Source organism: Terrapene carolina, unplaced genomic scaffold (genome assembly GCF_002925995.2).
Source record: "Terrapene carolina triunguis isolate 2854851 unplaced genomic scaffold, T_m_triunguis-2.0 Scaffold93, whole genome shotgun sequence".
Lineage (NCBI taxonomy): Eukaryota > Metazoa > Chordata > Testudines > Emydidae > Terrapene > Terrapene triunguis.
In genome coordinates this window covers 3589346-3732064 of record NW_020664444.1, presented here as the reverse complement: position 1 = coordinate 3732064, position 142719 = coordinate 3589346, and the positions used below count along the sequence as shown (strand labels likewise).

General features: G+C 48.5%; 2 protein-coding genes across 2 annotated transcripts; one reads left to right on the top strand and one right to left on the bottom strand.

Moving 5' to 3' along the window:
- Positions 1 to 34842: 34842 nt before the first annotated feature.
- Positions 34843 to 126266, top strand: SLC9A3R2 (SLC9A3 regulator 2). Its single transcript, XM_024212466.3, has 7 exons — positions 34843 to 35091; positions 44255 to 44515; positions 112148 to 112327; positions 117955 to 118108; positions 120739 to 120782; positions 121640 to 121702; positions 125674 to 126266. Exons 1-7 carry the CDS (start codon positions 34882 to 34884, stop codon positions 125830 to 125832), a joined length of 1071 nt encoding a protein of 356 aa, XP_024068234.2. The 5' UTR covers positions 34843 to 34881; the 3' UTR covers positions 125833 to 126266.
- A 2141-nt stretch (positions 126267 to 128407) lies between these two features.
- Positions 128408 to 142042, bottom strand: NTHL1 (nth like DNA glycosylase 1). Its single transcript, XM_024212467.2, has 5 exons — positions 141942 to 142042; positions 136726 to 136896; positions 135814 to 135973; positions 132130 to 132235; positions 128408 to 131010 (listed from the first exon to the last, which is right to left on the bottom strand). Exons 2-5 carry the CDS (start codon positions 136891 to 136893, stop codon positions 130887 to 130889), a joined length of 558 nt encoding a protein of 185 aa, XP_024068235.1. The 5' UTR covers positions 136894 to 136896; positions 141942 to 142042; the 3' UTR covers positions 128408 to 130886.
- Positions 142043 to 142719: the final 677 nt, after the last annotated feature.

Below are 142719 nucleotides of genomic sequence, written 5' to 3'. Positions count from 1 at the left end.
ATCCATGTAAATTCAGAATAACTCCCACAAAGTCAATAGAGTTAAGCTGGATTTACACCAAAGTAGCTGAGCAAAATTTGGCCTATTGTTTGCATTGTTGGTAGTTGAGTTAACGTAGTCAGTTGTATTTGTATATTCAGGTCTTCTAATATAAGATGTATGGGTGGGATTTTTCAAAAGCACTCAATGTTGGACTAACTCTGCTCCCATTGAAGTCAAAAGGAGGGGTTTTTTTTTTATCAGTGGGAGCAGAATTGGGCCAACATTGAGTTATTTTGTAAATCCCACCCTACAACTTTCAAAGAGGAAGAGGAAGGTGAAATCTGGGCCCCATTAAAGTCAATGGAAAAACTTCAGTTGACTTTAGTGGGGCCAAGCTTTTACCCAATGGCCTTTTACCTGCCAAGGAGGACCTGAGTTTTGTGCTTATCGGATATTGACATGAGGAACACCCCAAAACAGATCAGAGAGTGTTATTCCTGGCTCTGTTTAGATATTTATGATTTTATCAGCTATTGCAGGGGCAGTACAGAATCTTGAACTCGGGTCTTATAGATTCATAGATTGCAAGACCAGAAGGGACCTTTGTCTGACCTCCTGTATATAACACAGGGTATAGAACTTCCCCAAAATAATTCTAGAGCAGATCTTTTAGAAAAATATCCAATCTTGATTTAAAAATTGCCAGTGATGGAGAATCCACCATGATTCTTGGTAAATTGTTCCAATGATTTGGAACAATTTACTTAAAAATTTATGCCTTATTTCCAGTCTGAATTGGTCAACCTGCAGCTTCCAGCCTTTGGGTTGTGTTATACCTTTTTCTGCTAGATTGAAGAGCCCATTATCAAATATTTGTTCCCCATGTAGGTAGACTGTATAGACTGTAATCATGTCACTCTTCAACCTCCTCTTTGTCAAGCTAAATAGATTGAACTCCTCCAGTCTATCACTAAAGGCAGGTTTTCTAATGCTTGAATCATTCTCGCAACTCTTCTCTGAACCTTCTCCAGGTCAATATCCTTCTTGGCTTGTCAACACTAGAACTGGACACAGGATTCCAGTAGCAGTCACACCAGTGCCAAACACAGAGATAAAATAACCTCTCTGCTCCTACTTGAGATTCCCCAGTTTATGCATCCACGGGTCTCATTAGCTCTTTTGGGCACAGCAATTTATAGGGCGCTCATTTTCAGCTGATTATCCACCCCCCCAATCTTTTTCTGTCTCTGCTTCCCAGGATAGAGTCCCCCTTCCTGGCAGTATGACCTAGATGTACACATTTACATTAGAGAAACAAGGTTGGTGAGGGAATATCTTTTATTGGGCCAACTTTTGCTGGTGAAAGAAACAAGCTTTCAGGCTTACACAGAGCTCTTCTTCAGGCTACTTCAGTTCTGTGATGAAAAGCTTGTCTCTTTCACCAACAGAAGTGAAATGAGATTTTACTGGCACGACAAACTATACAAATGCTGCCAAAGTGTAAGGAAAATACAGACCTTCATGTATTTGTCAGAGGTAGGTATGACTCAATAGGAATAGGGTTATACACTGTATCATCTGGTGATTAGGCCATTAGCCCAGGACTGGGACCCCCAGGTTCAAGACCTTACTGTGGCTCGTGTGACCTTGGGCAAATCATTTAGCCCCTCTATGCCTCAGTTACCCAGCTGTAAAATGGGGATAGCAACACTCCTTTACCTGACAGGGGTGCTGTGAGGATAAATACGGTAAAGACTGTGAAGCACTTTGAGACTTTCTGATGAAAAACGTTATATGAGAGATAGGTATTATTAACCTGTGTCCGTTTACCATTACAAAACAACATAAACTGCCAACCCCCCTGCTAGACTGGAGGTTGGGGCACAGTTAGAAATGAGCTTCCAACTTTTCCAAATGCGAATGATTTTCTAGCCCAGGGTTTTTCAGAGTCCATGCAGCTATCGCAGGGAGAAGGAAGAATAATGACTTCTTTATTGGATGAAATAAAATTGATAATGCATATCTGATTGTGAGACAGTATTTGGTGATCAGAGACGGATGAGGCGTGATTGTCTGTGTACAGTACTGATGTCATTCGTTTAATGGCTCTATTAAAAATGAAAGCTGTGGAGCCATTCATAACTTTCAAAGGGCTAAAAATCCAGAAATAGCACCTTCATCAATGACCACTGTTAAAAACTACGGCCCAGATTCATCCTGAGTGCAACTCCACTGGCTTCCATGAAGTTACACCAGGAGTGGACTTGGCTCTCAGAGTCTGATTAGTTAAAAACGGATTCATCTTATGTACACATGTAATTTTTGTGCGCTCTGCTCAGGAAAAGCTCAGAATTCCCTTCTCACATGCCAGGAACACTTTGTCACTAACTTGTATCCTTTGCAGAACATGAGAGAGTTTCGGAATAGGAGCAGGCATGCCGCTCAACAAGCCAGTCCTCTTACAGTTCACTGCGTCTCACTCCCACTTTTTGCTTTTTCACCAAATGCCTCACCCTCCTTCTTCTCCAGACCACTCTGGCGTTTTCTCTCAGCTACAGGAAAGGATTGTTACTTTGGCAACATTAGAAAGAACAAACTCCAACAAGAGAAGCAGTCACTAAAGTGAAATCTGTTTCCTGCTCTGATGCAAATGCATCAGTACTCATGTAAGGACTGGTAAATCCTGTATGAATAAACAGGGTGCACAATCAGACACGTGGCTGCATAAGGAACAGGCATCCTTGGACCAAATTCACTGCAGTAATCATGTACCTGCCTTCGCACTGCTTCTGGTGAAAAGCAACATGCCCACAGTGGCATGGACAGCACTGAATCAGAGTGCCTCAAGACAAGTGTCTGCGACTGTCTGGCCTTCTTCGGCATGGAAAGTGACAAACAGGCTAAATAGTATTGGCGGATAATGGAGACTCTCCTTTAATCCGAAGGCTAGAAGGCAGTGGTTTTGGAGCAGAAAGCCTGTTCATGAGGCTGCATGTTTGCAGCATCGCTGGGTGCTGTGGTGTCTGTGCACCTGGCTACATATTCCTTTTAATAATAAAAACATAGCAGGCAAAATATACAGGAATGAAATATCGTTTTGTATGACAAAAGATAGGTCTGAATTTGCTTCCAAGTGGCTGCTCACACAACAGAAAATGTGAACTGAGAGGCCTAGGCCAGATCCTCAGGCAGGGGATATCAATGTAGCTCCATTGAGGAGGTGAGTTATACACCAGTTTACATCAGCTGAGGATTTTAGGGAAAATGGTGCCCTGGACCATCTTTGGCACCCCTTAAGTACTACTCCCGCAGCAGGTGGAGTGGCTGCAGACCTGCAGGTGTCATGCTGCCTGGCTCCTGCCCTTTAGCCCCTCCCCTCATCCCCCAGGTGGGCACAGCCCTTCTGCAGCCTCTTGACCACGGTGCCCCACCCCTGATCACGGCTCCCTGGGTGGTCTCCCATGTCACCCACCTGTAAGGCCAGGCCTGCCTGACCCAGAGTTCTAGAGGAGCTAAATGATGACTGGGCAGAAAACGTCAGGTCTGCCTGGTTTTTCTGGATCAGGAGGATGGTAACAATGGGCTTAAATTGCAGCAAGGGAGGTTTAGGTTAGACTTTAGGGGAAACTTCCTAACTGTCAGGGTGGTTAAGCACTGGAATAAATTGCCCAGGGAGGTTGTGGAATCTCCAACATTGGACTAGGAGTCTTCTCGAGATCCCTTCCAGTCCTACGATTCTATGACTCTATAAGGTTGAAAGAATGCAAACTAATAGACTTTCCAAACTAAACAAATGCTAGGCGCTTTCCCACCCCCCCACCCCCCACTCCCCAGGAAGAAATGAGAAATCAGAAGTTATAATTTAGTCAGATAGCTGCTCATATAGGGAGACAGGCAGTCTTTCTCAATTGTTTTAAGATGTGATGTAAAAATGTTAGATAGATAGATAGATAGATAGATAGATAGATGGGGTGGATGGAGATAGATAGATAGATAGATAGATAGATAGATAGATAGATAGATAGATAGATAGATAGATAGATAGATAGAGGGGGTGAATGGGGATAGATAGAGGGGGTGGATGGGGATGGATAGATAGATAGCTCGATATGTGTTATGCTGTGATTATCTATCTATCTATCTATCTATCTATCTATCTATCTATCTATCTAATCACTTTGCAACTATTAACTAATTATTCTGGGACTGTCCTGCCCCAAAGCAATGCCATGCATCCAAAGTCAGTGAGCATTTGGGCCTTTGAAATCTCCTGGGCATCCTTAGGCTGGGATATTTGCTAGTGAATTGCAGGAGACAGGATTGGAGTCTAGGTTTTGCATTATTAATGATTAATAATGTATTATCCCTTTGTGGACACAAGCGGGTTTTGTACTGCAAGGACAAATGAACTGCACTGATCGGGGGTTTGTGTGTGTGTATGTGTAAGAGAGGGAGAAGTGGGGGGGGGAGGATCATCCTTGTCTAATTACAAGTCAAGATCCTTTCTGCAAGAGATAGATAACAAAGGCAGGAATTTCATCTACACCAGCTAGAGCAAAGCCCATTTAGCCCCGGGCTCAGGACTAATGTTGCTGAAAATCACAGCAATTTAGCCCTGCTTTCGGTTCCCACTTACCGTGAGTCACGGACTCCCTACGTTTCGTGAGTGTGTGTGCAGTGCTCCTTCGTGGGCATTGATGGGGCGGCTGGGGTTGGATTTCTCGCTGGTGCTGCTGTCACCGGGCAGGCAGCCCCGGGCTTTGGGGAAGGAGGGCTGGACGGGGAAAGCGGGAGGAGAAGGAGCTGAGTGGCTGCTGCCCCCCGCCCCCCCAGAGCCGGCTCGGAGATGCTTTAGTCACTTTCAGGGGGGTGGCGGGGAGTCAGCAGGAGGGCTGACGGGCTGAAGCTGCTAGTCAATTTCCACGCGGTTACCTTGGCTGGGGGCGGGGACTCTGGCTTGGCCGCTCCGCCCCCTCGGTGGCTATATACAAGGGGGGAAGAGCGACCCCCAAGCATCAGAGCCTCCCAAACTCCAGCAACTCTTCCAAGGGGAACTAACTTCAGCCCTCGGCCAGCTCCCGCCTGGAGCCAGCGGACCCCTCATCCCATGCTAGTTAGTTAGTTAGTTAGTTAGTTAGTTAGTTAGTTAGTTAGTTAGTTAGTTAGTTACACGACTTTTCTTTCCTCCCCCCGCCGCCGGGACCAGCTGAAGCCCCCGCGAAGTTTGTTCTGCGCTCGCCATGAATTTAAGGCACGCGTCGGGGGGCGCCTGGAAACCCCTGGGCTTGCTGGCGCTGATGCTGCTGGTCGATCCGGTCGGAGCCTGGTACAAGCATGTGGCCAGCCCCCGGTACCACACGGTGGGCCGAGCTTCGGGGCTGCTGATGGGCATCAGACGCTCTCCGTACCTGTGGCGCCGGGACTTGGGGGGTGAGCCAGGAGAGAGCCCGGGCTCGCCCCGCACCTCGGAGAACAGGGCGCCCAGGTTGCCGCAGAGCCGGAGGCCAGACCTCAGAGCAGCCGGGCCGCGGACCCAGGCATCCGGGGTGCCAGCCCCCCGCCCCGCCAGAGGCGAGCTCCGTGGGAGAGAACCCGTGGCCCTCACCCGGCTGGGCCTGCAGGACTTAATAGCCAGGCGAACAATCGCTCCGCACCGGGCCCCCCTGCAGACAGGTGCCAGCCTCCTCCCGCAGCGAGCCCGAGCGCTGCCCGCCCAGCAGGGTCCCTGGAGCCGAGGAGGGACCCGGGAGAAGAAGAGGCCAAAGATCCTGGAGACGGCGATGAAGCAGCAGCCGCAGGGCAGCGAGGAGGGGATCGGGGACTTAAGGTAAATCTCCCCCAGTAAGTGTGAGGCTTGGAAAGAAAAGCCATCTCGCTACTCAAGGGGGGGGGGGGGAGAGAAACCAGCCCCCACGTGGCTGCAGGGTCCCTGGAGCCGGGCTTCCCCGGGTGGCCATGCTTTGAACTAGGGGGTCGGTTGAGCGGCCAGCACTTTACTTTGTTAATGGCATGAGGGTGAGGATGGGTTCCCAGCAGAGCCCTTCTTGCCCTCACAACAGAGACGTGTATTGACACACACAGGCACAACAACCCTCCCAGGCTCAGGCTCACTCATCTGCCCCCTGATCAATCTCCGCTCCTCTCCTTGCGGACTCAGCCACGCTCCGAGGGCCTGATGCTAAGCCCCAGGGCAGTCCTGGGCACGGATTTCAATGGGTTGGGGATCAGGTGATTGTTTTATTCCAAATGGGTTAAGGCTGTGACCTAGTGAAATCCACACGAGAAGGGAAATCAGCGAATTGACTGATCACAGCAGAGCGTTGGAGGTGCCAGGAAATTCCTGAAACTAGCGATTCAACCGGAGACTGAGATGAATAGTTTTGTCTCTCAGCTCTGAGCCGAACAAGGGAATTTTCTTGGAAACCTCTTGGTAGGTGGCTGCTCGCTTCTGGTTTGTACCTTCCTCTGGTTTGGTGGGTGGGGAGGGATATACTGGAGATACAGGCTATTTGGAAGGAAGCATACACAGAAGCTAGTTGTAGACCAAGATTTCTGTGCAGTGCTGAGAACTCAGGATTATTAAATGATGCTCTATTGTCAGGGTGTTTGGCAGCAAGAAAGAAAGATGACCAGTTCAGGTACTTCACAGCCCTTACCGTGAATTATTCCTCCGGGATGAAAGAGACGGAACTAGCAATACAACTGCACCGAGCCCATCTGGGTGTGTATAGGAAAGGCACCAAAACGCCGCAGTCAAGACTTGTCCCGTTCTTTCTCAAGGCTCGGGAGCTTACATTGAACACTCAAGAGATGGTGGGGTTTGGTACCACTTGATGCTTCACCAAAGCCGATGCAAAAAGCCAAAGCCCGTCTGTCTGCTGTTGCTGAAATGTTTGACTGCATGCACAGAAGTTGCAGTCAAACAGTAAAGTAAAATAAGGTGCTTATGCAAACAGGGGTGTGGATTCCATACACAGTCTTTTCCATCTCTGGCTAATGTGTTCCTTTGGCAGCTGATGGATGTTATTTAACCAAGTTCATTAGGATCTTTGTTACCCTTTAAAAATAATCCCAGTACTTGCTTTGCATGACACACTATATGCTGCGGATGTAGGTTTCTGAACTTTAGTTTGGCTGCTTAACCTGGCAACATCTGGTTCATAATGCTATTTCTCTCACCACTTAGATATTGACATTTGAAAAGGTTTGTGCTTCATTTTAAAAGCATAGGAATTAACTAGGTACGTTCTGCAACACAGGCTCAGCCTATTCCAAGAGTGCAAGTCCCACCCCATCTGAATGGCCAGCTCCTTAGCTGGTGTAAAACAGTCGCTCCATGGACTTAAAAGGCGCCACAGCCATTTGAGAATGTGGATCTAAATTTCTACCCCTCCGTTCATTCCCTCCCCTTAAAGCCCAGCTTTTAATTTAGTAATACCAAAGCAACAATCAATCTATCTGCATGGGCAGGGGGGTTGCTTTCAAATATTAAATACCTTTTCCTCACATTTATGGTGGGATCTAACTCTGTCTTCCCTGGAGACTCCCTCTGAAGTCTGTGAGAGTTTGGTGGGTGTAGAATTTGTTCCCGAAGTGCTCTGCCAATTTGCCTTCCACCCTTCCCTAAAAATAATTTGGGGAGCCCTATTTTTTTTATCCGCCAGGTTTGATTAAGAGGTTTAAAGTTACAAGCTTGAAAAGTACAAACAGAGGTCGCTTCAGCCTTTAACTACACCTATGCTATCCCATTCATTTCACTGCAGTTGGCTTGGGTGTAACTGAGGGCAGAATTTACATGTGTGTGCTAAAGCTGTAATTCTGCTTCTTCTCTGTGAGTATGTTTCAGTGGGAGGGTGAGATTTGTGTGTATGTATATTACAGATCCGTCCAAGCCACAGTCAAGGGGGTCAAATTTAGAGCACCCTGATATTTGGGAGTATTTGGATCTGGGGTTTTGGCTTGTATACATGCTAATTTATAACAGAAGCAAGCAAGTCTGTAATAAATGTAAATCAAATTCTGATCCCATTTAAATGCATAGCTGAACTTCCACTGATGCTGATATTTTGCACATATACACTGCCATTTCTTAGAGGATCTCAAAGCCCTTTACAAAGACTAAGTATCATTATCCCCATATTACAATGGTGGAAACTGAGATATGGTTAGGGGAAGTGATTTGCCCAGATCAACATATCTGAGCACTGGCACAACTGAGCCATATCAGTCAGACCTAAGAAAAACACATGCTTTCTTTTTCTCCCGACAGTCTTTCTGAGTCCGAGATATAGTTCCTGATCTGCTGAGCTCGCCCAACAGAGACATTCGAAGAGCTATGGTTGCCTGACTTGGAAACTGTTTCCTGTAGCGGACGGGGAAGATATTCAAAGCTGGTTCTCCTGACACTCTGATTTCTATGAAAACATATAGACAATTGCCATTTAAAAAAAAATCTCTTTGGTTTTATACCAACTGTGCAAACACAGGGATCGATTCCTGTTGTTTTCAAGTTGACCTAGTGCTATAACCATGGAGACAAAGAGAAGATATTTATTTTCTTTATTTTGTAGATCTCTGTAATAGCTTCTTAGCAATATCACAACAATATGTACTGTTTGCTTTCTAGGAACCTGCACTCATTAAAATGGAACGAATCCAAGGAAATGTTTGCTTCTTTGTGTTACACGTTTTTATCAAGACCTGAATTGGGAGAGATAATTCAGTAGTTTGATTCCTCCCAGATTTTTCCGATGTGATGTTTCAACTCTTTGGAATATTTTCCTCCACATCTTTACCATGAATCTATTTTATGACCCATTATATATTTACTATCATGCTAAGAATCCACTAAAATAATAAATAAGTATATAGAAATCTTTACTGGACTTGGTTGAGCGAAGACGCTGTAAGTTCCTACTTTTTTAATGTTTATTTTTGGGCTTGGACCTTGATTCATTTAAACCAGAGCTGAGCTGAGTTGAGGTTTTGGGATCCAGATGAAGCTGGGGTTGGCGGGTTTTGGGTCCGAGACTAAATGAGGGTCAGGATCTGGGTATACATTCAAAGGTGTTGAAATCTCATCAGTTGTTCTTGGCAGATTTTGATCTCAAATCATAGAATCATAGACATTAGCACTGAAAGAGACCTCACGGGGGTCACTTAGTCCATCTCATTGTGCTGAGGCAGGATTAATACATATCTAGACCATCCCTGACAGATGTTTGTGTAGTCTGTTCTTAAAAACCTCCAGTGGTGGAGATGTCACAGACTCCCTAGATAAGTCTAGCCAGATGAGCTGTTTTCGTGAGACTCCCACTAGCTTGGGCTAAACGCTTGTGAGACTGACTCATGAGTGCTGGAACTAGGGGGGCTGGGGGTGCTCCCGACCCCCTGGCTTGAAGTGGTTTCCATCACATGCAGGGTTTACAGTTTGGTTCAATGTCTCTCAGTACCCCCACTAGACACATTGTTCCAGCACCCCTGGACTGACTGTTCCTGCCAGGTTTCTGCATCAGAACTGATAGCTGGGAAAATAATCTCATCCCAGTTTTGAACTTATTCCAGGACCCTAGAATTGGGTTTGGATTGGGAATCTGGGTTTTCAAAAGATTAGTATTAAAGGTTCCAATTTTGGCCCTGGCCTAGATCAAAGTCCAAGCAATCGCATTCTCATCACATGGAAAAAGAGGATGGCTCCTTTGTCTGCTAGAAGAAATATAATGTCGTGCACTTTCATTCACTGAGCTCAAAGCACTTTACAACAAGCAATTAACACAAACAAGTCTCTCAACACCTCAGAAAGGTAGGAATTATTATATATGTCTTCTACAGATGGGGAAACTGAGGCTCAGGGAGGCAGAGTGACTTGTCCAAGGTCACAGTGAATTAGGAGGAGAAATGTGACCACAACCAGGAGTTCTGAAACTCCCCTGCACACACACTTCTCAAAGCACCAGACCTCAGAGTGTCTGAAGAGAGGTGGCCGAGAGGTTCTCAATCCCGCTTCCTGTGATCATCTTGACAATTATTTTGGCTCATATATGGCTTTGTTTTGTCTTAATGAAATAGCAGCTAAACTATGTTAATACCGGTCGAGGGGGCTGTGGGGCATTCCATGTCAGCATCGGGTCTTCTTTATAATTTAGATGAGGCCACAGAACATCCGGAGGCTGGTCTCAAGTGCCCACTTACGGGACGGTCAACATTTGATTGCTTAATAGAATTGAGAACAAAACCCACTCGTAGCTACTCGCTTGTAACAGATCTGAGTTCATTGTGGATGTAACAGAGAGCGGCATACGGCCCGCGGGCTTTAGATAAAGATGGAACAGGAGTGTACTGAAGTCCTGTGAGAGCTGCAGGAGGTCAGCAGGCCCAGAGTTTCTCAGACTGAACATCCAAGAACTCATGAACCCCAAGTCAGCGAACACGTTCAAAAATGTGGTTGTAAGTGACTTACCCAAGAGCACACGGTGAGTCAGGAGCAGAGGCAAAAATAAAACCCAGATTTCTTGACTCCACTGCCTGTGCTTTAGGAACAAGCGCTTGACCTTAAATTCTTGTTTGGAAACATTCACTTCCCAGTCTGAGCCATGGGTGTAAATGGAAGAATCACTGCCCACTACCTGCACAGATGCAAATGTCACTTTCCCTACAGCTACAAGATGGGTTTGCCTCCCAGGTGGCCATGAGCATTAGCAATAACCTAACAGGCCTTTGAACAGTCACCCATTATACCCCCATGTTACTGAGAGCTCCTTAAACCAAGGCACTGATTCACTCGGTCACTATGAGCCTTACTGATCTCGTCTGCAATGCGCGGGAGTGTGTCCATGCACAGTGCTCACGAAACTCCCGGACTCATGTGCTGGGAGAAAGGCTCTTTGGTTCTTCCAAAAGCCTTGACAGACCGTCCCAAGGACTCTACAACCTCCGCCTTTGGTGTGCCAGGGCAGGAGAATTCTCAGCCGCCCAAGCAAAGGAGCGAAGGGCCTGCAAACACTCAACGGGGACTTGCTGCATACTGTGCAGCTGTGAAAGAAACCCCTCTCCACCCGCCTGTTTTGCCCAGCCATCTTCTTATAACTATTGCACAGGATGGTACGTTCTGGCATCGGGCTGGCCAGTTTCTCACGGCGCAACTGAAACAACAGCTGTTTGCGTAATGAGCCACGGAAATTGAATCTCAGCTAGTCCTGCCGCCCTCACGGAGGCAAAGCTCCCAGTGAAGTCACTGAGCCACGGGGCAATGACTTGGCCTGTGTACTAAGGTGAGGGGAGAGAAGTCCCACTCACAGGCGGCAGTTGCACCCAGGGTCTGCAGTAGCTTTTGCACCCCCACTCCCTGGGGACAGGCAGCAGTAGGTGGGTATACACAGTGGTAAATCCCCCAGTTCCAATGCTCCTTGAACCCTCCCCGTGGGCTGGAGACACCATAGCACGCAGGGGAGTTGCGCACAGCACGACCTCCCATACTCTGCCCCTGCAGCATGCAGCAGGACCACAGTGACCCCACTTCACCCCAGGATGTGAACTCCAACAGAGGGAGGGTACTGGATTTCCCCCTACGTGCAGAGATCAGAATCCTGCTCTGTACACGGAGCATGGCCGAGTGTCCCCAATCGATCACTCCTGGTATGCAGTGGGGGTGGTGTTGGCCAATTCCCTCCCTGCAGCCATATGGCAGCTGCTTCTGCCACCTTTCCGCGGGAAATCCCCATCTTCGCAGCGGAGGCTGCGCCACAAGAGACACCTGCGCTAGTAAGTACCGCAGCTGCCATCTCCTTGACGTGGTTCCCTGAATGAAGAAGATCTTAGCTGGTCTGAAGTTTATAATATTGTGACCGTGATGCCACCTCACCGTGATCCTGTGAACTCCTAAATGCCAGCTGCCAAAGGGTTCACTGTCATATAACAGCAACGCCTATCAGGCCTCACAAATTCACTGCACCTAACACATTGCTGTCATCATATTTATTTATAAAGAATGTCAGGTAAGGTATCAAATAAAAGCTTATATCATACTGGTTATCATAAGCATTGTGAGATGTATGTACAGGTGTTATGCAAGAAGTTGTATGTACATACTAAAAATATGTTTAATTACTACGTAACCAGGCAGGGTTGATAAGCAATTTTTTCCCAGACAAAGGAATGTTGATTTACCTGTCAGCTTAGATCTCTGATTGTTGTTTGCAGTGGAACGTTCTTCCGGGGGGCTTGGGAAGTGGAGGGTACCAAAGGTTACCTGCCAGGCAAAGTAAAGGCTGGCAGAGCTTTGGAGGCCATTGTTTGAGTGGTTAACTGATTGTGAGCATCAGGGAAGTGACACACAGTTTAGCCCAGGAAGGGCTCTCTTTTGCTAAGGCAGAGGGGTAACAAGATGACCCATAGTTCTGGATTCCCTGAGAAATTCCCAGGATTCCTCTAAGTCACTATGGGCAATTTCTGAGCTCTAGACACTATGGTGTCCAGGGCAGAGCAGATTAGGAGCTAATCATTCCTACAAAGGGGAAGCTATTTTCCAGGATGAGTCTCATTACTGATCCCTTTAAGTTCTGAACAATCAAAACAGCTTCTTAAGGAAGGCTGGTCTTGTGGTTACAGCCCTAGGCTAGGATGCTGAAAATATGAGTCCGATTCACACCCCTTCTCCAACCTCCCTGTGTGATTGGGGGCAAGTCATTCAGGTCCCAGTCCTCTGCTGTCCTCAGAATCATAGCTGTGGAGGCCTGGAAGAGACCTTGAGATGTCATAAAGTCCACTCCCCTGCGCTCAGGCAGGACCAAGTAAACCTAGACCATCCCTGACAGGTGTTTGCCTAACCTGTTCTTAGAAGCCTCCAATGATGGGGATTTCACAACCTCCCCTGGAAGCCTATTCCAGAGCTTAACTACCCTTAACATTAAAAAGGTTTTTCCTAATGTCTAACCTAAATCTTCCTTGCTACAGGTTAAGCCCATTGCTTCTTGTCCTATCTTCAGTGGACATGGAGAACAATTGATCACTGTCCTCTATACAACAGCCCTTAACTTATTTGAAGACTGTTATCAGGTCCCCACCCCCTCTGTCCACTTTTCCTCACTGGTCAGGTTTTCTGAACCTTTGATCATTTTTGTTGCTCTTCTCTGGACTCTCTCTGGTTTGTCCACCTCTTTCCCAACGTGTGGGGTGAGAAAGGAGAGAGAGTGAAGGAACTGCCTGCAGGAGACTTGAACCCTGGCTGCAGGCTTGCTAAATGGGCTAACCAGAGACACCTGGCACAGGGAGGGCCCCTCAAACAGCTGGTTCCTTATGAGAGAGCCAAAGCAGCTTTTTGAGCAGGCTGACACTGGGAAGTCAGCTCTGAGTAGGCCAACTGCAAGCTGAGCCACAGGGTGGACCACCCCCTAAGAACTCCTTGACGGGACTCTCTGCAGGAACCCTTCGCTTGCCCAGGCTCTGAAGTAAGAGCCAGGCCTTGGGGTAGATTTTTGGGACTTTGAGTTATTTGTCTGAAGAATCCCTGATCCAGGGGAAGGTGATGATTGGATGAATAGTGTGTGGTGTTTGTAGAAGAGGGAGCATGAAGGTACCTGGGCCACTAGAACGCACATGGGGGGGGTGTCCAACTCATTACATGTGGCCTTTGGGAAAAGTCCACAAGCACCTGCTTAACTTTATGCACAGGAGTAGTTGCACTGAAGTCAATGGAATTGTGTGTGTAAACTTAACTCCATGTTTAAGTGTTTTGCTGGACTAGGCCTTTAATCTCTCCATGCCTGTTTCCCATCTAGAACATGGAGATAATGCTCCTCTACTTTGCCTGGGCACTCTGAGGATACCTAGATAAATAATACGCCAGCTCACTGCATGTCCATGCATGGTCACACCCAATGTGTGCCCCCAAATCTTGCCCCTCTCCTTGTGCAGTGAAAGGGAGTCCTGTGAAACTAGAAGTCAAAGACTGGCCTGAGCCCAAAGCCAAGCACGCCTGAGCTCTGGGGACGTTTGAACCTCAAATTCAGATCTGAATTATGCAAATAGTGCCCAGAACAACCCCTTGCTGTTGGAATTGCAGACCTGGAAGGGTAGCGAATGTAATACTAGTTTATGCCACCATGAGTGCTCTAGCCTTCTGCACGTGCAGGAGCAGAATTTGAGTCAATGGAGTGTCTATTGCAGCAGCTCTGAGGTGGTTGGTGGTGGTGGTCTCCCACTGACCCTTGCAAGCAGGCATTGTCAGCCACGGACACCACAAACGGCTGGGGCCTCAGCCTGCCCCTATAACCTCATCCCTGACATTGTGGGAAACCGAGTCCAGGTGGCCTTGGAACATCTGGAAACTTTGGCAATAAATCTTCCGCTGGCCCAGTGTTGAACTTCAGCTGTATAACGAAACACAACAGCAGGTGACTTCAATATAGTTTTTCTCTCCTGTAGTGAACTTCCTGCTTTTCAACAATGCTCAGCTGACCAGTAAAGCTGGCATCAGCGGAAAGGGGGGTGGGGAAGTTGGCCTATCATTGCGGAAGACATGCCTGAACGTATGTAGCACAAACCCCTGGATGCCCTGCTGTGTATGTATCTAAGAAGACACATTCCCTGCCTTTCTGGACAGGGAATGTGCTGAACATGGCTGGCTGGCTCCCCATCGCTCTCCAAGTACTTATGTTAAACTGCAGCGCGAACAGCCTAGTCACGTAAATGTCAAGTGCAGCGGTTAGATGTTCCCTTTCAACCCTGGTGCCAGCCTCAGACAGATCTAACCTGTGTGGCTACCTTGTAACCTGCGGGAGCAGCATGACTCTTTTGTGGGGGGCCTCAAGAATCCTTGAGCTGCACTAATCCGCATCAGACAAGAGCAGGATGTTTGGAACAGGCAGATAAAACCTTCCCAGAATGTTTTCCCCTACAGTCCGTGCTTTCCCCAGGAATATTGCATAGAAAGTCCCAGGGTAGCAAGGGGGTGCCAAATGGCGGTTGAGGATTTTGTGATGTGAGCACTTATCAAGGCGGAATTGAACATGTCACCAAATTCATTTCACAAATTCAACTTCACTACTAATCTGAAGTTTTTTCTCCCCTATTTTCAAATCTGTAAAGTTTCTAGAGTCTGTTTGCATTCAATACTGTGTCACAATGACTAAAAATAATCCATTAGGCCGCTGGCTTTCAGAGGACTGGGGTTTGTACCTGTTAACAATGTCAATCAGTGCCTGGAGTGGCCATAGAGGCAGATTACCATTCTTGATGGAGTTAAGTGATAAAATGAGGTGCAAAATGTAAAGGTCAGCTTTGTATGGGAGAACACACGAAGAGGCTGCTGAAAGGCTGTGATTAGAGGAGGAATTGGAGTGTTATATTCCAGTGTGTGTGAAGGAAACACTTGTTTACCCGCCAATTACCAGGGCGGAAATAGCAGAGGGGCTTCTTCAGTTATAAACTTGTAAAATGATTCTTTCTACTGCTTGGATATTAGGAAAAACTATTTCACTAGGAGGGTGGTGAAGCACTGGAATGGGTTACCTAGGGAGGTGGTGGAATCTCCTTCCTTAGAGGTTTTTAAGGCCCAGCTTGACAAAGCCCTGCCTGGGATGATTTAATTGGGGTTGGTCCTGCTTTGAGCAGGGGTTGGACTAGAGGACCTCCTGAGGTCCCTTCCAACCCTGATATTCTATGATTCTATTCAGAGGCATAAGCTGATCACCAGCCTGGGAACACAAAGGAATTTCCCCCTCTATCTAGTCTTGCACAATTACAGGAATTTTGGGAAGGGTTGTGTATTCCTTTGTAATATTCAGCATTAGCACAGTTGAACCAAACCAGATGGACTATCAGTCTTTTCAGATATAGCCAGGTTTACAAAAAAGCAGACGGGATTTTAACATATGTTAGGCGCTCTCTGGGCTTGGAGACGAAAGCAGAGCTGGGCACACCCAGATGTGACTCTGGGGGCACACAACGCCTGGATTCAGCCAAAAGCATCATCACAAAGCAAAGATTCCAGAAGGGGACTTCTTCATAGTGTGGTGACTTCTAGGTAGCGTGCTGGGCGTCTTCAAGAGTGTGTATTCGGAACTGAAGATGCTCCGATTCCATGGTCATGAGCATGGCATAAATTATATCCCTCTTTCCTCCCTCTCCTTTTGTCTGTCCCGTCTACTTAGATTGCATGTTCTTCCGGGCAGGGACTGTGTACTTCTGTGTTTGTACAGTACCTAGCACAATGGGACCCCAGACTTGTTTGGTCCCTGGGTATCCCTAGGCTCTATGACCCAGATCCTCAAATGTATTTAAGCTCCTAACTTTTGAGGATCTGGGGCTAGGTCACAGGCTGGCTGGCCCTTTAAGGGGAGTTGGGCTCAGCCTTACCTGTGACATAGCCGTTAACCTCCAGCTGGTCTGGACTCAGTTGCAACTGAGTCATCTCAGCTGTAGACAAGTCAGGGAGAGCCAGGGCTTAAATTCAGCCAGAGCTGTCCAAAGCGGAGCTCTGGTAAATATTTTCAAATCCGCCCCTAGCCCTGGTGCACCCCATGGGGGCCTGGGAAATACTCTGAGAAATTAAGCCCTGGGGAGAACTAAAGAGAGAGGGGAGAGAATGCAGTGAGAAGCATTCCTGTGCTCTGGGAAGGCCCTGGTGAAGGCATGCTGAAGAGAGTCCCAGGCATGGAGTTAGTCACTTGTGGTGGGCCCTGGAAAAGGGGCAAGACCCAGTGGGGCTGCCCTGTGGTTTGGTGTTTGTGGGAGTAATGAGGAGCCAGGGAGAGGCCTGGGGACCAGAGGAGAGGATGTACTAACCACAGGCTACTGGGAACCAGCACGAGGGGCTGGGGGGTAGCAAGTGGCCCAGGGAAGCAGCAGCATGTCTGAAGAAGCAAGCAGCTGCTGAGCACGAGGTACCTCTGGCACCCAGAGCAGAGGTGGGGATCTGCTACCAGCACCACAGAAGGGGGCGTAAAAGCCCCAACACACTCCCAGAGTGGAGCTGAGAACTGAGCCCAGAGGACGGGTTGAGGTGGAGGCAGGAGAATCTCTTGTTGGGATGTTTGGAGTCTTAGTTGGGCTTGTTACCCCAGAAGGGGTCTGGACTCAGCTGGAGGGCTGAGTTGTGGAAGAAAACAGGCCAATACAAGGCCAGAGAGTTGACCAGCTGGGGGTGCTAGTGGTGAAGACCCCTGTAATGCCATGACCTGACTCTAGGGGGTGCTACAGCAGTGAGTGGCACTGCTTGCATGCTACCACAACAAACATGATTAATAATAATCAGACAGCTGGATCGAAAGTCACCAACTTCTATTATTTGTATTGCTGACTGCCAACAACTTTCAAGACGACTGATTACCTGTGGGAAAGCCCTACAAAATAAGGGTAGGACCCTGCCCCCATCAGAGGGACTGTGGCGCTTTGAGGGATTCAGGGAGACTTTTATATCTAGCACAAATCAAGTGCAAACACCTGTAAACTCAGTGAAAAGCACAACCAGAACCTCCAGGGAAAGGAAACCTGTGAAAGGTGTAGAGTGCCATCTCATGGCCAGACTTGGGAATGCTATCAGAGAACCGAGTGTTTTCGTCCTGTGGGTGGGAGCCCTCTTCACTGTGTGAGGTCATACCCCAGGAGGGAGCTACCTAAGAAACATGTAAATCAGTTATACCACAGAGAATTGGAACGACTGGAATGATGGCCAGGTTTCGCCTTTTATTCCTTGTTGGTTTTGGAGGGCATATCTTGGTATAAATTGGAGACACGCTTCTTTTCAAGAGGAAAACAAGAGGACAGCCAGGTTGTCTTCAAAGTTTAGCCAAATCAGCTGTAGTGATCGTTTTTAATTTGGTCTGTTCCTGTGCGGCCACAAGGCCTTGATGGGCCAAAAGTCTAAAGTCAGAACAGACTTGATGCACCCATGTAATAGGGGGTCTGTCCATGGGCTGTTCCCACCCTTGGTTGGTGGAATTTTATCTCGGATGTTACAAGCCCCCCAGAGAACAGCATTCACCGGAACATCTTGCAGCATTCTGGCGACATGTCCAAAAAACGTAAGACGCCATCTGTGGACAATGGCCCAGTAGTCTGCAGAGCAGCGTGACTAAACATCTGCATTACAGATGAAGTCATTTCACTTTGTGCCCAATATACGGCATTGGCATTTTGTGTGGAAAGCCTCCAGCTTTGCCCAGACTCAGTGTCCCAGTGTCCATGTTTCAGCGCAGCACGGAGAGGATACAGCTCGACTAGATCCTGAACTTGGTGGTCATGCCAAGATGATGTTGATTCCATGTCCGTTGTTAACGACCCCTGGCAGATACTGTGATGCCAATCCGGTGAAGAACCTCTGTGTGAGTTGGAGGAACTGGTGAGTATAGAACCCAAATAGCAAAAGCTGGAGACTGCTTCGACAGAGTCATTATTCAGACATCGGCATCGCGGGACCTAGGACCTGATCTTAGGTTTTGCAGCCAGATGAATGGGTCAAAAAACCGGAGGTGGGCGTCTGGGGGTGATGCCTTTAACATGGTTATCTAGTCTAGTTTGTCTGTTTATAGCCAGCAGAGTGGATGGATGATTCCTGCCTTAATGGGTGTCAGCCCTTCATTACCCTGCCTGGGTTTTTTTCTCCATTGCCTTGCACCAGAGGGGTGCACAGGAATAAAAATTTGGCTGCTTTGGGAGGGGCACTTTCTGCTGGAGGAGCTGGGCCCGGAGGAGCTCGCTCTCCCTGCCCCAGCCCCAGAGTTCTGTGCTCCCACTGATTTGGGGGAGGGGCTGTGGCCCACCTTGCCCTCCCTTGCGCATGCCCCTGGCTTGTGCAGTCCTTTACCCTGGTGCAAAGTGGGAAGCAAATCTCATTCTGAGCAGGTAGCAATTTATCCCCACTTTGCACCGGTGTAAACGACTGTACATAGTGCAGGGCAGCGGCGGGTCAGGGCCCCTGTCTATTTTGTGACTGCACCCACCACTAGACCATCAAGGCTCTGCTCTTTGAGAATTGCTCTGAATTCTGTCCAAAGTAGGACCAAAGGCCTCTGCCTTTCCTTTGCCATAGCCCCCCATCCGCATGCTGCCTGGCCCCTCTCTGCTATTGGCGGAAGACCTCTGTGTAGAGATGAGATTTGTCTGTCTATCCACATAATACGCCTAAAGGCTTCCAACAGCACCCATCAGCAGCATCGTATCTAAGCATCATGTCCCAGATCCTTAAAGGTACTTGGGTACCCAACTCCCATTGATTTCAATCTGAGTTAGGTGCCTAAATACCTTTGGGGATCTGGGCCCATGTCCTGAACATGGCAAGCCCAGACATCATCCTGATCTTTGGAGACTTGGATGTGCTTGTTGCCCCTTAGTCTTTTGGCTCAGCTGCTGGCACTAAGGCAGGCAGGAATTTCACGTGTTTCTGAGGCTGCAGGTGACAGACATCACAGCTTGTGGGAGGGCCAGTTAGGGCTGATTAGAACCTGCCTTGGTATTTATATGCTTTCTCCTGGCAAGGCGGAGCATTCACTTCATTGTGTGTCTGATCTGGGAGGTTTCCTGTTTGATGCAGCTGGGTGTATCCCGAAGCTAAACAATGCCAGATTGATTTCCTTGTACCTGTAACTTGCAATTGGCCTCCCTTTGGACTCGAGATGGTTGCCAAACATGGATTGGAGCTCTGAGTCTGAACCGGTATCAGAACTTCGAGACGGTTCCAGGCCGAGCTGGGTTCTGAGGTGTGGGTGGGGTGCATTCACGTGCAGGGTTTTGGCTCTGCCTGTTTTAGAGACATGAAGTTTGGATCTGGATCCAGAGCCCGGATCTGGGATTGTGATCTGAGCCCATCCCTGACACGGCTGCTCTGTGGCGAGGTTTGATCCTGTACCCGTGTAGCCTATTTTGCGGGTGTCAGCTGCAGGGGATGGAACTGACTGAGGTTAGCGAGGGTTTCCTGGAAGGGGTGGCGGGAGTTTATCAAGGTTCACCCAGTTATCGGATCCATTCGCCAGCAGATACGCTTTCTGTTTATTCCGCTCCAAAGGCCACATAAAGCCCCATAAGTGCTCAGGGCTGAGCCAGGAAGCCGGCCCACCCTGATCCCAGGCTGAACCTGGGGCGGAACAGTTTCCTTTTCCCAGTCTCCCTGCCCCCTCGCAACGGAGAGCAACCTCCACCCACAGGGCAGCCTGAGCCTGGTGCTCAGAGCACTGGAGACCCTTTGCGTCAGTGGTGGGCAGGGCCCCAGGATAAGAATCAAAAGCTTTCAGAGGAACCTGCCCGAGTTCCCGAAGGGGCCCTGTGTCTACACGCAAACAATGTCTGCAGGGCCCTTAAAGTACAGTTGGAGGAAGAAAACTCCCCAAGGAATTTCCTCTTCTCTGACTCTGCCCAAGCATTGCCCAGACCAATTCCTTACCCAACAGCATGTTGCATCTTGCCTGCGTGTCTCACCGGGATGCTGGGCCTTTTCCCTGCAGCCCAGGGTGGCAGTGGTCTGCAGGCATTTTGGGTGCAATGCCTTGGTGAGTCCCAGTGACTATGTGACCCGCACAGAACTCCCTCTAACTGTTGCACTAATCTGGCTCCTTCTCAGCAACCGCCAACCATGGAGCTCGAATCTTCCTCTCACCCTGAGTGGCGGCTCTGCTAATGTAACACTAGGGCAGGGCTGAGGAACATTGGCAGGTGTCAGTGGGTGCAGGCAGAACCGCTGTGCGGTGTTGCTCTGAGGCTAACCAGCCCCAGGGCTGACAATGCCCTCGCACTAAATTCACTTAGGGCAATTAAGAGACAATTGAGATAGCAGGTAGGAGACGCAGAAACCACTAGGAGAACTATCTCCGCAGGTCCACTTTGCCCATTTCCAAATTGGCCAGGCCGCTGATAAGATAACAGCAGTTTAGACTCAGAGCAGTGCTGTGCAAACAGGCAAATTAAGCCCTACAGGATACATTCCACTAGCGGAAGTTAAACTGTGCATGTAATCAGAATGCTGCAAAAGCCTCTTGTCTGACAGGCCTTGGGGAGAAGGCTGAGTGAATGTCCCTGGGGAGGCGGAGAGGGATGAAAGGGTCTTTTCTGTTGATCCAGTGCCTTGACTGACTGGCTTACATTGTCACCTCTATGACAGCTCAGTGTTGCTGGGGGGCTGCCATTATGGAACTGTACATTTAATTAATTGCTAGACCACCTAGCGCTCTGTCTGAGCATCTCTGTCATGCTTTAAATCTAAAGAAATGTAACATAAGGGCAAGATTCTCAAAAAGTGCTCACCTCCCCCTGAGAGCAACGGGGAATTCCCAAAGGGGGGGAATTCCCAACCTCCCCCTGAGAGCAACGGGGAATTCCCAAAGGGGGGGGGAATTCCCAACCTCCCCCTGAGAGCAATGGGAGCTTCTGGTGCAACTTGGGAAATCTGTTAGTCTTAAAGGTGCCACAGGACCCTCTGTTGCTTTTTGGGAAATCTGGCTACCTACTTGGGTGCCTGAATGGGAACTGAGCACGGAGCTGCTTTGAAACTCTGGTGCTCTTATGTTTCCCCAGGCTCTTATGAGGGCTGAGAGCTCTGGAGTGAAGTCTGGGGCGTGATAGGAATGATGGGGCGTGGGCTGGCTATTTTAATATGTGAGACAAGGTGGGCGAGGTAATCCCTCTTATTGGCCCACCTTCTGTCGGTGGACGTGCTTTCAAGGCTCGGAGCCCTTCTTCCGGTCTCTATTTTAATCAGTGTTGGTGTTGGCATATTTTTAAATATTGCCTCCTCCCTCCCCCCAAATAACAGGAAGCCAATCTCCATCTTTGCTGTAGCTGGTGGCGATGACTAGAAAAGCTGCTGAGAACCTGCAGCCTTGCATTAAATAAATCTCTACAAACTCTCCTGGACAATAGTGTGCTCCTCTCACTTGGGGAAGGCGACTCGCTCGTGCGCTGCAGGTGTGCTGCTAGATTTGATTTCAGAATTGAATCTGCAGCCTATTTTCTCAATTCTGTTTTTAACGGCAAATAGAAGGTGCCTTTGACTGCTCTAGCCTGGCAGAAAACAGCCTCTTGCTCTTTTGGGAGCTTGCTCAATTGCCATTGTGCTGCTCTTTTGCGGACTGAAGAATTGCTGCGGTGCTCTAGCAGAGGCTTGGACGCAATGGTCTAGAAAAGCACTTGTCGGAGATGGCAGCACTGAGATGGTTTTCCATTGGAGCAGAATATTCTGCTCCAAGGACAGACCCTGTGATATTTCTTTTGCCAGTTGTTTCACAAAAGAAAACGTACTCCGGTCCATGCCCCGGATCAAATACTGTAAAAGATGTTCAGAGGCACCCCTGTCTGGTTAAGAATCATGGGCCTGATTCTGATGACACCAGCACTGTTAGGGTGTGGAATTAGAGCCAGTCAGAAAACTGCTCTGGTAAGAGATTTTTGTCAAAAAATGCAATCTTGTTGAAATTGAAATGATTCCCGGGACCGTGTTGATTTTGATGAAACTTGACAGGGGAAAAAGTCCAACCATTTTGGTTGGAATATCATTTTCATTAGTTTTGTGTTGACTTTACAATGTTTAGGTTAATATTTCAAATATTATTCTATCAATGCAGATAAGTCCCAATAAAATGACAGTCAAAATGTTTTGATGGTCTCAAATGGAATTATTTGGGAATTTGTTTCATGGGAAAGCTTGTTCAAAAAGCCTAAATTTCAAATCCCCCCTTCTCCCCACCCCCATGTTGGAATTTTCAGCAGACTTTCCAGCTCCTAGCCAGTGGAATGATTAAAGCAATAAATGCTGTTTTGGAGAATGTCTCCCTTTGTATTGACAGTACACAGGGCTGTCTTTGTATATTGCATTTGCTGCTGTGTTTGAAGCCAGCTCACCTGTCATTCCCACCTCCCTGGCCTTTGTGTTCCTGCCACTGTAAACAACCGGCTCTGCTTCATGAAGCTACCGGCTCTGCCCTGTTTTACCAATCCAAATGAGTTCCTTTGAACCCATTAGCAGCTGGCACTCCAAGGCCCCAGCAGGACATTCTCTGTATCTAGGGCCACGTTGTGTTTTCCACTTAGTCTCATTCACTTTGGTATGAATACTTGTGTAGTGAGGGGATCACAGTCAAATAATCAAGTATCTTTTCACTTCCCTAGCAATTGTCACATCAGTCTGTCCTCTACCCTCCCAGTTCATATTCTGCCTATTTGGGAATGGATCCCAGCGCTCTTTGATCCAGATCCAGACTAACACAGCTACCCCTCTAATACAGTGCTCTTTGGGGATTTTAAGTGGATATTGTCAGTTGGTGAAAGTCCTAAACTTACCCGGATGGGGAAGCTCTCCAGAACTGTTCAGCAAAATGAGAACTAGGATCTCTACAGACTATCTGAACAATGTCTGGGCATACTAATCTCTCTGCATCAATCCTATAGGTTGGGTTAAATAGCCTGCAGAAAGGATAGCCTCCTCTCTAGAGTTTGAGTTGATTCTGTAGAACCCTGTTGGTTTTCATCTCCATTCAGTTCTACAGGACCTTCCCAGAGGTAAAGGCAGAAGGCGGAAAGCTTTACAGAACTTGTGTAATGGTTTGGATGAAACTGAAGGGCTGTGAAAATTATCGGTGGCGTTCTGCTCTCTGGCACACCAGTGGAAGCCCATTCAAGGCCGCAAGGTTCCATCTTCTGTTACGTCTTCCATCTGTTTCTTTTCCTTGCCAGAGCGGAAGCTGCTGTGGTGAAATCCACAGGTAAGCGAGAGCCCGAACCTGCTCAGGAGGATCTGGCCCAGGGAGCGCACTTGTGGGCAAGCAAGGGAGACTTATTCAAAGCCAGCTTTGCACTCCCCTGCTCCTGGGTTGGCTGCTCTAATTTACTCCAGAGCGAGGGGCCGAGAGGACAGCTGGAAGTCACCGGGGAAGCCCCAGGGCTGCTCCATTACCTGGCCATGCCCCCTATGCCAGCAGCCGGGGAAGTGACATTGGCGCGGTCTCAGTGCCACGGGAGGTTCTCTGGGCACTGGGGGGATCCACCAAGGGTGGCTATGGCAGCACAAGAGCCGCCTTGCTTTGGCAGGGCAGAATCTGGCCTGTGATGGTTGTGGACAGGATTTAACCCCATTCACCAACGTACAACTGCATCTCCGCTCCCAGTGGCTGCTTTCTGATGTCCCCAGTTCGCTAGGTTCTGAATTCACTCCAGCAAGCACCTGCCAGCTACGGGTTTCACAGGCAAAGAGAAAATCCAGGCCAAAGAGGATAAGACTGTGAAGGATCTAAGATGAGCCGGGCTGATCCCTGTTATCTGCTGCTTCCACCTTAAACCCCTCCTGAGCCTCTTGTATGTATTTCTGCCATTTCTTTATTCAGAACCAATTCATTCCCTAGGCTCCGTGCGGCTCCCGCCTGCTGGACTGGGAACAGGGCCTCTGGTCTGTTTCTTTTCCTTACAAGAGAGGAAACCGCGGTTGTGAAGATCAGCATGAATGAATGTCGACTTTCTCGTTGGGTGACAGCCGGCTGGTCTCCTGCACTCCCCTCCTGACCTGGGTGTGTTGTTGTTTTTCACTGTTGCCCTGGGGATTAATTCTCTCAGCACTGGCTGCCCAGTTTCTGAGGTGGGGGCCCAATTTCTGCTCTCAGTGACACCAAGTTAGGCCCCAATTCAGCAAAACGTGTGCTGAACTTTAAGCACATGCTGAAATGGATCCAAATTCTGCTCTCGCTTGTACTGTGTGTCTGACTTGCCAGGATCAAAGTGTAATAATAATTTCTAGCATCCAGGGCAGACATGGGAATGGAACCCAGGAGTCCTGGCTCTAACCACTCAATACCGATACTCCCTTAGGAGCTCGCTTAATAGCTTTCCTTGTCTCTCTTCCTTCTATTTGGCTTGGGCATCTCTGGTGTTGAATGTTCTCTCCTTTTTCTTCTCTCCCCCATTCTAGACCAGTTCCTAAGTTCGGCAAACCACCCCTGAAATCAGTGGGAGTTTTGCCTAAGAACTGAGTGGAAATGAAGGGTTCAGTGTTGCATCCCTTATTCACCCTGAGTAGCAATGATGCAAGAAGTCCTATTAAGCTGAATGGGATGACAGGGTGAGTATGTGTCCCCACACTTTGAGAGGCAGTATGAGCCACGCTGAGCTGGGACCCAGGAGCCCTGTTCCTGGCTCAGCTGTTGGGAGACCTGGTGCGAGTCACTGCACCTCCGTGCCTCAGTTTCCCCATCTGTACAATGGGGACAATGGTACAGGCCTCCTTTGTAATGTGCTTTGAGATCTATGGCTGAAGAGCTGTTCAGGGTTTGGTCCCACACCAGATTTGGGGCCCAGCAGATGGCAGTGTGTAGTAACTTTCCCCGCTAGATACACACAATATGCAGCCCAGCAAGACACAAACTTTGGCCCAAGGACAGCAGAAGACAACGGGGATGAAAACATGGCCTGCTTTAATTCTAAAAATCACCCTGACGGCTGGGAATCAAGCTGCTGGAGAGGGTCTGAGCAGCAGGCCCAGGGCTAAGCAGGGATAAACGCTCTCTGGAGTTTAGGGCCTTTTTCCAGGTCTGGACCTTTTTGTGTGACCAGCGATAACAAACAAATGATTGCAGCATTAGGCCAGTTTCAGTCCTCCCTCAAACTCCAGCCTCTAGAATCACCAACCCTTATAAAAGGGAGAGCACTGCTACCGCCCAGGCTCCCCGCCTGGCTTCTAGACCGACACTTTCCCAAAGCACGCAGCCCCATCCGCCGAGATGAAGAAGCCGGACCTAGCTATGCTTTAACTGCACCTGCCTCAGATCAGAACTGTCCTGGGGGGCTCTAGCGGGACTTCACCACAAGTGCCCCACAAGGCTGTCTGGCCCCAAATCCTCCTGCGCCAGAGACCAATGGCTGGTGCTGGGGGTCCCTCTTGTGGGCACCCTTCCCTTGCAGCTGGAGGTTTATGCAGACTTCAACACACATGAAGCCACAGCTGGTACCTCAGTCCATGTCACAGAGGGTGATACTGGATAGAGATGACTCAGCTGGCAAGCAATCAAGTCCAAAATACACCTCTACCCCGATATAACGCGGCCCGATATAACACGAATTCGGATATAACGCAGTAAAGCAGCGCTCCAGGGGGGCGGGGCTGTGCACTCCGGTGGATCAAAGCAAGTTTGATATAACGCAGTTTCACCTATAACGGGGTAAGATTTTTTGGGGGGGGGGGGGCTCCTGAGGACAGCGTTCTATCGGGGTAGAGGTGTACTTCTCTCAATGGCACCCAGCCATCTTGTTGACTTCAGTGTGACTGAGAGGAGAACTTGCTGCCTGGGCACTGAAAGAGGAGTACAATGAATAAGAGAATTCAGATATTCAGGGAAAACAAAAGATGTTGGGTACACCCCAAACTCCCAGTGACCTCAGTGGTTAGAGTTGGGCCTCCCACCTTCTCTTCCCAATTCTGCCGCTGGGACTTAACAGCCTCCCGGAGTTTTGGCTGTAGATGGCACTGATCCTTCTTTCCTCTGAAAGTGCACGTGAACCTTTCCTTCTGGAGTGTGTGAGAGGCATGCCATGGGGTCGTGGCAAGGACTCCGTGAGATGAGCTTGTCCTGAGAACCCTCTTTGGGCTCTTTGGAGTTCAAAATGGATGGGCTAGGGGAGCCATTCCTGCAGTCACTTGGGCCCGGATCCTGAAAGACATTTAGCTCCTAACTTCCATTGAAATCCACGGGAACTAGCTGCCTGAGCACCTCTTGAGGACTTGGAATACTTTGGCCTCCTTGCCAGGATGCTAGAACAGGGAGGATGCTGATTCCAGGGGAGCTAATGGGATTCTGCACAACAAGTGAAAGGAATATCCACGTTTCTGATCATTCACCTGGGTCTGTGATTTCTCTCAGTGGATCCCTGGGTCTGGGCTCGGCGGGTGGGGTGTGGGACAGAAGGAGTAGGTTGGCTGTTTGCTATGGTGACTGTTGAGAGAAGAAAAATGGGACAGGAAGCTGGGGAAGTGAAATGCAGGATTCTTCCTGCTGCACACGGCTCTCTTCCACTTGTGCCTTTAAAAAAGATAATGCCCCAATACACTGACAGTTGATAGGAATCATTCTCCACTTGCCTGTAAATTTATGGAGCACATCTCACTAGGGTGAGGCTGTAAAATTGGGCATGGATGCGGCAGCATCCACCAACCGATGCCCAAACCCTGAAGCTGTCCAAATGGTCAACCCATTGGGTCTCACAGGGTCTGATTTTCACGTGTGTAAAAAATCAGTGGTGTATTCATGTGCTCACTTACCGTGACTGTACCCGGACAATAGGGAGCTTGCACAGGCACATACGCAGGCTGCGTGCACAATCATGGCAACTGTATGTGCAAATTAGGTACAGAAACATGTTTATGTTTGCACACCTGTCCTTTAGAACACAAAGCCTGCTAAGTTTGCATCTTGTGTGTTCCACAGTTGAGACACCAAACAAAATTCTCTGGGTCGGTAGGGAGCCACTCCGTAGACTAAGAACCTGCAATCCAGTGGCTGTTGTGAGGAGATTATCATGCATCCAGGCTGACAGGGCTGGGCCCTTTTAGGAATTCCCCCCTGGCTGAGTTGTGCTGGAACTGTTGCAGCTGTATGAGCTACAGGTTGGAACAGGAGACTGGGAATCCGGTTACTAGCCTCAGTGTCTGGCTGACATTTACCTGTGAAATGAGGTAAGAATCGCTACCTCCCTCACAGGGATGCTACGGGCTTAATTCATTAACTTTGCAAAGTGTCTTGTAATGCTTGGGAGTCGCAAAGTAATTCTTCCTGAGGCTGTTTCTTGCATTCGCTCACCATGAGCTGGGAGATTCGGCGCCTGTGCTTCCCTCCCTGACTTTGATTGTATTCGTCAGTCCCACATAATTCCCAGGGTAGGCAGTCAGGTTGGCTGTAATCAATACGCCCTAACGTTTCTGGAATCTACAGAACAATGAGCAAACCCACGAGGAGTCTGGCATTGGCTCAGGGAGGAAATCGGGTCAAACAAAACTTCGCATAATCTCCAAGTTAGGGGGGAAAAAACTGAGGCATGAACTTAACTGGCCGCCAGTAAGAAGCCTGTCTCGACTGTCTTTGGAAATTTCCATATCCAGGTGCCCCTCCCATCTGTGTTTGTAAGTAGAATTGTATGGGGAAAAAATTGTTGGAGACAGTGAGACTAAAAATTGCCTCCCGGGTAAGTTTCTTTTCACACCCCAGGTATGCAAATAATGTTTGTCCTAACTCAGCGGAGCGTTTCCACTCCAAAGAGGTACCTGAAGGTTAAGTGAGCGAGTGCATGGTGGATTACAAATACTAGAGCATGTGCTCCCTGTATAACTGAAGGACAAGGGAAGAGATCCTCTCCCTTGGCTGCAGTTTCTTTGCATTGAGATCTTTCCATCCTAACCTCCAGAGCAGGTCTCCTGATGCAGCATGGATGAATGTAATAACTGTATCCAGTGTGAATTCAGAGCAGTGACTCTGCTTAACAACCCCACGGGATGGTGTGCCAGGGCAATGGTGGTTGTGGGGTGAGGACAGGGGATGGGGCTCTGCAATGTAACCGAATCCTGGGCCAGTCACTTCTCTGATGCCTGAACCCCAATCCCAAAGCTCTGACCATAAGACCCCATTGTCAGTCGGTTGCCCAATCATGCAGCAATCAATGCTAGTCCTGGCCAGGGCCTCTCTTGACGAGAGGCTGCCAGTTCCATTTACCTCAGTGGTGGGGTTGTGATGTTCTCAGATGAAAGACTGAGTCCAGCTAACTTACTTACCTTTTTCCCTCCTCTGGGAGCTGAAGCCAGGTCCCGGGAGCTGAGCGGCCAGTAGAAGCCACGGAAGATCCCCACCGCAGCTCAGCATCCCGCCAAGCCCTCTCTGAGCTTTGGTTTCATGTCAGCTATTTTGACCACTGTGGTGGTTTTTTTTGGGTAGCAATCTGGGAAGAAGTAAATGAAAGAGAAGCTGAGACAAAGAAGGTGAGGTCAGGAGCCTGGAAGACAACTGAGGAATGAATTCTATTGTATTGCATGGACGGATGCCATTTCTCAGTTAGGTTTAGATGACTTCTCACCATGGCCTGAGTCACACAATCTCCCCCACGTGCCACTGTGTACAGCCTGGCAGTGACCTCTCTGAGGGCAAGTGGCAGGCTCCTTTCGCTCGACATCAGGCTGTCTGTTAGCATGCTGCTAGAGGACGAGGGGAGTGATGACACTATGTGCTGTGGCAGGTCAGATTGTGTGGGGCATGGGGATCCTGCATGGAGCAGGGTGGGCGAGGCTGGTAAAGCAGGTGCCCAGCTGTCTAAAAGGGCACCGCAATACTCCACAACAGCAAGCAAAGAGGAATCTTGTGCCTACTGGGAGCTGCGGCCGGAGTGTGAGAAGGGCATTCTCCATCCTGGCATTTCAGCCAGGCCGCCACATCTTGCAAAAATTACCATGGGCACCACATGGTGTGGACCCTACATTCATATCTCCTCTAAAGACGACACAGCCCAAACCCCCCCCCCCCCCCCCCCCCCCCATGCTGGAGCATTGGTTAGATACAAACCCTAAGGGAAGAGCATCATCATTTTCCCTAGCAAAGAGCTGAGAGAAGGCATGTCCAGAGGTGGGGGTTCTGGTCTAATATTTAGGAAACTGGGGTTCTAGTCCCAGCTTGGCCTCTAACCCCTGGTGGAGTTTGGGATTAGTCACTTCACTTTTTGGTACCTCTTTTCCCCCCATCCTTTGACTGTCCTGTATTTAGATTACAAACTTTACAGGGGGGGGGGACCACTTCTGTGTTTGTACAGCACCTAACACAATAAGGCCCAAACCGTGATGCCATGGTAATAAAAGGATTGAGCAGGTTCGCATCTGCTTAGCTTATGAAACAGGAGGTGCTCATAGCCTTAGGCAGCTTGTCTAAATCCATGCCACACTTTAAAAATATATAAAGCAAATGCCTAACCCTTCTTCTACAGGTTATTCTACCTCTATAAATCTAACCCGGAACAGGCTTACAACTTAATATTGCCTCCCATCCAGCTCGAGAAGAAAAGACTGTGCAGTATATGAGCTCTCTTCTCAGTGTACAGGTTCCTCCTGCAGCAGAAATAAATCAATGGCCTTTCTCCATGCGCTGAAACCTCCCTGAGGCTTCTGCATTCTCGAAGTTGTCTTAATCCCGTCAGCCACAGCCTGAGTTGGGGTAAAAAGAGAGACCTGCTTAAACATTGCTCCCAGGCTCCTCCTAAAACTGACACCTGAGCTGAGTGGGGTTAAAAGGTTTAATACTCTTAGAGAACAGCAGCAAGAGAATCATCCGTGTTACTCTGTACAAGGGTGTTCAAGACCATGAAGCAGTGACCCTCCTTAGAACCCGAGTACAGCATGTACGGGTTCCTCTAGGCTGGCCCACTGCCCTAGAGGTGTACCATCCGGGCCCGGGACACTCACAAGAGCCAGGGGTACCCAAACACCTCCTGATGTTTCCATCAGACATCAACCGTGACTCCAGCGCATTGTACATCACCACCTGAAAACAGGACAGGAAAACATGGAACTAGCTGGGAAACTTACAACGGACAACCATTGGCCAGAGCAAAATTTACAATGGAGGGCAAGGAATAAACAGGCAGCTCACAGCCCCAGGAAAGAGGCAGCAACAGAGGAGCTGAGCCCTTGTACTAGCATGAGTCTGAGCAATTGAGCAAAGTGCCATGTGCACGGGGAAGACCAGGCCCCTGTCCTCGGGAATCCTCGTTCAACCACTGCTGAGATGGAGTTTGGTGTGTAACAAGGGTGAGTTATGTTGACAACACAGGGGTGTAGGTGATGTCCAGCTTTGGGGTTGGGAAGGAATTGAATTGAGGGGCATATTGGCACTTTGGACCTTTGATTTCTGTGAACATCCGCCCTTCCTGCCTTTGTCTGTATTTCCTACCCCCACACAGAAAAATAATGCTGCTTAGCATTTATAGCATACTCCTCATCCATAGATAGTAAACCTTAGCTGCTTCCTCTGCTTTGCATTCTCTGTTGAAAGAGGAGGACACGCAGAGATTCAGTCCTTTGCCCAAGATCAGAGCAAATCTAGGGAGAGCTAGATCTTAGGCCTCGTGATTCCCGTTGGATCTCTTTGGGAGAAGATGGACACAAGGCGGTTGTGCACGAACTTTTATTTCTACCAGTGTAAGTAGAAAAAGAAGGCAAAGGACAGTGAATGGATTATCAACTTTTTTCAGGCAACCTTCTGTTTTCAGAGACCATCCTTAACTACTCTCAAATACATATTCCTACCCTACCTTTTTTAGAAAACAATTAAGCCACTGATTTTTGCTGGTCCCTGGAGCAGTGGTTTAAGGTGGGCTATGCTGTATATTCTGTAGGAAGCCCTGACCATTATATCCTAGGAAGCCTGTCCAGCAATTCGAATATCTTCAAGTGTCAGGCTTTTTATCCTGGATGTACATTGCATTAATTATGCAATAGTCTAAAACCCAATGCAAACAGAGTTTAGCACACGGGTAAAAGTCTATGTAAGTGCTTAATGAATTGTAATAAATGAATTCTAAATAAACCTATTTGCTTTGAAGCAGATGTCAAATAAAAGTAGCTTCAAATTCTGCTAAGCCAAAAAGCATAAATCTACTGTAAACTTCCCCCCTTCCCTCCCCCTCAAACGAGACTTAAATATTTACCCCAATCAAAGAACTTAGAAGTTAAAATGCAAAACTGCAGCTGTTCAATGGCTAGTGAGTTCTAATTGTGGCTCTGTTATATTCAGTTCACTGAAGGCAGCAATTCCATGTTCACGTGGGTTGTTTTTTTTGCGTGGACATGGGGGTAGGGGGGAACGTAAAATGGGATTGAAATCCAGCTACTACCCCTAAGCACATTGCAAGATCTTCTTGAGCCTGAAGGCATTTCTTTCTCTATAGTGTTAAGATGGTCATTGATGCAGGAATGATTTCAGGCTTTTTCCAGCTCCATTATAGAAACATGAACCTTTCCCACCAATCACAGCGCAGGGTGCACCAAAACTCAATACACCTGTATTCCAAACAGATGTTACTTGGGGGCTGAAGACGCCTCCCCTGCAGATTAGAGTTTAACAGGGCAGAAGAAAAGGGGCACTCAGGGAACGGGTGAGCACTTGGGCCACTCCTAAATGCAAGAAGGAGGGAGTGATAGGCCCCAATCTAGCAAGGTATTTCAGCAGATGCTTAACTTCAAGCATATGAAGTCAGTGGAACTATGCATATGCTTACAGTTAGGTACCTGAATAAATAGTTGGCTGAACTGGGCCCTTACCCAAGTCCTCAATTCACAGGAAATTCTTCCTCCCTGTGCTACCTGCACCCAGCCTGTACCAGGGCCAGCCAGTAAAATGAGATCTGCAAGAAGATGCCTCCCATTATGGGTAATGTCATCTCTGATCTAGAAACACTACAGAAAGGGAGTGGCACAGAAACAGGGGTGGGTCCTCCAAGTGTACTCACGGGTGTATTCCCTACTTGTGTGAGTAGTGAGCAGGGATGGCTCACATGAGCAGGGTTTGCAGGATAGGGCCCCTATATAGCTGTTAAGGTTACGTACCAGCAGCTGTTTTTCAGAATCTGTGGCTCAGGTATTGGTCGGGTGGTTCGATGACAGCACGTCATCACTCCAGAGAGAGAGGCTCAGGGAAGTCCTCAGGTAACACAGTAATCCCAAAGTTTCCAGACTCTCTCGGGCCTGCTTTCGCATCATTCAACGGCTTTGTGCAAACAGGCAGAGAGAGATTCTTCTGCAGAGCGGCGGCTAACTACAGAGCAGCAAGGTCTGATGACAGCTGGCATATTGCCAGAGGTCTGATGCACTTCACGGGTTAAAATGCTCACCACAAAGACACCACACATCGAGCGATGAGGGGCTGATCCCTGAGCTTGGGAACTGAAATCAGATGCACTTGTTTCCTTTCAGGCTGATGGCATCAGGGAACCTCACTTTAAGGAAATTATGTGCCTACCATAGACTTGATCAGAACACTATTCATTGCCACATTATTTCCTCTTACAGTTACAGCAAGATCTTAGGTTAGATATGCGATCTGGACTGGCAGTCTTGATCTAGAATAATCATGTAATCTATTCCTAGATAGCCACTTGCATAGATGTGAGGAATCTCTTTATCTATCTTTCTACTGCAAGGCCCTCATCACTGTAGTATCTGTCCCAGTTCCTCAAAGGTATTAGGGCTGTTACTTGCACTAAAATCAATGGAAGTTAGGAGCCTAAATACCTTTGAGGAACTGGGTCTGAATGCCTATGGAGAAATCTGTCCTATCTCAATGATAGACAAATAAATAGGCCCTGGGAAAGAGATGCTGGAAACGTCAGCTGCACCTGCTTTCAAGCCGTGGGCTTGTTCGGCACCATCTCACGAAACAGAACCATGCCAGCCTCCCAGCCCCGCAGGAACCTTTAAGTAAGCTACAGCCCCTTAGGGTGACCAAATGTCCTGATTTTATAGGGACAGTCCTGATATTTGGGGCTGTTTCTTATAAGGCTCCTATTACCCCCCACCCCCGTCCCGATTTTTCACACTTGCTATCTGGCCAGCCTACAGCCCCTGGGCCCTTTCCATGTGTGAGGTTGAGTGCAGAGACCAGCCATTGGGAGATAAGGTGCTGTTGCATCTCATGGGGGTCAAACACCAGCCTTTGCTTGGAATGGGCTGGGGTGCTCTCTCCCGGCAAAGACCAGGCAGAGTCCCATGTTGGCTGTTTTTAAGGCCTGATCCAACAACTCCCACTAAAGTCCAATGGGAAATCACCCTACAAATCGATTATTTTAGTTACTTATTCACCACCAGTTTTGGGACTCATGTTCTCTGGCCTCGGCTACCCCTATCCTCCCATTCTTTGTACAGCTCGCTCACTGGATGTTCTTGCCCTTATGTCTGATTTCCTCCCTGGGGTCTGCAATCGCATTGAAACCAGCTGGCTTCCCTCTTGGATAAGTTGAACTGGTTCTGGGTGGCACGTTGACACCTGGCAAAGGGCTGGAATGAAATACAGACTAGTTTTAATCATGCCCTTCACAAAGTGGTTTTCACCAAGCCTCAGTGATTAGCTGGGCCCCTGGCATGATCAGCAAAGAACTCACTAGGTTTGGGAATGAGGGTGACCCAGCCAGACCTCCCTGCACCCCTATTTGACATGACCCAGGTGCACCCCTCCCTGATGTCCCATGGGACGGGACTAGCACCAATGTGCACAGAGCCCACAAAGAGCATGAGACAGATGGGGCAGGGGAAAAGCTGTCCTGAGGTCTATGCTGGGTTGTGGGGGCTGGATTATTTTTTGGGGGGGAAGTCTATAATAATGCCCCCCCCACACACACCCACTCCCACCCCAGCCAGCTCTGGAAGGTTCCGGGTTGCATCAGGGGGAGGTGCCATGGTCACATCTGGCCTCCAAGCTCTTCCCCCGGCTGCAATGTCACTCGGAGCCGTAAGCAGCGGGGAGGAGGCGCTGCAGCCCCAGTAACAGCGCCAGGGGCCGGAGCAGTCAGAGCCGCGGGCAGCCGAGCAGCAGCCGAGTCGGTGCGCCGGAGCCGGAGGGGCCGAGCGGGGGCGCACGGGGACACCAGGGGGGCTGGTGCAGGGGACCCCAGAGGCGGGCGGAGGACGCAGCATGGCCCCGCTCGGCAGCAGCAGCCCGGCCGCCGCCTCCTCTCCTCGCAGCCTGGGTCCTGCCTCTGCGCTTCTCCGCGCGTAAGGGGCCCCGTCTCGCCAGGTGCCGCGGAGAGAGGCGCAGGCAGGGAGCGCGCCAGCCGCCCCGGGGCCGGGGAGCGGCGGCCACTTGTTGATCCCGCCGGGGTCCCTCGGCCCTGCGCCTCCGGCTGCGGCGCTCCGGGCTCGGCGCCCGGGCCCCCGGGGAGCTGCCGCTGCGCGCGGCTGGACGGGCCCCAGCCATGGCCAAGGACCCGCGGAAGCCCCGGCTCTGCCACATGATCAAGGGGGAGACCGGCTACGGCTTCCACCTGCACGGCGAGAAGGGCAAGAGCGGCCAGTTCATCCGCAAAGTGGAGCCCGGCTCCCCGGCCGAGGCGGCGGCGCTGCGCGCCGGGGACCGGGTGGTGGAGGTGAACGGGGTGAACGTGGAGAAGGAGACGCACCACCAGGTCGGCAGGGGAACTCCCGCCAGGGGTCTGGGGCGGGGGGGGCCCGTGGACAGTCGGTCTGTCTGGGGCGGGGATGGTCGGTGGGTGGGTGGGTGCGTGCTTGGGCAGGGGGTTCCTGTGGACGGTCTGGGTGGGTGGGTGCTGGGGCAGGGGGGTGCCCGTGGATGGTCGGTCTGTCGGTGGGAATTGGGGATGGTCTTTTTGTCCGTGGGTGGGGTGCTGGGGTAAGGAGCTGCCCATGGATGATGGTCTGTCGGTGGGTGCTGGGGTTAGGGGTAAGGAGCTGCCCATGGACAGATGGTCTGTCGGTGGGTGCTGGGGCAGGGTCTAACTCCTATTGGATCCCTCTGTCTGTCTGACTGGAGAGCTGGAAGGAGAGGTACCGCCAGGGGACAGCTAATCTGGGGCTGAGCAGTCCAGCTGTTTGCTAGTGGGTTTCAGCTGGAGGTTGGGAGTGGGGAAGCCAGCGTGACATGGAAAGTTTTTGTTAATAATCCTGAGCACCTGCTTTTCATCTGCTGTGTCTGTGTCGCCTGCTGGTGGAATGAGGTGCCCTGATGTTGGGTCATTAACTTGTTTCCTGTAATTCCTATGGTTCACATGCCCCCTGCCGCCCCCACTTTTTATGTATTAATATTCAGAGAGGTTAAAGTCGGGAAAGTCCTATCAAGTCGCATCTAACCCACCCCCTGCGGGTGCAGGATTGTTCCCTAGTGCTGGGTCCAGTCGAGCAACAAGGCTTTTTATTTAGCTGTAAAACGCAGAGCCCTACACTAGCAGCTTTGAATTGGGTTGCCCAGGTGTTGTTTTTCTTCTGGGGATCTGTCAGTGTCTGGTTTGGTCACTAACACTGCTTGTGAATTTACGATAAGACTCTGAGTAGCTTTCCCATTCTCTGCTGGATTTCCCAGGCGAGTTTCCAAGTGAAGCTAGCGTGATGGAAAGTGTCTCTCTTTGGGTGATGGTTCCGGTACGACAAGGTGGATAGAGTAATTCCCACGGAGATAAGCAGTTTATTGGGGGTAAGATCCCTGTTGGGACAGGGACCAGAACTCTAACCCTGCTGAGTCTTTCCTTGACTCTTCAAATGGAGCGCGGAGCCTGCTACATATGCCTGAAACCTCCTTACTTTACCCTGCTCCCCCGGCTCCTTGGAAGGTGTCTTCAGGAATGTGCTAAAGTTGGGGGGCGGGCGGAGAAGCTAGGAGGGTGATCCTCCCTCTGAATGTTTGTTTAAAAGCTTCCCTTTGCCAAATGACCAGCAGTAGATATTACAGTAAAATAGGTTCCCACACAGTTCTAGGCCTGCTCTACACAGCAACATTATCTTATCATGTTGGAGCACCCAGTGTACCCTAGTAAGTTTCAACGAGGTCAGTGTGTTCTAGCATGGTTGGTCTTGTCTGTATGGACGACATCTAACTGCGCAATAATCATGTTATGTCCCTGCCAAGACCAGGCAAGGTCGGAAAGAGCAAAGGGTGTTATGACATGGTCAGGGCATTGCTGTGACATAGTCAGACACTGACCTCTCAAGGTCCCTTCCAGTCCTACGATTCTGTGATTCTGAGCATGGTACTGGGAATCGGGTGACCTGGGGTCTATTTCTGACTCTGCCACTGACTCACTTTTTGACCATGGGCAAGCCACTTCTCCTTGCTGCGCTTCTCTTACTCCCTATGCAGTCAGTAATGCTTACTGACCTGTGTAAAGTGCCTCAGCATCTACTGATGCAAAGGCTATGCAGATGCTCACAATAATTATTATTATCACATAATTTCTACTTGCATTCACTACAATTTACTCTGGAAAAATAATGGCCAGAAACTAGCAGCTTCTAGCTTGAATTGGAGATCCCTTTGCTTTTCAAGAGCCTGGTGCTTTCGAGTCCCATTTGGGCAGTTCTTTTGTCTATCTGTCTAGTTTTCAGGGCACTGCAGGGTTGAATATTTTAGTAGCTTAGAGCATCTGGCAGGCGCCTCCTGTAATAATTTCTACGGGCAGCATGGTGATCTGTCGTCTGCATGCTTCATGGAACCAACAGCGCTTTGGAAGTAGCGGGTCTCAGTTTTTAGTTGCCGACAGTGAGTCCTAAAGATATGGAATGACTGACTGATTTGCTGAGAGATACAGAGCCATCCCCAGTAGTGGTGCAAGCAGTGGTAACGCCATTAAAGTGCTATGTAACTGACACCCAGCCAGGACATGGCTTTTATTGTTTAGTCGTTAATTAAGCCAGTGCTGTGGACCTGAGCACCCTCTGCAGAAGTTAACACTTGCCCCTCCAGTTATATTTGGAATGGAGTCAGGGTACATCTATTGCTCTGTTCTAATTGCTGGGTGGATGAGGGTGTTCTTATTACATACAGAGCGGTGTTTCACGCCAGAAAATTGTCAAGACTTTGTATGCTAAAATCTGATGTGATGGTGAAGGCTGATTCAACATTGCTGAGGCATCAATTTCACGTATGAAATGTGTGGGCTTTTCGGTTGGGTAGGTCAAGTGAAACTAGAGACATTTCATCCTCTCCATGTTTTCTTCTAAGCAAGGCATAATTAACCTCTGGAACTCACTGCTACAGGGTATTACTAACGCAGATAGCTTAGTATGTTCCAAGAACGATTCAACATTTATATGAACCGAGTTAGCATCTGCAGTCACATTAGCTGGGATGACGTTACAAAGGGCTGGGCTGCCAATCCTCATACTTCAAAACAATAAGCTGGTAATTTTCTGGTGATCAGGAGAAAACTTCCTCCATGACAAAGTGCTGACAAAGTATGTACATTGTGGGAACGTTACACCATATGTGTCGGACATTGGCTTCTGTTGATGACAGGATATTGGACTCGGTGAACGGTTGGTCTGATCCTGCTTGGCTTTTCCTGTTCTCTTAGGGACATCAGCCTTGGAGCTAATAACAGGTTTACGCCTACATCTGAAACCGCCAGTAGCAAAGAGCCTTTTGCAGAGGAGGGTTCCCCTGTTTGTTTATAATTTTGTTGCAAGCTCAGGAAGCAGAAGCTGATGACATTTGATTGTATTTATTTGTTCCTTCATTGTTTTTCTAACTGTAGATTAAAGCAAGCAGAAAGAGCAAACAGAGGAAGTAGATTCAAGGTGCTTTGCTCCTGTCTTCATTGCAAAATTGCAGCCTGCTTCCCAGTGTTTGTGGGACGGGCAATTTAACATGTGCTCGCCCTACTGTGTTGACTAACACAGGTTAAAATCCTAGTGTAGACAAGGCAAGTTGTAGTTGTAACACCTGATAATTGGTTAACCCTACGTGTCCTATTGCCCCCGCCCCTCTTAGCTAACACCGCCCATGCTAATATGGGCAGAGAGAGGAACCTCCTAGATCAGAGGTACTCAATTATTTTTTGTCAAGGTCCAGATTTCTTGGTCAAGATCCAGACGCCAGAGAAACATTTTTCACACCACAATAACGATAATAATAATAAGTAAATAAATGAACAGATTTTGCGGTCGGTTCAAAAGCGTCCGGCAGTCCAGATTTGGCCCGTCATCCGCCTATTGACTCCCCCTTCCTCGGTGTTTAGATCCCAGGTTGAGGTTGCAGTGGTGTCAGCTGGAATAGACTCTTTTGAGTTGTAAACTGAGGAATCATTGAAAAAGAGACATGCTGGCACGGTGCAATGTCATTTTAACAGAGCCAGTTTCAAGCTGCCCTTCTGCAACGAGGGTTAAGTGTGGGGGAGGTCGCCGTGGCAAACATTACCATTGGAGCCCTGGTGAGCCTGCATCACTACCCCTCCTTGTGAGCCTTTCCAGCCTTTCTGTTCATTGCAGTGGCACTTCAAGATGTTAATGAAGGTTGCATAATTACACAGATGCATAAGGCCAGTCTGTTTGTTAGGCCTTCTAGAAGGCACGTGCATAGACTGCAGACATGGAGCGATTGCTTTCAATCCTCACGCTGCTAGCCCATCGTTCTTGGGGGGTGGGTAATAGGGGTGGCTACCTGTGAATGTTGTCCTTGACACCAGGAACAGCTGTTTGGCTGGGCATGTAATGATGAGCAGAAGTGAGAAGATGTTCGTTTTCTTGAATTTTCATGGGCTCTCTAATTATATTGATTCTGAGGCAGACGTGAGGTCTGTGAGGTGGTTGAATCCTCTCCCTGAGGAAGGGGTGAGAGCCCTGTTGCTTGAGATGTGTAAATCTAGACTGGGCAAAGTTCTAGAAACTGTGTTATGGGGAACAATCCCAACTAGGTCTCGGGGAGAGACACTAGCAGAACTAATAGGTCACTTACACCTCTAACATCTGTAATCTGTTGCTCTTGACCACACTCATGTGAGGTAGGTAACTATTATAACCCTAGTTTTACAGATAAGGGAACGGGAGTGCAGTGCTTTGCCCAAGTCCCTCTAGACAGTCAGTGTCAGAGCCTAGATTAGAAACCAGAGCACTTGGATTGTAGTCCCCTGTTGTCTGCTAGACCAGTGTATAGCTTTCTTTTGGAAGTGGTTGTCTGGTGGGGCTCAGATTTCCAAGGTGAAAGGCCCGGTGGGACAGAGTGGCTATTGAGGTTTTGAATGTCACGTGGAACCTTTCACCACAAGGTCTTTGGTTCCCGTCTAGTCCAGATTGGGAGTGAGTGGAAGTGACTGCCCAGGTAATGGTGGTTTAGTGACACTCACTGAGCTGTGGTCTCAGGGCATGTCTACATTATGGAGACTGTAGCATAGACGCAGCCTACACTGACAGATGGGGTTTTTTTCTGTCGGTATAGGAACCCCACCTCCCTGAATGACATTAGCTACATCAGTAGAAACCTCTTCTGTTGACATAGCTGCATCTACGCTGTGGGTTATGTCTGCATAGGGATGTCAGTCAGGGGTGTGGTTTTCTCCACGTATCTTCACCATATCTTTCTAGAGAAGACCAGGCCTCAGTCCCATCACTGAATGCCTGCAGAAACCCCAGTCACAATGAGCACCATTTGGGTCTCTTGCTGTCGGTCTTGGCAGTGACCCAGGAGCGAGTGGGCCGTAGAGGATGTTTACTTGTGTGTGGCCCACCAGCTCGCGGTCGAGAGACACTGCTGGGGGAGGGGTGTGAGGGAAGCATACCCGAATGCTGCTCGTGGGGGACCCGTTCTCTGGCTAAGCAGAGGGCTCGCACCTCTCACCAACACTGAACTCCCTATGAAAAAAGCTGCAAGGTGTGATGCAATCTGACCATTCAGAACAGCCATCTCGCCCCATTAGAGCGTTAACTCCTTAATTGCTGGGCTCTGCCTCTGTGCTGCAGTGGAGCACGGTACCTTTCGGCCATCTGCTGTTCTGTTTGATTTGTGCCTCTATGGAGCACCTGTCACACTCGGACCCTGCAGCCGGTGCATTGGGCAGCACAGAAGCACTTACAATACAGTGGATTTTTTGGACAGGACAATATCTCCTTTGAGCTTGGCTGTGGTGACAGAGTTCTGCCACCCCCGTAGTTATTAAGGTGCTTCCCTGTTGGTTCTGGCAGGTCGAGAGCAGACTAGGGAACCCTGCAGTGCCCTTTGAGGAGAGGTGTGAAGCGAGGAACTCCGCACGAGCCTTTGAAAATGATAAAAATGTCAAGGTGACCAGAGCTCCCCTTCCCTCTGCTGGCTATTAATTGTGTTACAATAGTGCCCAGAGGCCCTATGCAGGATCCCATTGGACTGGGTGTGGTACAAACACGGAGCAGAAGACTGATTTTGCCCCCAAGTGCTCTGTCTACATTCCCCTCAACTCCCATGCAAAAAGTAGTGCTGAGTGTTTAAAAAAAATCACAAGTCCGGTCTAAAAAATGATGAGATTTGAAAAAAAAAAAAAAAGAACTTTGTGTTCTTCTAGGGTGACCAGATGTCTCAATTTTATAGGGAAAGTCCCGATTTTGGGGTCTTTTTCTTATATAGGCTCCTATTACCCCCCACTCCCTGTCCCGATTTTTCACACTTGCTGTCTGCTCACCCTATGTTCTTCTTAATTTGCCTTCTGCTTTCTGAACCTTTTGGGTGCACTTGGCCAATGCTTCCTTGTCTTTTCTCTGCAGCCAGAAGGGCTGAAACTTTGTGAATGAAAGCTGATCTTCTCATGGTATCCGTTACCTCCGGGAGCTGAAGCTTTAAGATAAACTGCACGGACCGTGCAGGGCAGCAAGAACCCTGCTGATAACAGTGATAATGCCAACTTCCCAACCAGGATTGGATGGGGGCTGGCCAGACCCTGCCCCCTAATTCCACACCAGCCAGCAGATCAGCTGGAGTGGCACGTCCCCATGCTTTGCCTGCCACGGCAGGGCCGTCTCTCTGGCCCTAATTCTATCTCTGGACAAGCTCACGTGCACCGTCCCTGCCTCTCCGGTTTCTCTGAGCAGCTGAGTCTGATGAAGTGTCTAAGCAGATCTGAAAGGGAGCAGCAGGGATTTTCTGGGGATTAATTGGGTAGCTCCTCCTCGCCGTGCTGCCTCCAGATACGAGCCAATGCAGAGAGTGACATGATTTTTTGCTGCGCAGTGGAGTCGCTGGTGCAGGGACAAGCAGCTGTGTCCGCAGTCTATACATTTCTCCTCGGGCTGTTTTCCGTTTGTGGATGCAGGTTCTGGGACCTGGCCTGGGGTAGGCTAGGTAATTGAGCAGTGGGGTTGTTTGTCACTTGTAACCTTGGGGATTGTAACATGTCCTGTACCCCGATCAGAACAACTGAAGCTGCAGGGCATAGCCCGGTTAAACATTAATTGGTAGCGAATCTGAAGGTGGAAGGCAATTTGGGTGAAAATGATCATGAAATGATACATGTCCTGATTCTAAGGGAAGGAAGAGCAGCAGAATAAGGACAGTAGAGTTCAAGAAAGCAGACTTTAATGAACTGGTCGGTAATGTTCCCTGGGAAGAAACCCGAAGGGGAAGAAGGAGTTCAGGAGAGCCGGCAGTTTCTCAGGGAGAGTCTATTAAAGGCACAACTGCAAACTATCCTGATGTGAAGGAAGTATAGGAAGAGGCCAATATGGCTTCATCAGGATCTCTTTAATGACCTGGAACTCAGAAAGCAATCCTACAAAAAGTGGAAACGTGGACAACTTGCTAAGGAGGGGTACACAAGAACAACACAAGCATGTAGGGACAAAATCAGAAACACCTATCAAGGGACATAAAAGGCAATAAGAAGAAGCTCTTTATATACATTAGAGCAAGAGAAAGACAAAGGAAAGTGGAGGACCTCTACTTAGTTGGGAAAGAGAGCTAATAACTGATGACATCAAGAAGGTTGAGGTGTTTAATGCCTGTTTTGTTTCAGTCTTCACTAACAAGGCTAATGGTGACCAGATACGCAAGGCAATTAACGTTAACAACAAAGGGGAAGGAATGCAAGCCGAAATAGGGAAAGAACGGGTTAAAGAATATTTAGATAAGTTAGATGTATTCAAGTCGGCACAGGACCTGATGGAATTCATGTTAGGGTACTTAAAGAACTAGCTGAAGCAATCTCAGAACCATTAGTAATTATCTTTGACAAATCATGGAACACGGATGAGGTCCCAGAGGAGTGGAGACAGGCAAACATAGTAACCTATCTTTAAAAGGGGGAACAAGGAGGACCCAGGGAATTATAGACCAGTCATCTTAACTTCGAAACCTGGAAAGAAACTGGAACAAATTATTTAAAAAAATCAATTTGGAAGCCCCTAGAGGATAATGGGATTCTATGGAATAGCCAGCATGGATTTGTCAAGAACAAAATGCCAGACCAGGATTACTGGCCTGGTGGATAGGAGGGAGGAAGTATACATGATAGATCTTGATTGTTAGCAATGCTTTTGACACAGTCCCACATAACGTTCTCATAAACAAACTAGGGAAGTGTGGGAGAGCGTAACTAGTGGGGTCTCGCAGGGGTCAGTCCTTGGTCCGGTAGTAGTCAATATTTTCATTAATGACTTGAATAATGGAGTGGAGAGAGTGCTTATAAAATGTGCAGATGACACCAAGCTGGGAGGGGTTGCAAGCCCTCGGGAGGACGGGATTAGAACTCAAAATGACCTTGACAAATTGGGGAACTTGTCTGAATTCAACAAGATGAAATTCAATAAAGATAAGGGCACATTACTTCAGTTAGGAAGGACAAATCAAATGCACAACCACAAAATGGGGACCAACTGGCTAGGTGGTCATACTGTTGAAACAGATCTGGGAGTTATAAGCATCCAGAGCCTGGACTGCTTCGCTCCAGCTGGAGGGCAAGTTTCCCAGCAATATCCTTGCCCCTTCTGCCCTAAACAGGAGACCCCGGTAGAAGGTCAAGTGATGTTCAGTCCATAAGAGTCCGTCCTCTGAGATCACCCACAAAGGGACCAGCTGATAGCTGTTTGGATGGCTTTGTTGGGTGGAGTCTTGTCTGCTCCTATCCATGAACTTATCTGGCCCTGTCACCATAGTATTCGAGCACTTCACAAGCATCAATGTATTTATCCTTCCCCCGTGAGGAGGGCAGAGCTGTTATTCCCATTGTACAGGTGGCAGAGCTGAGGCACAGAGAGACTCACCCAAGGTCATACGGGGAGGCTGTGGCAGAGCCAGGAGTAGAAACTAGGTCCCAAGCATCCCAGTCCCACCTCTAGCCTGTCCTTCCTCTCACTAGCTTGGCTGGATACCACCAGCTCCTTTCACCATGTCCCTCAGTTTAAAGAACAAAACCCAGCTAAACCCCGCCCCCCAAACCGTCTCCTGACAGCAATTCATTCCCTACTGACCTGAGCTGGATTCTGAGCAGGGATTTAGGGGTGACGGACCCCAGATCCTATTCTCAGCCCCTTTAGCTGGCATTTGCTTTCCTCAGCTCTGTTGTCTGGTAGCACAAAGCCAGGATGAAGGCACAGAATCAGATCATTGCTTTCATAAATATATGTGTGTGTGGGGGGAGACAATCAAATATTTCAGCACCCTGGGGAATATGAGAGAGAGAGGGGTGTGTGTGTGTGTATATATATATATATATATATATATATATAATATCAGTTCCTAGGAAAGATTCTCGTTATAAGAGTGCTGAGACCCGGCCTTGCAGAGCAGCTGCTTCGGGGAGAGTGGCCTGGGGGTTGTGGATCATGTCGTTTGGTTTGCAGTTGCCTGGCTAAATCTCTCTCCCCCTTTCTGTTCCCTTCCAGGTGGTGCAGCGCATCAAAGCGGTGGAGTCTGAGACCCGCCTGCTGGTGGTGGATAAGGAGACAGACGAGTACCTGTGCGGCCTGCGGCTGACGTGCACCGAGGAGATGGTGCACGCCGGGATCCCGGTGAACTCCAACGCGTCGCCAGCCAAATCGCCCGGCAGCGACAACGGAGACGTTTGGAAACCGCAGCTGGAGCTGAGCGGCGGGAGCCTCCGGAGTCACTCGTCGCACAGCTTCACCTCGGAGAGCGGGAAGAAGGTAAATGGACAGGGATAAATAGCCGGGGGAGGGCGCTCTAGTGGGATGGCTCTGGTCCAACTGGTGCTTCTGCAGATGGCTACCGAGTGAAGTCCCCTGCTGTTTTCTTGCAGCCTTGTGTTACCCGGGCCTCTGCCCAGCTACCGCCTGATGTGCATCGAGTTATGCTTAGCAGGGAAATAACAAAACCCTGCTGTGCTGGGCCCATGTGCCAGGGGAAGTGGCTGCCTGGGAGACCCCTTGCACCCAGGGCAGCCGCTTTCCCGTCTGCAGAAATTCTGTGTGCTTCATCAGCCATTTGGAAAAAATGTGTGTTGTCTCCTTTCTCCGGACAGTGGGCGATCTCCCCTAAAACCTGGGGGAAACTATTGCTGCTTGAAGCTACGTTACCTCCTGCTGGGTACTCTGGTCCCAGGGGTCGTGGAGGAGCATAGGCAGGAGCTGGCAGTGCGGTAACTGGCCCAGCCATGCTGTTTGGGGAGGGCGGAAGGGAGCAGGGAGCTATAGGGTTAGCTGCGTTTGGAGGGTTGATTACCCACAGAACCATGGCCCTCTGCTGTGCTTTGCCCTTTATCCCAACTTCTCTGCTACCTCCTCTACCCTGCAGACCACCGGGGAAAATGTAGGGACCCTGGGCATGTAATGAAGCCGTGAGGCTTATGATGAGTTTGTCCCTCTCCTTGTATTTCCATGCGGGGGGAGGGGAGGGAACCAGGGGGGCTATTGTGATTCTGTTTAAACAGGGAGGGAATTAGCCACTTTAGAAGCTGCATGGTTCTTGCCTCGTTAGATCTTCGGCAAAGTTTCTTTTATTAAGAACTCGAGGTGGTTTCCAGGGCTGCGGGGTTTCGTGGCGGCGGTACGGGCTTGCGCTCCATGAGTGGCAAGAGGGATTCATGTCCAGGCTGCTCACTCTGAATGTTGGCAGAAGCAGCACAGGGTTGTTGCGTGTCACTGAGCTGATTGTTTTATGACCCATCCATGGGCTGTAATTCCCCCAGGACTTCTAATTGCAAACATCCCTGCCGCAGCCGGGAAACCCCTTCTCACAACTCCGCTCAGGCACTGCACGATGAAACCACCCCCTGTTTGTTAGTGACTGAAGGTCAGAACCGTCTGATGACTGTTTGGTGGGTCTTTGTCCTGTTCCCCTTGGCAGCAGACAGGCCAAGATCGGAATGGATCACGGAGCTCGAACGCTCCGATTTTAGGTGTGGTCTCTCCAGGGTTCGCTGGGGCACCGGGTGTGCAAATCTTGTCTTGTGGCTGAGCAGCAGGTTTCGCTTTCCAGGGCCCTTCTGATCAGCCCTCAAGTCTGCGGAATTTTTTTTTTTTTTTGAAAATTAGTAAAAACAAGTGAACGTGTCTGAATTTGTTGGAGCAAGAGACTTGTGGGGCTGTTCCCTCTAGGGAGAGAGGGAAGCGGCAGCTCAGATTCTCCTGTCTCCTTTGCAGGGGTAACATGCTTTCCCTGCTCCCACTATAAAGACACGGTGACCCGCCTTGCATCCTTTGATATCGAGGCCTGTAGACTCTCTTGGAGGCTTTATGAGCTGCCTCGGCTCTGTTATGGGACTCGCCTTTCTTTTCCTTGGGAGACCAGAGGCAACGTGGTTTTACTTTGAAATGATTTGAAGGCCCGGATAACAGTAATCTCTAGCTCTTATGTAGCACTTTTCATCCATAGATCTCCAAGCGCTTTCCAAAGGAGGTCAGCAGCATTATCCCTAAGATCCTGAGCTGGTTGCTGAGGAGGGGCGGGTCTGTGAGACGCAGAGGGTCAGGGTAGCCAGGCAGTCTAAGGTGCTGTGTTAGGTCACAGCATAGCATAAGCTTCTCTAGCCCACCGTGGCATATGCAATTTTTTTTTTTTACTGTGTTCATCTGGCCTGTGTTATCCAGGAGGTCAGACTAGATGATTCCAGCCTTGGAATCTACCAATCGGTTCAAAGAGTGAGTGTTCTCCTGAGACCTGAGCAGAGAAAGAGGTGGGGGCGGAGAAACTTGTCAAAGAATTTATTTTTAAAAGTTGCGAAGAGTGTCCAAGAAATGATTCCAAGCAGTTCTAGTTTGGCCTCCTCTAGACTTGGTTTCTGTTCTCCCGGGCCAAGCACAGTAATAGAGGGGGCCCGGAATAGAAGCAAAACTGAACAGCTCGATGGTGCGCGAAGCCCAGTGAGATGGCTTTGCCGTCAGACCGTACAGGTGGCTTTGCTAGATTAGGGCTCCAGTTTCCAAAAGTCCATGCCACGTGCCTGGCGGTGTGGTGTGTGCCTCACTGCCCTCTACTGGATGGAGCATGTCAGGGCTGCTCCGGTATTTGGGGTTCCCGTTAACGGGTCAGGCAGCAGGAAGGGGTGTGTGAATCAGCCTGAGGTCACGAATTCTGTTCCCTGGGTTGCCTGCTGATGCCTGTGGCTGCGGGTATGTACTTGTGGCTTGAGGCAGATTGCTACGGTCTCCAGAAGCCGAGAGAACTGACCTTGAGGATGGAGTGACGTGTGTAACGGCTCCAGTTAAATGTTGTTTCTCTCCCTCTTGCCCCCTCTCCGGGTGGCCCTTTGAAGAATGAGCACCGCGGGACCCCCCCCTGCCCAAAGTCGTTTCTCAGCGCTGGGTCTATCGGTGACCCTGATGGGGGCGTGGTCAGAGGTGAGCAAAGCAGCACAAATTAGGTCCCGCTCCTTGTTTATGAAGGGAAACGGCTCGAGAGAGCGTGGAACCAAAACAACCCAGCCTGGAGAGATTGAAGGTTGGGGCCTCTTGCTGGGTGCAGCAGGAGAGTCGATAAATACTTGGGACGACAGCTCCGACATGTGAGCAAAGCGAATGAGCCTGCAGCAAAGCACAGCGAGTGACTTCCCAGGCTCCCTGCTCGGCCTCCTTGAAAGTGAAACCTCTTTCCCATCTCCCATTGTTTGGGAAACAGCAGCTCTGATTTCCCCCCCCCCAGCACTGAAACCCATTGTGTGCTGAAAAGAGCATGGCCCGGGTGGGGCAGGGAATGAACTGCTGGGGAAGGGAGCCGCGTGCTCACGGGACAGTGGGGTGTGCTGTTTGCCCGGCCTGGCGCAACGAGTCCTGTGGTGAATGCCCGTCAGCTGTCAGGCCGCCCCAACGGAGGCTCCTGGTCGTATTGCGAGCGCCTCTAATCACGTTGCTCTGCCGTCCTCTCCTCGGGATCACCACTGAGGCTGCAGGTGGTTTCTGCATCACTTCTTCATACAACACTTCCCACTTGACGGCGGCTTCAAAGCGCTTTTACGGCCCGTCACTAGCAGCCTGTGGGGGACAGGGAGTGAATGTCGTTCTCCTCATTTGATGGAGGGGGAAATGACGGGACGGGGAAATAACTATTCCTGGGGAGGGAAGTGTTTCTGAAGAGGCCAAAGGTCATACAGCAACTAATTGCTCAGCACTGGGATTAGAACTCGGGGCCTTGAATCCCACGTTCAGGCCACTAAATTGCACTGCTTCATACGCTTGCTCGTGGTATTCTAGGTAAGATTAGATTTGGCCCGTTCAGGAAGCTGCCATGGGACCTCAGGCACCACCCACTGAAAACACCATGCCTCTGCAGAGAGGTCCTGGGGCTCCCAGGGGAGTTTCCATTCATGATCGGTGTGGCTGCAGGACTCTAGGGAATACGAGCCTTGCCCCATTGTGCTGGCACTGCTCTGTGGGAGGCACGGTTGCCTGTCAATGCGTGATCCGGTATTATTACTGGATCCCCCCCGTGCCAGAGCTTTGGGAAGCTGGGTAGATACAGTATTGAATCAGTGTCTGCCTGAAACCACAGTGGGATTTCCCTTTCCCAGCTAGCAAAGAATTAAGGCGATGGGGATCTAACGACCCCTCGATGCTTCATGAAAGCTGGGTGTGGGGGAGGTGGCTTTTGACATACAAGAGGCAAAGCCGTGATTTTAACCACCGTATGCTGGTATTCTGGCCCATCTGACCGCCTCAGGACTCACACGGCTTCAGCTCGGGGGGCAGAAAGAGGTAAACAGGCAGGGATAAATAGTATGGAGGGGTGGGAAGCCCTGGGCATCCGTGGCAGGACAACGGCACTCCGTCTCTGCCAGGCGAGCCATGAAAGAGGATAGCAAATTGCTTAATAACGGACACCCACAGGCATGTGCGCTGTGTCTGATGGCAAGCCCTGCCGTTGTGTTGGCAGCCCGGAGACACGGCATGTCTGGAACCGGCGTCGCCCTGTATCATTTCAGTTTTGATCGAAAAATTTTAAATGACTTTGTCAAAGAAGTGTAACGAATAAGGGGGAGGAAAACGCAATATTTCTATTATGCCAAACCACGTGGCCCAAACGTGCTCCTATTGAAGTCAGTGGCAAAACCCCCATGGGACAGATTCAGGGTAGGGTTTGATCCATTTGTGTCTTTTATGGTGTATTTGACTTTGGCTTGATTGTTGTAACACGAGTGTATCCTCAGCATCTCCTGTAGGCACGCAGAGCGAGAGCCACGCAGGTATTACTGACATGGTTCTTTTACGGGACTGCTCAGTGGGGCCCAGAGGACTATACCTAGAAGTAATGGGCTGAAATGGGGAAAAAGGCAAATTTAGGTTGAATATTAGTAAAAAAATTAATCCCTGTGAGGTCCTGCAAGGGAAGTGGTCAAAGCCCCATTGTTTGGACTGGAGAATATACTGTAGGGCATAATCTAGCATTGGTAGAAGGGGAAGAGAGTAGTTGGGACATAATTGGTCTTTAATTTATATGAGCTAAATTTTGCTCTTGGTTCCACCAGTACAAGTGAAGTCAGGATTTGGCCGCATCAAGGCAGTGCCAGCAGTCATGTGCTGGACACAGGAGCGGATTGAAACCTGGGTTGAACCCAGCACTCTAAAGGAGGGGAATTGTTTTTTTACACACACACACCCTCCCTCCCTCGCTCCCTCTGTTGGCACATGAATGCGTTTGGGACCTGGCGTGTCATGTTACTCCATAACTGATGGTGGGCACAGTCATGCAACACAAGCACGCAGAGTTGTCCTGCTCAGTGGCTCTGTTCCCCCGGCCAGTTCCAGTCATTATCAGCAGAGCAGGCGTGGGGAGCAGCGCCATGTGCAATGTCCATGGATGCAGTGGGGATGGTAACTCCCTGGGGGATTGCGCAGGTGGGCTGTTCGGGCTGGGAGCTATGCTTTTTCACACTGCGGCAGCCTTATGTTGGAAGAACAAACCACCCTCTCGCCTCCAAGACCCACCCCCAACAACTGTCATTTGAAAGTGTGTCCCCAATAGATCAACTTGCCCAGGACTGTGTCCCTTGAAATAACCACGTCAGGGTGCTGAATAATTCAGCGTTTATTACAATCACCCTGGCTGCCGTGAGACAGCCGATCGGCAGGGCTGCGGGCCAGAAGGTTATGTCATTGACTAGAGTGAGCCCTGCCATTCCATGCCCTGGGAACAAACAGAGAGCCACATAAACGGGACGGCGTTGTTGCAGGATGCTTTTGTTCGGCAGGCCGCCCCGGTGGTTTGTTCTCTCTCACAATCCGATACAGTGCGATTCCTTTGGACTAGAGTAGCGTCCTTCATACGATGTATCCACAGACATTTTCTGGGGAGAACCGAGCCGAGTGTGTGGGGGAAAGACACATGATGGGGAGGAGCATTAGGGGCTGGTAGGACAGAAATTAAAGCAGAACGCCTGTCCCTACTCATTCCACGGGAAAAAACGGCCAGAGTGCAGGAGAACGATCCAAGAATAGGAGATGGATACGCTCCAGTAATAACTCACCCCCTTGACACCAATGCCCCCAGGTCAGCCACCCCTTTGATGGTGGGAGCCTTGTGCTCTGGAGCCAGTGTTTGGGGTGTCCGTAACTGGGATGTCCGTGTTTGGGAGGTCTGTCTCTTCTAACTGCTGCTGGGAATTTTTTATCCTCCAGTAAAGTTGAGTTTAAATGTTGTTTTTTAAAGGTCCAGGTCTCCCTGTGGAGCAGCGTGAGGGGTCCAAGCCCCGATTCTCTGTGCTGCAGGGGGTTAATAGATTCATTGACTGTAGTAACATCTCTTTGTGGAGCACCTTGGATCTCAAAATACGGTGCGAATTGTATACCTACATATGTATACCACTTCTGGAGTACTGGAGCTCACACCAGTAAACAGAGGGGAGATTTTGGCAGAGATGCACAGGGACAAATGCGCCCTTTAAGGATCTTAAGGCGCTGACCTAAAGGAGCTGAGAATACCTTGGGTCTTCAGGTCTTGTCCAAAAGTCCTCAACTTCCTTGCCCTGGAAGGAACAGGGCTGGAGCTAAGCCAGCAGTTTCAAGGAATGTAGGTGTTTAAAGCCAGCTGCTTAAATCACTAAGCTATCGCCTCTGGTGTCACCCTTCGCCTGTACTGCTGTGAGGTGTTAGGGGAATCCGTCTTTTTACGGTCATTTGGTTTGAAGTCAATGGTTGCTTTGCTTAGCTGGAGAGTTGGGTGTGCACCTGTGTGCTGTTTGCCTGGCTTTCAAGAAATTTCTCCCTGGGAGGTAAAATTAATATAAGATTTAACTGATACATTGTGGCTCGCTCTGTCAAACCCCATAAATTACAACTTGGTCTCTTGGCTGAAGGAGCCATATCATTTGTGAGCGTGTGTGTATATTTGGACCTTTTACTGCAATCTGTGTTTGGAGGGATACAGAAGAAATTTGCCATTTGCAACTTGGAAGAGGAAAGGACACAGCTGCTGTAAGACGCTGTTGTTTAGAACTCCGATCAATGGGACTCTGAGTTTCTCCGTCGTGTTTGGACTGTCTTGCTGTGCGACCTTGGTCAAGTCACGTAACCTCTCTGCTTCCATTTCTCCCCTTGCAAAACGTGGTTATTAATGTTGGCCTGCATCACCGCGGGGTCGTGAGACTTAAGTCGATGCTTTAGTGAAGTGAGATCCCCTGCTGGAAGGGTCCTAGAAATGCAAAGTATTGATAGGAAGTGGAGCTCCTCGGAGAAATGTTCATTCTTTCCAAGTTCAGATGGTTCTTGATTTTGACTAGACTGGGCGACCCATGTGCTGTCTAAGTTGAGTATCTCAGCGTTTAGTGGCTCGCACATCAGCTAGGATGCTTGAGCTGACGGCTCCTAGATTTGTGGGGCTGCAGGCAGATGCATTAGGAGAGGGCCCTCATCTCTGCAATTTGGTCCTAAAACAGCATATAAGGCCCAGCTTGTCGCGATGTTTGTGCTGAGGGCCGCACGTGGGGCGTGTGACCTCAGCGGGAGCGGTTAGTGTGTATTTAATGTCGTTTCAGCCGAGCCATTCCATTGTTTTTATTGTAAATGCACCTTGGGGATGACGGCAGGATCACCCTATAGGAAAAATAGATCAGTAGGGAATAAGATGCTAACAAAATGCCCAAATCCAGTGTGTGTAAAAGGCCGGCTTGTTGTTTTCTATTACAGCACTGCCACTGTTTTGCTCGGGGCTGTACTAAACGAAACTGCAGGGCTCTGGCCCAGATGCTGCTCAGCTGGGTGGGTGACTTTCAAAATGCGCATGTCACTGTAGTGTGAAGAAATGTTCAATAGCGTGAGAAACCTGAGCCTTTGCCCTTTGAGATCACAAATCCAGGTGTGCACAACTGCAGCTGGACATGTCTCTTTGACACCAGAACTACCCCGGGGGAATATTAAGAGGCCAACCTGATCCCTGGTAAGAGGCACTGAAGTCATTGGGGTTACACCAGAGGCTAACTACGCCCAGTAGATTCAGCTGCACAAAACTAGCTGTTTGAAACAGTTGGATATTTGACTTTCTGCAAAAGCTCCGCTGTGTGAAGCTGCCTTTTAGTCTTTCTTTTGGGGGGGCCGGGCCAAGGCCTGACACAGAGTGACGTTCTGAGAACAAATCTCATGTGCAGGCCATGAGAGCCGCGGCGGGAGAGTGGAATGTTGAACCAGATGTGGATGGGCTATAACTCGTAGCAGCGCTCCCAAAGGACCCGAGCAGGGGGTCTGCTTTATTGCAGCGCAGGTTTCATGGTGCACACAGGCAGTGCCTGTGTAAAGACACGCATCTGGAACATGTGATGTGCTTTATGTATTGCTTTCCTTGCTGCTTTCCTGCAATGAAACCCGTGGAAATGGTCGGGCCAACTTCACGACCCGTTCACCGTTCAGGTCAGAACCGCTGCTGGGCCATTGGCCCCCAAACTATGACCTACAGCTAGACCTGAATGTGGCAGAGGAATGCCCTACCCTAGCTCTGTTGAAAGCAAGGCAATTCTCTCCTTGACTTGAGTGGCACCAGGGTTTGACTCTTAATGCACTGAACTGAAAAGTGACATCAAGGACAAAACCTGAAGGCAAGAAAACAGAGTGGTAGCAGGTGCTAGATTGACGGCCTGGAGACTGGAGGCATCTTGTGTCCAGAAAACAAGCTTCCCCCACGGTGTCTCCAGCCAGTGTTTCCATCCTTGCACTGAAAGGACCAATGCGAGGGGACAGGAGGTATTTCAGTCTCCATGGCCCTTCCTACCCTTGGCATCTCTGCTGAGACTGCCTCCATGGTGCAGGGGCAGGTGAGCCGTGTGTCTTGTTGCTGCTGTAAACACCTGTCCATGAACAACTGGGTCAGGAGTGGGGCATCTTGGCTGGGCCAGTGTTCGTGGAGGAAGCCTAGCACTGCCTGTGCTAACATAGCGCCAGCCCGGCAATCAGTAGGTGTGATGCAAGATGTGTAGACATCCCTGAGCTTGGATCTAACTAAATGAAAGCTAGCTCGAATGCCCATCGCAGGGAAGCATCAGCAGCACGGGCGGTGGATGCTTGAGTATATACCAAGTGTCCGGCTTAGGCCTTCGCCGCCTTCAATGCTGCTGTTACTCACCTACCTACATCAGAGTTAGCGCAGGTGTGTCTGCGCTTGCTCCAGTTCCTGGTGTGTAGGTGGAGGCATTCTGTTTAGCTGAGTTGCCAGTCCAGTACCGAACGCCCCTAATGAAACCATCCCAAAGGCTGTGTTTGCATAGCGCCTGCTTGCCTGGGTAAATGCATTGGCCATTTTATTACTTATACCAGGGGTCGGCAACCTTTGGGAGGCAGCCCACCAGGGTAAGCAGCCTGGCGGGCTGGGCTGGTTTGTTTACCTGCCGCGTCCGCAGGTTCAGCCGATCGCGGCGGGAGCCGCAGTTCACCGCTCCAGGCCAATGGGGGCAGCAGGAAGCCGTGGCCAGCACCTCCCTCGGCCCACGCCGCTTCCCACAGCCCCCATTGGCCTGGAGCAGCGAACCGCGGCCAGTGGGAGCCATGATTGGCTGAACCTGCGGATGCGGCAAGTAAACAAACTTACCCTGGCGAGCCGCATGCCAGAGGTTGCCGACCCGTGACTTATACTACATATCTGAATACAAAAAGGATCAAGCCACATTCAGAATTTTGTGGCTGCTAAACGTCTGTTCTTAAACGTTCGCTTTTTTGATTTTTATCACTGCAGCCCGATGCCCCACTCGCCCCAATCTCTGCTCTGTATTATCGGCTTTTGTGTCTTGTCTGGTAACTCACGTGGCAAGTCTTGAGTTGTAACAGCCAGGCACAACCCTGCAAAATGCAATGTTTTAATGTGTAGGAATTATCATCTGATTCTTAATTTAAACCGTGCTTCCCAGGGCCTCTACAAGAATGTTAGGAGGGCAGTGTTGCCTACTAGTTAGTGAAAGAACCTGCCTCCTCGTGTTTCTGTTCCCAGCACTGTCAATGGCTCCCTGTGTAACCTCGAACAAGCCCTTTAGCCTCACGGTGCCTTAGTTTACCTGTTAGTATGATGGGGATAATTATTCCTGTTTATATTGCAGTAGAGGCCCCAGATGAGATCAGGACCCCATTGTGTTCGGCATGGTAGGAACTCATAGCAAGAGATGAGCGTACAGTCTAAATAGATACGACTGACCAAGGGTGGCAGGGGAAACTGAGGCACAGAGAGCTGAAGTGATTTGCCCAAGGTGTCAGGGCCAGGAACAGAACCCAGGTGTCCTGACTCCCAGACCAGCATTTGTCCTCTACATCACATTGTCTCTTGTGCTCTTACCTGCCTCGGGGGGGCTGTGAGGCCAAACGAATTGATGGTTGTATCACACATTGGGACCCTTGATTGGAAGGGGTTTGAAGAGGATTTGTATTATTGTGTTTGTGCTGCCTGAGAACTCTGTTTTAAAGAAGCTCTGGTGCTTGTGAGTGTCGGGGGGTGACTCTCTGCTCCTGCCAGGTGGAGACGAGCAGTTTGCTGATATGAGTGAAGAGCGCAGGGTTATTGCCCTCCTAGAAACATGACTTTACCTAGGCTCCTTTATTCTGATGAGCAAGCTGACCCTTGGCCCAGTTTACCAGGCCATTCTGGAAAATTCGGGCAGTATGAAGAACTGGTTAATGTTCTTTGGCCACCAGGGGAAAAATCCTGCCCTGACTTCAGTGGGGCGACTTCACCCTTTATTTGTGCTTCTTGCAGGGACGGGAAATTGATGGGAGTTGGGTGAAATTAGAGGCCAACAGGGATAGACTTGCCTCAGCCTAGTTTGTAATTGGCTTGATTTCCCCCCCCCTGCTCATGCAGCCTAAGCAGCACTCCAGTTTCCAAGTCTGTCTGCAAGCATCCAACACCTTCGGTCCTCTTGCTGCGTTGTCTGGGGCTCTGAACGGAAAGCAGCTGGGAACTGCAGGCATGTCGCCTCGCTCAGATTGCAGGATTTCCACCTCTACCAATCAGGCCCCAAGCTGCACAGGACCATGAAAAACGCTTGTGAGACACACTAGGCCAGGGGTAGGCAACCTGTGGCACGCGTGCCAAAGGCGGCACGCGAGCTGATTTTCAGTGGCACTCACACTGCCCAGGTCCTGGCCACCGGTCCAGGGGGCTCTGCATTTTCATTTAATTTTAAATGAAGCTCCTTAAATATTTTAAAAACCTTATTTACTTTATATACAACAATAGTTTAGTTCTATATTATAGACTTATAGAAAGAGACCTTCTAAAAACGTTAAAATGTATTACCGGCACGCAAAACCTTACATTAGAGTGAATAAATGAAGACTCGGCACCCCACTTCTGAAAGGTGCTGACCCCTGCACTAGGCTGTCAGTAAGGAGGTTTCTCTGGTGGATTTCTTGACTGCCCCTTAGTGTGCCAGCCATGCGTGATGGGGCCAGGGCCGGCTCCAGGCACCAGCCCACCGAGCATGTGCTTGGGGCGGCGCCTGGAGGGGGGCGGCGCGGTGGGGCGCTCCGGCCCGAGAGCGGGGCCATGACTGGGCTCGCCGCCCTCCGGCCGCTGGGGAGAGCGGAGCCGCAGCGGGCTCGCCGCCCTCCCCCGGCGCTCCAGCCGGTTAGGGAGAGCGGGGCCCCGGCCAGGCTCACCGCCCTCCCCCTGGCGCTCCGGCCGGTCGGGGAGAGCCCCGGCCGGGCTCGCCGCCCTCCCCCCGGCGCTCCGGCCGGTAGGGGATTGCGGGCCCGCGGCCGGGCTCGGCGCCCTCCCCTGCCGCAATGGGGGTGGCCGGTGGCTTTTTTGCCTAGGGCGGCAAAAAAGCCAGAGCCGGCCCTGGATGGGGCAGTGGCTATTAAACCTTCTATGTGCTGGAGATGTAATAAAAACCCACGAAAAGTTTAGTACCCGGGTACACACTTGATGCATTCTTTGCTAGGGAAACACTGGTTTAGAATGTGCAAGCTTTGTGTGCTGCTAGCAAGAGTGTATCAGTAACTGCAGGTGTAGATAAAATATTTACATCAAGACCCTAAATATTTACAGTTCGGTTTGGGTTAGGAATGAGAAAGCTTTTCCTGTTGCAAATAAACCTCCTAGGCTGGCAATATCTTCTCTTACGAGAATTCTCCCCGAGTACTGAAAGAATATTGAGCAACGTTGAATGTTTTAAAAGGATTTTGCCAGCTTAGTTGAGGTCCAGAGTTTAGTGTTTGTAGGATAGCCAGAAAGATTTAGCACCTCCTCGTCTGAGCAGAAATGTCGGCAGTAATTATGTTATGAAATCACATTAAAAGAATGCATGGTTTTTAAATTAAAACATGCCCTGATCTCCCAGTTTTAGCGTGCAAACTGCAAAGTGAACCTGGCTAGCAATCAGTGTGAACATGAACGATCTCCATTCATTGACCAAGTGGGGTGAAATGCAAAGCTAAAGAAACGGCCTAAGTGGTTCGACTGTAAAGTCTTTGGGGCAGGGATTGTCTTTTGGTTCTGTTTGCTTAGTGCCTAGCACAATGGGATCCTACCCCACGACCGGAGCTCCTAGGCGCTACAGCAATAGAAATAATAAATAGCGAAAGGCAAATTCGATTTTTTTAAAATCGTGTCCGTGTTGACTGTTGAAGGTGTTGCCACGGCCCAGGTAAAGAACTGTTACGTCGGATATTGTTTGTATGCAAAATCTCGACCGTGCCCCTTTAAGATCTGCTGTTATTTTTGTAGCCGTTCTGGTCGTGAATATTGCACGGTAGTCGTCGCTTTTCTTCTGTTCTGGTTTCCTTGAGGCTGGAGCTTAATCATAACCTTGGCATTGAGCCGCGGAAGAGACTTGATGGGAGGATTAAATACATTTCCCTGCTTGGTGTTCTATATATTTTCTCCCTTTCTGCCAGTGTCTGCGCTCAGGTGCTCTCTGGTGGCACCTATGCTGGCAAAGCCAATCCGCCTTTTGCTGCCTCAGCACGGATCGGCTGGTGGGAGCATCAGTGGAAGTGGCATGTGCATAGGACTCCTGCAACCTCTCTTGTTTACATTAGCACTTCCTCCTCTGTTGCCGTGGTGGATCTGCACCGATGCTAATACTGTGACGGGAGATTTCCCAACATAGTCTATTGCAGAAGGCCCACGTGTTTGTAGCGCACTGGGGAGTGTGCGTTATGGATCCCGCTCTGTGCTCCGCAGACGATGTGGGGCTGTTACAGCTCGCCGCTTGGGAGCTCAGCTCTTTAGCTCAAGCCGTAGCGACTTGTGCTTTTAGCTCTGGAAACCCCCAGTTCAAGCTCTGCAGTTGGCCAAGATAGGCAGTCACGTAAATGGGGCCTCGTCTGGAATTTGAACTGCTCCAGGTCTTAGAAGCTTGGGACAAACTTCCCCAGTCCAGAGGAAGTACCCGTGTGTAACGCACAAGTTAGTGTGTCTTATGTGTCCCCTCCTGGTGCCCCATCCGCGTGTGGGTCTGCTACCGCTCTTGGCTGCAGCTGCAAAAGGCTTGTTCTTTTTCCTATGTGTTGGCTAAAATGGGAGCTGTTCGGGGTTTAGCTCACTTTTTGTACGTCTGAGTAAGTGCATGTCTGAAAAGAAAAGAGCTTTCTGAAGACCTCCATCCTGTATACCTGTGTGTATATATAGTCTAACCATTGGAGCGCAAACACACTCCACCCTGGTTTAAAAAAAAATCCTTTACAAACTTGTTTCCGCTAGTTCTTGGCTCCCTGCTCCACTGAGCTGCATTAGAAATGTCCAGGGCAGGTCACCAGCAGGGCAGCCCTAGGAAGCTTAAATTGCAGCCGCCTGCCATACCTGGCTTAGCAGAGATGTCCGGGATTTCAGTGTCCAGCACTAATTAGCCCCTTTGTAACCTTCATGGGAAAAAAAACAACAAAACTTGTTGACCTCCATTGCACGGCTTCGGAGCAAAAGGAGCCAGAGGGAGGGGGTTTCAGGACAAATGAGCGTCTGTGCGTCTATGAAACGACAAAGTTATAATTGAGGAGCCAACGCAGAGAGGATGAGCTGTTTCTAAATGAGTGAAAGCAGCCCCTATTCTAAGCGTGTTGCTAATGAGCATCAAAGCCTGTCTCGCTGCAGTATGTGTATCTGCAAAGCCAAATTTTCCATTTAGATGATTGCTTCTTTTTAAAATCTAGCCCAGGAAATAGACGATCTGTTTCGGGTGGCTGTAAGAGTGCCAGTATATACACCGTACCGTGCGTGAGACCCTGTATTTACCCCACTCCGGTAACTTGCTTGGATAAGCAAGCAACCTACTTTGCTAAATCCCCTGGGGCTGTATTACCATGTTCCAATCCATTTCTGAAGTGGGGGTTGTGAAACCAACCTGAGCAGGCTTGATGTAGGGACAGACAGTCTGCAGGCTGGGGGATAGAGAGAGAAACGCTGCAAATCTGGCAAGGGCTTGACGTCGCTGCATTATTGATTTGAAACTTGGGTGCCCCGGAGAACCTGAGAAGGGGTCTGATCTGAAGCCCAGGGAAGTGGATGCAGTGACTCCAGTGAGCTTCGGACCACGCCTGAGATGCTGCATCTTGGGGACAGAAGGTTAAAACCACACACACACACACACACACTCTCCCTCCCCTCCCCCCCAGCACTGGGCCATATGGGGAATGCATTTCCTTTTTCTCCTCACTTTAAGATTAAAAGAGCGGGTTCCTCCTAACCTTGTGCTGGACTGGGAAGATGGCTTTACACTGCATTTGCATCTTTACCTTGAGGGTCTCAAAGTCCTTTGCAAACTTTAGTGACCCACCGCTCCCTGGGAGGCTGATCCATGTCGTTATCCCCACTTTACAGATGGGTAAATTGGGGGCATGGAGAAATTAGGTGCCTTTCCCAGGGCCACACAGAGAGCGTCAACTGCTGGGATTATAATCCCCTTCGCGCCATCCCAGACCTGTGCCTGAACTAAAAGACCCTCCTTCTTCCCCTAGCTGCTCAGGATTAGGAAGGCCACTTTTATTAAGCTCCTTAAGGAGAGGTACCAGGGCTCCCCCTTGTAGGGTCATTATCACCGTTCCCCATGGTACTAACAGCATCCGAGATTATAGATCTGAGAAAACCTTACATGTCTTTTTTCCTATCAAAATAATTCCCTGTTTTGGCAAAGCTCCGCCATTAGCCTTCAAATGACTGAACATTTCTTTTCCCCTCTCTGCTATTCCCTGCTCTGGGTCTTGCAGGCATTCTGATAGATCTGATCAATATCCGCAGCGTCTATTTTTAAAATAATTGATTTTTCAGATCATCCGTGCTTTCGACAATGCAGAAACTGGATGTTCTTTTAGAAGTAGAGTGAAGCGCCGTACAGACCCACGATAAAAGCCAGTCCCTGCTCTAAGGAGCTTACAGTCTAAACAGACAAGTGGTGGGAGAAAGGGAGGAGCATTATCCCCATTTTACTCATGCACAGAAGATTCAGTGACTTGCCCAAGGTCACACAGAGAGTCTGTGGCAGAGTCAGGAATTGGCCCAGACCTTCAGAGTCCCAGCCCAGTGCTTTATCCCCACAAGACCATAAAACAGTTTGGTTTTAAAATCTCAATGTGGTAGCAGTGTTTTGGATCGTGCCTCTCTCTCATCCACATCCACCTTCTGGGAGTTGGGTTCTTGACTGCATTGATATTTAAAAACAGCCCGACCTTTTTGTACTTCACCCTTTAAGGTAGTGGGACACGGATGTGAACTGCCATCCCAAAGTACTTTGGTTCACCTCCTTGGGAAATCTGTGCCTGCATGTGAGGGTGCCCTTGACTGGCCCAGGGATTCATGCGAGACAAATGCAGTTTTGATGGCTGACGCGTGGGGCTTTGTGGCATCTTGAGGGCTGTCTGGAAGAGAGTCTGGCTGTGGGTTATTTTTGAGTTGGGGTGTTGGCAGGAAGCCCCTCCTCACGAGGAAGGTATCCACCCCGTGGCAGTTACTTCCTCTGTGGCGATATTTTTAGTGAAAGACAAAGCAAGTGGAAATGAGCCGGAGGTAGGAGCTAGATTAGTATCAGGATGAATTGTGCGGCTGCCAAGACCCCTTTTGTTCCCGGGGATACAAACTCCCTGGGTTTCTGGCCAAAGGAAGTCCTGATCCCATGGATGGGTGGGTGCCGCTGCCACATCTCAGATCCTCAAGCAGAAGACTCACGGGCCGTCTCCATGGGAAAGCGTTTGGAAAGCTGACGCTCAAATGTCTTATTGATGCGCTGAGCTCGGCCTCCGCCTATTGAGGCCTTGAGGACACCGGGGTGGGGGCGGACATAGCCCCTTTCACCAGGGACACTTAAAAGGCTTTTAAAGTATGAGCTTGTGAACTCATCCTCACAGCTCCTCTCTGATGTCGAAGTTCTCCCCATGTTACAGAGGGGAAACTGAGGCACAGCAGGGGGTAAGTGACTTGCCTGAGGTCACGCAGGGACTCAGGATTGGCACCCAGGAGTCCTGACTCACAGCCCCTTCCCCAGACTTGAGAATGCTGCTAAGGCTAATGGGAAGATTGTGCAGTCTAATGTTTATCTGTCATTGAAGGTCTTCGTTACGGCAGTGTAAACAGCAAGACGGTTTTGTACTTCTACTGGTAGTATCAAATCCGGAGCCAGCGAAACTTCCCTTTGCAGTTGGCTACGTAACAAAAGTCTTGTCTATACAGGGAGTTATTCCAGAATAGCTATTCTTGATTAACTTCATGGGTGGATGCTTTTATTCTGGAATAAGGTACTATTACTCCTGAATAAGAACATCCACACATGAAGTTAATCAGAAATAGTTAATTCACTTTAAATTCACTTCCAGTCTTAATCTAGATTAAATGTCCTGTGTAGACAAGCCCAAAGTCTTGGTTAAGAAAAGTTTTCCCTCAGTGTGACTTTTAAACAATGTTAACATTGTGTTAAATGCGATGGTTTAAAAATCAGTTTGTCCAGCCATTAGCCTCAGCCAATCCTATGACCACTACAGGGCGCTTTTGTTGGCTGGTTGGAAGAAAAGAAGTGCTATGCTGCTTATAAAACACAACTCCCTTTAGTGAGAGACCTAGTTATGAGCTGGATCCTTTTCAACTAGTTCGTGTTTCCATTGGAGAGTAAGAATATTAAATGGATTTAAACCAATTAAAGGTATTTTGGCCAAATCTAGATTTCCTGCATATTCACTTACCATGTGGAAACCTCTTTGTGGCGGCTTTGGTTCTAATCCTTGACACCTGACTGTTCTGACTGTCTGACAAGCAGTTTTACACGGATGCAAGTACTTACGTTCTATGCGATGTTTTATGCCAGTGAGTCTTCCAAAGAAGCCCTGAACTTTTGGGGACTTCGCTCCACGGTGGAGTGAACTTGAGAAGCACAAAGAAGTCATGTAAGCACTCTGATTGCCTGCCCATAGGTGTAATGGTGCAAGAGGCCCTGTTGCTGCTCTGAAAGTCCCAGATGAGCATGGAAACCTTTGAAAATCAGCGGGTCACAATTTTTGCACTGAAATTTATTTGCGACCGAAAACAGCTTTTCCAACAAAGCCAACGTTTTAGTGAAAATTTCCCGTTTTTGTTGCCAGGCGTTGTGTTTTCAGTGCAGAGCCCCAAGGGGAACATTTGTTGGGGGTGGTGTCACCGACTGAAAAATGCAATTGTTCGGTTGGGGGGGTTTTGGTGGAATTTTCAGTTTTCCATCTTGTGATTGAAAACCCCACTTTTTTTTTTTTTTTTTTTTTTTGGTGGGAGGGAGCCTGTCATTTCCCAACCTGCCCAGTCAATGGACCATGCTCACCCCTAGTGTAGCCCTGTGGGGTGGGATTTTCCAACGTGCCTAAGGGAATAAGGTGCTCAATTTCATCAAAAGTCAGTGGGAGTTGAGTGCCTAACACCCTTGCGGGTTTTAATGGAGTTACACCAGGGTTGATTTTTGTCTTGTTCTCTTTGGAAACGATTCTGTCCTTAACTCGTGTCCTTTCTTCTGTTCCCCTTTTCCTTGTTTATTTTAAGTAGTAGCATTTACATCAAAGCTGGATCTCCGGTCCTTGTTCTGCTCCTCCCCCGCCCCCCAGGTGTTGTGTTTTGTTTGTGGCATTGGATTTGCTGGCTTTAAAGTACTTTTCAGATATTATTTACTTAGCACTCCACAGAGTGCTCTACAGCTGTGCATTGCGCGTGCCCTGGCACTGCAGCTCCTCCCTCCACGCACTCCCTTGCCCCGGACGCTGGGCAGCAGCGTGGGGAGCTCCGTCCGGGCAGTGGAAGCAGCTGGAGCCAGCGAGCAGACGGCCAGCAGCCTGGTAGCAGTCCCAGGCTAGCCCCTAGGAGTGGGGCAGGGCTGGGAAAGTGAGACAGAGGGTCGAGGGGAGCTGAACAGGCGGAGTGGGGAGCTGGGGTCAGGGGAGGGGATTTTGTGGGCTTTTTTTCTTTTGTGGTGGAATTAAAAAAAAACCATTACAAAACAGTAGTGTGTGTATGCGGGCGCATGTGCATACACACACTGTATCTGTGTAATGCTGGGTCCCCCCAAAAAGGATAAAATGCAGCTGGTGGGTCCCCTTGGTAAAAAGTTTGGGAACCGCTGCTCTCCAGTCCTGTAACCCAAAGTGCTTACAATCTAAACAGGCAACGTGCCTGCAAAAGACTAGGGGAAAGGCTGCAATGTGGGATCTGAGAGTCAAGCTGGGCTGTTTCTGACTCTCCTACCATCACCAGTAATAAAGATTCTGCAGCCCAGATGCTGTCACCAGTCATCCCTGTACATCCCCATGACCTTTACTGAGAGTGCACAGGAAAAACAAGGGGCAGAATTTGCTGCTATTATTTTTTGTATTAGAGTAATGCTTAGAGGCCCTATCTGAGATCAAGGCTCCATTGTGCTAGACGCTGCACATACGCTAATAAGAGACAGTCCTCCTTGCCCCTAAGGACTTAGTCTAAATAGACAAGGGTGGGAGAGGAAATGGAGGGGAAGTGATTTGCCCAAGTCACACTGCGGCTCAGTGGCAAAGCTGGAAGTAGCATCCAAGTCTTCAGATTCACTGTCCAGTGCCCTGTCCTCTAGCCCACACAATGGGTTTTGCCCTCCAGTCATCATTCTGTTAATGGGTGGGTTGGAATAGAATCCCACTCGCTCCCCCAGAGCTGGGTTGGCCCTTGCAGGGCTCAGAGGGACTGGAAAAGAAGTCCAAAGCAGATCCGGTGCTGAGCAGACACACAGGGCAGATGATTGTGTAAGAAGGTGCTATTTGTATATAATCTTTTCCAGAATAGAAACATGTGGAACAAAGGTAAAAATCTATATTTTTACTTTAAATTAAATATTCCAAAATTGCAGAGGGGACAGTGGCGTTCCCGTCATCGGCGAGGCACGCACAATGAGATTTTCAGAGTGTTTGTACATAATCCATAAGACATTGTCTACGTACTGGTTACAATGTAATGGGTATGTTAGTGACGTTTGATAGCAATGTCAGCATTTCAGTGAGGTAGCCAAGTACTTTTAATCCCTACCATACACAGAGGGAGAGTAAGGCAGAAGGGTGACATGATTTACCCAACATAGCGGAGGAAGCCAGTGTATCTAGGGTTAGAACTCAGCTGTTTCGGCTCCCAGTCTCATAGACTCATAGACTTTAAGGTCAGAAGGGACCATTATGATCATCTAGTCTGACCTCCCGCATGATGCAGGCCACAAAAGCTGACCCACCCACTCCTGGAATAATTCTCTCCCTTGACTCAGCTGTTGAAGTCCCCAAATCATGATTTAAAGACTTCAAGTCGCAGAGAATCCTCCAGCCAGCGACCCCTGCCCCATGCTGCGGAGGAAGGCGAAAAACCTCCAGGGCCTCTGCCAATCTACCCTGGAGGAAAATTCCTTCCCGACCCCAAATATGGCGATCAGCTGAACCCCGAGCATGCGAGCAAGATTCTCCAGCCAGCCCTGTGCTCGTTAATTACTGTGATCTAACAAGCAGACTTGGGCCTCGGTTGATTTCAGGTTGGGATGAAAGAGAGGAGGTGAAACTCACAAGAAGTAATGATTGTCTTTAAATCCAGATGTCCCTAATAAATAAGAGGAGGAAAACAGCAAGAAAACGTAACAGGCCAACAGGATTATTTCTAGGGAGAATATTTCTAAGGCAGGATTCAAGTCATAATCTGATTTCATTACAGCTTTCGCATGAACCTCTGTAGCATTTTATTTACACTGCTGGATCAATTTATTCTAAATTGTAACTAGACTTGGAATTGAATTTTGTTGACCCTATGTCTGTTTTCCCTCTGAAGCCTTGCAAGTGTTTGTTCAAGGTAAAACAATGTGCACTGTGACTTATTTTAAGCGAAATTCCTTTTGTTCTCTATTTGCAGCTACACTCTTAAGCTGAAACCTCTGGCAAAGTCCTTCTTTTGCATAAGAGAGAGGTACAGAAATGAACATTCCCCTGAGGTTCAGTGCTTCATTAATTCTGTACCGTGGCTGTCTCTCTCGGGTCTTACACAGACACCCATTCCTGTATTATCAGAATGCTTATGTAGGAGCTTAACAGATCCCCCTATTTCTTGTCAAGAGAAAGGTGAGCCAGTTTTGTGAGGGACCACAGATGCAGGCCCATCAAGAGAAATTTGGGGCCCCAGGACAGCTTGTTCACTGGAGCCCCACCGCATCACATTTCACCCCAGTTTCTGATATTTTGGCTCCCCGCCCGACCCCCCGGGTTTGAGGCTCCACTACAATTATCCCTCCCGTCCCCCCCCCCATCAGCCCTGCCTGCAGGGAGCTGCAAGTGCTAGTTACAAATCCGACAGCAAAGCCTTTCCAAACCGTATGCGAAGGCCGAGTCATGTGGATCATATGGCAAAGCCTGGGCTAATGTGGTGCTGGGGCTTTAGTTTCAAATAATACTTTACTCTTCTAGCTCTTTGCAAATTAATATTTGTAAACAGCTTGCTTGGCAGTAAACATTTTGCAGCTGGAAAAAGAGGCACAAAGAGAGGAAATGACTCGCCAAAGATAATCCAGTGAATCCAGGGCAGAACCTAGACCAGAACCCAGAACTCCTGGTTCCCAGTCCCTGCTCTCACATCTGCATTTTACTGCCACCGGTAAATCCTGTTACGTGAGGGTCATTGAAATGAATAGGCATCAAAGGAATAACCAAATCTAAACCTGTAGAGTTATATGATTAAACCTTCTGAAATACTTATTAGGAATAAGCCAGTTAATTTCCTTAACAGCACAAAAGGCCACAGGCAGAGGCTGGGGGTGGTGCAGTGTGTCCATCACGTTTGCTGCTTTATCACGCAGCTTGGGGGCTGTGACTTTCCGAGCCATCCTCGTCAGAGGCGGCTGTTTTGGTGGTGGTTGCTGTCAGGGTGAAACGTCACTGTGTGGAGTGGTGAGTGTGTTGAATTCTGGGCCGGTCGAACTCTGCACAGTCCACCAATGGACCCTGACCGGTAGCAGTGCCAACTTCATGGCAGAGGTGTTGCTTACAGCTGGTCAGCTACAGTAACTCTGACGCTGTCTGCTGCGGGCCTGCGTCAGAGGCTGCTCCAGGTCACACTGGCCGAGCTATGGTGCCCCTCCTTATAGCATATGATGTGAATCCCTCCTCCTCTCCCTCCCCCGGTCCTGTGCTCCTTGCAGATCCTCTCCTTTTCTCCAAGCCCTAACAGTTACTGACTTGTTCTCTTTCCACAGACCATGTTCAGCACAGTGACTCTTTCCAGATGTAAGCAGCTGTATTTCCAGCTGTGGCTCACACCTGCCTTGACATCCCCAGTGTATTTAGCCCACGAGCCTGGCGGTGGAGCTGGTGATTGTTTTATGCAGATAATGACAAAAGGGCAGCCCACAGTAAGTCAGTTCACGCAGGCTTTAATTAAGCATGGAGCCCTAATTAATTGCAGTCAGGATGGATAGTTCACTTTGCCCGGAGAACAACGAAGCCGCTGCTTCTGTTATAGTCTCTGGGCCTGGTCTGAAGCCCATGGAATTCCCACGAAGCTCACTGGGCCTGGGATCAGACCCAGTGTGGGTTGTGCAGCTTACCATTAGCTGCATGAACAGACCCAAACTGTAGATAAGTAATTAGCCTTCGCTTGGGGCCAAATAAATAATGACCAGTAACCGCCGCACTGTTGTGTTGAGTTGGCCAAGGTCTGAATTCACCAAGACCTGATCACAATGGGACCAGCTTTCTTCTCAGGTCCCACCCGGACAGCATGTCCTCCAGATCTCAGGCTCAGCGTGTGATCCCGCATGGTAGTGTTCGCCCTCTTACGTCATGACACACTAAATGTGCGAGCTTAGCGGCCGAGCATCATGGTGCAGCAGCATTGCATGTTAGTGCAGTCGCTGCGTTGCCATGCTGCAAATCAAGAGAGGCCCCTGTCCTTGTTTTGGGAGAGCTAGGCTCAAAGGGCGCAGGATGGACCGAGGGAAATTAGGCAGCGTCCTATGAATATTGGGATGGTTGGAGACACCTTCATACGAGCAGATGGGCAAGGATTGTTCCTGGAATAAGCAAGGCTGTCCTTCACTAGCCATGCTCCTTCCATTAAGCCGTGAATGTCTTTTTCTTGCACATTTCACGCACTGCGTTTGCCCTGTTTGTGTATGGGTAGCCTGTGTTGTCTTTGCAAATGCAGTTAGCTGTTTGGGGTTTTCCTTGGTTTTAGCTGCTTTTCTTGTTGTTCCGCTATCTCCATTGCTATTCTGTTCTTCCCGTGGAAACCTCCTAGCTCTGCAGTTAAACATTAGACTGTGTTATTTCCATTTGGAAAGGTCTTGATTGCATCCCACAGGAAGGAAAATGGAGTGCCTGTCTGCTCTGCCTTCAGAGAGAGACTCCAGCTAGCACTGGGGTGGGGAGAGGGTGCAGGTGGGGAGATGTGTCTGGTGCTGAGATAGCAAAGCACTTGAAACCCTCGGCAGGCTCAGCTCACTAGCATCTCTTGAGAGGATTATATGAATATACAGCCCAGATCCTGGGGCTGAGCTGCAAAGGTTATCCAGGCGACCCTCTCGCTCCGCCTGTTTAAAATACACGTCCGCTCTGGATCACTGTTATTTGGGAGTTTTCTCCATGACCACTTGCACCGTTTCTCTCTCCCTCTTTTTGCCTTATTTATGGTTGTATGCACGTACTGTTCACACAGGCCAGGTCACAAAGGGCGGCTGCGTATTGCTGTCGATAATGGGTCAGACTCTCAGCTGGGGGAAACGGGTGTAGCTCCTTGGAAGTGGCTGGTTTCCTTTGCCACAACAGTTCTCTTTACCCAAGTGGACCATTAACTGTAGTTCTCTTTTTAAGGCACTGGCTTAAAGCAGGTGGAAACCCCCTAGTATTTAAACCAACTGGAAAGAATGGGCCAGCTTCATACCTGGGGTAAGTGGATGCAGCTCTGAGGACGTTGCACTTGACTACACCAGGTCTGAATTTGCCCCAGTACCTTAGGAGTACGTAACCAGCCTGGTAAATGGAGCACTTAGAAATGAACCTAGCCCTGGCCTTTTAGGGTGATGACACTTGAAGTTATTCTTATTTGCTTATGTGCTAAAGATGCATCTAAGCAGACCAAATCTGACACTGGATTGGAACTTGGGGGTGTTTGGATCTGGGCTCAGACCCACCTCCCATATTTTAAAGTTCTCCACTGTATAGAAGTCTCTCCCAAGTGCTTCCACCCTATACATTTGCTCTGGGCTACAATTTTCAAATGGGTCTAAGGGATTTAGGTGTCCATCTCACACTGGAAGCCAGTGAGAGTTAGGTGCTGAACTTCCTTGGGCTCTTTTGAAAATCGCAGCGCTAGACGTTTTACCACATGTCTACGTGCATCACTCAATGTAAAGGCTTTTTAAAATAAAATATCAAATGCCCCTGGCACCAGTTGGCTTTGCTGAGGCTGTGCAGAGCCCCCCATTCTTCTCCAGAGAGCTGCACCTCCCTGCCAAGGTAAATACTGACCGTAGCCTGTTTTCATCAGGTGACTGATATTTCTACCCACTGAAAGTGATGCAGCTGCGTTCTGCAGAGGACAGATTGCTTGGCTCGGTGCATGTTGTCACTTTCCTCTATTCTAAAGCTGTGAGTTAAAACAAGCAAACACACAAAGGCACTGGGTAAAAAAGAGAAGGAAAACACATTTAGATCACCCGTCATTTTTCCCATTGCTCTGTGGCTTTAGTTGTCTGCGCATCAAGCTGTCATTTGAATGGGGATTAACGCACATTTTGTCAGGAACCCTGTTTGCCCATGGTCAACATTCAATTGTCTGAATGCCACGGCAGACGTAGAAAGCAAACAAGATACGAGGCTGCATTAGCAGCAGGGGAGGATATAAACAGAGCAGATCCTGTTGTTGGATTAGGGGGATAATGGCCAACAAGGGTGTTGAGGTTAAAGCCAGTGCAGGTGTGGAACTTAATGGAGCCGTAGCGGGGTAGCTTCGAGAGCGTGCAGGTGTGAGGGAGAATCCCGGAGGAAGGAGCCGTGCGAATGCTGGGCTCTGCATCCCTCAAGATGGGCTGTGCGGAGCTTTGGGTACATTTGCTGTGTACGGCGCCTGTTAGGGCCCATTGGGGGTGCTGTGTGCAGGGAGGTCCTGGCCAGGTGGCGAGGGCAGCGCTGGGCAGTGAGATATTAGCCGGTTTGGACAATCCTACAGATGAGGAAAGGTGAAGAGCGTTGGGCTTTGTGGCGTCGTTTGGAAACAGGAGGCAGGAAGGCTTCCGGGTGTCAGCAATGGGGGGACATCATCTAAAAGCCAGGAAAGTAGGACAGGGCTCAGAAATTCTGGATTTCCTGCAAAGGGTGCTGAGATCCCGGAGGAGCGTAACTGGAGCAGAGGGCATAAGGGACCTCAAGGGGAACGAGGATACCGGCAGTGGAGCAAAAAGAGATTAAGATGAACCACAAAAGGGGCCGGTCAACTGGTCTGCGAGGCCTCTCCTCTTCCGACATGTGTTCTGTTGGGTGCTCTCAGTCTATCCTTAGACTCCATAAAAGTGGATTTGGTTTTTTTACATGAGAAGGCCCAGGCCAGGGAGTGCGGCGTGGGAAGGGTGGGTGGTCTCATGCTTGGAGATCTGGGCTCCATGCCAGGCTGCGTCACTGGCCTTTGGTGAGCCACGTAGGGCAGAAATCTTCACCTTGGGCCTCTCAGGTTGGACACCTCAATAAGGGGCCTGTTTTTCCCTGAGGTATTTAAGTCAAGAGGGGAAGTGGGTGCTCAGCAACTCTTCAGATTAGTCCTGTGGATGGTCTGAGCGCCGTAACATTAGGGATCCATTTTTTAAACTGTTGGCTTTTGCTTTTCTGTGGCCCTCTGTAAAATAGGGACTATAATACCTACCTCCCCAGAGCGTCGAGGCGCTGGGAGAAAGATGGCCTTGTGATTAAGGAGCTGCCCAAAGACTCAGGAAATCTGGCTTCAATTCTTGGCTCTGCTACAGCTTTCCTATGCAATCCTGGTCAAGTCACTTATAGTAAAATTTTCAAAAGTGCCTCAGTCACCGAGATGCCTAAGTTTAATGAAAAGACAATGGGGTTTAGGCACCCAGGCCCAGATCGTCAAAGGTATTCGGGTGCCAAATCCCATTGCTTTCAGGGCTGAAAGCTTCCTTCAGTGTCAGTGACTGTTCTGTCTGAGGCACATACCTAGAGAGAAGTAGTGCATCATCGCCCCTGAATGCTGCACCCAAGGCTATCCACTGCTGGATGCTGCAACCCCAGCGTGAACTGTCTCATATACAGCACGCGGGTGCTGGATCCGGGCAGCTCGTAGGGCAGGAACACGACCCGCTTTACTAATGGGAGATCTGGTTTGCGTTGCTGTGTTCAGCCCTTTCAGCGGTTTTGTAAGCCACGTGAAGGGAAGCGTTGTCTAGTGCTTAGAGCAAGGGCTATGGCATCAGGACGCCTGGGTTTTAGTCTGATTCAGCCAGGTGAATATGGGCTGCTTGCTGGTGTGGTGAGGCTCTGTCCCTGTCTGTGGAAGCGTGTGGGGTTAATAGTTTGGTTTTGACTACAAAATAGAAAATCCTCCTGTAGAGCCAGACTGCCAGAGGGGGTGATGGGCAAAGCGGAATAAACTCCTGGAACGGTAGCCAGCAGGTGTGACCCGTTCGCCCGACTAGCCGGAACGCAGGGAGATCGTTCATTTGATGCGCCGTATGCTGGTGAAATCCAGAGGAAGCAATCACAGTTGTCCCCTCTGCTGCTGTGACGGATGCCAGGGTTTCAGCCAGCCAGGAGGGTGATGCTCATGCATGAGGCCCATAGAGCAGCCTTCTGTCTGATACGCTGCACAGCTGGGGGCAGATGCCCTGGCTCCATCCCCGCTGGCTTCTATCCTCAAATGCCTGCATCCCTCCCTGACAGCCTGGCTTCCTGATGGCAAGAGGCCAGCCCCTGTTCCTCCTCCTCCGCCTCGTGCCCAGCGGGCTGCCCACTCCCTCTGACGCACAGACTCGGAAAGCTTATCCTGCCTACAGGCTGTTGCTGGGCAGAGCGTGGCAGCAAGGGAATCAGTCCCAGGCTCCTACAGGAAAATGGTCCCCGAACATCCTGCGGGGAATTGCGCTGCCCTCAGCGACTGGTGTGCAAAGCCAGCAAGTCCTGGTGTCTCCAAACACGCAGCATGTGGGACCAGAGGTCAAAACCAGTTTGATCAGCTGATGGCGTCTGGCCAGTGCGATTGGGCGTGAAAGTCCAAGGGTTTGGTATGTTGGTGAAACGTACAAGGAGGAATTGTGCACTGTTGGCTGTGGGTAGCCTGACATGTGGCTCCCCAGCATTCAGCTAGGGCAGGGCTTGCTGCCGAGTGCTGGACGTGACTCCGTGTCGGGGCAAGTCCGTCTCTTCGCGCACATGTGGTGTGCGTTGCAGTGCTCTGCCATCCCATGTAAAATGGGCTTGCATTGTTACAGCAGGGAGCATCCTGCCTCCTGGAGGCTGCAGCTGTCTTTAGCTTGCCTGCAGGGGAGCATCCCGGGACAGGTTTGTTGTGTGATTGCTGCATATTCCTTGGAAAGGCCTGTTTTATTTAATAAGACCGTCACGTGGATCCAACACCTTGGCACTTCCCAAACTGCAGGCTCATAAGAACATAAGAATGGCCATATTGGGTCAGACCAAAGGTCCATCCAGCCCAGTATCCTGTCTACCGACAGTGGCCAATGCCAGGTGTCCCAGAGGGAGTGAACCTAACAGGTAATGATCCAGTGATCTCTCTCCTGCCATCCATCTCCACCCTCTGACAAATAGAGGCTAGGGACACCATTCCGTACCCATCCTGGCTAATAGCCATTAATGGACTTAACCTCCATGAATTTATCCAGTTCTCTTTTAAACCCTGTTATAGTCCCTGCCTTCACAACCTCCTCAGGCAAGGAGTTCCACAGGTTGACTGTGCGCCGCGTGAAGAAGAACTGCCTTGTATTTGTTTTAAACCTGCTGCCCATTCATTTCATTTGGTGGCCCCTAGTTCTTAGGCTCGACCCTGCAACCATTACTCACACACGTAGTCTCATGGGAACTCCCTACCTCATGGGGCTACTTGCATGGGGAAGAGTCACCAGGGCAAATGCAGGGCTGAACCCCTGAAATAGTCACTGATCTCTATAGCCCCCCATACCGATGGCATCTTGGCCATGCCGTGCAGTGCCACTGAAATGCGACTGCCTCTGGGGTGAAGGCAGATCAGGCTACACAACAGGCAGGCAAAAATTTTCACTACAACTTGCACAGCAAACCCCTGCTCTTGGAGACAGCACTGTAGAATCTACACAGTTCTTTGATCTTTATGGTCTCATCTGAAAGATCCAGACACAGTCACCCCCTCCCAGGTTGGAACCCATGTTTTGAGGGAATCGGCACGTTTTATGCCCGACACTTGAGAGCACTGAGCTGTCCACTCTGACACTGATCCGCAGTGGTATGAACTGTGGTTCTTTCCCTTCTCAAATAGGCATCTAGGGCCCAGCGACCATAGTGGGGCTGGTTCAGCGGGGGAGGGATGTCAAGTCAGGGCAGAAATGGTTCCAAAAAGACTCCCTTCACCTGCCCATCATGCCAGACCACTTGCCTATCAGCTTGTCTCTGGAGAGCTGCCCTAGCAAATCCAACAGGCATTCGTAAATCAGATAGTGAGCAGGAAACCCTCGTGTCTGTCCATTGAGTGGCTTGAACAGTGCAACAGGCAGGGTGGATTGATTTAAATCAAGGCCACTGAAATCAACTCTTTAAATCACCAAGTGGAAAGCTGCGATTTAATCATCGATTTTAAACAACATTTCCATTTGTGCTGCAGTTACTTTCTAGAGAGAGGTGCATTCTCCTTGGTTGATAAAATCATTAAAATGTGTTGATTTACAACTAAATGGAGCCTTTACACTAGATTTGGTACATCTCTTTACGACCTAGGAGTGTACACTGTAATTTTATATATTTATTTAAGCAATTATATAACTTAATTTTTTCAGATTCTTATTAATTGTACATTTTTATTATGTGAGAAAATGGTGAATGATATATTGTTTATTTACTAGCGACTTAACTTTTTGCTCATGATTTGTATCAGGCTGCATTAGGATGCTAACTGGAATTTAATTAAACACAAAACAGCATATAACATTTATTGTTATTAATCAAAACAAGCCCTTAATACAGCACATGCTTTATTGTACCATATTTATAAAGCGTGGCCTCAAAAGTGAGATGCTTCCCCCCTGATTGATTCTTTATACAGAAAAGTCACCTTTAACTGAAAAGTTTTTGATAGAGGCTTATGGATTCAACATAAATATTTTTATTTAAATGCTTTAAGAGATTATAATAAGTTTAGGCCTTAACCTATTTTGTATTAAATTCAGATTGCATTTTGAACAGGTTTATTTTTAAAAAGGAAAAACTTGTTATAATTTAAATAACAAAATAAATCTGATTTAAATCAACAAAACAATCTTTTTACCCCCTCACACCCGTGGCCAAAAAAAAAAAAAAAAAAAAAAAGGATTTGTATCCACCCTGGAGCTGGGTGTTGTCCTTCTGCCATTAAATCCCCTCCATGCAGCTTGGCACCAGATTGAAATTGCTGCCTGGCTGGCAGGATCCTTCACTGTCCAGAACAGAAATTCCTTACATTCCTTTCCAGAGTGAAAGCCCACCTGTTCTTAGGCACAGAGGCTAGACCTTGGACATGTGTTCTTGCTCATGCAGGCAGCACCCACTGGCCATCCTGTTAGAGCTTCCATTCACATTCACTGGCGTGGGGGTGTTAACGTTGTCTCCCCGCTCTGTCCCGCTACTGTCCTTTCCTCCCTCATTTCCCCGAGGGAGGAGCAAGCAAGCAGCACCTTTATACATGTTTTTTGGCAGATTGCACTGGAAAAGCTGTATCTTTTAAAGAAAACACACGTACGTGCCTTTCTCTGTCCCTCCCGTCCTCTCCCTCCTCTGGGCCAGCTGCGTGCTGGTGCTTCAGGCTTTAGGGCTGCCCTGTACGCTGCAGAAACAAGGAATGCGTGGTGGGTTGCAGGGGTGTGGTTATCCCAGTGTAAAGGTGCGTATGCTGGTGTATGGGAAGAGGAATACGCTATCCTGCTTTGAGGCACCGTAACGGGGTTCACTCACCACTGGGGCGCCTCCTCCTGTCTGGGGCTGGAGATCAGCTCTCACCCAGCCTGGTGCCCCTTTCTATCGGCAGAGTGCACCGTGGTGAGTGTGTGTGTCTCTCTCTGGGATTTGAGGTGCTCCCTCTTCCTGACTCAGCCCTCTAGCCAGGTTGCTATTTAGTCCTCTCCTTCTGGGGTCTCAAAGTCCCACTGGACAAGCTGTCCAGATGCCCTATCAGACAGTCCTCTGGTCCACATCCAGATCCAGTGACTGGTAGGGGAACCTGGGCCCACCGACCACTTGGGGCTCCTTCCTACCTCACTTCTCCAGCTCCTCGCCCAGCTCTGGGTTTACCAACCTGGGCTTCTTTGGCTCCCAGAGGCTCCTTCACCCCTCTCAGATTCTCGCCAGACTCTGTAGTCCAGGGCAGGCTCTCTCTAGAACTCCTCCTTATCCCTCCACAACTCCCTTCTCTCGCGAGTGACTGCAGAGTTCCTGCCTGCAACCCCCTCTTGCTCTCAACTTCCTGGCTTTATACAAGCCAGCCCGCCCGCCCCTGCCCCCCTGGGCATCATCTTCAGATATCCATCCCTGGCTCTCCTCCACAGGCAGCCTCTAAGGTTAATTGGCCCTTTTAAACCATCACACCCCATGGACACCCCATCGCAGGCTCCTTTATATCTGTATAACTGTGCATGTACTAGGGGTTGTACCGGATTCCACCACAAACCGACATAGTTATACTGGAACAACAATGGTGTAGCCCAGGCCTGGGTGAACAGGAAGGAGCCATTGTTTTCCCTGTCAGCGTGGCAACGTTGTTACACTTGGCCTATGTCTGCACTACAGCCTTCTGCCGGCAGAGCCGCGAGGGTAGATGCAGTTGTACTACCTACCCTGCACTTTTACTGGCTAGCTTGTTGTTCTCCTGGGGCCGGGGGTGGCTTTACTCTACTGGTGCATAGTGCAGCATTGCTGGTGTAGCAGCAAGCACCCCAGCGGTGCTGTGCCGGTACAGTGCACCAGTATTCTTACACCGCGGTGTAAAGTGCCTCTCGTGTAGACCGAGCCGGACTCAACAAGCTGGACACACCTCACTTTGTATGAGATTAAGGTTTGAATCACCCCTCCCCATCTGTTGAAAGCAAGAACCAATCTTGTTATCAGTTCAGGCAGCCTCTACATTGATGGTGGTCGAGGTCAGGCAGCCACGAAGAAGCCCAAGAGCATTTCTCAGTGGCAGGAGGCGCCTGATTATCTGGTGCATTTTTTCCCCTTTGCACGCTTCTAAAACCTCAAGCGTTGGACAATGGCAGAGGCAGAACCGAGGCCCTGCTTATCTGACCTGGTGCATCAAATCCTGTATTGCATGTGTCGTTCTTTCCTTCCAACCGTCTGTTTTCAGGCTGCACTGCTCAAATCCAGCTGTCTGCATTCTCCTGGATACCAACCTGCATTCTTTTCACCTTATGCCTTGCTGCTGTTAACCACCTGACGTGCCCTGTTTTATTGGGTGAAACTGCTGATGCTGAGCAGACTTTTAATTCCTTTTTTTTTTGTCATTAAAAAGACCAAACTGGTTTTCTCACCCCTTTGCTAGCGAATCTGTTGCCAAGAGCTGAAACCTTAGACCATAATGGCTGTTTTCAGAGTCTTTGAATGTGACTGGAAAGAAGCTGGCTCTCTTACTGACGTCCTGCCTTACCAGTCTCAAGATGGGTTAGGTCCCATAACAGAATTTCTGCAGCAAAGGAGGAGCAAATATGCTGTTTCTTCTGATTTGCAGCAGTTCTAAAACTGAGAATATGAAGAAGCCGCACTCCTACCCCTGCAGGGACCTTCCACAAGGGCTGGTGAGCCTGACTCTAGGATGGGTTGCTTATTTGATCAGGGATTTGGTCATGTTGTCTTTACTACGTGCTGTTGTTGCAGCTTGATAAACTGGGTGGAGACGGCTGGCGTCAGGCCTTTGCAGAACACACACCCTTGCGGGCAGAGGACGAATGCAGGCACCCGGAACCTCCTTGCCGCCTCTTGATAAAATGGTGCATTCAGGAGTCAGAGTTTTGTGTGCGTAGCTTTGCAGCCTTTCCTGCCAGCTCTGTGCCCGAGGGTCCATCTCTCTACCCCTTAGGGTCCACTGCTGGTACCCCATCGAAAGTTCAACCTGATGTTTACTTTTAGTGAGCTATTGCGTCAGAATTTCTTTGAATACTATTTGTATTTAAAGGGACAGTAAAAATAAAGTGTGTGCGCATGCCTGCATGCCCTGTGTTCGCCTGGGGTTACTCAGATTGAACAATCTAATCATCTGTTTCACTCTCTAGTATTGTTTGTTTACTTGCTGCCCTTCACTCTTGATCAATTAATCCAGGCCTGATCAGTTCCACCTTCTGTTTATAGTAGTCAGTTTCCCTTTGTGGTTCCCGGCACTAACCCAGTGCTGGTTTGTTTCGACTTTCACTATTTAAATCCTTTCAAGAAAACAAACCTGTTCTCCTTGGAATCATTTTTTAAGGGAAAAATTTCTTTTCCCTTTTCCTGCACCTGGGAAGGAGGTCTCAGAAGGAGTCCCCCTACCTCAGAGTCACAGTTCCTTGTGTGTTCCCCTGGATCCACAGTGTGGGGTAAATAGCTCCCTGCACCCCTTTCTGGGGAGCTGCATTCTCCCCTTTGCACTGGGCAAGCTTTGCTGACTGGCGTGTGGTAGGGCTCTGCCTACCTATTTGCAAGGAGAGTATCAGACATGCAGCCTCTGTTTTGCCCTTCCTCTACCCTCCACGCCATAGGGCCGGGGGGAGTCCTATGCAGTCCTATCTCGCACTGTGAATGGGCAAGTTCTCCTGCTGGGATGTGAGTGACCCCCAAATCCCCAGTCGGAGCAGCTGATCCTGCTCCGTTTGTTTACGTAATGCTGTTCCGTGGCCGAATTCCCTGGTCAGTCCGAGATCTCTCCTCCAGGACTCTGCCCTCCAGCCGGGGTGAGCGCTGATTCTGGCTGTGACTTGCTCAGTGAGAGGGGCCTTTGTGCCTGGGGATTTTTCTAACTCTAAGGAAGGGGCTGGCATGCACTCCAGAGGGATTTAGGAAAGGTGGAAAATCCAGGCTTATTCCTCTGTAATCCTCCTCCTTCCTCCTAAAACGTCAGCAGCTGATCAATCCGAAGTTCGAACTCTCGGTTTTTGGCAGCATGTTGCTTAAAGACAAAATATTGGAAAACTTTTGTAGGGAAATGAAAGGATAAAACCTCCTTTGGATTCTCCCTTCTTATCATGGTGTCTGCAGAGTGTGGCAGGCCTGGGGCTTTGCAGAGTGACGACTCTGATCTCCATTCCGCTCAGGGAATTCCATTGACCACAGTGGGGTTACTCTCGGGTTAAACCGGTGTAGCTGGGATCAGCATCCGGTCCCTGCCTGAGGAGCTTGCAAGAGTCAATGGGCTTGATTCTCTAGCCTCCTGCGCGTCTGCATCAGGATGGGAGCATTTTATCCCGGCTTTGCACTGACTGCACATGGTGCAGCGCACTGGAGATTCAACTCCTCGGCTTCCCCTGGCAGAACAGAGGCTCCGGCTACTCCAGAGAGTTAAAGCCGAGCCTTTCCAGCTGGAGACTGGCAGCAGTCGTTCTCAGCGCTCTGAACCAATTACTTCTCCCACCCTCCAGAGCGGATAACAACTTCTCCATAGTGCCCGAGCCCTGGCTGGGGCACTGTGGAGATCTAACATTCATGGTCTGAGTCTTCAAGTGTGCTCAGCACCTGCCACTCCCATTGACCAGCACTTCAGAAGAGCCGGCCGTTAGCACTCCCAGGTTTCTTTCAAATGACAGTGTTGATGGTAGCTTGGGACACTCCCCGTTCCAACTTCTGCTGCTGATCTATTTCTAGTTCTCTCTAGAGTCCAGTACCCCCCACCTCCCCCCAACTCCAGCTGATTGGGTCAGTACTAGCGAATCTGCTCCCAGGACAATTATTATGTGCAAAGAGCTCCTCATGCGTGGACCCATACTGCCACGTGGAGCCCTTGGAAATAAGGGCCACCAATAGAGATCCCTTTTCAGGATCGGGTGCCTGGTTTATAAAATGCTGGTGCTGATGTGTTGGACTTGAGCATCGCGGCTTAGGACGTAGACGCTCTCAGAGGGACACTTTGAAGCCAGAAGAGACTGTTACTCTTTCTTTGCGAGAACTAGTCTAGAAAGAACCTCATGATTTTTGTCCCAGTTCCAAACTCTTTCTCTCTCTTACTTTTCCCAGCTCTGCTGTCTTGCACTTACCCTCCTACCCGCCCCCCATGGCTCAAACCACATCTCTCTCCCCTCCTGTGCCCAAGTCCTCGTCTCACCAGGGACCTTCTGGCTGGGAACCCTCCTCCCTCCCAGCCTGTCATCGGGCCCTCTGCTCTCTAGAAAGCAACAAGCATTTTGAGCCTTCTTGTCCTTGGCACGTTTTCTGCTGTCGAGAGTTGGTAACACTTTGTCAGCTCTCTGTGCAGGCTGGAGAGGGCAGCGAAAAGGGAGTGTTACCCGATACGGGCCATGTGCTGCTTTCCAGCGCGTTGTTAAATATGCATGTCAAAGTTATGGTCTTATCACCTCATAAAGCTATCACTGAGTCTCGCGGCTGTCTCAGTCTCATTGCACTGACCTTCTGCGATACTTGGGCCCCAAGGCTCGATTGCCCTGGGTTGGATAATCTCCCCGAAACAGACCTTCTGCTGAAACTGTCTATCTGTGATTCCTAAATACTTTGTATCCTCTTTGTAAGCCTGTTCTTGCTCCCAGCGATAACTGCATGGAGCTGTGAGGGGAAGGTTGGCTCTCTTACATAACCACGTCAGGACTTGCTGTACAGTTAGTGCTGCAAGATAATCTGTAAAGGAGATGTGCTGTGTGTAGAGAACTTCTAAACATGGTCCTGTAAGCAGGTGCCTTTCCCAAACCATTGTACAAAGTCCACCTGCCGTGTAGAGTCTAAACTCTCATCCTCTTCCTGAGGCTTGTCTTCACTAGCAAAGAAATTGGCAATGACATAGAATTTAGCTCAGTTTTTCTCCCCAGGTTTAGCTGCTTGTAGGGCTCCTCCCTAGGGTTGCTCAGCCCACACCCTAGATCTTGTCTCCCTAGAGAACCACTCCCACCATCCGCAGTGAGTTAGCAGAACACTTAACCCTTTGCCGTTAAGATCAACACCTGCTAACAGTGTAGGGTACAGCAAATGTTGCTACCCTATTGCAAGCACAGCATCTTGAATTGGATTAGCATTCTGCCACCAGAGTGTGGGAAGGGACTTGGAGATATAATTAATTGCAAAGTTTGGGGAAAGCATCAACCTAAGACTGTAACTCATTTGTATGTCTATGTTTACCTGCTTTAACCTTGTAAATAACTCTCATTTCTTTTTCCTCATTAATAAATCCTTAGCTAGTTTATTATAGGATTGGCTACATGCCTTGTCTTTGGTGAGAGAGCAAGAGTGCAATTGACGTGGGGTAAGCAACTGGTCCTTTGGGACTGGGAGTAACCTGAATATTGTTGTGATTTTTGGTGTAAGGGACCATCAGTCATAAAGGCAAGTGTATCGAGGTGGCAAGATAAAGCAGAGTACCCAAGGGGACTGTCTGTGACTCCATGGCAAGGCAGGTTTAGTGCTTGAGGAGTTCACACCTGATACTTGGTTGGTGAAATCTAAGTATAGAACTCCCAACAAGTTTGTGCCCTGGTTCTTAACAGTCTGCCCTGAGGCTGGTACTCCCGCTCGTGAGCCACTCCAGACAGCTTGACAGAGACAATAACACTTCCCTGCCTCACAGGGTGCTGCAAGGACAGCTGCATTAACGAGGTGCTCAGAGTCTATGATAATGGGGGACACATAACTACCCTAGAGAGCGGTGTGTACGTTGGCTGTGAATTAGATGGTTATCGTTTCTCATGTGTTCTCACTGAGCGCGGGCTTTATGTGCGTGGTTGATTCATCCCGGTTTGTTTACAAAGCGAATTTAGTGCTGGTGACTGGTGCCTCAGTTTATCCGCAGAAGAAGGATGGATGAAAGGAGGTGTCTGCGGTCCAGATGATTCAGTGCTGGGTGCCCTAGAAATACGATGGTGACTAAGGATTATTCTTTCCAAAGCCTTTGGCAGGTGTTTCTCCTGCAGGATGTCATATGAGGATCTGCAGCTTTACTGGTTGCCCAGTGATTCTGGATGGGTATTTGTGGCTTCCTGGATTCACACGCCTCTGATGCTGCTTGGAATGACATTGACATGGGACTCAGAACTCTCAGAGCTCAAAGGGTCCGTTTTTCTTTTGTTACTTTTGGCATACACTGAAAAGCCGATATCCCCAGTTACTCCTGGGTCAGTGGTAATCAGCGAGATCTGATTCTGATCTGTCGTTAGAGCTGCTGAAAGATGGTTGGGTTGACGCAGCCTTTGGGACTGAAGGTGTCTGGCTAGCCATCATAGAGACGCTGTTGCTCTCTGTACAGCACATGTTTCTTCTGCGCTGCCCCACCAACGTGCCTCCACACTGCCCTAGACCAGTGGTTCCCAAACTTTAACAACCTGTGAACCCCTTTCACTAAAGTGTCAAATCTCATGAACCCCCTCCTAAAAATGAATATTTCCAGGGATTTTCTCCTTTACCTGAGTATAAATGATCAAAGCAATGATCTTGGAAATATAAATTGTTTTTATGACATACTTATTACACACTATTATTAATTATTATTTATCATTACAGTATTTTTATTACCTTATGAAAACAGCAACACTCTTCCAAGATCTCACTTTCATAGCTTGTATCACTTCGAATAAGCCTGTTCTAAGACAAGGCTCCTATGTTTCATCCAGGAATATCAGATGTGAAACAGCAGGAAGGTATTTAAGAAGCCAACTCAAAGAGTTCCTCCTACACAAGCATTCAGGTCTTGAGCAGTCCAGGCAAACAACGCACGTTACAACAAGGCTTAAACTTGTTCTTCATAATAATTTTAAAAACAATCCTAGCTGCCTATTTCATTTTAAAAATAGCAAAGAATATCCACCTCCCTTTCCATTTCTTACAAGGAGTCTTGAAGTTTCAATCTCCTCAGTGTGATAGACGCTGGCTTTGATCTGCTTCGCTCTTGGAAGTCCAGGGGCTCCGGGCCCCGTGCTCCCTATTGCCAGCTCTGTCTGCCATTAGGGAATTTTTCCCCAAGAACCCCCTGTAACATTTCATGAACCCCAGTTTGGGAACCACTGCTCTAGAGAGACTCGCTCTCAAAGTAAATAGAGGGTAGGATTTCTATTGCACAAGCTATTTCTGGCCCCCTGCTGAGATTGCCCATTGTGCTGCTGTGTCTAAGGACAGGACTGAGATCCACCAACCTCCTGGCATGAGCAGCTTGGGCTGGATTTGAACCAGTGACCTAGAAGCAAGAGGCGTTGTATGCTGTTACCCAGCTCCAGACCCACCCAGTCAATCCCCATCGTTCTCTAGCTGGGTGGCTCTGCGGCTTGGTAATCGCATACCGTACTAAGGCTTCGCGTGGTTGCAGCACTGAAGCGAGAAGCTTGTTGAGGTGTGGTATCTCCACGACCATGTCTGGACAGCAGTGATCTCTCTCCTTCACAGCTGACGCAAAGGCAGCCCCAGACGAGGTTTAAAGCTCAGTTACTGAAAATAACCGAATGACAACATCTGCTGTGAATGGCCTTCTCTTTCTGCCTTGGCTTTAAGTCACCCCGAGTGCCTTCGCAGGGAGATTTCGGTTACTCACTGGAATCCGTTTTCCATCTCTGAACTTGTTTATAACATTCTTTTGCTCCTGTTGTGTTTCACCTTGGCGGACAAGTGCAACAGTGTCTGAGTGGTGTCTCTTGGTTGGGCCTGGAACACTCACCTCCGTGTTTGTGCGTATCGGATCCTGTCGCTTGTTTAATGCAGGCGCCCCGTAAGTGGTGGCTCTGGGGTCTGCTTCTGGGCTTTGTTCAATCCAAACACAAGGACCATTGTAGAGTCCAGCAGTGATGTTGGGTTTGTTCCAGCCTTGAACCATGGACAGGCTTAATTGAATCATTCACTTGGTGTTGGACGATGGGAGGGGTTGTAGTCTAATGACTAAGAGACAAGCCTGGGTTCTGTTCCTTGCTCTGTTAGTGTCTCTTTGTGGGGTAAGACAATTAGCCTTTCTGTGCCTCAGTTTACCCATCTTTAAAACAGAGATGTTATTTCACAAGGGGGTTCAGGCTGAGTCGCCGTCAATTTGTAAATCAGTCAGGGATCACGATGCTCCGAGTGTGAAATAGTATTATTCCCTTACACTGGGGACATAGAATTATTTGAGCAAGAGGCTTTAGATCAATGCTTTAAAATATTTAACTTATTCAGATATTTAGCCACTTCTAAGCTTTGCTTCTAGCATGAAACATTTTTTCCATCATATGTCGTGGGAGGTTGGGGGGAAAAGCTGAATCCTCCAAGCGCGCACTCTTAAGGAGTGCAGTGAGAAAGGGCAGGGAGATGGGATCCAGGACTCCAACCTAGAACTGAATAACATGTTCTGTTGGCACATAAGATGCTCTACAAAACCATAATACTCTGCATCTTCCCGGGATGTTCCTGACTCATGAGTAGACTGGCCTGCAAGTGACCTAAGGAGCTTGTCAGTGCATCAATATGCCAGAGTTTGAAGGTCTGAAAGTCCCATTGGGAAGTGGGAATTTCTCCTTTCCAGGCATAAAAGCCCCATTTCTAGCTCTGCAGGGCATCTACCTACACTCAGAAAGCTTGTAGAAGGGCAGTGAATCGAACCCTGATCTTCTGAGTCCCTAACCACTGGAACATCCTTCTTCTCCGAGGATCCATCTCTCTAAATTTCCTACCAAGCCCCTGATCATGGTATGTAGCCACCTCACATCCTTCTTTATACACTGCTTGCATGTATACGCCACATCTCTCTTGGGAGGGAAAACCCAATCACACAAAGGCGGGAGGTTTTCCCGAGAGCCATATCCTAGCCTTCCTCCATGAAAAGAAGGTGTTACTCAACCTGAGCAAGGATGGCAGAGTCTGGCCCTAGTCTATTTTAAGGATTGCTTCAAAAATGACGTCTCTAGTAAAAAAAATAAAATAAAGAGGCAAAAAATAATTTTATCCTTTAAAAAAAATTTTTTTTTTTTTGGTGTTCTCTTGCAAACTCAGCAGGAGCAATTTAAATAATTGAAGCAATTGGAATAATGGAAGCAATTTAAATCGTTTTAAAACAAACTCCACATTCCAGTTTGGCAGCCTGCGTGGGCAGGTTAGGCGCAGTGCAGTTTGAAATGGCTAAGAGACTAAACTTTGAAAAGCAGGAAGGTGGGCGGGTTAAGCTGTAATGGGGATGCTAATGGACCCTCAGCTCCCGCAGGGCTACTGAGTGCCACTAAAGGTCTGTCTACACTGCAGTGAAAGCCCAGGGTTAGCAGAACTTGAGTTCTCAGACCCCGGGTTTGTTAACCTAGGGCCTGAGTGTCTAGACTCCTTTGTAAAGTTAGGAATTGTGTTTACACTGCATTATGTGGGCCTGAGTCCAACCACCTCTATCCCAAACTTCCTAGCTCCCTCCCAAAATGTGACTGCTGTAGCCCTTTGGTGGTGGTGCAGTGTGGGAGCCGAGCACTGGGTTAGCATAATTTGTGTGTAGACAGAAGGAGGGTTAGGCTTGAGTTTGAACCCTGGTCTTACATTGCAGTGTAGACATACTCTAAGATGCATGCTGGGAATGGAGAGTCCCATGGGACGTTTTGAGTGGAGAAACCATTTTTGGGGGACGTGGGGGTGGCGAAGGGGAATTGGGGACTTTAAATAACCTTTTTGATTTTAATTGAAAACATAGTTTGGAACTTACAGTGGAAATAGGTTTGCTCTTTGACACTTGGTACAGTCCAGTCAAAGCAATGAGCCGCAGATGGAATGCCGCACAGCCACGCTTGGCAGTCTGTTAGGATAACGTTTCCGCATCCCAGCGTCTTCAAGATCGTTCAGAATAAAAAACGAGGTTGTTTCCTTCTAGAGTCCTTGGAAAACTGTAGTCCCAAAGCAGGGATGATCTGTTGCTCATATGTGTCTCCTGTGTGTGGGTTGCCGGCTTTTTCCAAAAATCCTTTTTTCCACCAATCAGCAAAGAAGGTAGTTAGCTGGAGCCCTTTTCAATTTGTTTCCCCTCGTTGTTTGATCAAATCTTACTGCATCTAGCTAGGTCCATAATTTCCAGGCTGCATGCTCCCGTATATTCCACAATAAACTGTGTGTTTGTGTTTGTGTGTGTGTGAGCTTTTGTGGTGGTCCCGACTCCCTAGAGCACAATGACTGCAAGGCTAATTAGGATCAAACGTTAATGCCCTCCCTCGTTTGATATGATAATGCCTAGCCGTACAACATATAATCAAACTCCAGTCCGACACATCTGCAGCCTCCTTAATCCTTTGCATGCCCTGGCCAGTTTGCTTGTCGAGCTGAAGTGAACAAATCACCAGAGCATATACTGCAGGGACCGATCCTGCATTGATTGTGGAGCGGACAAAATTGTATTTATTTGTATTACAGAAGTGCTTAGAGGCCCCAACTGAGATCAGGGCCCCACTGAGCACTGTAAACATACATAGTAAGAGACACTCCCTGCCCCAAAGATGTTAAAGTCTAAATAGACAAGATGGACATAGGACGGGGGGGGGAAACTGAGGCACAGTGAGGGAAAATGACTTGCCCAAGGTCACAGGGCAGGTCAGTGGCAGAGTTGGGTGACCCCAATACATCATTTTCCACTACCACTTTCTGTTATATTGTTGTTCATCCTGCTGTACTCCAGGCAACATAGCTAGTGTCATTGGGCCAGATGCTGAGTCTTTTGACGGTAGTGTAAATAGCTCTGTTAATTTCAGTGGAATTTCAACAGCTCGAGTAAGTGAGAGGAGAATGTGCCTGTTGCGTGCTGAGCAAATGGAGATGTGAAGTGCAAAGTGCATTGTCTGTTTCTATTCTGGTCAGCGTGGTGAAGCAAAGTGTGTGTTGATACCCTGCAATTATTTCTGCTACTTCCATGGTTCAGGCTGACCAATTGAAAAGGTGACTAACTGCATTTTCAGCCGTTCAGAGTGGCCAGGCTTTCTGTTTGCAGGTCTGTCGCTGACGAGTCGTGCATATAATTATGGTGATCAGAACACTGCTTTAGCTGCCACAGCCTCTTTCCTCAGAACTACAATGTGAACTGAGATCTAGATCCGGATTCTCAGCTGCGTGTGCAAAATATGTGGGGATTCCTCATGCAAACCCCATATTTGCGAATGGAATTTAGTATACAGCTCTACCGCTGAGACACAGGAAGGATCAGAGCCCAGCTCATGCTCTCAGAGCTACCAGTAGGAAACAGAAGTAAAAACTTCCCTTGGTTACCCAGTGAGCAGAGGTGACTGAACATGCACATGATGGAGTAGATCTGGTGCCATTTTACATAGTCACTTTTCTGAGTAGAATAGCACTTTAAGACCGTCCCTCATGATTTACTCATCCTTGCCATAATTTTTCCTCTAGATTATGGTGCCTGTGATAAACAGAGAGGGAACAAATCTAAAATGTCGTCCCGCATTATTGGCAAGTGAAAAACGGAGCATAATACTCCTTCCCTCTGTTTTGTTGTATGTTTTGCTGCGACATTAAATGTAGATCGTAGCCAGGAGCGGCTCAGGGAGGGCAGTCAGCTCTCTGGCCTTTCACCTCTAGGTCACCGACTCAAATCCAGGTCAAGCTGACAGTGACTGAAGATTGTTACCCTTGGATGATTGTTTGCTGGCTTGTGTGAAGTGAAGTGAAGTTTGGTGGGTCTCAGGTTAGCTCCCAGGGGAGAACTGCCTACGTGGCCAAAAGCTCAAACAAAAGTGGCATTCATTGGCCCCTTTGTTGCCTGGCTCAGCAAAGAGGCTCTCAAGGGTTGAACAGGCCACGACAAACGAAATCATTTCTCATTCCTCGAGACGATTCCCTGCACGTCAGCGTTTAGGGCAAAGTGAGGAAACTCGCCGCAGTGCTGTTCATGCTTTGTAGATGGAGGATTTCATAGCAGCTTGCACCATCACACTGTTCTTCCCGACTGACTGAGCAACAGACGCTGGAGTAACTAGAGATGCTGGGTTTGAGTCAAAAGTAAGAACAAGCCCCCCCACCCCCAAACTCGAGCTGAGCTGCAGGGACCCTTAGGGTTGCATCACATTCTGGGCTCTGTCCTCCAAAGTGCGGAGCGCTCTGGCCCCAGCCCAGCAAAACTCTTAAGCACGTGCTTAACTTTAAGCAGGAGTGAGTCCTGTGTCCATTTCCTTTCAGAGGGAAGGCTCTGTGACCTGGCCACCCCAAAACACACACAGATCTTTATCCTCTGGCATCCAGAACAGATGCTGATTACAAATGATCTGGAGTGTTTTCTGTCACAGTTTAGGGCAACTGCAGCTGTATTTCCCCATTGGGGTTCAACAACGGCACCCACTCCCAGCTTCTCGCTTTCTGGGTGGAGACTCTCATCTCTCTCCCTCCTGACTGGGGTATTCCCAGGCTGCACAGATCCCTGCCTTCACTCTGCACTTCCCAGCACAGCCAGGTTGCCGAAGCCCAAGCCCAAGCCGGCTTTCTCTTCAGAGACTCATAACAGAGTGATTGTCAAGTTATAAGGTACCACATGGTACATCCTAGGCAAGCCTGCTTTATTCTTAAGGTAAAAAGCACAAGAACATAAGAACGGCCATACTGGGACAGACCACAGGTCCATCACAGAGAAAATCTATTAAAAATAATAGAAGAACCTGCATGCCTGCCAATAAGCTTATCAGAGTTAACTCCGCCCCCTAACATGGATTCTGGGAGGGTTCAGTCCTTCCAACCCCATCCTAAGAATTGGGGCGCTCCTTGGACCATTTTCAGGATCAGGAAGGAGGCCCTTAGCTTGTTTAAAACCAGACTATTTATCCAAAAACCCTTTCTTTGTCTCTTGGGCCCTGGGGAAACCAGTCTGAACCAGTATATGCGGACCTCTCCAGAGGGGTGGTTTCTCTGGAGATGTTACAACCTGGGTAAATTTGTCTAATCACCCCCTGCTGTTCTCCCATTTACCCTGCTCATGGAGTACATGCAATTCCACAATAACGCATACACAACTGTATTTTTAACATCATGGGGCCCCAAAGGTATTCACCTAATTCAGTCCATAGGGCCCTACCAAATTCACGGTCCATTTTGGTCAATTTCACGGTAATTTTAAATAGTAAATTTCATGATTTCGGCTATTTAAATCTGAAATTTCATGGTGTTGTAATTGCAGGGGTCCTGACCCAAAAAGGAGTTGTGGGAGGGTCACAAGGTTATTGTAGGGCGTGTTGCGGTATTGCTCCCCTTACTTCTGTTTTGGTGCTGGCTGCCTTCAGAGCTGGGCAGCTGGAGAGCAGCGGCTGCTGGCCGGGAGCCCAGCTCTGAAGGCAGAGCCGCTGCCAGCAGCAGTGCAGAAGTAAGGATGGCACGATGTAATATTGTCACCCTTACTTCTGTGCTGCTGCTGGCGGGGTGCCGCCTTCAGAGCTGGGTGGCTGGCCAACAGCCGCTGCTCTCTGGCCACCCAGCTCTGAAGGCAGCGCAGAAGTAAGGGTGGCAATACCGCAACCCCCCGAAATAACCTTGTGATCCCCCTGCAACTCCCTTTTTGGTCAAGACCCCCAATTTGAGAAATGCTGGTTTCCCCTGTGAAATCTGTATAGTATAGGGTGAAAGCACACAAAAGACCAGATTTCACAGGGGAAGACCAGCATTTCTCAAATTCACGTGTTTTTCATGGATGTGAATTTGGTAGGGCCTTATTGACAAAGTTTAATTGAATTCAATAAAGTTTATTCGGGATATTGCAGGGAAGGTCAGATTGTAATTAAAAATCTGTAGTGGTCTCTACTGTTTCTTTCCCCCCCTCACCTTCTTTTTTTAAACACTGTCCCCTGGAGACATTTAGGATAACTTGATGAGTTTCAGTGTGACCTCAGGTTCTGTTGCGGTAGGATATTTGTAGTTTAGCAGCAATGTGTGTTTTGTTTTTTGTTTTTAAGCTCATCCTTTTTTCTTCTTATTTGAGCAGTAATTACTGTGAGTGATCCATACAGAATCGGTACTTATCCTGAGGGAATGTTTGAGATTGGCTTTTGGAGGTTATGAAGCAGTAATAAAAATTGTTGGTACTGATTAGATGCTACGAGGAAGCCAGGTTTAAAAGCAGGTGGCAGTCAAACTGTCAGACTTCCATTGAAAGGATTAAACTCCGTTGTTTTTTTTTTAATGTTCTTGTCTGAGTTAAAATACCTTGTCATCTAGCGGGTAGGCCGTGCTCACACAAGTGACTATGTAAATGTGGAAGCATATTATTTGGCATGTGGAGTCTTAGCTAAACAGTATTCTGAGCAAGGATTTACTACTGAGTTGAGACTGATCTGGGAGACTGAGCAGGATTCTTTTCGCCGGCCTCATTAGCTAACTTCACATTTCAGAATCTCCTATTCCTGCGGCTGGCACGTGAGCCAGAAAGAACCTGCTTGACTCTCAGAGCCCGGGGCTGGCATGGCGGAGAGAATATTTTGCAATCAGAGCAGATTAGATCTGGAGTCAGTGAGAGAAGACAGACATGGAATCCAAAGATGTCAATTTTCGAGTTGCCTGTCAGAGTAGAGCAAAGTCTTAAACTAATGGAAGATCATCCAAACGCCTCTGAATGTGATTCACCCAGTGCTGGGTGACTGCCATACGTTCAGTGGCAAGGACTCTCCCAAGAGCAGCCCCTCTCTCTGTAGGCATCCAGGACTTGCAATTGATCTCTTCCTTAAAGAACTGCCAGCCTTTCTTTGTGGTACTCAACTCCCCTGGTCCATCCATGCGGGCTGAGCAAAGTCACACAAACACGCGTTTTGTGAAGAAAATGCCGACCAAACTTTTACCCCGCCCTCATATCTGTAAAGGTTCGAGTCCGTCGGAAGCTGCGGTCAAAGGCTCGGGTAGCACTGCTCTGAGGACTGCATCCCAAAAGTCAATACAGTGGTGGGACTTTTTCTTTTTAAATATGCCGATTGGCTCTGAAAATCCAGCAGCTCAGTGCACAGGACACGGGAAATGCGAGACTCATCCCCTGGGGCTTTGCAGTAGGAAGCAGAATTTCTTGAAAAGCCTGATTGAGGTGGTTGAATTTGTGCGTCTCAGAAGCCCATAAAACACAGATCAAAGCCCCTCCCAGCTCAGCAGAGACAACTCACTCTTGCGGCTGTGGGATGCTGATGCAAAGGTGACTCGAGCCCCAGGTTCCCAAGTGTGGGGCATTCGAGTGCTCCTCTCTTCTAAGGGCATGTCTACGCTGCAATAAAGCCCGCAGCTGAATGTCTACGCTGCAATTTTGTAGCCCTGCAGCCTGAGCCCCGGTCTGCTGACACGGGCCAGCCGCGTGTGTTTCATTACAGTGTAGACGTGCCCTAAATGACCGTGGGGCCTATCTTAGCTCCAGTGGTCCCTGGCCTATACAATATGACTGTGATGCTCATGTGATGGTCCAAGAAGGGAGAGACCAAAAGGGAAAGGGTGTGGACCAGAGCAGGGTTTTTTCATTTGCAGACCCCTAAAATTTCGAATGGCGGTGCAGACTCCTTAGGAAATCTTGCACACAGTCAGCAGACCCCTGTTCTATGGTGACGGCGAGCTTTCACGGACCCCCTTAGACCAGTAGTTCTCAAACGTTTGTACTGGTGACCCTTTCACAGAGCAAGCCTCTGAGTGCGACCCCCACTTATAATTAAAAACACTTTTAAATATATTTAACACCATTATAAATGCTGGAGGCAAAGCAGGGTTTGGGGTGGAGGTTGACAGCTCGCAGCCCCCCATGTAATAACCTCCCGACCCCCTGAGGGGTCCCGACCCCCACTTTGAGAACCCCTGCTTTAGACAGAGTCGCCAGAGGTTGAAAACCACTGGACTAGAGCATCGGGAAAAGAATAATGGCGAGAAAAGAGAGTCATGGTGACAGGGGGAAGGACAGTGGCTTTGCTTTACATTAGAAAGCAGTAAAATCGATTTCTCTCTTCCAAGCAGTAAATTCAGCCAGGCTCTATTAAAAACATACTGTTGAATGCAATAGTGGCAGGGAAGCTTGCAGCAGCTCTCTCGTGCCTGGGCGCCCCGTGAGGATTTCAACCCATCTGTGCATTAAAAATAAACAAAAACCCCTTCCCCAATCTCCTCCTCTTCCTCCCAGCTCCTCCATAATTGCTTGGAAACTGACGCCAGGCAGAACGAGCCAGCTCTGTACAGGCCGACCCGGGAGCGGCTCTGAATCCAGTGTTTGTGGAACCTCGGTGCCGTTCTGTGAGTGAAAGGGGAACATCTGGTTATGTTTCCATGGGACTGAGGCCCCATTAGCCAAGATTTCTGTGTTTTATTTATAGCTTTTCACCAGCACCAACATCTGGATTTTAAGTGATGTTAAATTCTAGCCGTGCGATTAAGTTGGATTGCAATGGTGCTGTCGCTAGAGAGCTTGCCAGCGAAGATGGTGTTCTTTAAATGGGGGGAGAACCCCTGGAGCCTTTCCCAGCTGTATCCCAGAAGGTGCCAGAGCGTCCTAAGCTCTGTAGAAAACAATACGCCATTGTACTAAGGTTTAGGAACCATTTTTGATATCTCCAGCGTTCTTCTCCTGAGGATCTCCAAGCACTCCGCAAACAACGAATGAATCTTCCCCGCCCAGCTGTGTGTTGAGGAAGTATCAAGATCCTGATGTTACAGAGGCATTAATCTCTCACTGCCTCTAAAGGACTAGCGCTTGGTGATACAGTGAGTCCTCAGGACAGCCAGCAGGAGAGACCAGGAATCATGGCTGTCAGTCCCCTACTCTCATCACTAGACCAGGCTGCCTTCTTAAAATCAACAGGCAAGTCTGAGATCTGGTTAGGTTTCTAGGAGGGAAAGGATCGAATAGGGTGAACAGGATAATAAGGGTCTCTAGGGAAGGATCAGTTGAACCCACCCCTTTCTGCTGTGCCTGCGCTTGGCTTGTTTGGGAAATCTCTGCCAGTGCAGCTCCACCAGCGGTAGCGGAGGTCCCCCAAAAAGATGTCCCCAAAAGATCTAATGCAGCCCCCAAGTCCCAGCATCCACCTGTGGGCTATAGAAGCTTCTGCCTGGGTTTCAAGAGTCGTTGAGACTCACCAGCCAAGTAAGCTACGTGATTGTGTTTAACTCAGACCAGGAGCGGCAGAAGCTCCCTTAAAAGTGTGTGTGTGTGTGTGTGTGTGTGTGTGTGTGTGAGCTTGCCCTACCCCACCCTACCCCTTCCCCCTGAGACCCCACCCTCATGCTGCCCCTTCTCCCCGAGCCCCCGCCCTCGCGCCACCCCTTCCCCCAAGCCCCGCTCCCCACTCACTTCTCTCCGCCCCCACCCCCCCATCGCTCGCCCTTATGGCCAGTAAAAAGTGGGGGGGACATGGCCCCCGGCCCCCCCATTCCAGCACCCGTGACTCAGACCCTACAGACTTGCCAAATAGGGGCTTCCTCTATCATACACAATCGTGGGTTACTGAGCTCTCTGTGTCCTGGCGGGACGACCTACTACAATGAACCCCTTCATGTGCTATTTTAATGGGAAAATTTGAGCTGTTCTCTTACAGAGAGCGAGCAAGAGAGAACGCGACCCAGTCCTGCTGCAATACGCGGCAGATTGCTGGCACTAATAGGAATGAAGACAATAATCTCCACTCCTTTCTATGGCAGGAACCCAACTTCTCTCTGGTTCTTACAATGAACGCGGCTGCAGGCAGCAATAACAGTTTTAGCAGCGAGCTGCCGTCCGGATTACTGCTCTCTTCTCTTAAGTCCTGCGTTGTTTTACTTTGCACAGTAGAAGATGGCAGGAGGATGCTCTTGCTGAACTGAAAGGGGGCTGGTTAGTTCTAGTGGGATTGCGGCCCGGGGTCGTGTTCTCGTGATACTTTATTTTAGCCCCGACCTTTGCCCATGGCAGCTCTTCACGCTGGCGTTTGAGCTGAACGGATTCCGTTCTTTGTAAGCACTTCATTCTTAAGGATCCACTAGCAGAATTTCGCCCTGAGTGTTTTGGCTGTTGGGGGTGTGTGACTTGTGCTGGGAGTTGGCAGGCAGATGTCTTTTGTTTCCTGTGCGAGAGGTTGGAGCCGGGGGTTGAAGCGTGTGTGTGTGTATGGAAGGGTGTCGCTGATGGATTTTGTTCCTGCACTACCAGGGACCTCTTCCCCTCCTTGTGTCTTGGTTCTCTGATCTGTATAATGAGGTGACAGGATTGGTGACAATGATCCCCAGGCGCAGAGCTCTTGGACCCAGGTTAATCACTGATGAGCCCTTGTAGGTCTTGCCCCCCTGCCATGTGGCTCGTACCACATGGAACCATCCCTCATCGCTCCCCTGTGCACCAGAGCAAAGATCCGTCCCCCTTGGACCCATCCCCCAAAGACCCGTCCCCCTCAGCCCATGCTGGGGGCGCTATTTCCCTGACTGGCCTCCCCACATTCTGTCTCCCAGCTGGGCAGAACCAGACTGGTTCTGCTGCGTTTGGAGCCAGGCTTGGGGAGGACAGGGGCAGCGGGAGATCAGAGGCAAAATTTATCCCTGGAGGAGTGCGAAGAGTGGTTATAAACATTAGTGAGAAAATGGGTTTGTTGTGAGAGATGAGATGCAATTTATTTCTTTTCCTGGGGAAGGAAAAAGGACTCTCAGGCGTTTAGACCCCACATGTCGTTTTTATGTGGACACTAACATTGTCGTGAATTTCCATGAAATCAGCCGGTAAACACTAACCGCGCTGAGCTAACACAGGATCACTGAAAACTGACACACTCAGACCCTGGGGATGAGCATATTATAAATGCAACAAATCAGTTTACAAAAAATTTAAAAAGTACCATGTGGCTTACTCTAAACAATCCTGTCCAGCTTCCCCGTGAAAGCCGGAGCAAGGAAGAGAGCAGGCGGTAAGCTCCGTGGAGCAGGGACCACTGCTACCATTTCCAACGTCAATTTAGGGGATTTTTGCCACGGCTCCCATTGAAATTAATGGCTCCCATTGCAGCTTTGATAACTGCAACCTGGGTCAGTGCGTATGTTTGTACAGCACCTAGCGCTAGGACTGTGGTCCTGATTGGGGTCTCTGGATGCTATGGTAATATAAATATGGAATGATGATCAATTGCATAAGGTTTATACTACATTTTTCCTTGTGGTCTAATCTGAGCTATTGTTCACACGGCAGATGTTACTAAAATAGGATTGTGAGCATGTGTGTTGGCTGGTGATTGGGATCAGTCTGACACCCTGGGAGGTTCTGGTGCTTTCTCCTTCTTTGCTGCACGGTTTGAAGTCTGTGTGTGTCTGACTTTTGTTCACTGAGTGGAGGCTTCACGGAGCCATTTTCTGACCAGAGGCACATGTACAAGGAAAGGAAACGCCACTGGAGCTGACTTAAAAGAAAATATGTTAACAATGTAAATTAGCCAAGAATGCTCTTGACTGCATTTTCTCCAGCTCTGCCTAAGCCAAGGCGGAAAAGCTTGACATGTCGCAGGGCGCTTTGAAGCTTGGAATCCTTCCAAAAACGGCATGATTCCTAATGGGAGTGATTAGACCCTATTTAGCTGTGCAAAGTAAACAGCAAAACCCACTTAACTGCGGCATGAAGGGAACACTGGGCTGGATTTTGCTCTGGGAAAGAGCACAGGCCACTCCGGCTGATGCTGGAGCTCCCTTGTTTGTCTTCTGGATGATGGGTCAAGGCTGAGGTGATTGAAATTGAAAGAGCCAAGTTAAATATCACACAGGTCTTCTTTTAAAAAAAAACGTTCCTTAGTTTGGCAACTTACCAACCTTCCTTATCTAATTAACCTAAAACATCTTTGAGATTCAAAGTGAGAGAATGTTAAAAATCTGATTCCCCTAAGGGCCATGGGTGCTGTTTATTTTATTGATTTATTTTGCATGTTGTTCTGCTGAGAAAATGAAAACTTTGTAAAGAACTGACTGGTGGGCAGGTGTGTGCGCCGCTCTCCTGTCCTGGATGGAATCAGAACTGTGATGCCATAGACCCTCTGCTGTTAATAGTTTGTGGAGATTCTCCCTTAGTGCAAGTGGCAGGGGCCTGTTGTTTTGGGGAGCAGGCAGATCTGGGTTCTGTCCCGGTTACTGCCGCGAATATCCAGCTGGCCACGCTGTGCAGCACAGTGACAACCAGGAAGTCCGAGGCTGCCCCAGGTTTGTTGCAGTATCCTACGCTGAAATGTGAGCGCGGCCCATGGAGAGGTGCAGTTCCCTGTGCTGTAAACGTTCTGTGCGTAGGATGAGGCTCGAGAGCCTGAAGGGCTGTGAAGCTGGCACCTTTCCCCAGTGCTGAATGTGCTTTTAAAATGAGATCTTAAAGATTAAAAAAAAAAAAAATCCAATCACTCTCTCCCGCCTCTCCTCAGTGTTCTTGTGCGACCAGTAACTTCCCAAGCTCCACGGCGCTGGGCCTTTCTGAGATTAGGACTGAGGCTAAAACAGCCAATTTCCTAGCAACGCTGTTGAAAAAGAGAGGGGAACCTCAGGGAGAGGATATAATTGGATTGCGGGAGCCCCAGCACTTGATTAGAGGGTCCCTAGCAGTATAAGTTGGTCTCTACGAAAAGCTAAACTGGCCTCTCAGACAGCCATGATCTCTCTGCCAGAGTAACTAATGGTACCTGCGACCCGATGCCGGGAATGAGCTGTGTCTTTCGAGACGCAGATAAAAAACTGTCCTTGTTTAAGAGGGCTTCTCTCAGCCAGTGCATTGTTTAAATGGCCTTGTTCAATACTTTTGGCCCACCCACCGTACCCTCTAGCCTAGGGCTGGTGCATTCTGAGCCTGACCCCAAAAGCCTGCCGAGGTCAATGGATCAGAACCTCTGCGCTGAAATGCAAAAGTTGCCTTGACAGTGCAATCACCAAACCTCCCCGGGCTCCTTGTGAACGACGTATGTCACCCGGGGGCGTCTTTGTACGTTACTGGCCGATTGTTTCAGGACCAGGTTGTCTCTGTGAAACAGTCTGTAGGCAGCAATGAAAACCCTAGCATGTGGGAGAACATGAGCACTTTAATTATGTGGTGATTATGAATAGCTTTGATTTCCTTCAGCAAAGGATCTTCCCCCTTCCCTCCCCCCCCAGACTATCAGAAAGTGATCTGTTCTGGTCTCACACCTCCAATTACCCCTGCCAAGGGGAGAGTTCATCAGATGGTTTTGAGCAAATCTCTGTGCTTCAGAAGACTAGGAACTCTGGGATCTGAGCTCCTGTTGACACTGTTAAAACCTACTGGGTGGTTAGGGAGAGACCCAGCGTGACAGAGACGTGTCCAGACATGTATATTACCCGTGTCTGACCCTCTTCTCAGTTTTCACCAAAACGGGTCCTGCGTGGGCTCGGCCAAAAGCTAAGAACTAAGGTTGTCACTGTTCTTGTGAGATGTTTATATAGGAAACGACTGTAGAGTTACATAACGTAGGATGGCATGTTTCAAAACGGTGGAAGTGAAGCATGTCAAACGGATTCAGTCAACAGTGAGTTGAGAACAATCAACATCCTTCGACTCAGCCCGCCCTGCCCATGGGTGCAGTCTGGGAAAGAGGCAGATGGGAGCATTTACAAAGACAAAAGAACCCCAAGAAAAGCCTATGAATGAGGGACACCCAGGTTAAGAGACAATAGTCTATAGGTGTATAAGAGAAGAAAGAGCACAAGTTGTTATCCATTACAGCGAGAGACTGCCTGTAGGAGCGTCTCATGAAAGGTGGATCCCAGCTTTCTGGACTGGACAAGTACTGTAAGGGCTGACCGGTGGGTGAGCAATGTCTTATTAGGCAGGAAAGTAACTTGTTAATAAGTAAAGGGTGTTGACTGGCTTTTGTGTTTCTCTTTTATCTCTAACCTGATGTTTCCAAACTTGACACTTGCTTGTACGTGAATCTCAAGCTCTGTTAAATAAACTTCCATTTGGTTGTGTTATAGACACATCTAAGTGCCTTGTGCTAAGGAGAGTGTTGAACTGAGGTGAAACTAGTAAACGGGGCTGCATTGATTCCATGAAGGCAATAGATCGGGGTACCTCGTGGGTGTTCAGAGGACGAGGGCCTGGGCACTTGAATGTAACGAAGCGGGGGGTGTAAATTGCTAACTTGCAGCAGGAAAGAGCAGGGCTTGCAGAACCTGGAGTGCTTGTGTTGCTAGTATCCGGTAATAGGGGAGTTTCTCCTGGTGGGCATGCAAGGTACCCTCCTGCTGCGAGCAAGTCGTGGTGATTCATCCCAGGCACCTCAGGTAACCCCGAAAAGAGTCAGGCCCAGGTATGACCTAGCAGTCCCCTGACATGCTTTAAATGCCATTCGACTATGTTTGAATCACTTTCCCGATTCATGCAACAGCCCTGGATGGTGCAGAAACGTGATTCAAACATAGTTCCGTCCCAACTGTACTGCAAGAGCAAGCTGTGTTCCAAGTGGTGTGCCCCCAACCTGGTAGATGTCGTAGTGTAAATGGGACTTAAGTGAGTCAGTTCCTCTCTAGACCAGATGACCTGCATATCCCTGTTCAGTTCTCCTTCTCCTTTGGAGAGTCCTGGAGGAACTCAGTTTCCTCATTCAGACCCCAGCGTTTCAGCAACTGTCCCAGCTCCCATCACAGACCTTCCCCTTTGTCATCTTCCAGCTCTGATCTCATTCTGCCCTCAGCCAGGTGCACAGGGTGATAGACACTAAAATCAATCTTACACAGCTATTCTGAGTGCATGACAAATTAAACCTCCCCTACACCATTGTTGTCCTCAACTCTGACCTGAAGAGGTCATTACAGAAAGGCTGAGTGTAGATGACTGACCACTTACTCATTCCCCTGCTTGCATACAGAATGTCCTGTTTTCTATTGCTGAAAACTTTTCAGCGTGTGAAGTTTCAGTACAAAGCAAGGTGGAGTCGAAATAGAAAAATATAAAGCATTCGATAAAGGGACGCTGCCTGGTGGGTTAGGCCCAAAATGCAGGGTGTGGTTCTGTGTGTTTCTTTAATCTGCTTGTAGATGGTTGGGAACTCAGACACACAAGCCCTGGAGGGGAACCAGAAAGTGAAACTGGCAACGTGCAGAACGTGAAACTGATTAAACTAGTCTTGTACTCCAAGCTGTGCAAAATGCACAAAATAAAACACAAACTCCATGAAAAGTAACAAGTGTATTCAGATCTGTATATCCTTGCAGTTTAAATAATCTAAGTTGTGGTGTGTAACACGTGGAAGGAATATTTTTAATATATGATTTTAACTTGGGAAGTATTCCCTTTTAACTCCCTATTCAAAAAGGTCTGCATTCAGCAAAGCACATAAGCAAGTGCCTACCCTTAAGCACATGAGTATCCCATTAATTTCACCTTCCAAAATGAACTTAAGAACGGCTATATTGGGTCAGACCATCTAGCCCCAGTGTCCTGTCTTCCGACAGTGTCCAGTGCCAGGTGCCCCAGAGGGAATGATGGATCAAGTGATCCATCCCCTGTCGCCCATTCCCAGCTTCTGGCAAACAGAGGCTAGGGACACCATCCCTGCCCAACCTGGTTAATAGCCATTGATGGACCAATCCTCCATGAACTTATCTAGTTCTTTTTTTTAAACCTGTTATAGTCTTGGCCTTCACAACATCCTCCAGCAAGGAGTTCCACAGATTGCATAGAACAGGTGGTCTATCAGTGCCTGGACACTGTGACTGGGATATTCAAGTGAACCGAAGGGTGCCTCACTCTCTATACGCAGTGGTGGGTGCATGATAGACAGTCTTCAAGAGAACTGAGCTCATTGTGTTGTGCCCTGAATGGAGGCTGGCAACCATAGGCACTGAAGCAGCTAGTCTTGTGTAGTGTCAAACTTTCTGTTGAGTTTCCACAGCAGGGTATTGGGGTGCTGGTGTAACAGTGCTGGGCTGGGCTTAGCTAGGCTGCAGTTCAACACTGGTTCCCAGAATATAGAGGTAGAAAGTGAACTTCCACTTGGGGAAGCAGCAAAGACTAAAATCTCAGCTGAGGTTTATTTGGTGCTTTTGAGAATTGATTCTGTTTCACAGAGCCTGACACTTGACTAGTTAGTTGTACTGAATCCTCTCGTTAATCAAGGCGGGTGATGTTTATGATGCTGATTCCATGGCGGAATGTGCTGTTGGGGGTTTTAGTGGCAAAATGGGAATGAATGAGCGTTTACCTCGTGAGCCCAAGTCGCCGTAGCGAGCCCTATAAATCTGGCAAAGGGAACAGCGCTAAGGGCCCAGAAATGAGCCAAAATATGCCTGGAGCAGGCCTGACAGGACTTAATGAACTCAGTAGCAATAGTATTGCCAACTACAAGTGTTCTAAAGTCATGTGGAGTCAGTCTCCCACAATCATGAGACTTCATGAGAGTTGTGATAAAATTGTGAGAGGCGCTGTACAAACCCAGAACAAAATGCTGCTCCCTGCCTTTGCATACCAGCTGCCGAACCACTGTCAGATTTTTTGTAGGCTTCATGATAAAAATTTAAATGCAGTGAAAATCCAGATCTCTCGTGTGACTTTGAAAATCTCAGAACGGGAGAGTGTGTGCGAACGTGTGTGTGTGTGTGTGGGTGGGTGGACACAAACTTAATGCTTATATTAGTGGAATATGAAACACCATTTATTTATATTCCACTTTATAGAACCTAGTGATCAACACTTGCCTTGGGACACTTAGAGTTAGAATGTCACTTAAACAATATATACATATTGACAGAATGCCAGCAGACTCTGCTTGATCTATTAGACACGTACATAAAGATAAGAATATGTATGTAACTGGCTTTTATGTTTCAAAGAATGTGAAAGAGACAGTGAGTAGATATTGGGGAGAGCATAATAGGAAACCAGGACTGAAAGGTTATTCTTAATGGAGATCACTTTTGCACCATTGTAAGTCTGCTCCATGTGTTCCTACTGGGACCAGATAAAATACCGTCCTCCTAGAGAGAGTCATCGAAGGGTCTTCGGCCCAGATTTTTAAAGGTATTTAGGTGTTGCTGCGCTTAATGTTGCAACACCCCCATCTCAGTTTCAGAAGTGATTTATGCACTGAGGAGCCTAAATCCCATTTACTGTCAATGGGATTTTGGATCCCAAGTGCCTAAATTCCTTTTGAAACTGAGACATAGGGTCCTAAATAGGCTAGGCGTTGCAACGCTGAGCACAGCAACATCTGTCCAAATCTGGGCCTTAGCGCTTTCCTAAAGCCTAAGCTGCTCTTGTGAGCTAGGAACTAGTATTGTTCTCAGTACACAAATGGGGAAACAGAGGCAGAGGTCATAGGGGAAATAAATACCAGAGCCGACAGTAGAAACTGAGGCTTTGATTCACCAAAACACTGATGCACTTAAATCTAACGCTGTTCAGCAAAATATGTTAGCATGTGCCTGACTCCCATTGACAAGGGGACGTCAGCATGTGTTGGAAGTTAAGCGTGTGCTTCAGTGCTTTACTGAATTGGGATCAAAGTCCCAACACCCATTGTTCTAACCACTAGCGAATACATGGATTCATAGATATATTTTTTTTTAAGCCAGAAGGACCATTATGATCAGATGGTCTGACCTCCTGTATAACACAGGGCAGACAATCTCACTTGGTAATTTCTGCATCAAGCCCATATCACGTGGTTGAATTAGAGCATATTTTTTTTACAAAGAGCTATCTGGTCTCGATTTAAAGTGATGGAGAATCCGCCACAACCTTTGACAAGTTCTTTCAATGGTTAACTGCCCTCCCTGTTAACAAGGCTTTTCCTCCCTGCACAATAATAGTCTCCTCTCCTAGATCTTATTCCTAGGATAATTCTGCATTCACTTAAAAGACCTGCGACCGCGTCCTTTTCCTGAAACCAGTGGTCTGGGCAGGAAGAGACTGGGATCAGTAACAAAGCGAATGTAATACAGTGAATCGGGTCTTTGGGAGTTTATTCTGGACTTTGTGGGCAGGCAGGCAGTGGGAACACAATCAATATAGCTGATAATTATGTATCTCATTACTGAGTCTGTGTTTTGATTTTTAGGAGCTCCCCTTAAGGTGGGGCAACAGGTGCTAAGAGAAATCTGCCGATTTTCACTTTTTCAACACCTTCCACGGCTATGGAAACTGCAGGGTTTTTTTACACTATGCTTTAAGGAGAAAAGATTTGAAATTTTTTGCTCTTTCTTTTTTAAAAGCCTTTTTTTAAAGTCATGAAAAGAAAACCCCAGGCATGTACCTTCTACATGAAAGAGACAAGCTTTTTCCTGACCACAGGCCCTAATCATCCTTTAGGGTCGTTTAGAAGCCTCAGAGCTCTGACATTATTCAATCCGTTGAATCATTTCCTGTTTTCTGCAGTTTTTGAAGAATTCTGTAGGGCAGGCTGGAAACATTTGCAGATACGGGTGAACTTAGTGCTCTGAGGCCATGGGAAAAATCCTGGGTTGCTAAGTTAGTGAAGAAAGAGGAGCCATGTGTGGGTGTTTCTATCAGTCTATGTATAATTGTTAGTCATTTATTATGGTTGTTTTCACTGATCAGGTAATTGAATTGTTCCAGAAGTCCAACAGTTACAGCACTGTTTGTCAATAGTATAGAGCTAGTGTCTTAGGTACCTGCATTTTATCAGTGGATTTTAGAATTGTAATGGTTTCCCGTTTAAATTAACTCAGATTCATACATTGAAACAGCGGACAAAGGCAGAACCTTTTGAATCCCTCCTGGTAAACTACATTTCATAACTTTGCCTAAATTAGTTTATTGCCAGGTTCATGATCAGAGCCAAATTTTTACCGCCAGAAATAATAGCTGCTGTTCGGAATAGAACGAGGACAATAAAGGAGCCACTATCTCATAGTTGGAGATCTCGGCTACTGTAGGGAGCTCAGGGAAACAATTGTCTTTGTTTCACAAGGTCGTAGGGGAAGATCATATAAGATTTAGCACTTTATGCCCTTGCTCTCGAAGTGCTTAACAAAGCGGGGTGAGTATCGTCATCTCTGTTTTACTGGTAGGGAGATCGAAGTGCAGAGAGGCAATGTGACGTGCCCAGAAAGCCCATAGCAGAGCTGGGTCCAGAGCCTATGTCTCTTGACTCCTCGTCTGCTGATGTATCCACAGGATCCAAGCTAGATACTTAGGTTACTCCTACAGCTAGGACTTGGATTGGTTCAAGCATCATAGCGTTGTAGAGTAGGCAAAGCTGAATGGGAGAGGGCAGTGGCGTCATACCAGGCTCGAATGAAGAGTCTTTGCAATAGCCTTGTCTCCACTGGGTCTCAACAGCAAAAAATTCTCCACCGGGAGTACCTCTCCTGGTGCCTCTCCTCTGGCGCTAGCAATGGGAGCCCTACTGTAGCCAAGACTCCGTGGCTGTTGGGGTTTTTAACGCTGTGTCACTTAGCCCCATTCAGAATAGGGCCGAGTCTTGGTATTAGAAATGTCAATGGCTGCAGAAGCCTTGCCTACACTACGGCTCCTACTGGTGCTCACCCCAGGGGTGCTGCAAGGGGGGAGGAACTCCCAGTGCAGGCAAAGCCCGAAAAGGCCAGATTCTGCAAGCCTTCCTCGTGTGAGCAAGTGCAGCCCTGTGGGAGAGCTTAACATACCCCTAGGCAGATTCAGAAGTGCCAATGATTGAGTCGCCAGTGTGCAAAACGGGAGTACCGCAGAGGGGGAATTGGGCCCAGTGATCGGAGGGAGAGACCTGTCAGTTTCCTTAAACAGCCCGAGGCTGCAATTGTCAAGAGCCTTAGTGACTTAGGAGCCTAAGTCTCACTGGAAGTCACGCAGGCCCAGCACCTCAAAGGGATTTAGGCACCTAAATCCCTTTGGCAGTTTTGGACCCGAGTTACGTTTGCAAATGGAACTTAGTCTCCTAAGCCATTTAGGTGCTTGTGAAAATGTCACCCCAAGTCTAGACAACAGTGTGTGTGTCTCTGTCTGGGAGGTGACTCTCCCTCCTTCACAGTGTGCGTGTAGCCGAGCTGTAATTACTGAAGCTTCTGTGATCCCCGCTGCAGCCTCCTCACTTTAACCTTGCAATGTAGTTAAAATAAGCCTGTAAATATTTAGTTCCAGCTTGCAGCTGGTCTCTGCAGCCCACAAAACCAAACAGGCCCCATCCGGAGATAGGCTGACCAGCCGGCCGCTTGGGTTTTTAAGCCCATTGTGGAGCGTGTGGAGTTTCGCTGCACGTTCTCTGTGTGCCGAGTTTGGGATCTCTTGGCTTTGCCTCCAGCAACATCATGTGTTTATTCACTTGTTCTTCTCCGTTCTTTCTGGAGGCCAGGCCTCAGATGAGTCTCGTGCCTTCGGGCCTTAAATCTATGGGTGAAATCCTCTGCTGCTATTGAAGTCGATGGCAAAACCCCATTGACTTCAGTGGGGCCAGGATTTCACCCTAGCAATCTAATATGCCTGTGACTTGCGTGCTGGAAAGAGAGCTAGTTTTCCTATGCAGTGAGAGCGCACCTCCCCTGTGGACAGCGTGCGGCTGCGGGAGAGATGCTGCAGTCTGCATGGTCTGTGGCCCTGTCAGTGAGAGAGCTGTAGGTGCAGGGAGACGGGGCTGTTTTGGGTGAGAGAGTGTCTCCCAGCCGTGCTGGAGACAGGGGAAGGGACTGAGATGTGGGAGTAGGGCTGCGTTTGGGTGCAGGAGGTTAGAACCTGCATTGTGGAAAGGGCCGTGGTGGGACTTGTGCCCAGAGGTGTCCTGGCAGCCTGGTTCTGAATTCCCCTGGGAGTTCATGTAAAATGTCAGTGCCCCACTTCTGTCCCACTCACCTTCAAAACAGGGCTTAGATGGCTCACGCAGCCGGTGTGCCGGCCCTCTGCCGGGGGACGAACGTCGCCTGTCCGAGCGGGAGCTGTAACACCTCCACCCCACACTGAGCAGCATGCTCCCTACCCCCTCTCCATGCTTCGTACTGGTCCTGCTGTCCTGGCCAAGAACAGGTGGGGCCGGGCGGACCACCCAGGCCCCTTTGGAGGCATTTAGCGCCATCCCTTACAGAACCCAGAGGAGCTGAAATGCCATTGTTGGCGTTGAGTGGTTTGACTAGGGAGACCAGATAGCAAGTGTGAAAAATCGGTGGGGGGTAATAGGCGCCTATATAAGAAAAATCCCCCCAAATCGGGACTTTCCCTATAAAATCGGGACATCTGGTCACCCTAGGTTTGACAGGAGCCCAGAATCCGAGCTGGCGGTGCTATTGGCCAGGTATCCCAGCGAGCAAGGAGAGGGCTTCCTCTCCCAGCCCTGCACCCTTTGCCCACCCGCGTAGGGTTATCCGCAGTCTAGACTTCAGAGTTGCGGGGAGTTTGTGTGCGTGGTTCTTTGGACTCACTTGTCCTTGGACTTTAAGCGACTGGCAGTGCTTAATTTGTAATGAAAGAGGGGCCGGGGCTCAAGCAATGTTTTACATTCAGAAGTGATGCAGCAAGCCCAGAGGTGCCAGGACTCAGCCCTCGCACCGGCTCCTGGGCTGTCCTCCTTCGATGTTTGGAAAGCCCCTAGCATGTAGTGAGCACTGCTGCAAATCAGTGAGCAGTAACAACTCGGGGCTAGATCCTCAACTTGCCTCAGTCGGGACAGGGCCGGCTCCTCGGCTGCTCTGCATCCGGCTCAGGATCTGGCTGCGGGAGTCTAGGACCAAGATTCTCAGCTTTGAAAGAAATGAGCCTTCCAGGGCTAAGAGCTAAGTGGAAAAGCCCAGCTGAGACGCAGCAGTGCAGCCGGGTGAGTGCTGGAGCCAGTTGCCGCTGGAGGCAGCTTCGTCTCAGTTTAAAAAAAAACAAACCGCCCACGGATTGTCCTTTGTTTTTTGCTATTTTGTGTTTTCAGCCGCATTGTTTCCCAGCGTGCCCGGGCAGGGTAATTAAACCAGCTGCAGCACAAGGCAATATCTCCTGGAACCAAAGCTTGGTGCTGTGGAGAAGAGGGGGAGAGAGCTGACTGTCCCTGGGCTGCATTCCCTGGACTGGTTCCATCCCCGTCAGAACCCAGTGCGAAGCCCAGAGCCGGGGCTGGCTGTTGCTAAAAGACAACAAACGGGCATTGACTGTAGCATTTCGTCGTCCGCTCGTGGGAGACTTGAACGCTTCCGCTGTAGAACCTGTCTCCTGTTCCCCAGGCCGAAACTCCTGGGGTGCTTTAAAGGAGGATCTGGGAGTCCTCTCTGGTGGGTTTTGTTTTAAGATGTCAGACAGGCCAGGAACTTCATTTCTGAGTTTGGCTTAGTTCAAAGCTGAAAAAGGAACGTACTGGTTAGAAAAATGAAGCCATGTCATGTCACTTCCCTCCCCACAACAGCCTCAGGCTCTGGAAAGCTACAGCCGTAAAGGATAGGGCGTGAAATGATTTTATCCGGTTCGTATTGCTAACTGCCCAGGCAATTGTTAGGAATGGTGTGTGTGTGTGTGTGTGTAACAAATTGTTTTGAATGAACATCACTTTATTGCTTTATAAAAGCCTGTAATCCAGCGTGTTTAGTCTTCAATCCACAGTCCTTCCCCGTTCACGGGCGGGTATGTAAATATAATGTCTGTTAAATTTGTCATGCATAGCTTGTGTTCAAGCAAGGTCTGCAAACAGAGCAAAGCCTGAACGCAGTGCCCGATGAAAGCTGTCCCACTAGTGGACAGTACAAGTGATAGGCTGTCTTTCCAGAGAACAAAAATAGGGCCCTGTAAGGTTATGCTGCCAGATTAGGTCCCATTCACAAGTTATTCAGGAAGACTTCCCTGGTGCTCTATAGGAGTAAAATATTTTGTATACATGGGTGTACATGCTCAGAGTCATGGTGACCACCAGATTCAGGGTCAGGAATACAGTTCAAACAAGATCTCACAGACACTGTCCTTTTGTTATTTCTAATGAAAATGGACTCTAGGATTTCAGGGCTTTTAAAAAAAAAAAAAATTCTCAAACCCAGCTCTACTAATTTGGCCCCTCTAAGATATATTTTATAAAGCAGAATGGGTTATAGTCCCCTGCCATTTCCCATTGTCTTGCTGTGATGTATCACTGAGGAGCACAGCAATGTGAATAATGGATTTTTCGGGTCACTGGCAATTCTGAAAAATCAGAAAAAAATTCATTTTGAGTCAAACGGAAAACACAACTTTTAGATTTTTTTGGGACACCACAAAGTTAAATAAGTGTTGTTGTTTTTTGTTTGTTTTGTCGTGAAACAAAACATATTGTTTCAATTTCAAGCACTCTTAATGTTTTAAATAAAATTAAAGGAAATTCTGAAATGAAAAGCTGTTTCAAATAAAAAACAAATTTGAAACATTTCAAGTTTTTTCAGAACTGTTAACGGATTTTTCCAGCCAAAATAATTCCTCAAAATCAACATGAATTTGCGAAATGTTTTGGTGTTGCTGAATCTGCATTTTTTTTTGCCAAAAAAAAATTTCGGTCAAAAAATTTCACCCAGCTCTAAGGAGCACTCTTTGCTGATGTTCAGGTCCAAAAACTAAAAGACAGGCAAACACAAACATCTGAAGAAGTGGTGATATGCAGCTGCTCTTTCACAAAAACGATTGTGCAAAGTTAAGCCCTGATTCAGCAAAGCACATTAGTACTGTATTTGTTTGTATTTTGGTGGGGCCTTGAGAGCCCAGATGCATTGTGATAGGCCCTATATAAACACACACAAAGCAGTTCCTGTTCAGAATAGCTCACTGTCCCACTGACTTCAGAGGGCTTTGGATCAGACCCGTATTATTTTCCAGGGAGAAAAATCCCTTCTTTAAAAGGATAACAGAGAAGAGGTTAGAATCCCGTTAGTAAATTCACAGCTTCATCATTCCACTAAGGGATGTGTAGCTTTCTATCTTTATAGAATCTTCTTGAGTAATTGGATTGTTTACATGATGTTTTTCCAGACATCGAACCCTGGGGGTGTCATCAAGAGGTAATTATTGTCTTGACAAGGGTGCCGGGAAATGAGAGAAGACTTGAAAATTGATTGGTCTCTTCACTGCCTTTCCTATTCTTCATTGAAGATCTGTACGAGTGCCATATTAACTTGAGCCAGTCAAACAGGGTTGGGCCAAATGTTAGATCCCCTGTGAAAATGAATTGGTTTCACGAACCCTAATGCGAACAGAAATGTGTGCTCATAAATGTAGCTGAAAACACTTTGTCAAATATGTTTCCCTGAAGCATTGCAAGCCCTGGAGCATTGAGTCCAGGAGTGCAGAAGAACTAGAAAACGAATTGTATCACATGATTACTAATATAAATTATAGAATTATTTTAGCTTTACAGATGGAGAAACTGAAGCAAAGGAGTGGGGTGAATTGCCCCAGGGCACATTGGGAGGTGGTGGCAGAGACCTCATGACTTTCTAGCTCCCCACGCTGTGCTGGCTGCTCCAGGCGATAGCGGTGCCCTTAAAAGGACTTTTATCTTGATAGTGACCCTTTAACATACTCCCTCAATGTGCAGCAATTATCTTTACTTTGTGCGGTTTGAAAGTTCCATAGAACAAAGTGACCCGCCATAAGAATGGAATTCTCCTCCGCTCTGATGTCATTTTTTAGTCTGAAAAACAATCTACTGAGCGTACTAATCTGCGATGGCTCTGCCATGAAGTTGCCCTTGGTGCAAGGTGATGCTAGCCTTGTCGCGCTCTGCAGACATCCAGCACGGCGAGCAAGGCGGGCTGCTATGGAGGCATAGGCTATAGATCATCTGGCAAATGGAATTATCACTCCCCTGTCATCGCCAGCCCGCGGCTGCTTCGTTCTCGGTTCAGGGAGGGCAGCTGCGGTACTGGTCCCCCCTGCCTCTGCGGGGAGTTTTGGCAGCATTTTGCTGCCTCTTGCTCCACCGCCTGTATCTGGAGATATTTCTGATGTGATTAAGAGGTTAGGGGAAAAGGCAACTGCAGATATTTATGGTGCATTTAATGTCACATAAGCCTGGCAGGATGAGAGCAGTGAGGGATTCTGGCTTCTGAGTGCTTGGGGAGCGGTCCTTATCTCTCAGATAAGGGACAGCAGTGACAATGCAAGCCAGGGAGGAAAATACTGCTTCACCCTGTGTGTTTATATCGGGTGCTAAGGGGCTGCTAGCAAACAAGAGTGACCAGGGGTTGACCTTCCATTTGAGTCCATCCCTAGACACAAGCAATGGCTTCTTTTTACACCCCTCTGCCCCCAGTCTGTTTTGGCTGTGAGGCAACAAACTGCTTTAGGTAAAGGTGTTATGTTATTTCCCCTTTCCTTTTAAGCAGTCCCAGAGTAACAACGATCCACCTCCACTACAGCCATCCCTTATCATTGATGTGGTGACCTTTTATTCTTTTGGACAACATCTTAATGAGCTCCTGTGGGTCATATTCCATCTCTGACTGATGATCAGCTCGGAGCTGATTGAAAACTTTCCCCAACACAATACTTTTTTGGGACCGAAGATGCCTTTTTGTGGAAAAATGTTAATTGTGGTTTTAAAAAAAAAAATTGTGTCACCAGCTCTAATGTCAGTGTATCTGTCCTCGTGCTTAAATTGTGTAGCAGCTGGGTTTCCCTATGATCATTTTCCTTACCTGCAAATGGAGATAGTGCTTAGCCACCTCTCAGGGGAATTGTCAGACTGAATCAGCTAATAATAATGGGTAGCGTTTATAGAGCACTTTTCATCCATAGATCTCAAAGTGCTTTACAAAGGGAGGTCATTGTCATGATACAGATTGGGGAAACTGAGGCACAGAGCGTTAAAGTGGCTTGCCCAAGGTCACCCAGCAGGCCAGTGGCAGAGGCGGGAATAGAACGCAGGTCTCCTGAGTTCTGCTTCAGGACACACCGCTAGTGTTTGTAAAGTGCTTAGATCTACTAAGGGTGGGTTCTGGAAGGTATCAGTATTGTTGCATAGGAAGCAGCCAATATTTAAAAAATGGGTATTTTATAATAATGATCCAAACACCATAATTACACTAGTGTAAACTACTGTAGGGCATAGGCTCCGTTCACTCCTGTGCAGAGGGCCAGCACAAGACCTATGCACCCCTGGAGACCCAAGTAAAGCCCTCAACGTAGAGGACTGTGTCTATACCTAGTGCTTTGCACCCTACCCTGAGCAGTCTGCAGCTTTCTACCCAGCACCGGCATCATTTTGCTGACCTTAATCCGCTGCTTGTGCTCTGCAATAGGGCGTCAATACCAAGGACTGCAAAGTAATTCATGCAGAGATGAGGCAAAGGTGGGAGGCGTTTGCGTGAGTTTCCAGCTGCCCTTCTGACTGCAGCTAAATATCATGGTTTGAAAGGAGGCTGTCCCCTTGTGTGTGCAGACCACAATCCAATACCGGCACTAAAGACAAAGCCGTCGGTTGTTGGGGAACGGGTCGCTCGGGGGATTTGGAATGGCATGCCAGGCTGCTGGGTAACTTCAGACCAAGGTTGGTGACCTGCGTGAAAAAAGTTGGTGGCTTTAGTCCAGCGTCTTACAGACCGATTGTCCGCATTGTAGTTGGTACTAGCATAGGTGCTGGAACTAAGGGTGCTGGGGGGGCAGGCTGCACCCCCTGGCTTGTCATGATTTCCATCATATGCAGGGTTTACAGTTTGATTCAATGGCTCTCAGGACACCCACTATACAGATTGTTCCAGCCCCCCTGGGTACTAGTGGATCTCCCCGTCTGGGCAGCCCCACAGGAGTGCCAAGCATTGAATGAGCCAGAGAGATGGGGACGAATTTGACCGCACCTGCTCGTCCCAATAGGGAAGCTGTTGGTTTCTAAATCTACAAATCAGATCTCATTAGAATTTTTCATTGCATTTTTTTTCTCCGAAAAACTGCTTTTTGACTAAAACAAAAAAATTCCCACTGAAAATTTCCATTTCGGTTGAAACTTTCTGATTTTTCATAAAGAAACAAAACCCAAAATACTTTACTAAAGCTGGATTTAAAAAAAAAATTAAGGAAAACTAGAAAATTTGTAGTGAAAAAAATCTTTTGTTTTGTTTTCAGTGAAAAATCAAAGAAAGTTCACAGGAAACTTCTGCAATTTTTGGAGCAGCTCTAAGCTATATACATATAAATCCATCACTGCTCTATTGCTAATGGATTAAAAAGAGAACGGTCATTGCGAAACCCCAATATTTGCTGCCCCCCTTGCTAGTTTTGAATAATTTCTGAGCTGACCCCCATGAGCCTAGTTATTGCAATAAAGCAATTTCTTTCAGTGCTCACGTGAATGAGGGAAAGTGCTAAACAAACCACATGCTCCTGAAATTTTAATCTGTTGCCCACAGCAAGCTTTTATATAGTCAATGTTTACTTTCCATGGACTTATAATAGCTCCATGGGACCCCAGAGGATAAACCGACATGTTTGTTTGAGCTGCACTGGCGAGACAGGCTCACCTGTAATTACACCAAAATAAACAGAAGAAACCCAGTCCCTGGGCTAGAGGATAGAGCAACAGTGAGTGAGCAGCACTCCGTGGTCAATCCAGACTGAGCGCAGTGAAAGATAGCTGGTGAAAATGTCATGGGCTCGCTGATATTGGTGGCGAGTCGAAACCATTGCAGTGACCGCTAACGCTGTCTGCTGTTGGTTCGAACAGTTCTTTCCATCCAAGCCTGCCTGGCAAATTGCTCGACTGTGAGTCAGTGGCAGAACTGGGAAGAGAACCCAGGAATCCTGATGTGCCGTCCTGGGCTTGAGTTCCTCCCCCGAATAACTAGGCTCCACCATCCTCACGCGGCAGGTGGGCTGGGATACGGCGCCCAGCGGTTAGACATTTCTCCAAGCTCTGCGTTCCTCTTGGATCTGCCCAACGGGCTGGAAAGTACGGGTCAGGCTGGGCTTTTTCAGGAGCTTCCTGATCCCAGCCGGTCCAGCGATGCTGCAGGAACAGGCTTTGCAGCGAGCGAGGGGCGTGGAAACGGCAAAAATGAGCAAGAGACGGGAGACCCTTCAGAACCTTCCGAATAAGGGGTTTTTTTGGCGGGGGGAATGGGGTTTGCTGTTCAACTCCAAATGCTTTGCTTCTCGCCGGCTGGCGGGGCGGCAGATAGGCAGCTGCCATGATGAGCGACATCCCCATCGGTGCCCAGTCAGTCCCTAAGCCTCCGCTTAGCGGCTGGGGGAAAGGGCTGGCTGCTCAGTGGTGGCAGTCACGCTGCAGGCGGAGTGGTGGAGCTGTTACCCCTTTGAACATGGCCACTGTGTGGGGGAGCGAGGGGCTGGCCCCCCAGCTGCTCACCGCAGCTGCGTGTGGCTCCGCACCAGGTTCGTGGGCCGTTTCACGGGAGTCGCACGCCCTGATTTCCATCTCATCAGAGAAGACAAGGGCTCCAGAGCACACTCAGCCCCGCCAAGGTCGAGAGAGATCAGCTACACCGATTGCTAACAAGGGCAGTGGCATGTCACGGCTGGCCCTCGACCTAGCCCCACAGTCACCCCCTGGCCCTCCGCAGACCCAGGCTTCTCTCGCTTTTAGCATGGACTTCACAGGCCCGGACTCAGCAGGCGAGCCAACATCCATGGGCCCCTGGCGGGTTGAGATGGGCGGGGGCTGGGCTGGAATTCAGCCCTGCTGGAAGCAAAGGGGACCTGGTTTCATGGAGTGGCTTGCCGTGGCCATGAGAGCTGCAATGACTCTCCTTGGCCTGGCAGACACATCGCCAGCACTGAGTCAGCACCTCCCTAGTCCTTCTTCGCTTGTGGAAGACCGTTTTCTTCCGTGTTCTTGTGGGAGACGCGGCTAGAGTCCGGGAAAAGGCTGGACAGAGGGGTTCGGAAAGCCCCTTTGGGCAGTAATTCAAGCCACGGTACCCAGACCCCCCCCCCACCTCTCTCTCTTTATCAGAGCATACGTTGCTTTACTCATAAAAGATCACACTAAGGGTGTCTGGACACATTAGTTGTACTGGACGCTAAAGCTACTGGGCAATAGTAGTCCGTGGCCTTACAGCTGGTGTCATTACACCTCTGCCAAACCCAAGGATCTCGAAGTGTTCACACGTGTTAATAAATGACGCTCCACAACTCCTCTGAGCTAAGGAAGTATAATCTGCCTCTTATAGATGGAGAAACTGAGGCATGGCGTGGGTAAGTGTTGGGTCTAAAGCTGCAAAGCCAGGAATATGAAAACCCAAGACTCCCTCCTTCTTAGCCCCGCTTTCACAGACGCTAGTTGGCACTCCTCCCTGGCCAGGGTTCTATCAGCAGACAGGTTTCCTCAGTGCCAGACGCAAGGGCAGCACGTTCAACGTAATCGCCAACGTCGGGTTTCATTGCACGCCGACCTCGCTCTTTTGAAAGGTCTTGTTCAGTTTCCTAATCATGACCCAATAAGAAGAGACTTGCACAGATCCCTACAAAGCAACACTAGTACGTTCTCCGTGTCTTTTCTCAGGACTATCCCAGAAATGGATGGACCATATTAGGCCCTGTATCAGGGGCCCCATTAAGGTCCATAGCATGCCCTTTATCCACATGTCCTGACAACTTCGGGCACTTTTTGCAAGAGTGAGTGTGCTGGTTGAATTCCACCATGGCCAATGCCGTTCTACCTCCCTAAGTTCTGCCTGCACTCTCCATTGGATAAGGGCAATTACTCCATGGCCAGACCTGAACCCATTGCACAGAATTCCTGTGCAGTCACCTTGGCACATCCTAGTGAGGAGGGAAGTGATCCTATGAGACAGGGTGTGTCTGGCTATTAGGTTCTTCAGGATCCTTCCGAATGAAAGGAGCTCGGTAACGGGAAGATAGTACTATAGCCATGTGCAAGGGCTGCTGGTGTCCGCAGGATCAAGGGCACTATCCTCCCTTAAATAAATAAGTAAGGTTAATACATTGTCTCCTAAATCCGGTGTTCTTCAAACAGGCTCTTGTTTCTCTGTTTCCTTTTCTGCTGGGGCGGGAGTGTCAGACTCATGTGTTTAGAGGTGGGAGTCCAAATTAATGGGTGTATTTTATTTGAGCAGTTTGTGATTCAGGAAATGCATTTTTCTTTCTTGTATCAGAATGGAGTTGGACAATTGGCTTTTAAAATAGACTCAATTAGAGGAAATACATATGTTAACGTGTCCCTGTGTAGCTGGGAGAGGAGGGGGTCGGTATCTCAGATCGGCCATTTCCGGGTTGGTTTTGTTTCTAATTGTTGCATCTGCATTTTTTTTTTTTTTTAAAGCAGCAAATATAACCCTGTGGCTTTTATTCTCTTTCACCAGGATGTCAATGGACCAACACAGGAGCTGCGTCCGCGTCTCTGTCACCTTAAGAAAGGCCCCAGTGGCTACGGGTTCAACCTCCACAGTGAAAAGTCCAGACCTGGGCAGTTCATCCGTTCGGTAGATCCCGATTCACCAGCCTCTAAAGCGGGCCTCCGACCCCAGGACAAGCTTGTCGAGGTAGGGGCTTGACGGCTCCTGGCAGGCAGCCGGGCGGTGGGTCGGGGGCTCTGTCGTGGGACGGAAGGAGCGTTGCAGGGAGGGAATCCTTGTTCTCTCCCAAAGTTGTTGGTCATCACAACCCAAGCAAAGGGTGCTGAGGCCCAGATCCTCAGAGGCATTTGGGGGCCGAAGTCAGGCGCTTGAGCACCTTTGAGGTAGTCTTGGGTTGAGAGCGGTGAGCAGGGCTTGAGTGGACTCATTGGAGAGATTCCTGGGCTCCTGCTTGGTAAATGCCGCCTGCTGCACTTTGCAAAGAGGCAGGTTGGCAGGAAAGGAACTAATTAGCTTCCAATTTTTATGAACTGTAACCGCCATTAACCCGCTGCCCTTCCTAGGGCTCCCACACAGGGATCTCAGAGCACAGGGCCTACATCAGTGAATTAATCCTCCGAGGCAGATCAGTGGTTCCCCCAGTGTACGGGACCACAGAGAAGGTAAGGGGCTTGCCCAGCGTGTCACAGGGAGCCTGTAGTGGAGATGGGAACTGACCTTGGATTTCCTGAGGCCTCATCCAGTGACTTACCCATAAGGCCGTCATGCCACTTCCTCTTCTGTGTTCTGAAAACCCAGCAAACCTTCCCATGGCAGAGAAAGTGAAGGAGTCTCTCCGGGACAATGAATTACTCCTTTCAAGGATCCAGCAGCAGCTGGCTGGCTGTTGGAGGTGCCACTGCAGAGAATGGTTTTGCAATCCTACAATGATGCTCCACTCTTTCAGCCAGTGCAGCTGTCTGGCTGCTCCATTTCCTTGGAGGGAATCCGTCTCGTTCCCCTGGATTAAGCTCTGCAGTTGATTAAATGCAGCCAGTCTTAATCACTGGTTTGAATTCTAAAGAGCAGTGCTAATTGCCCTGGTTAGCTAGAGCCTTCTTCTGCCCATTGGTGAGGGGCGGAATGCTTTAAGTGGCCTTCAGAGAGCCAGCTGCTGCCACAGGGGCTTTCTTCATCCAGCCTCTATGCTTTTCTCAGCTGTGCCTTTTGGGCTCTGACCCGCTTTGGGATCTCCAAACTTGAGTGCCCCTTTTACACAGAGATTGGGGATGAGCTGCAAAGTCCAGATCTGAACTTCCCTAGTTTGGGGGAAGTGTGCGTCTGGATCCAGGGATTTGGCTTGAGCCCACCCCTGCTTTCAATACATCCGGGGCCCAGACATCAGCAGGAAACAAGCCCGATCTTTGGTAGCATTTCCCTGCCAGACCCCGGAGTAATGTGGAGCGAAGCTCAGGACATTTTCTGCTTCTTCTGCAATGTCATCTGCTGGGCTGCCCCGTGATGCGCCTTTGATCCTTTTAGATAACATCTTACACAGCCTCTTCCATCCCCAGAAGACCCAATGCATTTTGCAGATGATGGACAGAATTCTCTCTGCTTTGCACTAAGGGTCTCTTGCAGGTTCCATGCAGTAGCTTCCACTGACCTGAGTGAAGTGGCATCAGCCAAATGTGGCTAGAGAAGCCATGCCGGAAATATAGGAGAATTTTTGACCTATGGGTAGCAATCACTTTACCTGTCACTAAAATGAAGCCACCTCTGGAGTGGTGTATGGCAGCTGTTTAACAGCACACAACATTGCTACCACACTACAGTTTAGGACAGGAAATGAAGCCTAATGTTTCCAGTTGAAACTGTAGTAACAAACTATGCAAATAGACTTTAAAACATGAAATTGTGGATTGTGGTGTGTTAGTACAAAAATCATCCTTTAAAGGAATTTGCTCTTCACTTAATTGTGAACAATAGAAATATTTAAAATGAAAGAACCACCTTCCCTTAGATGTAATTGCTTTAATTTAATTCATGTAATTTTTACTACTCTATAAGAATGACCATCGAAAGCTCTGCATGCTCTTGACAGTATTTTAAAATTACACTAATAAATAAACAGAGCTGTCCATTAACCCACGATCAAATTCTCCAGCAACAACTTACTTTGTTATTATTTAAAATTTATATCATGGTAGCACCTAGAGACCATCCAAGTCGCGGCTCCACTGTGCTTGGTGCTGTACAAACCTATAGTAAATTCCAAAGAGGTAGTTTAAACCCTTCCCCTGGGATCCCACACCACCACTACTCAGCCCTAGCAACCGCCTTCCAGGCTAGGGCTCAAAGATGGGTCTTGCAGCACACTCTGAAGGTTCGCAAACTCCAACTATTACTTACCAACAGTGGAAGTGAGTTCCAAAGGCCCAGCGGGGTGAGTGGGTAGGAGTGTGCATTGAGATATACAGCAAAGCACTTTGCCTGGCTTTAACCCCATTAATAATCCCATCGACCTCAACGTGCCAACTGGCTTTGCTGAATCGGGGCCTGCCTGCAGTCTGTCTCCGTTAAAGAAATGTATTAATTGGTGCTGGGGGGCTCATATTATCCTGATTTTTGGAGCGAGACAGCCGTGCTGTAAATACCTCTTGAACACCAGTGCCGGGCTGCCATGAACCCTGCCTGCACCCTGCCCTGACACCAGCTGTTCATCGAGGGCTGACCACACACTCTCCTGGCACCTGGATGTTTAATGCATATAGCCATGTGTGTCTGGAGGGGGAGAACTAGCAGGGGGTGGCACTTTATGGCCCATCATTATGTCACCGCGTGGCATTTTATTACTTATTTATCCGTCCCTGGCACAGTCCCCGACGCGCACAAAGAGGCAAGAGGCGACCCGGAGCCTCCAGAAACCTGATCCATGCACCGGCTCTTTGGGCTTAAATAAATATTTGATGCTAAACAGCTCCCCTGTGCTGAGGAGTTTTACTGGCGAGCCAGGGATTGTGGGTAAGGAGCTGCCCCCTGCCTGGTAAGGCAGAGCCGGCAGGGAGCTGGGTTTCAAACCACACCTCCACATCAGCCTCCCCGCTCCACAGGACTCTATGAACTGGCCCAGATGTTGGTTTAATTGGGGGTGAGCGCCAGGCAGGAACTGATGTGAACTGAAAAGTCTCGCCAAAGCCTCTCAGGGGTAGCCAGGGTTAAGAAAGCCAAGAGCTCCCTGATCAGAGCCTCGGGCGATCCAAGATGTTCCTATTTCCAGCCTTAGCCGCCCTTAGGCCCACATGCCCAGCCGTGTCCTGAGACCTGAATTCACAGCAGGGAAAGCTGTTTAGCCTCCACAGCAAGAGTTATGGGGGAGAAGGTAGCCCCCGTTGCTAGGATATGGAGAGGAGGCGGAGAGCCTAGGTGCGTGTTGGCCTTGGATATGTTGGCTGCAGGTTGCAGCTATGGCTGGCCCTGCTACCAGTGGGCCAGGACACGGACATTCACCCCTCTGAGCCAAACCCTCCCAAATGTAGGGGGAAGCTTGAGCTTCCCAGCCGGCCCCTATCTCTAGTTTTGTGGAACTAACTAGCCCCTGTTGTTTTCTAGGTGTTTCTCTCTCTCCCCAGCCCCTAGGTGGGGTCTTCACCCATTTACCTGACAGGGTGCCCTCATGATGTGATGCTAAACGGCTAAATGCACCAAGACTTTGGGTGTCCATGTGGCAATATAACTGGGCCTTTGGGGGAAGACAAGTTTTACCCAGCCATATATATCGTGACCTGTCTAGTCTGGTATCCTGATTCTTGCAGTCGCCAATAGCTGAATGTTTAGGGTAAGGTGAAACCCCACTCGAAGGTACTTAGCCTCTCAGAAGTGAATCTGGAGTTAGATCTTACTCAGGTCTCCTTGGTTCCACTCAAGGCTCTGCTACTGACTTGGTGTATAATGCTGGGCAAGTCACTTTGCAACTCTTTGCTTCAGTTTCCTATCGATAGCTGGGGGAAGGTAATACTGACTTGCCTTGGGGGAGGGGGCGGGAGAAGACAAAATATGTTAATATTTGTAAAGTGCTTTGAAATCCTTGTATGAAAGGCACTGCAGGAGAGTAAACTGGAGTGCTGTGATGGTGTGGGGCTGGAAAAGTGATTCAGTGGGTCAGGAAGGAATCAGCTAATGCCCTGAAACATGACAATTGAGTTATCCTGTCATACATGCGTGATAAAGATATAACTGATTATAAAATTATCCAGGCCTTTTAATAGAAACATAGTTACAGTAGCTAACAACCTTTCTGCAGCGAACAATATCTCTGAGCACTTTAGCTCCTTCAAAACTCATTGTGATGTAGTAGCTAGAGGTCTTTAGAGGGCTGGATAATTTCATTACCAATTGTCTTTTACAGTGAGATGATCGACTATATCTATTGTGCTACTGTTAAGACTAAATCAACACATCTGTTTTGAAATCTATTGAGCCTTCTTTTTAAGATGCGAAGCGCAAACCTGATGAGGAATTGGCGGTTTGAGTTTTTGTAACCACATGAAAAGAATGCGATTAAACCATCAGTGCTCAAAATGGTTCATTGAGCGGAACCAATGGAGGCGGCTGTGCTTGTAAGCAATGAGTGGCTCGGTAGCATCAGGATCTCTTCACTCAGGACGCAGAGTGTACTCACTCAACACCAGGAATAATGGTTCGCAGTTACAATTGTTCCTCCTGTGTTGCATGGAATAATGAAGAGAATAATATCTCAGTCCTTTACAGGCACCAATTAGCATCCAACAAAGGACAGCAATTAATCACTGCATCCAGTATTAGGAGAGAGATGCACCACTCTGTTTAGCCAAAGCAGATGTGGGAGCAAATAGGCAATCCTTTTCCCCAGTGTGAGGGTTTTGTCACATTTTTTAAAGATGGCCACGTGGCATTGGCTCATGAGTGGAGACCTGCAGTAAAGATCTGACTGCCGCTTTCCCAGCTGTGGAGACCTGGTCTTGTGGACAGAAAGGACCAACCAGTGGCTTGGACTGGGAAGGGGAAGATACTAGTGGGATCAGTTGGGCTGCGGTGTATAGTCTCCCGGGGAAAGTAATATTGGGGGCTTAGGCCCTTTAGAACCGCACTAGGCAAACCATGGGAGAGTATGCTGGAGAATGGTCCCTCGAAAGCACTCAGCTGGTGGGAGACTTGAGTTCAGTATCAGAGACACCTGCTCCCATGACGAGTGGAACATGCACATTCAGGACGCGGGTAAAAGGCAAAGGTGACCTGGGAGTTGATGGGACCTAAGGGAAGATGCTCTTGCAGGGACCTTTTGGTGGCCATCCAAATGAAAGTTCACCAAGCTATTCTCTGGGCACAGTCCTATCTAACCTGCCTGTGCGTTCAAGGCAAAACCTAGGACGAGCTTGGTAGGACATGGTGGCTAGCATGAAAGAAAGAAGAGCCTTTAGCCCTTGTGTCCCCCTATCTTCAAACCCAGAAGCAGGGGGGAGCCAACTGTGGGTTTGAGGGCCAAGAACCGGAGAACCAGCATAACTCCTGGGGGGGAAAATGACCTTTGAGGCTATTAATTTAGCTGGGATAATGCACGTGTGGAGTCATTCCAGCTGGTGAGGTGAGGTTCCTGCTGTGGCCGTGTGGCGCACCAAGCATTTTACAAAGAGATGCTCGCCTTTTGCACTGAGGCAGGTACACAAGCTAAAAGCTGCTCCCCAGCAGTGCTTAGGAGAAAAACCTCTAAAGTTGCTGGCGCCCTAGGGATGGTGCTTTTGGCGTCGGGGTGTGACCTGCCCAGAAGCACTCACGCCCCCGTTGTCCCTTTGCAGGTGAACGGGATAAATGTGGAAGGCATGAAACACTCTGAGGTTGTGTCAAACATCAAGGCCAAGGAGAACGAAGCCAAGCTCCTAGTGGTGGATCCCGAAACGGATGAATACTTCAAGAAATTGGGGATAATCCCCACGGAGGAGCACATCAAAGGTGAGACCCTCCTTACTCCCCCCAGGTGACTGTACCCTGCTCTCCACAGTTATGAGCTTGGGGTCGGACTTTCAAAAGTGATTTAGAACTACTGGTCCCAGTGACTTCCTCTGTCAGTCTAGGTGCTTATGTAGCCCCTTTTGCTAGTTACCTGAGTGTCTATGAGGTTTTTATAAATAGAAATAACAATATTTTCCAGGCAATTCAAACATTTATATATTTTTAAACAATTCATAATTAACCTGTGGAACTTCCTGCCACAAGATCGTGTTGAGACAAACTTAGGTAGGATTCAGAAGAGAATCAGACATTGATATGAATAATAGGCATGTCATGTATAACTAGCTAAGGTAAATGTTTCTAAGAGACATCAATCCTCATACTTCAGGACATTAGATGAACACTAACTGCCTGAGGTTCGGAAGAAACTTCCACTAATAGCAGATTATTATTACACAATTGTCCAGGCGTTTCTTTCAGTTTCCTCTGAAGCATCTGGCATTGTCAGAAGCAGGCTATCAGACTAGGTGACCCATTGATCTGATCCAATGATGACAGTACCTAAGTCCCAAAGACAACATGTCCCATATATGAGGGAGGGGCAAGGAAGTCTGGAAAGGGACTCAGAGCGGCGCCTGCAAGTTATTCCATTGTTGTCCTGGGGCGTATTTTCTCTTACTTAATATGTTTGGATTTGGACACCAGAGGAAAAAATGTAAAGATCCTTTAACTTCTCGTAGCCTTTCGAAAGCATGAGCATGTATGCATATGTACAACCACACAGAGCAAGTGTCATGTGTATGTGAAGGAAGACATTTCACAGGACAGCAATAGCTCTGATAAGTGGTGCAATAAATATTATCCTTGCTGATGAGAACTGGCAGAGAAAGCTGCCTATCTACTATTTGACCTGTGGCGCTGCAAACTCCCATGCTGGGAGATATCTCTGCATTCCACCAAACACATATTTCCCTCCTTGCTGGCTGTGTGAATGGGGAGCTCTGTTTTTCAGCACAGCTGTTTCTTATCTAAACTGAATTCTAGCTCAGGCAATCACTTTGCTCTTTCAAGTATTCAGTGGAGAGAGCTGTCCAAAAAACCAGGTCAAACAATTCTAAGATCCACCCGGGGGGAAAGTGGTGTCAGATGCTCAGAATTCAAAATTGGAACAAACAGGAGATGATGCGAGAGAGACTCTGCTGTTGGCACAAATGATAATGAAGTCCTTGTTCTCCGCTTGAGGAGATGTAGCCAGTGTTACTGCGATACGCATCATGTTCAGTTGCCTCTTCAAGCAGCGTATCCTGGCATCAAAACTCTGACTGCAGCACTGGAGTGTGTTTTGTCACCTTTCCTTTGCAGATTTCATGATCACGGGGAATCGGGCCCGTACAGCTGCGAATATAGAGACAGATTGAGTTTAAAAACACCCAACAATGCAATTTGGGTTTTTGTACCACCCTAGATCTCAAAGTAGGATTTTTGTTTGAAATCACACTGGCTTTCACTGGGGGTCACTGACTGCTACTCATGCAGACTTTGCAGGGCTCTTGTTTTTGGCTGAGTCCTGAAAGCCTGAAAGGCTTGTAGATCTTTAGAACAGTCCTGAAATACTTTCGGCATTGGCATGATGTCACGACAGACATGGTGATGCAGCTCATTGGTATTAGAAGTGGCAACTTTGGATTTATTGCCCCGAATTTACCCCTGGCACATTGGCATTGAGCACTGTTCGCTCCTGCTTGACTAGATTGTGTGTTCTACAATGAAGTGCGTGCACCTAAATATTAATATTTACTATTTGTATTATGACAGCCTCCAGAAGTCTCTACTGGGACCACAGCCTTGTTGGGCTGCGTGCTGCACAACCACACACACACAACACAGTCCTTGCCCAAGAAACGTACAGCCTACACAGAGGGATTACCTATTTAATACTGGCTGTTCTGTGATTGGCACATCTGTACTGTCCTGCCTTCCTAACAGGGATGTGAAATTGTTCATTGGCAGCTCATCCAAGTTGTTGTCCTTTGTTAATAGTGCAGGATAATTGGAGGGCAGTGAAAGATATTACAAAAATGCAAAATGACTCCAAAAACAGATTTCCCCTCCCCCCCCACACACATTTTATTGTGAAATTGACAAGGTGACAATTGCAGCAAAGAATATTGCTTGGGTATGTGAGTATTCTGAGACAAGGAGGGTCTGTTTTTTTTTTTTTGTTTTTTTTTTTTATATCAGAAATGGCCATATGTTGTATTTGATTCAGAAAAGAAGCTACTTCATCCCCAAATGATCCATGAAATGACTTTTTTTTTTGGTGGGGGGTGAAATCAAATGAAACGGGGGGGGGGGAATTAAAAACAAGCTGGGTCACAGAAGAGAAACCCAAGGGAATGAATAGGTTTTTGTAGGGGCTCATAAACAGCCTGGGTGCAGTCTGACTATGACTCCAGGAGAATATACATGCCTCACTTCATATGGCCTGCAAAGAGTGCTTCACTCCATTAACCCTGGAAACGGGAAAGTCATGTGAGTTCCCAGGGTGGGTACGCTAGCGGAAGCTCTGTCTGACACGTCAGTCTCTGGTTAAATGTATTTACCAGGGCTTTACTTTTCTTGGTCTATAGGTGGAGTGCCTCAGCCTATTACTAACGGGTCTGCACAAACCCAGGTGAGTGTCTGTCATTGGCGTCCTATTCTTATTAATCAAATAGACTCTGATTGATGGAAAAAGCATAGCAGTGATCTAGCTATTTTGAGAGGCAAATCTGTCCAAGGAGCAATGTCAACATCCCAATTCACCTTGTTTTGGGACGACATGTGACCTTGTAATCAGAGTGGGGAACTGGAGTCAGGACTCTCACCCCAGCTTTGCCTCTGACTCACCTTGTGATCTGGAGCAAGGTGACTCTGCCTCAGTTAGCTCAGCTATGAAGTGGGGATGACCACTACCTCAGAGAGAGTTTGGAGGCTTATTTAGCTTAATTAACATATACTGATTACTTCCCTCTATAGTTTTTAATTCAAGGCTGGCTTGAAAACAATGCTGGTTGCTCTGCTACCTAGTTTCCTGCTCCTGCAACGTGCATGGAACAGGAGTAGTTGCTAAATGAGAGTGGAGACACAGGGCCAAACTCTGCTCTGGGGTAAGTGGGTGGAGCTCCATTGACTCCGATGAATTGTAACCGGACCCTGCCTCCACCAGGTCTGCACTGGAGGAGAGCGTCTGTGTAATTGGCTAGTAAACACTTGCATTTTTTTGTCACTTGAATTTACAGTTTTCCCCCCCTTCAGTCTTTGTTTTGCAGCCAGCCACGTGTTTGGAAAAAAACCCACAGTATTCTTCACCTGGCAGAATTGGCTCTGATGTTATCTCATAAGGCTGTAAACTCCACACAGCATTTTTCATCTCACTATATATATATATATATATATATATATATATATATATATATATATAAAAAATATGCGCGCGCGCACACACACACACATATATAATGTACATGTTAACATTTCCATTTCCAACAGCTGAATGGAGGATCCATGTCTTCATCCCATAGTGATCTTCAAAGTCCTGAGAAGGAATCAGAGGTAAAAATACATTTTTACAAATTTTATTTTTTCATATTATATAAACATGCATATTAAATACCCTTTCGAAACAAGATTTCTTCTTCACTTCCTGCCCTAAACTAGCATGTAGTGTTCTTGTGAGCTGTTAAACAGCTTCCAGGTTCCAACCCAGAGATGGCTGCATTTCTATAATGGGTGAGCAATCTCTATAGTTTCTGAAGTAGCTCTAGGATCCCATGGGATGAAAGGTGTTGGGGAAATTCAATATGATGTTATTGCAAAAAATGTTAATGCAGGGAAAATAATCAACTGAAAACTAGCAAATGAAAAAACCCCAAGCCCACGACTAAAACATGTAATTACGTTTTGTGGGGGAGAAACTAAAAACCATGATATTCCCTATGACTTGTTCTTGCTTTAAGATGTGCAGAAGCTAAAATGTGCAGGGTTTGATTAAATGGAGTTTAAAAGCACTATTGAGAGGCTCAAATTACTTGGATTGCTTCTGTCTCCATGTGCTGGAGTCCAAACTGTGCATTCTTTCCACGCTTTGTCAGGGGTGCAGGAAAGCTTCCTGGTTTCATGTGGCCTCTGCCAGAGGCAGCAGATGTCCCAGCTTAATACAGACAACAAGTTTTGCAAGGATTCTGATGCACCGTTGTGCAGCTTATTTGTTTACTTAGTTAGGCCCCCATCCTGTACAGACTTAACTTTCTGTACTGTGAAGTCAGTAGGCTAGGCATGGTGTGTAAAGTTAAGCATGAGGGCTTTACTACACTGTATTATTTGGACTTCTCAGCCTGTCTATTCCAGTAAAGGACACAGAGAAACCAGCAGTTTTAGGAAGCACAATGCAGAACCAAGACTTTCTATAACTAAATGTCACCAGTCGCGCTTTATACTAAATTATTTAGCACCCAAAAGGAAAATAAATGAGTTAGAGGGAAACTTGGGTCTAAAACAAGGGACAGGTGAGAGGTAGAGTAATAACTGAGGGAGACAGTTGGTAACCTCATTAAAAGGGTTCACTGGTACCGTTGCATTAGCCTGGTATAAGGTTTAAGCTAACTGTATACATTCAGCTAATTTTAGGCCTCAAATATAATCACATTAAAAATAGTTGCGTGGAAGGATTTCACAATATCTAACAGGACTAAACCCTGTTTCGTGAATTAAAAAATTGAATACACATTTCAGGATTTTTTTTTTTTTTTTTTTAAATTAAAGTTCTCTGCCTATTGAAAAGCTAGACTTTGTAGCATTCTGCTAGGGCCTGAGAATCAGACTAGGACACTGAAATTGACCACTCTTTCATTATTCAAGTTGAATGAAAGATTAAAAGCAAACACATGGCTTCAAAGGGAGAAAAGAGTAGATTTATAACACTTCTCATTTTACTAATTTAGCGTGTGGTTAGTAAAAGAAGTAAGTGATTTCTAAAGTTTTGAGTTGAGTGTCCTTTAACTTTCATTCTTGTCATGCCTTGGAATTGTTCACTAAAAATAAAGAAACGCATTGGCCAAAAGCCCTGATTTTGAAAAGTGACTTGCATCTGGGTGCGTCTCTGATTTTTGTGCCCAACTAGAAATATCTTAACGAGCCCCAAATTTCAGAAAATACTGAGCACCCACCTTCTGAAATCAGGTCCCTTTAAGGTGTCATAAATTGCATGTCTAAAAAGGTAGGCACGCAAAATAAATCAGTTTTTTAAAAATCATGAACAAAGTGTTCTAACGTGAGTGCCTAAAGTCAGTTCTGTTCTAACGTAAGTGCCTGAAATCTGAATTCATAGTTAGGCGCTTAATAAAAGTGACCTGGTTTTCAGGGACTGAAGTAGTGGAAGAATTGGTGATCTGTGTCCCTGAAATCGGGCCATTTTCATTCAGGTGCCTAACTCAGACACCTCCATTTGAAAAAAGTGGCCATTGCCATTTGGGGGTAAACGTTTGACGTGTTGGTTGGAGTTTCAGCTGCATGGTGTCAGTGGGAGTGGTGCAGACAAATGGCTCTAAAAACTTCCCTTAAACTTGAAGGGTGTGTTTCTCCATTTTACTGCACCAGGTGAAATCACGTCCAGCAGGGCAAAGTGAGTACAAAATTTTATTAGAAAATGTTTACAGATAGATGATACAGAGTGTTGAAACTTCAGTTATTAGTCATCGGGGGTAACATACAGAGTATAGGGGGATGTTAGTATTTTGATATTGGATAGCACATAACACATACAGTCGGCAGTATCCCCAATGTGGGGGTATAAGGTGGATGAATGAAGGTACAGTCAGCAAGCAGTGAGGGTACATCACTCATACAGGAATTACAGGCAAGCATAGGTATAAATAAGCGGGCTGGGTAATGAGGATAAGATGACCCTCATATGGTGGAGTTCAGTTCGGTTCGGTGGGTTCAGGGGAGAAGGTCCAACAGAGCTACTGTTCAGATCAGGTGGCACTTGGCACTTTTTCCTGATGTAAATGACTGCACAAGGCAATGAAGAATCAGGCCTTTAGCCCCATTTTCCATCTAAGAACTTCGTGCTTTTATGACCGCGCTGAAAATGCGAATGTCTTGCCAACATTTGAGCATCATTTTGTAGCTCTTTCCTGAATGCTGGTTCTCTCACAAAAACCTACTCAATGCAAATGCGATTACTGAAGCAGTACGCTTTAAATTAAGCTCCATATACAGCCCGTCTGTTATACGAACGTTCTAACTAAAGATGTCATAGCAGAAAAGATACTTGTGCTCCAAAGCTCTGCCACGGCAAGTTAATGGACTCTGAGTCCCAATTAAATAATCTTTGTGCTTAGCATGAAGATGGAAGTGCAGTAATGCAATTTAAGGCCTGCAGTAAAATGTCTCTTCAGAAGACTAATAGATATTTAGCTGAAAGCACTTCATCCTGCATATGAATTGTTCCCTAAGGAGTTGAAGTCCAGCTTTTGCCCATTACAGAAATAAGAGGGCTGAGATGAACTTACAGGCCACTGGGGTTTTGCCCAGAGTGTTTATTGAGGTGGCGGCCATCAGTAGTATGAGGAGGAAGCTATGAATCAAGTTTCATACAAGACGCATTGGACCCAGTTCTCCTAGATATCCCACTGAATTGGCAAAAAGAAGGTTGGATTGTTATGCTTTTTATTGGGCAGCTCCCAAGGTGCTATTCTCACTACATGTGGGCAGAGCTCAGTCGCCTGTAAGCAAATATTTGCATTGTAATACCTGGTGGCTTTGAGATGCAGTGCTAGGTGTGGCCTTTTTACAGCCATCTAGCTAGAAAAAACCAGCGAGGGTTCTCCTCCACTCTGAACACCAGAGCTATAGTGAACCAAGCCCGTAATGTAACCGAATCAGCAACTCAGTTGCGGTCCTCAGTTAAACATGCCCTACTGTAATGAGCAAGTTTGTGCTTCCACAGAGCCTGCCGTTATTCCATGTTGCTTCCTCTTATAAAAGCTTTTACTGTCACTAGGGGCTTAATGTTGTGTTTCCAAACGTGGTTCCGTCTCACCTTTGGCAATGGCACCGCATTTTTGTGCTTCTGCTTTTCCAGTTCCAGTAACAGCAGCAACACATTCTTCAGGGCATTTTTTCCCCTCCAATATTGTAATTAAATCTCTGGCCACAAAGACACCCTGGTCGCCACTTAAACCACAAACATGACAAACTCGATGGTCTGCTCCACAAACACGGGCTTCTTATCATATGCCCTTAAGGAGAATCTGCCCTAGTTCTCGGTAAGGTTTTATGTACATGAGGTACTAGAGGGCAAGAGAACTACAATCACAGGCATAGGCCTGATGTGCCATCCAGCGGGGGATGTAATCGGACACACATACACCCACCCCAGTCAGCCCATTGTATTCCTGCAGGGGGCACTGTTGCACCCAACCATGCCCATTTCACTCCATGGGCACAGCTATACCACCCAGCATATTACACCGCAATACACCATAACACGAAAGCTTCTCACGTCTTCTTCCTCTTTGCAGGAGGGAGAGTCTGAGAAGAAGGACCCATTTGAGGAAAGTGGCCTGAACCTGAGCCCGACTGCGGCAGAGGCCAAGGAGAAAGCGCGCGCCAAGCGGGTGAACAAGAGGGCTCCGCAGATGGACTGGAACAAGAAACGGGAGATTTTCAGCAACTTCTGAGCCAGGACGGCAGCTCTTCCCCTTCTCCCCACCCTCCAAACTGAACATCTCCAACGCGCACCAGCCCTCTTCCTGGCTGTCGACCCAAGACGCTTTGTGCTCTGCTCTTCATTGGTCGCTTTTTGCAAGGCAAATTTTTAAAAAGGGTCGTTTATGGACAAGTGATTCCAGTAGAAAGATGACCAAAGCTCCTCCCAGCACTTACCCGGCTGCCTGCGGTTCCCACATTGCTGCTGAAGAAAGACTGGAAAGATTTCAGTTTTCCTTCTTACCTGCTTTATTTTGGTTTTTACTATTTTGAGCTTCCCCCAGCCGCAGAATCCCCGGTGGGATATTATGCATTCCTGTTTAAAAGCCTTGCGCTGAGGGCTCCCAAACTGCAAACTCTTATTCGTTTCAATTCAAAATAATCTAGTTTGTTAAAAAAAAAAAAATTGAAAAAAATCCCGCTCTGAGCTACAGTGTTCAATACTCACATGGTGGGAGATTGGTCAGTGGCTATACATTTCTCTCTCGTTGGCTTCTCTATTGATTTAGAAGGGTTGGTGGGGTTTTTTGTTTGTTTTTGGTGTAAAAAAGAAAATTCCCCATCTGTTTCTCATTAATGCTGGAACCACTCTCCCCCGGGATCCCTTTAACCAGTGCAATAAAAGCCCTTTTCTCAGCAAACCTTTTCTCTTCTGTGCTCCACCCCCGCCTCCCCTCAAAACAAACTCTGGGTGTTGAGAAGATGGTAGGACTTAAAAACAAAAAAAAAAATCCCACAAAACCTAGTAGCCCAAACAACCCAAGCCTCAGATGTGCATAATAAAATGCAGAAATGGCAGGAGAGGAGGGGAATAAGCCCCCCCCCGACAATAAAGGAATGTCTGTGATTCCTGTTAGCACATCCACCCACAAGGTTTTCTGTCCCCGATCTCTACTGGAAGCCCTGCGAGAACAAACTCAATGAGACACTGGAAACATGGCTCTTCAGGCGGACTTCAAAGAAGCACAACCGAGTGTCTCATCAGCTGGGAACTGAAATCCCTGAAGACCTTGCTTTGAGAGGCACTCATGAAAACAGGGCTTCAAGCAGGAGCAATCCACGGCGGCTCGTCCACTCAGACGCTGGCTTCAGGACCAAGCCCCAACCCGAACCTGCTTTGCTATTCCTGACTCAGGGTTTAAACCTCTCCCATTTTCCTGCTGATCTCTCACCAGCTGCATTGCCAACCTGGAAGAATAACAAGCAAGCTCTCTGTTGTCTTTTATGTTGGGCTGGGCCGGGCCCCTTGTAGCAATGTGATCTGGCATGTGGATTGTCTTATAGGAAGATGGAATACGATCTGCTGGTCCACACCGTATTGCTAACCGTTAAACAGGTAGCGGGGTTGGCGGAGCAGACAACTGCTTTGGCTTTAGGCCCCTCTTTGAAAACACCCTGCTCTCAATGTTAGAGTGTTCCATAAAATGTACCATTAAAGCTATCCGACATAGCCATGACTAAACTAGTATAAAATCTTCACTACTTACCTCGGGCTTCAAACGAGGGACACTAACGAAGATTAAATTAAACGTGTACTAATGGCTTCCAGGCAGTGGAGTTGTACTGGGGCTGGATCTGTGCCGTAGAGAGCGGGACGATTCCCGTTGCCTTCTTACTGAAAGCTAACAAAACAGCCTTTTTGGCTGACATGTATTTTGTAACAATGGCAAAAATAGTATTAAAAAAGCAGGTGGGGTGGGGGATGGGCAGAGCAGACAGTTTAGGTAAATGACCACTCCCCACCACCACCCTCCAGCTAACGACACACTAGGGCAAGAATGTAAGATTTGCAATAGTATTTACGATAAAGCACATGGTTCAGTTTTTTTTGCCCCAGGTTACCCTCAGACTCTGTATAATGAACAAGTGGCCTTTGACTTTGTGCACTATGGTCTTGTTAAGGTTCTGTGTATATTTCGTAATACTGAGCTAAAAAAGGTGCCTTATAACATTTACTGTTCCTTTCAGTAGATGGATGTATCGCAGCACAGTGGGGAGGGGACGGAGGGGGTGTTCGGCTTCTTTGCAGGGACCAGTGAAGTGCGAGGCTGTGACCATACTGAAGACAGGGCTTTTGGCTGGGCTTGCTTTTAGGGAGGATGTACAGTGTTAGTGGGGCAAATGGATGCAAATAGGATCTTGGAAAGAAATCTCTGCAAGTGTTTGGCTGTAAGCCCTGGGACTGACACCAGGTTGGAGAGGGTTAGTAAGAAGTCTAGAGCTTTTCTTCCCTACAGGAGTCTCACATTGGCCTCTTACCTTGCGTTTCAAAAGAAAATTTGATGGCGGGGGGAGGAGGGGGGGCTGCTTGCTGTTGGCCACAACAAACAGTTGCTGCTCTAAGAAGTCAGTAACAAAAGAATCTTACACTCACGATATGCAGATTGCTTTCAATCCCTGTACTTCCAACTAAGACAGAGACAGTATGCGAGTCTGCTAGGGGTAAAACCTCCCCAGCTACATTGCAAGGTAGGTGTTAAAATACAGCGTAGCAAACAAGGAAGTCATTCTCGAAAAGCCTGTAAATAAGACAGAACCAACATAGTTGAGGGGAAAATAGCATGGTTGTGTTTTTTTTTTTTAATGCTGATCAAAATAAATCAGGTATGCAAATATGTACCAATAAGATTTTAAAATTATCGCTGCATAGTCCATGGAAACGGCTCATGGTTAAAGCACTTATCGCTATTTCTGACATCTAGTAGCTCTGTAATAATAATTATTCAGTTTCTGTACATTTAACTTGAAAAACCAATACAAGTATAAAGTTATCTGCATTGTAAAGACAATGTATACTGTAATGTCAATAATAAACTTTGTTTTGCCATGTACAGCTTAAAAGGGTAATTAGTCTGTTCTTCATTTCAGTCTTGGTGTTGTAAAGAGCGTCAGAAAGCAAGCACAATAGCGTGTTATATTAAATTCCATTCCCTCCACTGGCTGGTTAGAAGAGTGGGCCAAACAACTTCTGCAGTTCTGCGATGGGTTAATAGTTGTCGTTGCTTAGAACGGTGACTTGCAACGGAAGAAAAGTGTTGGTGCCCTTTTTAGCTTCTTGGAGGTATAAGGGCGCCTGAAAGGTTTGATTTTGGTTTACTACTTTTTTAAATTTAGGAATGTCTAGTATTGGCTTCATTTCATGACTCTGAAATCCATATTTCTCAACCCTTAATTGGAAAAAGCTGGGTATGGTGAATCTTTAGCACAAAGAACTTTTTGCCCAAGTGTTGGGGATAAAGAGGCATAAACTAAACATTTTAAAAGTTTATTTAAAAAAAAATCACTTCTCTCTATCAGCTCTCTTCCTTGGTGTTTCTGATGTTATACACCCGCTACTGCTCCAGTTTTAAGTAGGCCTCAGTGTAGATGAGACTTCAGTTTCTGATGTGTGTATGTGTGTGCGTGTGGTGTGGGGGGGAGGGAGAGCATAACTTTGCAGACATCCTTTAAACATTAGAAAGAAGCCAAAAAAAAGCACAAGCCAGATTTCCCTCTCTGTATGTCCCCACCTTTAATACAGAGACAAACTCCCAACCTGCAGTGCTTATGCCTGAGACATAGAACCCGGCCAGGTCAGGACAGAGCACCGCAGGTGTAGGCTTTGTGGGTGACCGCTCTGTAATCAAGATTACGCAGTATTATGCAATCAGAATAAAGCAGCCCTTCCACTCCAGCCCGTTGCTGATTTTGCCCCTGTGCTAGGCAAAGCTTGTGCGATACTAGTGCAAGAACAAGTTGTTGGAATCTTAACAGTTTCAGTAGCAAAGTTTTCCCCAGTTTGGGCCCAACTCCTCAAAGGCACCTAAATCCCTTTGACACTCTGGACTTCAGTGCAGAGCTGCTTGGAAGCACACTAGAGTCCTATGGGAAATTCCTGCAGTATTTAGGGGGATTTTCTGTTTCCTTCCCCCCACCCCCAGCTGTGATAGAGCTGGCTGAGGTGTTCTCCTCTTTCCAATCCAACAGGCCCTCAGTTCTTTAGGGGTTAAATCTGGACACACGAAGGATCAGTCAAAACAATATTTATCATCTGATTAAGCCAAAGCTGCTACTGGAACGGGTGGTTCTGTGACTGATTCCCACCACACCGGAAATTCAAATACCTGACCCCTCCAAATTTCATACCCATTTGAAAAACGCCTTCGCCATCCGGCACCCTTTGAAAGGCAGACACAGCCCCAGGATCAGAAACAGAGCTATTTTAGCATCCCCGTTGCTGCACTTACGCATGTGCTTAAATCCGGCAGACTTGCTTTATGGGCTGTCCTGCATCAGGGCCCAAGATCCAAGGAGATCCCAGGGGGAGAGAGTGTTCAGAGAGGGGCAGCGTTGCCAAAGCTGAACTTAAGAGCGGCGCTGCTGGCCCTTCTCTGCATCACTCTCGATGCTCCCCCCGTTCTTGGCTACGAGCGAAGCCCCAACGTCCTGGTCTGGGTGGCTGGGCTCATCTTTGTGAAGCCCGAATTGTACCTTTTTAATGTAATATCCCTCCCCATGGGGGGCTGCCCCATGCTCCCCTCCCTGCCTCCAGCTGGCCCTTGCTATGCTCACTCCCTATGCCCGCCAGCTGTGGCTGAGGCCACCACGGCTCCCTCCGGCCTGTAGAGTTGTCAGTAAAACCTTAATAAAAAAACCACCTTTCTTAAGCCAGTCTGTGACCAACCAGCTTGAGGCAGGGACTCTGGGCAGGGCCAGGCCCCGAGCTGGCGGCAGTCTCCTTCCAGCTGCCCCAGACACCGCAGTGTGTAACACTTCCCCGTTCCCACTGTCCCTGCGCAGTGTTTGTGTTAGACACCCACACCGAGGGACTGTTCCTGCCGAGCTGACTCAGCGGGACGGCTGCATTTCAGAGCGCGCTTTTCCCCTTCAGAGATCTGCTCTCGCCGGGGAGCTGCTGCATTCCCATCCCATCTCTCTGCAGCACGAGGTCTCTCCCCAAGCCCAATGCAGTCTTACTGGGGCTCAGAGTCCAGCGGCTTCACAATCCCGGTGCGGAGCTGTTGCTCTAGGAGGAGCAGCCATCCCCTCAGCATCTCTTAGCAGCCGGGCAGATGTGTCTGTTGAGGCACTCTTTGCAGCGAGGGTTCACAGGCAGGCAGATCTGCTGGCCGAAGCCCACGAGGAGCCAGTTTATCTCACTCCAGAGATCCCTACAGCCCCAGAAGGGAGATGAGTTTGGTAAATGCTGCTGCTGAGCAGGATTGAAAAGCAGCCCAGCACCGCTCAGGTTTTTAATTCTTTTTCCCACCAACAGTTCAACTGTTTTAGCTCCTCATCCTCTCGGAGGAATATTCCAGCCCTAGCTCCCGTCCGCCCCGCAGACTTTCCCAGAGCCCAGTCCTGCTATGCTGGCTGGGGGCCAGGACCATTGTGGGCTGGAGCAGCCAAAGTAACTTTTCCGTTTTCTCCTCTCTCCAGTGCAAACAGGGGAAAGGCACATACACAGCTACTCCCACCGCTGGATGAAGCAGACAGGCTTCTACCTGAGCTCACAATAGGGCTGTGCTACCCCCCATTGCACCCATAGCTGGGCCTTGCAGCATACAAATTCCAGAGGCCACTGCACACCGAGTGGCGTGCTGGTCTAGAGCAGTTGGTGGGGTTTCCTTCCTGTTCAGCGGCTGTTATGAGTCTCTGATACACAGAGAAACTAATTGATCCTTTAAGATCTAGGCCAGAGTTCATCCCTGGCATACTCCATTGCAGCTGACGAGATCGGCAGACAGATCACCACTACTGGATGGTGGAATGGCCTCCCAAGGGAAGTGATGGCCTTGGGTGTGTTAAACCAAACTGGACAGTAGAGAATGCGCTGTAGGGAACAAGTCCAGCAGCACAGACTGGGAGTGACTAAAGTCTCTGCCATCTCTGAACCGTCCAAACAGCTGAACTAATGCGGCTCCCCGGGAAACAAGAAATAACCCGCGGCCAAGTCCTAGGCCCAGGCACTGCAATGCCAGGCTTCCTTCCCTGCTGCGTCCGTGACAAGGGGAGGGGACAGGCTCACTGAAAATGCCCGGGGCAGGGTAGGAAACAGCTCCGCAGGGTTCTGTGTGCTGGATGCGGCAGCCGCTTGTTGCCATAAACCACAGCAACGAACAAAAGATGCTTCAGACTGGTACTGGGGAAAGGAATGCCGGTGGCAGTTTCCTGTGAAGATTACAACGGGGAGGGGAGGGGGTGTGTGTGTGTCTGTCTGTGTCAGGATTTCAGAGCCAAGCAGCAGCGGAAAACCAGCCCAGATTCCCCTGTTGCATGAGACACCTCACCTGGGCAGCCAGTCCTCGAGCGCCACTCTGGTCTCCTCGGGGGTTTTAGTTTCCTTCTTCACCCATTTCAATCTGTTAGAAATCCTGTGCACATGGGTGTCCACACCTGGGGAGCAGAGAGTTGGAGTCAGGAGGGAACACCTGGTCAGGAGGAAGCAGGGTCTAAGGAGTTAAAGAAGCAGTCAACTCAGGACCCATAGCAGATGCACCAGCCTGTATTGGGAGATTCTGCCATCTGAGGGCAGATGGCAAGTGGGTTTTTGCTGTCCAAAAGTAGGGCCCTGGGAGGCAGAGTACCATGGCTGGAGTAAGTGGGGGGGTGTCACAAATCCACATAAAGAAGGAACAGCAAGGTCTTGCCAATGGTGAAAGACAATTTCCCCCCACCCCACAGTCTGCCATTCAGAAGTGCCAAGCTCTGGGGCTTGAGTTGGCTTGAAGATATTTCCTTCGTTTTATGTATCCCCGGCACTAAGCTGACCAACGAGACGGCAAGAAGCGCGTGAGCTGGTCTCACTGATGCCACCACGCTCTTGTAGGGTGCTCTTCATCCATAGAGCTCAGCGTGCTTTCCACAGGAAAGGGGGCGTCGTCATGCCCACCTGGTGGCTGTGGAAACCGAGGGGAAGTGACTTGCCCAGGGTCACACAGCTGAGCAGCAGCAGAGGCGAGAGCGACTCTCCAGCCACTGCCCTATTCACTGGACCATCTGCCTCTCTCAAGGACCCTGGACCGGAGTTCTCGGATAAATGCAAGGCAAGACTTTGCCTTTTCCTTTGAATTTTCTGACAACCCGAGAAACCCCTAACACTGCCCAGCTAGTCCATGTCCCTGGTGTCTTGCCCCTGTGTTGGGGCTACTTGCTGGCATATTTCAGAGCAATTATTTTGAGCACTTCCATATGAGAACATGGATTAAACCAAGACTTGCTTGGAATTATGACTAAATATCTTGGGGATGGGGGAGGCAGAATTATTCATTCTCCCTGCTCTGGTAGCTACCAGGCCAATCTCAGAGCAGGCATGGGACACAGCTGATCTTTCAGACAGCTTCCAGACCCTTTAGGGCTTTCTGGGACAAAACCAGCATCGTTAGCAGCACTCTGAACCCGAGGCAGCCAGTGCATGTCCTACCTAGCCCTCAAAGGTCAGAATTGTTACAATATTTGTATTTCAGTGATTAAGTAGCCAATAATTACAGCGTTAATTAAATAATACTCATGTGTTTTAAGATGTACTTTGTCCCAGTAATTTAAGTTACCGGTACTTTATTCTTTATGTAGGCAGCAAGGAAAAAAGTGCTAGAGCAGGATTTTCAAATCCAGGAACCTCAAGGTACGGAACCTAAAGAAGTGCACTGATTTACCAAAGCACCGCGCTCCCAGATGCTCCCACTGATCCCTAGGAGTCCCTGCGGCAACGCTCATCTACCAGGGCTAGCAGCACTCCAGGCTGAGGGTTACTGTAAGAGATGAACCCTGCCAAGCCACAGAACAGTGTCTAAGCAGGACGGTCAGACAGGGTGTCAGGAAAGGATGCGAGCCAGCTCAGAATGGCTCCAAACCAGGAAGTCAAAGCCCTTTCCAGCTGCAACCATGACATCTGCACCGCCAGTGGATTAATATGGAAGGGCTAGAAAAGAGCAGCCGCCAAGCCCCAAAGTCCACAGCCGGGAGTTTGGCCATTTTCCTTCCATCTTGAAGGATGATTATTAGCTTTTGATAAATCGGGGGGAAGGGACAGAGGTGTGTGCACACGCACGCGTTCACGTAATCGAAAAGACCTTTCTTCCCTGGGAGCCTGATCCAAGAAGTCCCTTTGACTTCAGCGTGGGAGTTCTCTGCATCGAGGGTTTGCTAGGTGGGTCTCAGCATCAAGTGGGGTTACCTCTCTGCAGGGATCACGATTATTAAGTCATGAGATGTCGCTGATCATCTCAAGAACTTTACGAGGATGCTATAGAGAGGTGGCTCCTCTCTCGATACATGGCCCAAAAGTAGTGGGACGTGGCTTTGAAAGAAGCCATGATTTCCCCAGGACAATGTCACTCTGAGCAGACTGGGGCCGCAGGCTGCACACTGTGAGACAGCCACCCCATCTGACTTACAGTTTGTTTCATCATAAACAGTTTTCTTTGTAGTGGTGTGATCTAGCAGGTCAGGGCACAGGACTGGGGGCCAGGACTTTTGGGTTCTCTTCCTGCAGTGGCCTCAGCTGACATTAGGCAAGCTGCAAACGCTGCCCCCTACTTTCCCCAGGAAATGCATTTAATAATGCTACACAAAGAGTTTGGAAGGCTCAGGGAATGTTTGAAAAGTGCTGTGAGACTCTCAGATGAAAGGTTCTTAGCACAAAAGTAAACTATTGTTAGATCAGCAGTGACAGACTGGTCCTTCTGTTGCTAATTGAACAAAACCCAGGAAATTGCTGTAAACAGGAAGTGTATAGCTTTGCTTCCTAAATCAAAACAGTGCGTACAATTCCTTGGAAAGCTATCAGAGCTCCCTCTAGACTCTCCTCCCCAACAGCGGATTAACTGTTCAGAAGGAACAACAGACTCAAAAGCTTGCCAGTCTAGTGCAAGAACCACACTTGGTAAAGCCGAGTTTCAAGACACTGTTGTGGCCTGTGTTGAACCTGGTATTGAATTTTCACTCCAAGCAGGCGTCATTCATCAGGTGGTAGCATTACCAGGTTTCCCATGACTCTCTCTGATTAAGCAGCAAACACACTTTGAATATTAATCTGTCCCCAGAGACCTTGATGCATACCTGGAGCTCCGTCTTAGCCGAACAGAAAAGCTAGTACGGCAGTGCCACCTGCTGGCCTTGGTGAGCTAAATCAAAATCCTGCCTTACCCAGATTCTGTTCCTTTAAAATGAAGGGGTACAATTGCTACCAGAACCTCACTCCAATCCAACCCCGCCTCTGAGGCCCATCCCCACTATAAATTCAAGAAGGCTTCAAATGATAAGCCCCATCACCTGAAGACATCGAAACAGGACCTGAATACAGTGCTATCTAGGCCTCCAACTTTTGTAAGTTTCCAGTACCAGAAATGGGGCAAAGAAACAGAGACACTGATTGCCACAAACCTCTTGTCTGACAATTCCACAAGGAACTCTGCCCCTAGGAATTAAAGTTAATGCCAATTCAGCCTAAAACAGCCAGTTTCAAACAAAATCCTCACAGGGACCGTCAGCAACTAAGCTCTTTCTAAGTATAGTTGCAAAAATCAGACCTCCCCGGTCTCTTCTCCAGCTGGCCTGAAAGAACCGTTTCCGAAGTGAGATTCGTTTAAACAAAAAATATGTTGTTATTTAACAGAGGTATCGTGGAATTACATCTCCGTTGCTTTGCACTTTTCATCAGGGGACCTTAAAGCGTGATACAAGTCACCACACATCCCTAGGTATTATTCATTAAGCAATGCCTTTATTCTTAATCAGCACACCTAGGAGGTAGCAATTAGACCCATTTTGCAAATAAGTAAATCCAGGCAGAATAAGCGACTAGCCCAAGTGACTTCACCAGCCTCAGAATCCTTCTGGTATTGAGATCTATGGATGAAAAGCTCCCTATGAGAGCAAGGTATTATGTTACAAGCAATGGATCGGGAAAGATTAGGATTGGGAAGAGTGGGCGGATCATGGTAGAGCAGTGCCCTCCACCCTGCAAAACATACCGATCCCAGTCACGTTGTTCCAGGCAATGTTCATGACCAAGTGGGCCATCTTGGGCCCAACTCCCGGCAAGTTCACCAGCTCCCTAACGGTACTGGGGATGTCACTTCCGTATTGCTGCTTCAGGATTGCGGTCGTCTGTTTTATGTACTTCACCTTGTTCTGGGAAACGAAAGCAAACAGCATAGGAGCTAAGTTCCCATCCAAGAAACGGAAAGGAGAAACATGTACCAGACAATAGGACTATTTCCTTCATTGGAGGGAACAGACGTGAGTTTGTAGAGGAAAATACAAAAGATGTCCTTGATTTATCCTAAAAAGCAAGAAGCTGTAACGTGATCAGCTCTAACCTCTAACCATGCTTGGGAGGATGCCAAACGAGTGCATTCTTGTCCTGGATACAGATTGCTAAAATGGGATAAAATACAGCTTCCAAATTACAGCATATTAGTACCGAGTCTCTCGTAAGCAGGACATGATGCAGGATTGCCTGCAGCAAGGGGGAAGAAAAGAGGGTCTATGGTGAGCTGAAAAAAAAAAAGGAAATACACGTAAAGGGAGAAAAGAGAGGCGTTCTCACTAGTAGGTGAGTGTAAGAGGCGAGAGTAGCAAAGGAGAGTAAGAGAGGTAGGGAACATGAACGGGACAACAAGGGGCATTGCTTTGGGAGAAGGCAAGAGGAATAAATAGGCAAGGACAGAGGTGGTTCCCAACTGCCATCACAGGTCATATGGATAATTTTTATGGAAGAAGGGGGTGAAGCTTGCAAAAGCCGATCCAACCACCCCGATCTGACTCATCTCTTTGTGCCTCGGATATTCCTGAGACAACGCCAACAGTTTAGGGACCAGGGGCATCATTCGACTTCTGCTTAGACACACGGCCATCTACAACCACTATGGTCTGGCTCTCACCTTCCAGAATCCCACCGGGTAAATGAGCTGCCCCAGAGTCACGTCGTCCGTCTGCAGAACATTGTCCACCGTGAGGCCATGCTCCCGCAGGCGCAACATGGCTGCCGAGGTCACCTGATCTTTGGTCTGGCTGGACAGCATCAGCGACAGCAGAACCTGATAGCGCATCACCTAGAGGATGAGATGGGAGATGGAGTGTCAGAGACCCCTTGACTAGACAGGGCTGGGATCCTGAAAGTTCTGGGTCTGCGGTCTGCAAATCAGTGGGGTACAGCGACACATACACACATGTGACATGCGTATAAATATGTGCCATATGGGCCTCTCCTCAGCTCTTACCTTATTACTACTTAAATAAAAGAGATTGCAGTCGAAAAGAGTCAGAAATTGTATCTACTTCTGTTTCCCCAGAACCCTTAAAGTTTTCCTCTTAGGTAATCACGGCTTACAGAAAAGCAACGGGGTGATATTAGAATAATTCGCTGGAGTTCATATCCATGGAATCGGCATCTCTGCAGGCTTGACAGTGAAAGATAGAGCTGGGATTTTCAGAAATGCCTATGTGATTTAGAGCACGTGCCCTTGACTTTCAATGGGATTTGTGCTTCTAAGTCACACCCACCTGACTCCTATTGGATTTCAATGGGATTTGGATGCCTGATTCCCACAGGCCTCTTTGAAAGTCCCAGCCTAAGGGCTTGTCTCCAGGTTAGTGCAGGGCCAGCCAGGGCGTGAATCTACAGTGCACCAGCTTGCCACGCAGTAACATCCCACATGGGCACGGCAGTGAAAGTCACTGCGCTGTAGCACCACTCACATGGGACGTTTTAGTGCAGCAAACTAGTGCACTGCAGGGTCCCATGCTGACTTGCCGCACTGTAACTCACCATGTAGACAAGCCCTTAGAAATTAAAATCAAATACGTAATGAGACATTGAATTGCTGGACGACTCTGGACAGAGCATTTCACTGAGATGAATGTGTTTCTGCAGACTCAGGCCTCAGAACACTGTCCAGTGTGCGGCACAGTCACCAGAAATACCCTCACTGGCTGAATTCTGATCTCACACCAGCGTCAGTCTGGAGGCACGTCACTGAAATAAGTGAAGTTGCTCTGGTGTAACGGAGCAGGATTTGACCTGGTGTCTATTTCCTGCTTTACTGCTGAGTTAGAATTTCCTTCCCTGTGACTCTGCGCTGCAGACCCCGTCTTCCCAGCCAGGCACCCGGTGCTGGGGGTTAGTGTAGCGACTAAGATGATTGCAGAACATTTGGGCTACAATTCCAGCCTCAGGCTCCTCAACCCCCTAAAAACAGCCCTTGAAAGTTCTGGCCAGCAGCCGGAAAAGCCCGGGGTTATTGTGCTAGGGGTTATTACAATGCCTAGCTTTATCTTGGAAGGAATAAGTCTATTCCCTTAGGGAAAAGAGTTATTTCCCAGTGATGACTTGTGGTTCTCTTTAACCCCAGAGTATCACTTTGTGCTGGTTGCTGTGTCTTTACGGCGTCACACGCTGTCTCAGCCTAAAGCAGAAGCTAACCATTTTCACTAGGGACTTCAGACTAGGACATGACCCCAGTCCTGGGGCCAGAGATTACAAGAAGAGCAATATGTCAAATAAATCTACCCAGTTGCATCTTCAATAGCCTTCCTTTGGAGCCCTGTGGGCTGCTCAAGTATACATTGCTCGAGCTGTTATGCAGAGATCACCAGAGTCAGCCTGCCCTTTATCTAAATGTTCTCACACAAACAATGCCATTTGATAGAGTCTCCCTGCAGCCTCCCATCGCAATGCCGCACCACGGTTTGTTGTTTGTACCGATGCAAACGTGTGCAGATGTTCCCTTTGGAGGGCGGCGTCATTCTGGGCCTCTGATTCTGTGCCAGCGACTTGGGGAAGCACAGCACCATTCCCAGCACGCCTGCGTTTTTAAACAAACGTTTTCTTAATGGTGAACTAAGGGGGAGAAATACTAGATCTGTGACCTTTTTTGCTTCTTTATAGTGCATAAAAGCAGCCCAGAAAGTTTCCTTCTGCCCCGCCGCCCCCCCCGCCAAAATTTTGCTTTGTTCTTTGTGTTAAAGATTTAAGTCTTGTCTGCTCTTTAGATCCTGAAAAACTCTGTGGCTGATGGGAGAACTGGCAGGATTACATCATCAGATAAGCCATCTAAGAAAAAAGCACAACTGAGAAGGGATTTGCACACAGACTGTTTAAAACTCTTACTATCTAACTCAAATATCTAGACATGGAATCAAAAGTTCCTTTGGTAGAGGGCCAACACAACACCTGTGCCTCTTCAGTTACAGGCCGCGAGCTCTCCCAAACCACATGTCTAGACTCAGCCAAACACAAAGGGCACGGCAAGTCTATTATTGTAAGATCTTGCGTGCTCTAGGTACAAACTCACACTTCTTTAGTTAAACCAGTACAAGACTCCTTTGTGGCTGTGTGTAACTGGGTGGTCTGTCCTTTTATGGGTGGTGGGGAAATGGGGCCAGGCAGCCAGCCCTGTTCTGAGGCAGAGCCCCTTTAAGAAAAAGGGTTTGGGCCTGGTAAAAGGGATAATCAGACCCAGCTGGAAAGGGGCCCCCCAGTGCTTCCTATAAAGGCTGAAAGAGCTCAGCGGAGGAGAAACTGCAGAAAGACAAGTCCTGCAGCAGGAGGAAGAGACCCAAGGAGAAAGGCCTCTGGGCCCCTGCAGCCAGTTTTGCGCAGGGGAACAGCTTGGTTTTGTGTTACTCTGCAAGTTTAGTATTGGCATAATAAACTGTGCCCTGAAGGAAGGGCCTGGACAGACTCTGGGTGAGGCATTTAATCCTTCCTGGGCTGAGAGGAGAGGGCAACAGCCTCTAACCCACTTAGGCCTTGTCCACCTGAGACAGTGGCCCCAGTTTAACTTGAAATCAGTTTTTAAACATATTTAAATTGCTGCAAACTCCTGGGTGGATGCTCTTAATTTGGTTGGAGGGGCTTATTTCAGTTTCTTAAAGCTGTCCCTTATGAACTTCAGCTAACCTCCAATAAGAGCATCCAACCAGCCTTTGCACTGGTCTAACTGAAGTCACTTTAGAACTTACATTAAACTGGGGCATCAGTGTGTGTAGACCTGAAGGCTGCCTTTATCCAACAAAGAAGAGCAAAAAGGGACACACAACTTCCTTCCCTCCCTGTCCTTGCAAGTCACCTTTACACGAGATGCCTCATTGTAGTTCCCTGCTAGAAACCGGTGTAACAATCAGCAATTATGCTGAGAGAATCCCATTAGTAATGCTCACATTGATTTATTTTGGGAAGAGGTGGGTTTCCCGGCTCCTCTCAATGCTGGTTCCCCTTGCTAGAGGGTGTTGAGACCAGTCAGCTAGATATGACTTCTCCACGACTCCCAAAGGGATTTCTGGAGCTGCCTTTATGAGCCACCAGCCTACACCAATTGGCAGGGACCACCAGAATATTTTTCCATGGCTTCCACTCAAAACCAGACATCACCTTGCTCCCTGGCTCACAAACCTTAATCTTCCCATCAGCAAGTGTCTCCGTTTAAGGTGGAATTAAAAAAAAAAATCATGTCACTAATAAAAACCACGTATGTGGCATACGTCACTCTTCATTAAGAATGTAAGAGCTGCCATGTTGAATCAGACCATGATCCATTTTGCCCAGTGTCCTGTCTCTGAGAGTGGCCTGGACCAGAGCTTCAGGGGGAGTGTACCGAACAGGGCAGTTATGCAGCGATCCACTCGTCTTCCACTCCCAGTTTCTGGCAGTCAGTGGTTTAGAGTTGCCCCAAGTGTGGGGTTAAGTCCCTGCCCATCTTGGCCAATATCCATTGATTGATCTATCCTCCATGAAGTTATCTAGTTCTTTTTTGACTCCAGTTACCCCTGACTGTCCCCCTCCCCGTGTTTGTGGGCTGCAGACTAGAAGTTACTTGCACCAGGGACCGTTTTTTAGCCATCTAAAGCATATAGCATGTTCGTGGTGGCACCTCGGTCTCCTATTCTCTGCCTTTGGCACACAACAGTTCAGTCTCCTGAGGACTGACATGCTTCAGTCTAACCCAAATTAAGGGGTCAGTATGGGGTAACTGGGTGAAATTAATTAGCAGAGCTATGCGGGAGGTCAGGGGAGATGATCTAATAGTCCCTTCTGGCCTTAAACTCTACAAAACCTGGTTCAAGTTTTGAGTGAAAAATGAACCTCCAGATCAGGAGGACTGTTTTGCACAGCTCTGCTGGCCACTCCACTTCTCTCCCTGTGTCGGAGCTGCTGCCTGAGTGGAGAACAGCTGGGGAAATTCACACTGTTGTTCCATAGCATGTCTCCAGAACCTGGCACTGAAGGGAGCTCCTTCACCACACATTGCACTTGGGGGAAGGCAGCATCCACACAGCTGCTGAGATTCTTTCCTCTGGTGTGACTTTTCCCCCCCTAGGGTTCCTAACACTTAACATATTATTAGAGAATGAACAAAGGCAGATGCTCGTAGAGGCAGAATGAACAAGAGGTGAGGACAAGCCTCCCTCCCCCAGTTCTCATCTTCTGACTTGCTAAATACTTAGCTCTGTGTGGTGGGGCTGTCTGCATTGCCTTTGTTGGATGTGGCTTCTAAGCACATGGTTGTAGGATACAATTATCTCACTGTGCGTCTACGTGCTCTCCTACCACGCAGCAGTAGGGGATACAAAGTTTGTTTGTGTGCAGGGCTGCGAGGAGCAAAACGAACGGCATGGATCCCCAGCTGGACTCTGTGTCACTGGCCCCCCCACTGAAACAGCAGCCACCCCTTAGCTTACAGTGACCTGCCACTAGCTCTCATTGGGCCTCCAGACCAAAGGATAAAATCTCCGAAGCACAGTCGGAGCACAGCAACCCTTCATTATACTGGTTTCCACCAGGGAGAGTCTCTTCTTTGGTGTAACGCTCACGGTCAAAGCAGAGGCATCAAGATCAGGGCTGATGAAAGGGATGGTCAAGTTCAGGTAATGGGATGACAGACCACCCCATGGAACAGCCCTTCTTCATCTCAGTTCTTCATCCTTGATGCCCAGCAAAGAACCGCCAAGGAGAACACATCATTCATCTGGCAAGATAAACCACTCTCTGAGTGACCAGCAGCATTTACGCCATTTCTCATGGCCTACAGCTGTCACACCTTTCAAACACACATCCCTGGGCAAATCGCGGAACCGCTGTAAAACTAGGGTAGGGTACCTGCCCTCCAGCATGAAGGAGTTTGAGCTCCACAGCTGGAGAAAGTTGCACAATATCGTCTGTTGCTCCGCTAACGCTCTCAGGTTGAACGGTAAGCTGCGTGCTTTACCTCTGGAGGCGCGCTGCTGTCAAAACACTTCTCAGCCCCCATCTGATCCACAGGAGCATCCTTATTCCGCCTCATTTCCCGGATATTATCCAGCTGCTGCCTCCAGTTCCCTGGCTCCCATTTCAGTCTCTTGGAGTCAGTCTCCTCCTTCTCAGCAATGCCTCCTTCCAAAGAGTCATACCGAACGGTGACTTTCTTCTCCTTCCTGCTGCTCTTGGATGGGACGGATGCCGTGCTGTGGGCCCGACTTCCTGAAAGAGGTGAAAAAGGGACTTTCAGACCATAGCCTTTGGAATAGTCAGGGCCAAGCTCCTCCCTACACCAATACAGCGGAGCCATGCAGCCTAAAGTCGGGCTAAGGTTCCACCATTCCCCTGCTTGTCCCCCAAGCCCTCCCATCAGGAACACAACCATGTCCACAACATATACATAAGACAAGTTTTCCAGTGTAGACTTATGAACTGTATAAGAACTTATTAGAAAACGGCCCCTTTCACATGTAACAGCGCGCACACACAGCATAACGGCATGACATGCGATCATATGTCTCTGGCCTCTGCACAGGGCTGGACCACAGGCAAAGGGCTGCCCTCTGAGCCACTGCAGCGCTTATCTCGGGTACCTGCCAGTCCAGGGCTACGCTGGAGCAGGCTTGTCTCCTGGGTCATG

Bases quoted from the DNA above. Each gene is read 5' to 3' on its own strand.
- SLC9A3R2 (XM_024212466.3), top strand. From the start codon at position 34,882: ATGGCCAAGGACCCGCGGAAGCCCCGGCTCTGCCACATGATCAAGGGG. The intron at 44,516-112,147 runs GTAAATGGACAG...CTCTTTCACCAG, and splicing joins CCTCGGAGAGCGGGAAGAAG to GATGTCAATGGACCAACACA. The intron at 121,703-125,673 runs GTAAAAATACAT...TCCTCTTTGCAG, and splicing joins GTCCTGAGAAGGAATCAGAG to GAGGGAGAGTCTGAGAAGAA.
- NTHL1 (XM_024212467.2), bottom strand. From the start codon at position 136,893: ATGCGCTATCAGGTTCTGCTGTCGCTGATGCTGTCCAGCCAGACCAAA. The intron at 135,974-136,725 runs GTGAGAGCCAGA...TTCGTTTCCCAG, and splicing joins ACCCGGTGGGATTCTGGAAG to AACAAGGTGAAGTACATAAA. The intron at 132,236-135,813 runs GTATGTTTTGCA...TCTGCTCCCCAG, and splicing joins GAACAACGTGACTGGGATCG to GTGTGGACACCCATGTGCAC.